At 52.2% G+C, this 123,569-nt stretch overlaps 5 protein-coding genes across 5 annotated transcripts; 3 read left to right on the top strand and 2 right to left on the bottom strand.

Annotated features, from left to right (window-relative positions):
* Positions 1 to 3,466: 3,466 nt before the first annotated feature.
* On the top strand, positions 3,467 to 4,731 carry LOC114828243 (uncharacterized). Its single transcript, XM_029111544.1, has 4 exons — positions 3,467 to 3,589; positions 3,698 to 3,839; positions 4,357 to 4,489; positions 4,590 to 4,731. The coding sequence occupies exons 1-4, from the start codon at positions 3,467 to 3,469 to the stop codon at positions 4,729 to 4,731; spliced, it is 540 nt and encodes a 179-aa protein (XP_028967377.1).
* Positions 4,732 to 8,298: 3,567 nt separating this feature from the next.
* Positions 8,299 to 51,102, bottom strand: LOC100903034 (inactive dipeptidyl peptidase 10). Its single transcript, XM_018639631.1, has 16 exons — positions 50,981 to 51,102; positions 22,293 to 22,407; positions 17,884 to 18,077; positions 13,622 to 13,699; positions 13,406 to 13,458; positions 12,912 to 13,072; positions 12,150 to 12,280; positions 11,469 to 11,674; positions 10,811 to 10,949; positions 10,519 to 10,665; positions 10,336 to 10,415; positions 9,859 to 10,112; positions 9,537 to 9,635; positions 9,329 to 9,404; positions 8,825 to 9,186; positions 8,299 to 8,695 (listed from the first exon to the last, which is right to left on the bottom strand). Exons 1-16 carry the CDS (start codon positions 51,011 to 51,013, stop codon positions 8,448 to 8,450), a joined length of 2,376 nt encoding a protein of 791 aa, XP_018495147.1. The 5' UTR covers positions 51,014 to 51,102; the 3' UTR covers positions 8,299 to 8,447.
* Positions 51,103 to 66,563: 15,461 nt separating this feature from the next.
* On the top strand, positions 66,564 to 68,357 carry LOC100902885 (leukocyte surface antigen CD53-like). Its single transcript, XM_003743598.1, has 4 exons — positions 66,564 to 66,696; positions 67,108 to 67,307; positions 67,617 to 67,761; positions 68,035 to 68,357. The coding sequence occupies exons 1-4, from the start codon at positions 66,564 to 66,566 to the stop codon at positions 68,355 to 68,357; spliced, it is 801 nt and encodes a 266-aa protein (XP_003743646.1).
* A 29,043-nt stretch (positions 68,358 to 97,400) lies between these two features.
* LOC100902736 (uncharacterized) lies at positions 97,401 to 99,515 on the bottom strand. The gene is made up of 2 exons (XM_029111546.1): positions 99,447 to 99,515; positions 97,401 to 99,334 (listed from the first exon to the last, which is right to left on the bottom strand). Exon 2 carries the CDS (start codon positions 99,195 to 99,197, stop codon positions 97,716 to 97,718), a length of 1,482 nt encoding a protein of 493 aa, XP_028967379.1. The 5' UTR covers positions 99,198 to 99,334; positions 99,447 to 99,515; the 3' UTR covers positions 97,401 to 97,715.
* An 18,067-nt stretch (positions 99,516 to 117,582) lies between these two features.
* LOC114828242 (uncharacterized) lies at positions 117,583 to 119,670 on the top strand. Its single transcript, XM_029111543.1, has 4 exons — positions 117,583 to 117,738; positions 117,855 to 118,433; positions 119,078 to 119,317; positions 119,428 to 119,670. The coding sequence occupies exons 1-4, from the start codon at positions 117,583 to 117,585 to the stop codon at positions 119,668 to 119,670; spliced, it is 1,218 nt and encodes a 405-aa protein (XP_028967376.1).
* The last annotated feature ends 3,899 nt before the right edge of the window (positions 119,671 to 123,569 follow it).

Below are 123,569 nucleotides of genomic sequence, written 5' to 3'. Positions count from 1 at the left end.
AGTTGATTAGGACTAATCAAGGTATGCTGAGGGTTTCTTGCCCTCAGTTTTTTTCAGCCCCCGAGTCTTCGTTCCGACGTTCTGCGAGAACGAGCCTACTTCTTGGCCTGTATTTTATGAAATAATCAAGATAAGGGGGAAATTGATTAGCATGAACGGTGCCTCATTCTCAGCCGGACATATTCAGCCATCACCATTTTCATTGTCAAACGCTCTGTTTCAGAGAAATAAGCTCGACAAGTTCGTTACACGGGTGACTCGCATGGAAAAAGTGCGTAAGCCTCTAGCAGACGGGCCCCAGCACATACGCATGCTATCTCCGAGATTCGAATTTTTTCGAGCTTTGGCCCCCCAATACTCCCTATTGAAGTTGGTGCCCGTTACCGGGGGCTATAGCGTAGTTCTACGCTAAAAAGCCGAAAAGAGCAGACATAGGCATTTGAGGCATTGTGCCTGAACTTCCGAGCTCTAATTATCCCCCATTTGCGCATATTCTGATCGCCCAGTTCTGCCTACTCCGCCTTTCTCGGAGGCTTGGATTTCTAAGCTCCAATAATGATGACAGGCGAGTGAAGTGATGTAATTTGTTCATGGAGAGTGACCAAAACCTTGAACTCCGACGCCTTTCCCGTGAAAGTGCCGTCTCCTCGCTGAGAATGTCAAGAGAGTCTTACTTAGTCCCCTGCGGCGCCTGTCTCCCACGAACTCCAAGGGAGAAAATCGCGGAATGCGCTTTTCGACAAGGGGAAAACGGTCGCGCGATTCAGTGAACGCGAATGTCGTTCCTCGAAGGTATGCAATGAATCGAGAAATGACAGTATATCTATGTCTCCGGTTGGAGCAATGGTGCATCGGAAGATTGGGGACGTACCTCCGAGTTCTCCGGGATATCCCGAGATCCTATTTTCGCAAAAGAGAAACGTTCATCTCAATTCGACGACATGGTGTGATCGCATCCGTCTCCGATGCTCCTCATTCGCCGGGGATTGAGCGAAAACATTGCGTTCGATACTGAAAAGCAGTTACATATTCAGCGCGTACTCACTTCCAGCGGGCATCTTTCGGCAGAGAGCAGGCGGTACGCTGGTCACGCTCCTGCTCACTCATGAATTCCCCGCTACTCCAGCAAAATATTTCAGCCGGCTACTGACATTCATCCTCCTGTAATTTTGAGAAAGCAGCGAGAGGAATTTTAGTGTTGAAACAACCTGGTAACACCCTGAATCAGAGAATGCCAACGGCTCACAGCTCGCCAGAGAGTCGCATTCCGAATGCCTCGATATCCAGTGCACAGGACGAAATCACTCTGCGGAACCGTGTGGCAGACATGCGATCTGAGTATTCACCCTCCAACACTCCACCGCGTGTCAGACCGATAGGAGGAAATTAGACCATCTTTATCTCCCCTATAGAATCAAAGCGCGAGCGCTTCGTTTGTTAGCTGTTTTTCGGCTCTTTCTCCCCACCAATTTCCGCGCACATGTGCTTCGGCGGTTGCGGAATCATGCCCCGGTGTGCAAGTTGATGTTTTCTTTCTCATCTTCTACCGCTCCGCCCAGTGATTGTCGAAAAACCCTCCTTCTTGACCACGAAACTCATGTGGTTCTAAGGTACGCTGTCCTTCTATTGTGGGTCCGCTATCAGGCGAGTTCTCCAGCGGCACGACGGGCTCGATGTATTTCCCCGATCTCTCTCTCGGCCTTTTAAGACTGACATCTGCCAGCTGAGAAGCTCACCATAGACAAGTCATCATGACTGTCGATGCAAGTCGTGTTTGCGTGAATCAAAGTCGTCGATGCGGGGTGCGAGGCAGAAGACTTGCGTGCCGAGCGGTGAATGAATAGAAAATGTTCACCGGAAACTTGAATTAAGTCCGTGAAAGTGCGTCATCGTCGACGTCCCGTGTGTAAACGCCTCATTCGCCGGAAACACGGCGAAAAAAGATGGGCGGTGACTTCCATCATTCCTCTTGGCTTTGAGGGTTCCGAGCCACTTGCTCCTTTGTAGATCACTTCCACATCGCTCAAGTATCTGTCAAAAACTTCAACTTCGATAAGGCAGGCGTGAGGCAGGTTCGGGAATCAGGCTCCAGATTGTCCGACTGCTCGTCCGGGCGACAGCAGTCCATTGTTTCTATGAGAGCCCTATCCGCAGGACTAGTCCTTGAAAACGACACTGTGGGTGGTGTGATGTCGGAACATCCCCATCAGGATGAGGGAAAGTTCCGGTGAGAAGAAATCCCCGCTGGGCCCTTTTCCCGATGCTCTTTGTGATAATCGCGGTCGCAAGCGGCATGTCTGGAATCCCTCCACTGGGATTCTGAAACCCGTCAATCGAGATGAGTCTCTCCAGCCGTTCGACGCGGATATGAGGAGGCCTTATACACGGTCCTCTGTCTGAGGAAGTTCCTAGCGACTCGTCTCGCCTTGCGCAGAAGGATCGACCCCGATTCCGAGATTATCGGTTCTCCGATTCTCGATTCCCCGATTTTCTTGGCCGCTTCTATGGCGTAGTTCTCGTGCAGCCCGCAGAGCTGTTTTTCGCATCCTGTAATCTAATCGTATTGCGACATGAAGATCACTGTCGCGTCGCAAAATGACATATGCGCTGATGCGTCTCTCAATCTTACATTAATTCAATCCAGGTCGCCATTAAGTTATTATGTTCGAATCGTCAATTCGATCGGAGACGAAGCCTAATAGCATCTCGCGTCCTTATCTAACGATTGCAGGACCAAACTGGAACTCCGGGTGGGAGCGCTCAATGAGCGAGATTTTATCGGGCTCGGGCTCATTTAGAATACGGACTCGTTTCCTCGTCCCGTTGACGTATCATCAAGGTACTTCGATGAAGTATTGCTCGAGCGTGGCGCCCATTGAGGAACCCAGTGCGCGCCCCTCTCCATAAATTTAGGATTTTCCAAATGACGGAACTGCTCAAGGTCTCCTCCCATTCAGTGTCATCATGATTTCCGTCTCATCGCCTCAGTTCATTTGAGAATCGAGGGTGAACTTTGTTTCCTCCCCCGGGGCCCGGTCAGAGAACCCATTGAAACAGCGGTTAATAAAGTCGAGAGATCGAAAACCGGAGAATCGAGAATCGGGGTAACACCGCGGAGAAGCCCTCCCGGCTTCCTTGTAAGGTCCCGCATCAACTCACAGCTCAATTGTTTCGGCTCGATAGATGGCTCGAGATCGTTGACTCTATTTCTGCATCGTGAATCTCCCATCACCCGCTCGACTCGCACCGGGCTAGAAGATTCCATTCGGCGAGAGATATTGGGAAGTTCATCCGTTCTGCCCCTCAGAAGTAACCGTGGTCATCGTGCTCAGGGGGTGGAACGCCGCTAGCTAGAATTCCACCCTTGCCTCTGAACCTCGCCCGACCAAAGGGCGTCTCTAGAGCTCAAGTCGGGTAACGTTGTCGCGCATTTCTCACTTGCTCACAAATCGAACTCTGGACGAAGATGTTACGCTGCGTGTGCTTTCTAGTGATAAGTTTCGTCGGTGCCCAGGAAATGACTGGGATGTCGCGGATTTTCAAGCCTCCTCTGGGCTCCACAAGCGTGGAATTCATCCCGAAGTTCCAGGTTCGATCTCCCTCCGGTTCTGAGCTCTCGCTATCTGTTTTCTCTGCCATCCCGAATCGCTAATCGCGGAATCTTTCTCAATCGAACCTTTTTGGTGTTCGTCATCAGGTCGTGACAGACGACGGCCCAGTCTCGGTCTCGACGGGGATCGCATTCCCTCTAGAATTGGCACTCAAGGCAGTAGAGCCCGAACCTGAGAATTTACCATACTCGCCGTTCTTCTTCAATAAGGGGCGCGATGGGAGAAAAGGTTAGTCCCTGGAATCCATCGCAATCGATTCGTAGACCGTGAAGAGGAATGAGTCAGACTTCAACAGGATGTATCGGTATCACATTTCCTTCTGCATACCGTCCTTGCTGCTCTTTCGGTCTCAAAGAGACCCTCACGAGCAATTCATCATGGATCGGCATGAGAATGAAGAATTCAGCGGTCAAGTAGAGTCAAGAGACGAGTGACGGCCTCCGACGAGGGCATTGCATCATCGAGATTCGATGCTGTCCCCAAACACGGATCGCATCTTGGCAGAAAGCGACGTGAACAAGTGAGAGATTGATGATTCCGAATTTCATTCGAAACAGAGCGAAGTTCCGACGCAGATGTCGGAGAGCGCACGGGGTGGAAGGATGACCGGAGCCAGAAAATCAGATCCCCTAAGGGCGTCTCGGAGAGACTCCAGCTGTACGAAAGTAAGCAGCGTCCTCTACGGAAAGGCTGGATTTAAATTCTCGAGCTGACTCGCTAAATCAAAGAAACCAATCCCCTTCAGGTTTCACTGCCTCCCTGGAGCGAATGGGTGTCCCGGCAAAGCGATGTCTTCTCCGGGCGATATGCGAAGTTGAAAAATACCCACAAGACGCGAACGAGAGTTTGTTGGGCGAGATGGTGTCCCTTGTGTTGAGGTGAGTACTGATCCAGATTTTCTGTCTGCAGAATCGTAGATTCCTCCGGAATCTGTATCGGCCAGTCCGGAACCAAGGTTTTCGTTATTGATCTTCACAGGGTGCCGATGAACGATTCGCCGAAAATGGAATTGTACAATGAGGCAGGCAAAGCCGGACGCACAGGAGATTGCTCCGCTTATTACGACTGTTTCGTGTCGGTATTCAAGATGATCTCAGAAACCCCCGCTAAGACCAAATGAAATGTCGAGACCACCCGTTCGGGGAGTTGGGTCGAACGGTCGTTGCCTTTGGTTGACGAAACGTATTTGTCCTGTCAGTCACTTTCGAGTCGTGAGGAGAAGAGTCGCTCAAGAGAGCGGGGTATCTTGATGAGGCATAGTCCCAAACGAATGGCTTTTGAGAGTGAGCTGTAATCTCTGACCCGCAGAAATGATTTGCGAAGCCGTGTTCCGAAAAGGACGGGACGACCCCGGAACTGAGCCGGAATCCACTCGGGGAGATTCTTCTGAGCGCTAATTTGATATTCCGTCTCCGTCATGGACGAATGCTGCACGTTGGCAGTGAGCCTCCCGGGAACTCGAGCTCGGGTAATTCTAGGGTGAGACCAATCAAGGTATTCGACATTCGACCCACCAAAGGACTCTTCAAGACTCGGATGGATTGCCATCTTCTCGCAGATCGAAGCATATACAGGTTTAATTCGAAATCTGATTGCTCCTAATGCGCCAAAGCGGTGAAATATGCTGCCCGAAATCGCAGACCTTGTCCGCCAACGCTGACTGGATCCGTAGGGAAATTATGAGGTCTGATGAAACGACAGCGTGTTCAAAGTCAAAGGAGAAGGTGTGTGCTTTATTATTCGATGGATTCCTTATTGTATTTAGGTAGATTTACACCTCTCGACATATTATGTACTCCCTATGCCTCAAATATCCACCGTTGAAATCCAACGTCATCGCTAGACCTTTTTGTAGTGATGGAATCAAATCTATGTAGACCTCCCCCGACGACTGAGGAGGTTAAGAACGTATTTCAAAGATCGTCTCTATGCCGTGTCAGCGCGATCCTCCCGTGAAGATCCGCAGAGCGAACAATTGCTTACTTTCTAGATGGGCATAGATGGAAATTTCTGTCGAATGATAAACTACTTAGCGTCGATAAGCTAAGACTCGCCGAAATCTCTGATTATGTACACCAAGAAATGATTGGCATCCTATGAAACTAGCTCCGAATAAGCGGAGCGGCGAACTTCGCGAATGGATCAAAACTGATCGGAACCAAGGCTCACCGCTCGCATTTTATGCTCGTCCCCACTACGGTTCCGGTCTGAGTCGCGTCCCGCGAGACATATCGGAGAGTTTCCACAACGGAAGGATGATGATGTGAATCACGTTTCTTTATAGCGAGAAGCCGGACGGCAGAAATCATTTCATCCGACATTTTCTTACCGCTGTCTCCGCAGAGCTCTGCAAATGAGCTATTCCCAGTAGGGAGTAATATCATTCGGATCAATCCCTTACGGATATCACGGCGAGCACTCCGCCGCCTCGTTTCGGAGGGTTAATACAATCTTCTCGTTCCGGAGTGATTTTCTGACCGGCCCGATTCCGTTGTAGCCGGACTTCATATTGGATGGAACGAAGGAATTCGAATATTGAATGTTTCCCGACAATTATTACGCATGGCTTCCCTGTCGAATTTTCGCCGATCATTTAGCAACTTCGATCCTCTCCTCAGGGAATTTCGAGAAACCCTCATTTTCCGGCACTCATCATGATTCATGATGATGCTTATTCAATTCCCGAAGGCCTCGGTAAACGTGCGGATCTCACTTTCTAGAATAGGAATATCCGTCGATAATGATATCTCCATGAAATATGTAGTTCTATTATTGTTCAATGTCCGCTTCATTTGCCCTCCTCCCCAGCACTATTACTCCTGACGGTGTCGTAAACTCTGTATATAATCGTCACTCCAACCATAAATCTCGACCGATATTCAAGCTCGACGCAGCAAGACGAGAACGTCGCTCATTCACAACACTATTTTCAGGACTCATTAATAGGAAAATCCCAGTATCGGCAGAATAACGTCGTAAAATTCGAGAAAAGAGGTAGGAAAAACGGTCCTTGTATTGAACGGGGAAACGAGACTAGTCTCCCAAATATGGAATCTAAACGCGTCGAAAAGACACGGATACAACAGGGTGGGCGAACACTAGACTTTACAAAGATTTAGGATTGGGCCGGCACCAGAGACGGGAGAAAATGCGCGTATTCCTTTTTACTTTTCAGTTGCACGTCGACGTGTGACGCATTCGTGGAACGTCGTCTTATATACTGGTGATTCACGACTTCCACACACCTCTTCAAACGAACAGACCGATGATGATCGACCAACGAGATGATGGCAGCTATCGAGACAGACACGTCGCTTTCAGCGGACTCTGGAAGACGGCTGATCATGATGCGCATTTTCTCACGTCTGTAGCATGATTGAAAAACTCTTTGTCTCCCGACGGAGGGGGGAATCTTCCCGATTAGTAACTGGTGTCGCCCAGGGACACGAATCGTTTACCAGACCTCTTGAGTTCCGAGGTAACTCTCCCCTTCGATCTATGGTCCTCCGCAACAATTTTCCGGCCGATGAAGTTCACCGCCGGAGAATTTCGGCTCCGTTAGCTCGAGTCTGCTCAGGCCCGGTCGATGTGACGCCAGGCATTTTGAATAGCACCATGGAAGTATTCTGTGCTGTTTTCCGTCTTTGAATCATTAAGATCGTGGATATCCGGCGTGATGAGTGACGACTGCAGCTGAATCGACCGCATCGGCTCGATTCATGTTCGGGCCCGACGTCGCGTCCAGGCGCGACATGCATGCAGCGATGTTTCGATTCGGATGTAGACACGAGATTCCGCTCTCAGGCCGAACAGCTTGTAGGAGTAGAAGACTTTATTGCATGACGAGAGTGCAGCGCGCGATCTGTGCAGACAGACGTCATCAAGAGCAGCTGCTGCTGCTGCTTTCGAATCGTCGGGCTTCGACGTCGGCCGATGTCAGAATTGCGCATAAAGCCGAGCGCTAGAGACTAGTCATTTACAAAACGGTGATTCCTGTTTTCCCAACGAGCGAGTGCTAAAACACTTCGACCTGGTGATTGTGGTGGTCGTGGAGATTAGCGCGGATTAGATGCTGTCGGTTGAGGTATTGGTGATTGTGGTTCTGAGGATGGCTGAGCAGCCGCTGCATCTGCTGGTCGGAGAACAAATTTTGAAAGATCGCGGAAGAATAGAAGTGATGTTGGTCGCTCTGTGATGATTAATCTCAAGCTTGACCGTGTCATTCCGAACATATTTAATTCTTGAAGACCCAACACGATTAACGATCTTTTGCTTTTACGGACATGAGGCCGATCTCTTCAGCGTTGTTGGAGTTGAAACACTGATCAAGGAAGGCCTCCATCGACTTGTAGAGATGGGCCTGCACGCCGGAAAGCTGATGCTTTTGATCGGGATAAGTCTGGAAATCACATCATTACTTAGAAATGGAAGAAACGTGTCCGGCAGAGAGGTTATTCCGGAACATCGAAAGGATGGATATGTAGAAAGATTGAAGCAATAAGTGTTTACATATAAGAATAAGTTTCCCTGCTGGAAGATCAAGCGAACACCTACCATGCTCTGAAACATGATATCGTGGTTGATCAAGGCTTGCGCTAGCATCATTGATTGCTGATAATGAACATTGTCTGCAAAGGAAACCCGGGTTTAAGTCAGTGAAATGATCTCGGACAGATGCTCGATGAGCCGATTATCGAGGGATGGTCTCAGAAATAGGTTGAAGTTTCGAGTTTGATCGATAGCTTCGGTTTCCATTGCCAATCGAAGATCAGCACCATCTGCAGCTAACGATCATACGTGCTGGATACGATAACACTGACTGTAAGGCCCTCAGCTTCAGCCATTATTATGATTATTATGCAGATGAACTCGGTCCTGATGCCGTACAAAGTTCTGCCATAGCAATAGAGCCTCACCATTCACCATCGAATAGACGCGATACGTACCGTCGAGCGTTCCGTGGATGAGCATGTATTTCTTGCTTTTGATATTCTCGACTTGCCGAGTGAGATCGGCTTTCTCGTAGCCGAACAGGTTGCTGTTCCCTGTCGGTAATTGCATATATCGCTCGGTGTAGACAGCATCTGGAAATTCAATGCGTCACTATGGGCCGAGCGAACCCTGATTGCCGACGGCGCTGTCTGACGACCTCATCATGTGACCACGTCCACCGAGGAAGTGGCTTTGATAGCGAAGATGATCCCTCCACTCACCATAATAAAGCCAATTGGAGACGGGCGCCACCGAAATACCGCAGCAGAACACAGGATCCTGTTCGGTATCCTTGGCCAATGCCATTCCGGTGACATAACCGCCGTAAGACCAGCCCCAAATGGCGACGTGATTCTCTTGAATGAAGTGCAGTTCGCTCTTCAGGTAGCGAACGACGGCGATCTGATCTCGGACCTCGATTACGCCGAGTTTCTTATAGATCTCATGCATTCGAGTTTCGCCTTGGCCTGCGGATCCTCGAACGTCTATGGTTGCGTATATGATATTTTTTCTCGAGGCGAGGTAATGACCCCATCCAACGCCGAACCTTCCATTCACGGCGAGGGAACCGGGTCCTGAGTAGCTGCAAATGAAGCCCGAAATGTTAAGATCTACACTCTGCCTAGGTTTCCGGAGGGAGTTATACTCTCACATCATCGCCAAATAATCTCCTAGTCTGTCTTGTTCCTTGGTCTCTCCTCTTGAGGGTCTCCGGGAATACTCACACATCGACTACCATCGGATACTTGATGATCTCTTCGTCTCGAAGACCCGGCGGTAGAAGGAGTCTCACGGCCGCATCTGTCGGAAGCACGGGTGAAATTTTGGCAAAACCCCACATTCATATGGATCGCATTTGATTTCCCGCCTATCATTTCCCGAGAATGAGGAAAAGCTCGTCGACGCGCCGAACTACCTGAGCTCCATACTTACTGTATGAGTCCGTGAGAGGCGCTTGGAAATTGCGAACCTGCGGCATGGCTCGGCTTAGAACCAGCTCCCGCAAGCGATCGTTGGTGTCCATTATTTCGACTGGAAATCGACGAGAAAGAAGATGTGAATTCCTAAATTATTCTCCATCGAACTCGACTTCGATCTGAACTCCGTCGTAATCCGACGCAGATCTTTGCGCAATTCCTCCTGAGAACGGATTTCCGGGAGCCCACTACAGGTGACTTTCTATTCGCAGTCTCTTGGGACAGTACTCCAAGCTCCCTAACCAGCTCTGATCAAGTGAGTCCGGTAAGTTACGCACCGACTGTGTTGTTCTTGGTGGCCACCAGCGCGAGGGTGGGAATACCAGGTCCGAGGCACTCTCTGACGTAGAAATCAGCGGTGGGGCTGAAGTGAGCGTTGAGTACGGTACACTCGCTTTCTGATGGGTCAGTAAAGTTGCCTCCGCCCATATCACAGGTGAGACATTCGACGTTGTTCTCGTCTTCCTTCGTATCTCGCACTCTGTACAGGTGTCGTTCTCCGGGTGCCTCTTCTCTGCCAGACATGAAGTAGCTGTAATGGGAAAACAGTCTGTTTTTACAGAGATCTCACAACTTGTTCAACGAAGGGTTCGAGCGAAGAAAGAACGCCCGAATGGATACGGATTGATTCGAAGCCTCGTCAAGCTTGAGCGCTTTCGGCCGTGGGCTTGGTTGAGGATGAGAACGATGAAGATATCCCCGGTGCCCTTGTTGTCCGGGGCATATAAGGTCTTGTATAAGGTACAGCAACTTACACGAGTCTCTTGGTCTTGTCATAAGCTCTTATATCCACAATGTCGTAAGGTCCGTGGGTCAGATAGTCTCTCTCGTTGTTCTGAAATGAGATGTCGCGTCAATGGCGCGAAGAGAAAGAGGCGAGAATCATCTCATCTTATCATCTCACGGAGGACCCGAAGCGGAATTGTGGTCGGGCTTACCGTCAGACTGATTTTAGCCACGTGGAAGAACTTTCCTCTGAGCCCGTCGTTGACCGGCAATTTCAAGAAATATGCGGTTTTCTCGGCATCATAGATCGGCTCTTGGCTGATATCGACCCAACCAGTTTCTGACGATTCGACATTGTTCTGCGGGATGTCAGCACAAGATTAGGACCCCTATACCTCCCAAGCCTTCTGCTTCCTTTTCCGCTTGCTCGATATCGATAAAAATCATCACAAAGAGAGTTTTCCTAATTATCTACCGTTTCCTCTTCCCTCTCTCCGTACGAACCTCAACGCATTCGTAGTCGGCGTTTTTGCGGTTCTGATCCGAGCAGACCGCCAGCACAGCGTGCGTCTGGTTTCGATGGAGGAAATTCACCAATAAACGGTTTTCATCGATCCAGGACACCATAGTGACATAGTACTCTCTGAAAGGAGAGGGAAGTGTTCGATGATTGCGGCTTCCATCCGCGTATCGAGGACGGAACCGAGGAGCATCAGGAGAAATATCGGGAGACAACGTCGCGAGTATTCAACGTGTCGCGTTTTTCCCTCAATGGAACCCTCTATGGCTTGTCAGGGAGGAAAAAACTTGATACCCGCCATAGAAGCGGCGCACGTGTCGAGCAGGAGTTCACTTCGCGAAGAACGTCCGAAAAACCCTCGGGGAGTTATCAGAGAGTTTGTCGACGTCCCAACATCTCGGGAACTTCGAATACCCGTCACAACGCCATGAAGAGGTCGCAGTGGTCGCGAATGAATCTACGATAATTTGAAAAGGTGGCGTCGTCTCGCGGAAGGGTCGAGGCGGAGAACTATCACAACACGAAGCTCAAGAGCCGCCAACGGGGTCCGATTCTGCCCGAATTTCTTCTCCCTTCGGTCATGAACGTAAATCTCACTGTCACGGGCTCAGTAGAGATATCGAGTCGATATTCAAAACTCACTTTCCACGCAGACTCTGCGGGGGTCTGACCTGGACCGCAGGTGGCGTCGAGCTTTCACCTTCCTTGGGCAGTGATTTGAAAACGAAAAGATCCACCGTGGGGATCGGTCGGCCCGGCTTCGGGTATCGGAGCTCTTCGATCCGGGTGTACTGGTTGACACTGGGCGTTTTCTCTGAGCCGTATCTCGGGATCGGCTCGATGTCCACCTGGATAATTCAATAGGGTTTCAGTTCAAAGGCTATTGTTTGTCGGTCGCTGTGCAACTATTCGACCGGAACGTCCGGCTTCGGATCGCTCTCCGAGGTTGTTTCGAGCGGGGCTCTATACTCTAGTCCAGATTGCCACCCAAATTCCAAGGGTTCCACATCGCTGAGAAAATGGCAAAAGTTTGGCGAACAACAAATCCGAGAGCAGGTCTTCGTGGACGATTTCGTGCATCGCCTCGGGGCTACAGCCGCACGCTCGTCAGGACACGCCACGCCAGCTATGAGGCTAGGAACATATTTGACTCATATCGCACTCGCGACGTGCAGCGACTCGTAAACTGAGATTGTTCGGATTTTCACGGCGTCGGAACGGAAGGTACGAAAACCCCTACAGTGGCAAATTCGCTCTTGTCACCTCCCAGCGGAAGGAATCGTCAACGTGACATTCGACTGCTCCATAGTCGTGAACAATCACCTTTGAGTCGTTGAATTTCGCGAAGCAGAGCTTGTTCCCGCTCGCGGGCATCCAGAAAGCTTTGTTCGATGAAAAGATTTCCTCCTCGTACACCCAGTCTGGCATCCCGTTGAAGACGACATCAAGCACACCTGCGAACAGGAAACGTTGAAACCTAGCTCCCAGGCTCGAATTCCTCCCCTACACCAGCTGGAAATTGTCTGTCTCCGTCCAAGATGAAAGATGTTCTCGGCATGAGGCAGAACCTCTCTTTCGGGGGCATTGCAACGCATGATGAGACGGTTGGACCCCTGTGGCTGTGAGATGCCGCCGCCGCCGCCGCTTGACCCGTCAGGACTGAATTCATTTCACGCTCAAAGTTGCCGGCTTGACGCGAAAGACTCGACCGGTAGTAATTTGGGAACGAGCTCCCACCGGTCTGGTCTCAACGGGCGCTGGCTTGGAGCTTATCGAGCCATCAAACGCAGTCACAACGTGTAGTAGGAAAGACCAGTTTTTTTTTCTGTTCGGGCCTGCGACCAGACACTTATGCTGCAGAGGCAATCTTTTCGATAGGAGAAAGTATGTAGTTGGTCGGTCGCTGGCCGGTCGGCCTACTGGTCGCTCAGCAAGTTGGCCGGATCGGGCCTGCCTCAGTGGAATGAGAGAGCTAACTTGTCGGCTGGCTGGCTGGCTAGCCGGCCTTCGAGCGAGCCAGCGGTGGGCAACTTTGGTTTCTTGATTCGTTCTTGGCCAGACACCTCGAATCCATATTGTACTCACCATCATTAGTCAACTGGATCGGCGGAGAGTTAATGGAGTTGTAATAGTAGAGGTTGTTGTTCCAGACCACGATAAGTTGAGAGCCGCGGTTACCCCATCCAGCGAATTGTACGAAACCTTTCGTGTTTCCAGACGAAGGTTGCGGTAGATCGTAGCTATGCCTGGAGAGGAACGTGAACTCAATCAGACTGCTCCATTCTGAGTCTGATCCTCGATCGGGGGAAACCAGACGATTCGTTTCGTCGCTGGGCATGCGCTCGGAATCGTCTGATATCCCAAGAGATGAGAAGTCAGAAGGGAAGACTGGAGCCTACTCGCAGAGGCCTCGGAGACGCAGGTTGTACTACATATGTCTCCAATGTATGAGCTCAAACACTCGATGGAACGAGAGCGGCGATGACATGTCGAAGTGAACTCCTGTCTCTGTTGTTCGGCCTGCGAGGAATCCTAAAGGGAGCGTTGCCTTGTTTCAGTGAGATTCGGAAAACACTTACTTTTTGTGAACGTCGTGAACCTTGAACTTCCCCTCGAAAGTATGTCGATATTTCTGCGAAGTGAATCGAGACGGCTCAGAGCACTCTCCGTGCACTCAATAACAAGGCTCCCAAAGACTAAAAGAAATCTTGGAAATACCCTCTCGGGTCTGTCGCATGTGGGTCTCGGAAAAGGATCTGTATTGTCGGGGGCGGGGAAATGCTCGCGCTACTCACGCTTTTGCGTTCCACAGCCATCAACATATGACGCTGATCAGGAGATATTGAATAGTCGTTCCCGAGATTGTTTATCCGCTGAAAAGAGCGAAAAGAAAACTTCTTGTTGTTGTACGCGGTTTTGACAATACGATTCGATTTCTTTCTCCATCTATTTTGGAAACTCGCAGTGGAGCTCGCCGGAGTGACGTCGTTGCGAAGGATGTTTGACAGGATTTGAAACGGTTCGCATGGACGCCGCCACGACTCGGTGAGAGGCTTTCCCAGCTTCATTTTTCCGAATGCACTTTTTCTATCCGTCGGGATCCGGCTCCTGTTCTCAGGGAACCCAGCAGTGGCATACCCCGAGCTTCCAGTGGGCCTGACGGTTTCACCGTCGACCGAGACGGGATTGGAGCGGATAAAGCTAATCACATCGGCGCGCCGCGGCGTCGCGTTGGCTCCGATCTCGTAACTTCCCCGATTCCCGTTCAGATGTATCTAAGGACATTAGGGGCCAATTGAATGTGAGGACGGGACGGAATCGATTCCCACTCATACTGTCAATAGTTAAGAGCGGAAAGCTGCTGCGCGATCCCGCTCTCCGGCTCATTGGAATGTCGGCGAAAGAGACTGGAACATGCGATCCCTTCGCGAGGGAGTGCCTGTTGTGATGTTCAGGGATGGGCCGACAGGATGAGTTTCCTCAGGCGAGAAAAATAAAATCCAACACGAATAGGCACATTTGAAACACGAAAAATTGGAATGTCCTGTTTGGTGCGGAACTTCAACAGCCGAGCACAGACAGTAAGGCGCCTTATGCTGATTACGGACTCCTCGAAAGCTCACTGATTGGAGCTTTCGCCGTCCGCTCAGCTCATCAGTCCGAATTGCTCCGCCGCCGTCTATTTCGTTCAATGCGGTGTAAAGCTCGGCCTCCGCCGCGACAGTGTGACCGAGGGCTATCGCCGGCATGGGCACACCGACACTTCCCGGGCGCTTATCGGATCATGCTCAGAAAGACACGTTCCCCTCAAACAGACCGCAGCACTTTCCGACGCAATCGAAGTTTTCGTATTTCGGAAATCCGACACCGTGAAATATTGCGAAATCGGTAGTTGCGAGCTGTCAAGGAACCGACAGCCGCCCAACCGAGGAATGGAGGATGGGAACGGAAAATGGCCTGCAGCCCTGCGGGGCTTCGAGACTCCGAGTACAAGTGATGGTACACGGAGTATAGAAGATAGGTTTGTTCGAGGAGTACCTCCAATCTCAACACTTGCCATACATATACCATGGTTCCGTATGGGAGCGTTGTGGAACTGATACGATAAAGTTACTTCCGTCGGCAGCCATTGTATTTTCTCCTCAACCTTTTGCTCTTCCTTTGTTGGAAATCTGGGACGTGGAATGTATCGAAAATACCCCTGACAAGATGAATGATGTGCCTATACTCTCATCAGAGTTGGGGGGTAATCGCTCCCGACGACGCGGGAGAATGGCGTGGAAGAGAGACCCCGCTTCGTCCATCAGCGGCAATCAGAACGTCATTTACACCCCTAGGTTCGGAGTCGAAGCCCGTTCGCTCAAACTTGGGAAATGGTCTACCGAGCTTCTCCCTCCGAATCCCATTTCATGTCGACGAACGAGTCGAGCTTCCAACTTTTCGGTCGGAGCAATATTTTAAGAGTTTGTCAACTTTGAGACTCACAGCCCATGAAGATCTCGGACGGATATCAAATCTGGTCGCGCTTCGCCTCGTGTAAGCTCTCGAGCCTGAAGTTGCGACACATGATTCATGTCACCTCAAAATGAGTAGGCTAGCGAGGACGCCTCTACCTAATCATCAAGAGGATTTTCCAGGTATTTCTCCTCTGTTTCGCCCTCGAAACGAAATGGCAGGGATGGAAGTGGGTGTCTCGACGATTCTCAGAAGCCCAATCGAAGCGGAAACCGCCCTTTTCCCACAAAGTCTGGAGTCAAAGTTTCTCTGGCAGAGCCCACGGACGGAAACTGCGGGAGCCTGTCTCCGTTTTCCGTCGGCGAAGATTGAGAAGTCTAATGTACGCATGGAGCCTGGTTTCACAAGCGGAATCCCGATCAGCTATAGTTCTCCCCCGCAGCCGGAGCCTTATTTGTCACCGGAGAATGTGTGAGCTGAGATGAGGCTTGCTGAAATTCCACACGCCTGGAAACCCTCTGACAATGTCGGCTTGTCATAGAGCCGACTGATTGACCACACAGATAGATCAGCGCTGGTCTCGGCCTGCCTAATTTTCCAGAAGTCTTCTATCTGAGCAGCCGGATGAAGACAATGACCGGAGGGAAGGAAGATCGACAGGGAACCGCCGGCCCTACAAGGACTCGATCCCCAAGATCGAAGAACTGATCCTCTGCCGCTAGAACACCCCACTGCAGCAGAATTCGACCGCAGTGAGGTCTCCGTGGCCTGCTAAGAAGTTTGAGCTGAAGGATGGATCGTCGTACGATTTGGATTCGACAGCCTGGACACCTGTATCCAGACGTTGGGCTGATGGATCTCACGAATAAAACTTCTACTCCGTGAACATTTCAATCGCGCCGCGACGCTGTACGCCCCTCATGAGAAAATGTGGAGTGGCCGTATGGATTCGTTTGTTCTGTCCAGCGAGAACGAAAAATTGAAGGGACGTCCAACGGCGTACTCATTCGGGCAGAGCTCACAAGGTTCTCAATCGATTGAATAATGGACGCCCGAGACGGTAGAATCGTCGGGACGAATGAATAACGTCGCTCACGTGAGCCTTCCGCGTTGGATATCGGAGTTGTTTTCGACGAATTGCTCGGACAGCGTTCGAAGTTTCAGGGCGTACTGAGCTTAAAATTTTACGGACACGGAGCTCATCGAAGGCTAGCGAATGGTTTGATAGCTAGACGATGGCATCGGAGCTCTCATAATAATAACTGGTAATCAAAAGCCGTCATAAAAAGGCTATAAACGCGCTTCGTTTCAGCCTTTCGGAAATGACCCCATCACCAGACGCTCCGAGTGCGTATCATCCATTCGCCCCTGTTTTTTCTATTCCGGCTAGAACGTAGTCCGCATGCGTTTGAGAACCGTGCGCGGATTCTGGCAACAAGCGAGACTCAAGCGGCGAGGTTAGATATGCTCCGATGTCTTCGAAGCTGTTTGGACCGTGGCCATCTTTTCATAGAAAGCGCCAACGGTAACAGCGGCAAAGCCTGCGGGGAACATTTAGCTTTTTCCGTTCATACGGAGCGAGCGAGTAAACCTCTCAGCCGGGCGGCGAGCTCTCGTCAGATATCAGAAAAGCCACCACGGCCTTCACGTCACCCTCTTCCCGCGTACGCCTCGTATGAGGTCAAGGAGTTCAGCTGGAGGTATGTAGATAGGTTCTGGACGCGGAAGAGGAAACAAAAACGTTCTCCCGAACCCCCTCAAATATCTCATCTTCATTCCTTCCCCACCAAGAGGGGGAAGAGAATTTCCCTCAAGAGTTTCCTTCTTATTTGGCTATTGCCGGCGAACGCGCCTCCACTGGATTCGCTCATAGACGAGCAGCCGTAGAACGCTACCATCCGTCTAAGTTGTCGGAACCACCTTCCAGCTATATCTTGGCGCTGTGAGCAGAAAATGCCAAGCAACCGACTTGATTCACCTACGGGGTCAAGAAGATCATAAGGAGAAGATGATTCATCACGCAGGGGGCGAAAGAGATGGCGAGATTTCTCGCTTGGCTCACTGCACTCCGGAGGAGGGGTTTGGATTATATAGGGGCTTTCCCCGCCCTCAGCTGTTCGCCCGAAAATCAAGAAGCTATCAACCGGCACCAGCCCAGGCTTGGGGAGGTTTCTGGTGGGAGGAGTGGGCGGAGAGCGCTCCTTATATCGCGAGCATCCGGCCAGGGCATTTTGTCCGTCTCTGCCGTATGTTTTTGGAAGTGAAATGGCCGAATGGCTGAGATGTTCTCGGTAATGACTCCTCGTCACCGGCCTCGATCAACGACGGGGACGATTTATTCCAATCGGAAAGATCAAGCTCCGGAACCCACACCAGACAAACGAGCCCTGGTTACGCATGACTTCCAGCGTGCCTCATTTGCCAAGCGAGGAACTCTTCGAACTCGTCTCTGAGCTCGTAATCGTCGAACGGCATGATCACAAGCTTCCTCCTTGCGGGCTCGTGATGACTCTGCGCCGAGAGTTTCCACTCCTATTCGGGAGCATTCGCGATTGTCTCCGTCTGGATCTCGATAGACGAGAGAGCTACATAAGCTACTCACGAAAGTTGTACTGGTGACGAGAACTTTGGTTTCCTTCTTCAAGACGTCGTACTGAACCAGATCTCCATTTCCTCTTCTGAAGGTAAGGACGGTATCTGACGTCCAGGAACCATTGTAGGTGTTAGGCTGAAAAGCTCCGGTGAGGATTTCCTCCAATGAAATTCGCGGGTTCTTTACACGTGGACCGGTATCAGCTGAAAGGAGAAAATACATTCAGATGAGCCGAGGACTTCCATCGAGCGAACTTAGAAACATTAACAATCGGAATGGAGTAGGTACGATTCAGCTTGGGAGATTCTGAAGAAGGTAGCGTCCCTCGGGACAGACCCTCCCGTTCCACGGACTCGTTCGTTCCGAGTCAGAGAGCCTCGCATTCCTGCGGGAAATTTTCTCAAAAACTATTCGGTAGAAAAGCTTGGACTCAGAAACGTAGGTACGTACTCCGCCGAGATCCATCGTGACGATAGTCTTCACGTCCCACAGAGAGCGACACACATGAACCAGAGAGCAGAAAGCTCACCCAGATGTTTAGCCATTGATTCCTCATCATATCGCCACGGCTGCGTGTTTGTTTCTATTGTATGTTTTCAGTAGTATTAGAACACTCTCCTTCGAAAGGCCGAGAGGAAACGAGCAGCGAGGCATTAAATGTTTCTGGGTCAGTAACTCCGTCCGACGGGCTGACCATTTAAAGCGCTAGCTATCCTACCAGCAAACGCCAGATATTTCACCAGCTACCAATAGCAAACTAATCTTCTGGAACTTCTTGGAGCCTGAAGGATGTTGAAGGTATCTCCATTCGATTCGAGTCTGGAGCATAGAGAATCTGACGTCTTCCGCAGACATTCCGATTCCGACACATGCATGATTCAGTATTGGCAGCCCTCCCTCTCATGAGTCCCCGGGAAAAATTCATTCATTATAGGTTGCTTAATATATATTCCGTAATCTGATCCGGCGTCAAGTTCAGTTCGGATTGTACCGTCGGTTTCAGAGGATTCTGCGAAATATCGGTGGGACAAGGGAACGACGGCGTCTCACGGAATGATGCGCGGAGCACGAGGACCACTGCCCCCGGAAACGTCAGTGGAGCGCGCTGAATTTTTGCGAGGACGAGCTCCCAATCATTCACTGTCGTTCAACGGAAACTACACTTCCATGGCCTCGATTGATTCCGGCACCAGGACTTCCAGGACGAGTCGTTCCAAGCGGTTGTCTCTGACTTGCTCGCCTGTTCTCGGACTATTCCAGAGACACAACGTTCCGTCTCCAGGATGCTCGCGACAGGTGTTTGTTCTCCCGATTAAGGCTCGGTCCTCAGCCATGTTTATTCTATTAGAAAGTCGGAGCGGACGACAGAAGGACGAGAGGCGGAAGACGAAGAAGAGCAGAAAATCGAATCGGGGACTCGTGTTCGTTCGCATCGGGGGGCCCATCGAGCAAACAGACACCGAAGCGCGGAAAGGTAAGATGAAACTAGAGGCACACAATGCGAATTCAGAAGATTCCGGACACGGGCCGCCTGCGTTTCTCGACACAAAGATAATTCAAGCACCAATTACACGGAGGGAATCCGAAGCTGTCCCGGAAGTTTTTTTCGCAGAGTCCTGGCTCATGTCACTCGGGACGGCGCGGGAGAAGGCTCGGTACACTACCGCGGGAAGCAGACACCTGTCGCGAGAATACAATCGAGGATCTGAGATGCACCGAGACATCGTTCCTGCTTGCGAGCTCACTCGGACTTGCCCGAACTCACATTTTTCGACTGCTTCCGAGTACAGACACAGAAAAGGCACCAACGAACACATGGACGTATACGGTATCAGCATCCTGCTCGCTCACCGGCACCCGACAGGGCCGGTCAGCTGTGCTGCGAACCACGGAACCAACGGAGACGACGCGTGTGATGAAAGTGAAGCCGAATTTTAATGAGATAGGTGTCATCGACGGTTTCAGTCTCTCACAACCGGGTCAGTCGAAGAGTGACGGCGCTTCAGTCGCTCCGTCACTCAAGACATTGCGAAAGTCATCGCCACAATGCGAAAAAGCTGCCTCAGCGCCGCTCGTTGCTCCATGATCGAAATTTCTAACGAGGAACTCAACAGACGTAAAGATTTCGGAATCGTGCTCGAACAAGTTACCGCGGCCATCCGTCCAGCTCCGATCAGAATGATTGTAGCCGAATCGTCACGCGAGGCACAGAATTTCCACCGGAAATACGTTCGCCGCAACGCTCACGCAACCGCTCTCTTCCCAGAGCTATTCTCGGGAGCATACGCAGAAATACCGAATGAATCCAGGTAACGTGGAGAGACTCAGACGCAGACTCTGGTTCTGGCTCGCGCAAACTCAAGGCGTCATGATTCATGACCAATCATTGCGAAGCATTTCGATTAAAAGATAAGAGACTTCCTCGTCAATATCCAGACCGTCTCGCGATTATTTCTCGCGCTCCGGAACACAGCCCCCGCGATCGTCTGTCTGGAATTGTTGCCTCGATGCCGCTAATTCAACATCGGAATGTCATGAGGAGAATTTCAATTCAATTCTTGAACCACGACACCCAGTACAGATCGCGCTGATGCTGGCCTTTCAAAATGGCATCGCTCAAGTGGGTTGACAAAGAAAACAAAACTCCGAGCCCGGTATGCTCCTTGAAGAAAACACAGCGGCTCGGTGCTGGATGTAAATTATGGTCGAGCGCTGAATTATTTATGCAGGCCAAGTCTAATTATTTAATACTGCCGCGGTAGGGAAAGTTCGGCTCGTCAGCACCGAATTAGCCCATGGCAACCCATGGCGACATCCAGTCTCTCACAGCCAGCGCTCACGGCGACGCGGGGCGCGACCGAGCACGGGAATCCGGGCGAACAAGCGAAATAACGAAGGCGTCTCTGACGTTCAGGGAATTCCAGCCCGAGGTCCCTCGCTCCGCTAGTCGGTGTAGAGTCTCGCAGCTCCGTAGCATACGCCAGAAAAACGGAGGTGGATCGTACAGGTGCTGAAAATTGGAAAAGTAAACGGCGCGGCACACCAGATGAAATCGCGCCCGGCTTCGATTTCGGAGTCGTGACCGGGCGAAACCCGGAGCTCGAATGCGTTCGGAAACATTCCATCTCAGTCAGAGCGGCAATCTAGACTCCACGGGAAATTCCCAACGTTCGAACCACTCTCCGCAGTGAGTCTCCTTGAATCTGATGCATCGTCGCTTGCGTATCGATGAACTGTGGTGGAAGATGAGAGTTGAGACCGCGTACATAAAGCTACGATCTTGGAAGCGGTCGCCAGGGGCGAAACAGGAGCGGTAGCAGGTGAGGATACGGGTTCCTTTAGTCAACTTTCACCGCCTCGGGACAATTGATATCTTTCCGGTCTCCCTCTTGATTCATCCTTCTTTCGAAAACTCGAAGGTGCCGTCACAAAAGACTTCCACTCGCGTCCCGAGTTTCCGGCAGTTAATCAAATCTGAAAAGTAGGAGTCCACGGATTCCTCGCGAGAAACGAGTCGCACCTGCGAGCTCGAGTCTTTGAAGCAGGTATAGAGGTCGACAAACTTCTCGCCGGTCCATAGAGACGGAAAACTTTCCGTTTGTCATCGGTGCTCGATCCGCATTTACGGACCGCTTTTGACGATGACAGATGTCCTGGGTATCCCATGGAGGTCTAGTCATAACTTCGCTTGCGGAGGAGTACTCATTCCAGGCCCATATGACACCGGATGTCAAATTCGACAATGCGCCGCCGCAGTGGAAATACCTCGTATTCCATAGAGTGTGAATGCTCCAAGGAGGAGTCCCGATGCAGTCTCGGGAGCCGAAAGACCTCAGGTCCGTGACAGGATCCAAGAATGATCGAATAAATTCTCACATTATGAACCACGCTGTTGTAGAACGAGAAAAGATGTGCATTCATTGAGGCATTATCTATCTTCTGTTTCCTCTGACTTCCTCACGACGCCGGTGATCAACATTTCTCGGAACCGTTCGAGCCCCGTGGTTTTCAGGCATCCGCTCAATTGGACCCGAATCTCATCGTAGAGCTCCCGCAAGAGGGTCTTTTCGACGATGTTATACAAGCCAAATGAGCTACGCACTCTCCCGCCTCCTCGGATACGAGAACCGTGGGTATTCTTGGGGCGAACTCTGTAGGAAGCATCTGGTCGAGTGAGCTCAAGCCTCCCTCGTTCATATAAGTGGTAGAATATGCACCGTATACGTGTGTATGAGGACGCCATTTATAGAAGTTAGCCAGCTTCCGACCACCCAGCTCCTGGACGGAACCGGAGGCTGCAGCTGAATGGACAAGACCTTGTAGATGGGAACACACCGCTCATGACAATAGAAAGAAAAAGACAGCGTGTGGGGGAATTGGCTTGGAGACGGAGGAGCGAGAATAGGCAAGCAACTTACGTGGAGTGAGCAGCACGACCGCGGTAACGATGAGAGCGCATACGATGATGATGACGAGCAGTGCAATACCGATACCTTTGTAGTTTCGGCTGTCGGGCGCTGACGACACCAACTCCTGAAACAAGGTACACTCATTGGGTGTTCTTCGGGAGTTTTCTTCCCGCCAGAACAATTCTTCAAAATCGGCATCGATGATCGTCATTTTGAAGATATATTCATGTTCTATAATCGCATCAACAAAAATCATATTTCAATCAGACTTCGATGAGCATATCTGTCCCCGCTCCAGTCAGGCCTTACGGCAGTCCCATAGCGGGTCCCTTGGAAGCGACCATGGTTCCCATGACGGAAGCCGCATTACTTCTCTGTACGCATAGTGATAGGCGGTGGTAAAGGTACTCTCGTGATCGTCATTTGGTTTATCCACGCATGTCTACTCATGCTCGTCGATGCCAGCGCAGTCATGAGCCTTGAGGAGGACAATGACGAGGAGGAGCATCCAACACAATCGACTTCCGTTCTGACTGTTCAGGAGCTGCACGTGAAACCGGCGGCGTCGGAGAATGAGCGATCGACATGAAGCTCTGAATTAGGGGCAGAAGGGAACTCCGGCAGAATCTCTCGCCGCCGCCCGCGTGCTTACGTCTTCAAGCTCTCGACCCAGTGTCTTATCATCGTATTAATCTGCTCTTCTATGAATTGCCTATAGTTTCGAAGTCCTTTCGACCGTTTCGGAGGCTACGCTCCCAATATAAATAAATGCCTACAGCGTCGCTTTTGGGCACGTCAGGGGCGTTCCACGACTGGACCAGAGAAAAGATTGCTTGAAAAGCGCCGGCGACTTGGTGTTCGCTGCATAATCCCAAAAACAAACGAAGACTATTGAAGACTAGCTGCTTGGCAGTTCACAGCTGATCAGGACTCTATTTTATGTACGTCGGGCTCCTTCTCCGGCTCCCTAGCAGACTGACTGAGTGAGCCTCTCTCATGAGCCGCCTGGCTCCACTAGCCCTGGCCTGCCGATCCGCCTTGAACTGGTATAATAATTAACGCACTCTTCCTGCTTGCACGGCCAAGGTGGTTCACCCGCTCATCAGTTGCCTAATCGGACGACCTTCAGAAGTCCAACAGAGACCAGTTCTGGAAGACCAGGGTTGAGTTTCGGGACCCTTCCTGAGGTAGCCCTGAGACGCAACAAGTTGGGCCCGATTCGAGGAGCTTGTTTGGGTTTACCTCGATTGATCTGTCACCGACGACGCTTCAAGCAGCGGCAGCAGCAGCAGGAGGTCACTCGGCTGCGAGCGAGAGTGTCCAGCGAGAGCGTGCATTTCAGCCGACTTGTCAGCTACACGCAAGGCTCTGATTCTTCCAGCAGATCAGAGATCGTTCATACTGTATCACGGAGTGCTGCTGCAGTGTGTCCGTGTTCGACTCACGAGTGGTCTCCCGAGATGAGATCAGGGTCGACATTCTGCAGGAATCGAACCCTTGATCGGGATCAGCCGCGTCGATGGGCTTCTCATCCCGTTCGTTTCGTAGCTGCCCCGTAAATGAGTCAACCGTCGCCACGTGCCGAGAATCTCCCTAACGCTCCGTCTACGCTACGTGCAAACGGCGACAAGCTTAATTAATCTAGGTATATACGAGCTCGCGTTCGAAGTAACTCGAGCTTAAGCGAATATTCATGTTTGACCTCCGAGCATACGGCTCCGGCGGTGAGTTGAGCATCGACGCGCGAGGCTGGATTCGTGCGATAATAGTTGGAAATGTCATCCCCGGCCGGTCTAGAGCTGCGACGGCGGCGCGTCGGTAGCAGGTTGACCGTCGTGGGCCGCATCGACGGTCCACCGACAGCGTTGTCGGTGTATAAGCTCGGGCCCTTCGCTATAAATAGTCAGGTCCCGAAAGCGCCTTCATCCCGTTTCATTGAGTTTTTGGTGCAGTTTTCTCATCCTTTCCCTATATTTGCGTAGGTCCCTTCATGTCGTTGAGCCGGGGTCTCCCACAGGCGACTCTACCCGGATGCGATTAATACGACGGTCTAGTACTCGACCCTGGCTCCGGGACTCGCTCGAGAGTGACAGCTTTCTGAGAAGAACGCATGAAGAATCACAAACCGGCAAGACATTGACTCGTCACAGGCGACTATTACCCCTGGACTCGAGCGAGAGAACGAAAAACAAACGAGAATTCAGTAGTTAATCGAGTTCGCCCACCTCCCGCTTGGAATCACTTGCGAAGCGGCTCACGTCCAATCTGATCCGGAGTCAAACATTCAATAATTAATAATTCGAGTCGGGGGCTGAGCATCTCCGATTGCAACTCAAACAAGCCTCGAGCGCTCCGATTCCGAGATCCACCTGAATATCCACCGTCTCAAACACGCGGAGCGAGTCGAACAAAGCGAGGCTTTTCCCTGTCCTGATTAACTCCGATGATCGATGAACCGGAGCGACCAGCGATGTTTTCCAGGAGCATATCCCACGCAGGGGAAAAATATAGCCTGTGGGAAAAATTCATCGCGTATGCCGCGCTGGGCCGGACGGGGCTTGCCGTGTGGGTTTGGCGGCTCGACTGGAAATTCCAGCTGGGAGACGCATGCGAGAAAAGCCTCCCGACAGTTTACGGCGCTGTATGCAGCTAAGGATCGGGTTTACGGACACCGAGAGCTACAGTTTCATCGTCTCGATGCTCTCGAATAACTCGACATGAGAGCATGTCATAGCGATATCCGTGGATACGGTGGTTATATGCGAATAATTTATCGCCGATTGTTCCCATTAGGCGGAGTGCTTGAACCTATATCGCGGTTAACTATCCAGCGCGCGGCCGGGTCGGCATGGGCGAGTCCGATTCCTACAAGAATCTTCTTGGATTTCAGCTTGGCTCGGGTCCACAGCGAAAATAACGATAGCCGTCGCTCATGCGAGCCCGAGCTTCGGTCGCTCGAAGCGGCTCGAGGGATCCGGCGGTGGGCACCCTGGGTGGAGCATTCGAACACCTCTCTGATCCTTTTCCATAACATGTTCTTCCCATCTTCTACACGGACTTTGGGAGCTCGGCCAGCTGGCTGTGCTTACCCTTGCTTTCTAGGAAGGAGACGAGGATGGAAAAAAAATATGATGAAGCTGAAGCCTGCCCGTCAAAGAGAGCTTTGCGAGTGGTCTCCGAGAGGCAGAGTGAGAGCGGGCAAAGAGACCGGCACGGATTTCTTTCATAACAACACACGGGGAACACGGAACAATTCTGGTGAGCCGAGACTCTGGGTTCGCCCGTCAGAGCTTCATGCACGTTAGCTTAGATAGAGCAGAACGCCAACCATGTCTTCACGGTGTCCTCTTTCGAGCTACCGGGTCCTTGACAACTCAAAAACGTCTCCGGAGAACGAGGTGCTGTCCCAGCAATTTATGCCGTCTAGCTTGCTCAGCCGGTAAACACCAATAACACCCGGCTCGCTTGTACATATATGAATGCAAGCCGCGCATAATGCAAATACCGAAGCTATGCACATCGTGCTGCCGAGGCACAAAAGGAGTTCCGGGGTCAAGGCCTCGCGTCGGAACGGTGGATCGAGTTCGGATCCCTCGTTTCCTCCGACGTCGCCCTGAGCCCAGTTTTGTACATCGCACCGTACGCGTGAACTGCGCCGTTCGAATGAGCTTCCTTCCGAGAGATGGATTCGACAAATGGTTCCGGAGCTGGGAGCACCAACCCGATGACGGCTCGGAGGCTGCCTCGCGGACTGGTGGGGCTGAACGAGGGAAATCGTTTTCTGGTCTTTTGTTCCCTTGTCTATGTTTTCCGCGTATCGGCAGTCAGTCGACTGCGGTTTCACGGTCGACCTCGACGATGCTTGTCCACGTCCCGGACACGGATTTTCCGCATTCATTGATTCCGATCTCCGTGAGGTACCGTCCCTGACTCAGCCCGTCGGGAATCTTCGGTAATAGCTCCCCGATACTCGCGAGCGCGAAGCGAGCCTTTCCATTGCTCTGACCGAGTCGCGTCCCGCACGCTTCGATTCGGGCTCGCGTACATCGCGGTGATTCTTATCGATCCGAGGTCAAGCATCTAATTCTTAGAAGGTTCGGTAGCCCTCGGCGAACGTCATTTTCCTACATCAGGCGAGCCTGAGGAGTCGACTGAATTCGTTGGTGGACTCATGCCGATCCTGACCGGAGTTTGCTCGGATAGCGAAAGTTTGAGCGCGCAATCGCGGGACAACCGCCCTGGGAGTCGGAAGGCAACCGCAGATCGCGATTTCCAAAGGGGAAGGTGCGTTCACGGTCCGTGAAGCCGATACGAGCTTTCGAGGTCTGATGTTATCGACGGTTTGTCGTTCTATTCTCGCAGGATCTCTCACTGCCGGTCGCTTCTATGTGGTGGGATAACCGTTCTCTGCTCTCGATTCGCTCTCGTCGAAGTCGAGCGTCATCTGTCAAAGCAGATCTCTCAGAACACCAGCCGCGGCATCGTCTGACGCAGATTTCACTGGGAAGGTAGCTCTCACTGTTTTGGTTTCTTTTCGTCGCGAAACGAGCTAAAAACCTGGACGACAAGGATTCTGAACCCTCGTGATACCCTTTAATGCTTACGGATTGTCGCTCCGGACTCAGGTCGGTATTCTGAATGGATTCAAACCGCATGTTATAGAAAAATGCAATCCAATACATCCGTACCTAGGACGAGTGCGTCCTCCACGGGATACCCTATGGAGGGAGTATGATCCTCTAAATGAAATCAATGAATCTGTTCTCTCAGTTGAGAAAAAAAATTATCGTCCCCAGCGACGGGAGATCAGTCCCACCGGAAGAACTCCGCAAGTCTCCTTCCAATCGGAGGGTCGAGACTTATTTGTAGAGTCTTTCCATTTTCGATTTGGGGAGTCGGGTTCGCATAGAACGACGTACCGGAGTCGGCCGCGAATTCCGACCGTGCCGGCGATTTTCCGAGTGACATAACCGCGAAACTTCGTACGAAACACTGCGTTGAACTCTCCTGGCCAACGCGATTCTCTCGGGGAGTCGAGCGTCGATCGGAGACGGCGAAAGGGTAAAGTTCGAGGAGAAAACCGAGCGATTCTATTCTAGACAGCCTGGCGTCAGCGCGCTCTCATCATGAGTGGCGAAGTTCGCCATCTTGAATTGGGCAAAGCCGCGAAAGTTCCATGCTTCCCGAGAATTCCGGAGACTCTGACACAGCTCGATTACCCGTGAGCCTCCATCGCCGGCAGCTGCAGACGTAGGAGAAATTCGCACGATACGCGATTCGAGGAATACAATCGGAAAACTCGAGTTGATGAGATTTATTGTCGAGGGCATTGGATTTACTCGCCATGTCTTGGGAACAGAGCCCGTTGAGGCGTTTGAATGATCTGCTCGTTGTTTTGCGGGAGTGCTCTGCGCGTCTCGTGTGGTCTCTGCCGTCAAAAGTTCGGCACTGGCTTATCTTCACTGGAACAGACAGTGGAGCAGACGAGGACATGTGCAGTCGAGGAGACGGCCGGGATGTTACTTCTACCAGCGCCTTTGTACGTTGTCTCCTGCACGCGACCGCGTTGCACGCCCATTAGCGCTCACTTGTCCCTCTGGGTTTCGTCTCTCCCTGAATTCTTTCTTTTAGGTAGAACCAGCAAGTCGCTAATCATGTCCTATAGCAAATTCTTGAGACACAAGCGTGCCCCGCGCTCGCGGATATTAATTAGCCTGATACATGACTCTTAATTAATCCCCGCTACATTACCGGGAGCTTTTGTTAGTTCCGCGATAAAGGCGGGACCGGACATCCTTTGAATCTTTGAGCGAAAAAAAGGGTCTTCATCCAAGGAAGAATGCGCTCTGCTGCGAGAATGCGCGGAAACTCTTCCAGACGGTCAGAGCTGATTAGGCCGTCGATCACATGATCCTCGGCTCAGCTATCCGAGACGCAGCCGAGCCTCCTGATATTTCAAGTCAGAGATTGGTGAAACTCAGTCGAGAACCCCAAGTCGACGGGTAGCTGACGCGATCTCAACTCACCGAGGATGAATTTCTTTCCGTCTATATCGTCCAGTCCCATGTATGTTCCTGTGAATCGACTGTCGCAATCGGTCCAGCGAGGGTCGATTTTTTTGCCCGAAATTCATCAAAAACTACGACTTCATTCTCCTCGGAGAATTCTCGTCGTTTTCGCCTTGTTACGAGGCCGCTTGCGCAACCAGTGGAAAGAAGTAATTTCATGACCTTGAGTAGCTAGAGAAGCTTCTCCGTTCACAATATTCTGGGTTATGAAGTTTCTGCGTTGGAGCACAACGTTCACTTTGTGTTGGGCAAGCGCAAACTTCCCTCCAATGAGAAACTTTCGAACGACCTCAATGAGTTCTTTCGATTCGCAATGCTCTCATTGTAGAACATACCGTCCGCAATGGAACGCTTTTTTCGCTATTCATCCTATCGCGGCTCTTCGGATTTGTCAGAAGCCGCCAAGGAACGAATCGCAACTCCCGAATAAGGTCGATGTCAGACGCGAGCTGCCTTTCGCACGGCGCAACTTGGAGCTTTGTCCACGAATAGCCTCCGAGAAAACTCGGAGCTCACCGAGCGGGCAGGTAGGCAAAATTGAGCTCAGCGAGCCCTACGAGCTGGAAATTCCCGAGACGCGCACTCGTTCGCGAGTCAGGATATTCGTCCTATCCCCGCTCTGCACTGGTCAACTTAGGGGCGCATGCGGTCCATTGTAGTTTGCTTTTGACACTTCGAGCCCTTATCTCTTCGGAGCGGAAGCGGTCGACAAGCTTCTCGTGAAATTGACCGTAGTCTTCGTTGCTTCGTGATCGCTTCGGAGGTCGCTCGGAGTGAGAGGGAAGGCGTTCATATCGCATGTTTTGTGTCAAGCCACGGAATAATCCTCATGGAACGCGTCCGGGGGTGAGCGAGAGAGGCGAGAAATCGGATCAGAGAGAGAGATACGCTCGTGGGTTTAGAAAGCTCAACGGCGTCCATCAATTATTGCAACTAGGCATGCTCCTGAGGATTTACGTGAGCCTGAGTATTCTGAATTTCAACGTGTTGCGTGGCGAGCTCGCTATCCAATGGACCAACGGACGGTTGGGTTGGTTCGCCAGCTCGGTTTGGAAGTCGTCCTTTGAAGCGGTCGTCGATGGGAACGATCGCTCGTCACGCTCCATCGATTCCTGCTCGATTTTCCTTATCAAATAAGACCAGGTGTTCGGACAGTCCGTGGGGGCCGAGTCGCCTACCACGACGAGAGTTTCCCCAGCGTCCTTCGATACGGAATCAGTCTTCAGCGTAGGTGGAGCTCTTCGGGCACGCAGCTCTAGAAATAATTCAAATTGGTCACTCCTGCGACCGGAAAGGCATCCGCCGCAACTTTCTACCGAGGAAGGACTTCCAGTTGGATGGAGTGGGATCAGGGAAGCTATCCCTACCGATCCCGGAGAGAAGGGCTGATCCATCCGTCGTGTCGGTGGATAGAAGATCACACACTCAGATTGACCGAGTCGCACTTTCCCGTCGAATAGGAATAACTCATGCGAATAAGCTACGGGACGGGTAGTAGCTAGTCCCTATCGGCTAACCGCCGAAGACCTTCGACTCATGACTCCGATATATTTGTTGCCAACATACCCCGCTCACGAAAGCCTCCACGATCAACATACGACAATCCACGAGACAGTATCCTCGTGGCTCAATTTCTCCGGGTGCTCATCGGCTCCGGTCTTTGCGTCTACCGAACGCCCGTGACCAGATCAATAACCCAGATTCAGCCGATTCCTACGACCAAGGAGTCGACTCCGGGGATTTGGCCTCGAATCATCGCTTGCGGATCTCTGTGAGACCAGTGACGCGAGAATCACGTCAGGCGGTCACATTTGTAATTACCCCGTCCGGCGTCGAAACGGCGATGTTCTCTAGGTACGGTTGTGTCTACTCATCCAGCGCGAACGCGTGCCTGGTGCGCAATCGCACGGAAAGCACAGGGGAGCGGTCGACAAATCAAATGATGCGGCCTGAATCGGTCGCCTAGTCCCTAGGATCGCGGTGTGAATCTGTAGGCCGACCCTTTCGATGGCGATCTCCCCCTTGACGAGGGATCGTGCGTGATATAATGTCACGGACCCTTCTATTTTCAAAAGCCTCGATGGCTCGACGAAGCCCAACTAGAGCACGAATCTTCGGGAGCATAAGCGTCCAACGCCACAGACGAGCTTCTATCCCGCTCCGAACCTTGTCGGGAGGTGTCGGAAGCGAGCTCCGTGGGCTCCTGGTCAAGAAGCAGACTGTCTTATCGGTCTCTAGAAGTTGTGAAAGGTGCGAAACCGCTCAAGCTAAACATAATCCTGAGGGACACGTTCCTTGACCACGGAATACCCTCGACGGTAACCAGGAGACGGAAGTGCTCGTGCCATCTCTCCGCAACGGAGAGACGCATTAATATTTAATCAACGAATCTCGAATTTTCTCAGCAAGCTGAACATCGAGACGGCAGGAAGTTGCGTACTCCCTTCGGTATCGCGCTTCCCGTGAGTTCCCCAGACGATCCTCGCCGCCAATCATTCATTTGGAAAGGCGGACGATCCTCTAGCGGCGCTAGTAGAGCGCAAGCTAGACCGACCACTCCATCCAGCGAGGGTCCCAGTCCGTCTCCCGGGAGAAAAAAAATCGACAGGGGTCTCCAAGTTCTCCATTTCTCCGAGAAAATGTCGCAGGTCCGATCCGGACAGAGAAGAATCCAAGATTTCCTTCGAGCAGTTTGTCCCGGGCGCATCCAATGAGGAGAGTTGCCTATTCCCTATGTTGGATGATTGATCAATTGATCATCGATTCGCCCATTGTAGAGCCGTCTAGAACACACATTGTACGGGGACAATGGGGCCACGGGAAAACCATCATCACATGATTCCCTCCGGAAAATTTCCATCGCTTGGAGAATGAAAAGGTTGTCGATGCTCGTATCGACTCGAGCGGCCCGAAATCGCGCTTCGCGTAGCGTCCCGCGTGTTTGATGTCAAATATGCGAGCAACACCTTAAACGAGCAAGGGCGTACCGCTACCTGAGCTCACTTCGAATCCGGAGGACTTGAGTGGTCCATCTTCAACGATCTACGGTCGTCTCGAGGCGTCGGAGACGACCGAGGCTCCTCAGATGAATTCGACAGGAGGAATGCCGGCTCAGGAGGGGAGATTTTCGACGCGCCCCATCGTGAGTTTGTCCAGCTCGCAATTCGACGAAATGAAGTAATCTCGGTGAGCTCTTTTGGGGAACTTTTCTCCCGACCATCGACCGCGGCTCGAGAAATTCGATAACAGATCATCTCGTTTACGTTAAACGTACGAGGGACGGAATTTCGATGGCGAATCGATCATTGTTGTTCTTGCTGTTTCCTTGTCGGCTCTGCAACGGTGTAATACTTCTGGTTGATGCTGCAGCTGGTTGAGTGCAGAACACTGTTAAGACTCTTCGAGACGCTGAGTGCAACAGGCAGCAGCATCGCAAACACGTTCGAACTCTGGTCGAGCACGTAAGGCACCGCGGAATCGTGTCGGCTCCGCGTACATCTCGTTCTTCTCTCCAATCGTAAGAGAGCAACGTCAAACGGTCCGCTCCGAGACGAGCTCTGTATCATACACAGAAGCGTTCAAACTAGTTCAATTTGGATAATGGCTGTCTGCCTCAGCGTAGACGAAACTTCCCGGAGATGTTTCAGGATTTTCAAACTGTCTTGATTGGCGGCGGCGATTCCTCCTTCAAACACTTTGGAAGACGTCATTACTGGATAGCTGTGTAGTAGCCCAAAATCGTCTGCATGGCTGTTCTTCTTAACACCGGGGCGGAAGCTTGCCGCGGCTAGCAGGGACGTTTCTAGGCCGGGGCGAATATTACGTCAAGACATAAACTTGGGAAGAGGGAGGTGGATTTTGTGCGGGATGCAGCCGGGCCGAGTTCTAAACCTCCGTTTCTGCGAAGGAGCCGAAGTTCAGTCAAGCGAAATTCGAGGAGATGAGCTCGAGGGCTCGTTTGGAAGCTCATATTATGGAGACCGACGACGGGAAATGGTGATGAAGCGAAAGAGACCGCGCAGAATGAAGAATGCCTTATGCAGTGAGAACACGAAGGATGATAATTGCAGTAATTCATGGGAGCCCGAGCAACACAATATCGGATGGCGGAGCAGAAAGTTCCCGACGAGATTGGTTGAAGTCGAGGAACAATGATTGTGGATTCCCTTCCGAGGAATAGCATCCTCGCCGGTACCCCTCACTGCCGCACTTGTGTAGGTAGTGGAACAAATCTTCGGGGAATACACCGAAAATCGTACGAACGTCTGCGCAAACAAGGATTCGACTCGTCGCATCAGTCCACACCGGTGCGCGCCTACATCGCCCCACGCCCTCATGAGTCGCGCGTCTGCCCAGTTTTTGCGTCCCGAAGGTATCGTGTGCGACAATGCAGTGTATCGCGTGTTGCACGCCCGGCATCCAATGAGGTGAATCATTCCGGGCCGATTCCAAAATGAATTCTAAACAATAGGACATCGGAACTCAATGGCGACACAGCCCCTCGCATACGACGCCCCCACTTCCCGCGCTTTCGCGAAGGAGTGCCAACAACGGGGACGTCTACGTCGAAAAAGTCGACGGCCTGAAGGAGCGTTGGGGCGTTCCGCTGGTATGACAGAGCCACACCGGCGTAACATCTGTCGGGGAATGAAAACCCCGCCAGCCTTCAGCCGCAAAGGGTACCGCTTGGCTCATAGAGCCGCTGGCTTTCATGTGAATAAATGTCGTCAGAGCCTAATTGGAGTCAGGGATCAACTCTTCTCCGTTACTCCTCGCGTAGGTCTCAACCAAAATGAAAGCTTACGGCTTGATACTTGAAGCTTGTTCTTCCCGCTCTCAAAAGCTCGTCCTCTTCGTACGCTTGTCACTCCGTCGCGAGAAGTCTGCCGAGAAAAACTGCCAAGTTGAAGGACGTATCACGTATGGTACCTCCGTTCTCATATTTGATCCAGGCACAGACGTCCAATATTGACTCGGGAGCCTCGACGGCCTGGTCCCTTTAGAGTTAGAATGGGGTCTTAAAATGTAAGGAAAGGCGGCCTTGGATACCATGCGGCAATATTTCGCCGCTGTTCGGAGGCTCATCATGATAGTTTGAGGCGGAAGGGATATTCTCGAGACCCGTCCGGCCAGCCTCCGAGGCGCCAGCGGAAACTTCGTCGGGAAAGATCCATGTCTCAAGTGTCTCAGCGTAGAATGTTTACGGCTACCATTGCTCGCTCCGTTCTTTGAGAATTCCTCCGGTCGCTATTGTTCGCTCCGTGAGGAATGAGCTCCGTCGACCCGGCCACCGCTATTCTCTTCCGTGTTGTATTCAACGTGAGACGTGCATATGCAGAGAGTAAAACGGTAAAAAACGACCGACTCCTTGAGGCGAAATGAAACTTATGAGAAACTGCGGCGCCTTACGAACCTCTGCTCCGTAGGGCATGGCGGGATTCGGAGGTTTTTTGCCTTTGATACTCCCTGCGTCGCTTTGCGTCATATTGGCACCCGGGCTAGAAGACTTCACACCGGAGACCGATTTGTTCGATTCGAGAACGCCTCGGAGAACTCTCACAGAAAACCCGAAGGTCACTTCCCGCACTCGACGCTGGCACTTTGCACGAAATCCCGGAGCGTGACGTGCACAATTCGGAACCTCCCCGACCAACTGTTGCTCGGGAGGCGACGGCTGGAAGTGTCGCAACGTTGGTCCGAGCCTGCTCGCGGGAAAATGAGCGCTCTCGAACTTCCAACCTCCTCCACGCGAGCCCGCCGTTGAGGGCGCGCTTGTCGTTTGGGAAAGAGCTAGCTCGCAGCGTGTTTCAGAAGACAACTGTCAAACGTGAACCAAAGGCTTCGAGGAAGAGAGGTCTAATTTCCCCTCTCTGAGCACGGGGAGACATCGGTGGTAAGCTTATTTTTTTGCATAGGAAAAAAACAGGAGAATATTGCTCAGTTAAGAAACTCGGCAGACTTCGCTCCGGCCCGAAGGTGGAGCATCCACGAGGATTCAGGGAGGCTGGAGTCGCTCTCGGCCGAAAACCCTGCTCGAGGATCCGCATATGCTGCATGCATACGATGATGTCGACACCCTGGTCGCGTGAACCATAAATTTATTCGACATCAAACGCGGGGAGCCTCACAGGGTCGATATAAACAAGCACGGGCCATTGAGCGTGAGCATTATCAATTCTCGACCGAGCCGGTAGATGATCGATAGAGCTTCGATGAATGATGAATGTGGTATCCAGCTCCAAATCAAAGGTCAAATACCACATGTAGAGGGACATCCCCGTTCGACGGGGGCGCGCATCGGGCCGCTCGCTTCTATGTGTGCGTGGGATCTCGCCGGGTGAACTTGTCAGGTGCGTTCAAGCTGGAGATAATCACGCGAACACTTGTTTCCGGACTCGCGTGATCCCGTATTGTCTCAAGCGACCACGAATCACCCTGTAGCGCGACCGCGCGACTCGAGCGGGAGACGGATTTTCTCGACGAATTCTTTATTTAATGGGATATTCGGATATCAAAGATTCGAATCTCGACCGAGTTGCAGACCAGCTCTGGCCGTCATTAGCCCCGCGAGGAACATAAGAGGAGCCGCACATGAGAATCCCTGAGTGGCGCTCCATGGAATTCGATTTTGCCTCTTTTCCAGCGTCCATCATAATCCATGAAGTAGCGAGCCGAGAAAAAAATACCTCCGAGAATTGGGTGACCATCTCCAACGTTTTCAAAGCTCTTTCCCGGTCATTGAATCGGGAATCCGATGAATCGCAGCCACATCACCGAAGTTTTTCGCACTCGCCGGCATGGAAACGAAAGAGGAGAACTCAACATCTGTCCAGCCCTGAAGGCTCTCCGTTTCGCTGGAGCCCTCCGTCACGCTTCTGGCGTTTCATGAGCATACGAGCTCGTTTCCCTTTCATGCGACGATCCGATAGTGGAAAGTGCGCGTTCACACAAAGATGCTGGATTGCCGGCTGACATGATTGCGTCGAACTCTGTCATTCGGTCTGCTCTGCGTCCGTTCGTCGGTACAGCAGCCCTACGGAGGACCGCGCGGCAACGCAAGCCGCAGTTTGAGTGACTTTCGAAAAACCTGTGTAGCACGCGTTTCGATCGGGAACCCAAAGCTGAGTATCTAATGCTCCAGTGCACGCTCCCCGACCTCTCCTAATTTCCGGCAGAATTGCTCGCTGTGCCGCGTGGACGCTGCGCTCCCAGGCGAAAACTTATCGCGGAGCTCGAACTAAACAGAAACACTCGAGTGAGCTGCATCAGTGTCCGCCAACGGACAACGGTCGCCCGAATGACTACTGGGAGTGGAGAACTCCATTTTCGGAACAAAAGCATTTCCGATGGCTATGATCGTTCCGCGGGAAGAAGCAGTAGCGAGATGAAGCGGTTCCGGCGCGGATGGTGCATTGCACTTCGCAACGCACAAGCGAACTGATGCAAGGCCTCATTCTTCGGAACAGAGTCATCAGCGAGCTCGACGTAGAGGAGAAAAGCATTCCGAAGAGAAAGCTGATCTACTTGCGGCGGCCAACAGATAGAAACGCAGATGGATGAGCATTTGGATAGATACCTCTTCGTCCCTCATGGCCGGAGTTGGCACAGACCTGGTCTACGTCCGCCGCGGCGAATTCACGAAGAACCTGACGAAGACTCGACGAGGGCTCTCATTGAATATTGGAGAGGGTGCAGTGAGTACAACCACGACGGTAAACCAGTGTCGCCGACTACCGGAGCCGAAACGATCCGCGATGAGCGAGCCCGAGTTTCGGACTCGGAGTTCGAATCAGCAACAGCAAGTCATTCTTTCGTTTCCGTTGCCAGTGTCACGGCACAAATAGTTTTCATTACCAAAAAGAACCCCAGAAACCAAGCGACGAGTATGTCCCCCCCCCGTCGGAATGCCCCTCATCAAGATAAAATGTGCGCGTCTTTGCTCCACGAACGAACTTTTGTCCAGATGTCGGCGCTTCTCGGAGTCGGCTGGAGGGGGCAGACATGGGGCATATGGGATGGGCGGGACGAAGAATTTTTTTTCGAGCGTGCGCTTGAAAACAGCCACAGACCAGTCCACTATCCCCAAAGTGGCTGCGCCGATGCGCGCAATGTCGCCAATGGCAACGCGTGATATCACGGGTTTGCGGCATTAAAAAGAATTCACGTGCTTGCGTGCTGTCCAAGCTCGGGCCCGTGTACTCCCCCTTCCGCGACAGGCTCAAGACGTCCGCCATTCACTGGGCCCTTCTTCGAGAGCCTTCTCGACGCTCAATCCAGGAGGTGAAGTAACAAGCCGCACGGTTTTTCCGTTCGTTCTACGCGGGTCCGGCGCGGTTGGACGACCTCTGAGAGATTGGCTTCAAACATCACCTCTCCTCCACAGATCTCCGAAGAATATGGTGAAGGGGGGCTTCACTGAATATTTATTTCTCCGCTCCCTCCCCTTCTGCCCGGGTTCGGGTGTCTTGTTGCCGATGGATGAGCTCCCCAATAAGCTCAGTCAAAGAACAGAAAACGAAAAAAAGATAGGAGAAATGATTCCTTGGTAAGCTGGCGTGTAATATCATTGAATGGCGCCCGAATGAGAAGCATGATATCGTCGACGTCCATGTATTTCTTCCTTCAGGATCCATTCGAATACGGGCTTCGGAACACGCTGAGCTCGCAAGCCTCGTGGCGACCTCGGTGAGAGCTTGCGCAACGACTTTTCCGCGGCCGTCTGCGGTGCTTCTCGAAGAGACAATAGAGGGCGCCACGTTTTTCGCTGCGATTCTGAGACGGACGACAAGCGCTGTCGTCGTGATTGTAGAGAGCGAAGTCCGCTTCATTCGAAAGACACGGGCCGAGTCGAAAGCAGAACTCCTAATTTCTCAGAGTTAGACTCTTGATAAGCTCGTCTCTCTTCTTTATCCCCTGACACCGCGCTTCGCGCCGATTCACGGTCCCGGTCAGAGCTGGGAAAGCTCTCTGTGGCGGCCACAGGCTGCCTCGCAGGATGATTTGTTGAGAGAGCTCGGCCCAAACACTTTCTCGCACACAATCAGCTGGACTACGAAGCGGGAAGGAGTCACGCGAAGAAGCCATTCCGGAGATCTGGATCAGCGAGCTGCTCGTTCGACTCCGTTTTTCCCTCACGGGGAAAACCTTCCCCACTCTATGTACGGAGCCGCAGGATCTCCGGCGGGCCTGGGAGACGCGTCTCAGATGTCAGATACGAGAATCTCTACACTAGGCAGACCTGGGCCGTCTTGGAGTAGCTCCATGAACCTTTGAAAACTCCCATGGAATCCAGATTCTCTGCTCACACTCGATCCGGTGCAATATTCGTCGTTTATAATGGAATGGTTCCTCCTAGTTATAATTGAATGGTTGACTCGTCGGCCAGACGACGATTCATTGGATACAATCGTCCCGAGCGGCATCGATAGACTACGCGCGGTGAGCTCAGCAGAACCACAGCGCGTTAGGATCAATCGCGTGGAAATAACCGCACCGATTTGCGGTGCCTAAGAGACAACAACAGAAAGCGACGACGAATAACGACCACAGAGAGCGCCGCCGGGGAGGACTTCGTGTAGTTGTTGGTTGGGAAGTTCCCTCGTTCAGAATTACAAGCGATTGATCCTACAATGGTGAGCTCGGGAGAACTTTCGAATTATTCTACCAGTTGTTGGGGCGCACTGGCACGCGAGGGAACGACTTGAGGGACAAACGAGCGGTCGAACGCCGGAACGGACGCCGCGACGTCGCAATCCCTCTAGGGCAGCCCATTGGCTCCAGGCCAACAGCTCCCATTTCCCCCATCAGAGTGAGGAAACAAGCGAGCCAAGCAAGGACCTTTGGAAATTTCGTCACGTCCCTCCGAGATCGAGCGAGCAGGTCGGTGAATCCAAGCACGGGATTTCACGCTCGCTGTCCAGCGGGAAATTTAGACGGGGCCCTGCTTTGTATCTATCGAGGATGAAAGAAAACTGAATATCGATTCCGAGATAATTGTGATGATGGCCGGCCCATTCTGGCTTGAGACCCGAGCCGAGTTGTCAGGGAACACCGTATCAATTGGCCGCGGATGAGAGACCGAGCACCGGAGTGCGGAGAGCCCTGCTGTCTGCAGAAATTGTGGATTCTCCCTCCGCGATATCATACGCCCCATCGCAGATCAACAGTCACACGTGACGATGATTTCGAAAACAGATGATACAAGCGCTACCATTTATACGAAGAGCTATTTATATACAGCGGGATCGATTGGACGGGAAACAAGGTCAGCGGAATCCCCAGGGTTGACAGGGAGGATTCCGAATACTACTCCAACAGTTGGAATCCTATGCGGGGCACGAGATCAATCGGTCCGATATAATGAGCGAACGATACATAGGCTCGTGGACAAGGGCCTGACCAGGCGTTTTCCATCCGAAGCGCGGAGGGGTCACCCTGAGCAGCCGACCCACCGACCGACTGGTCAGCCGACAGGATGAGTGACCGTCCGATTGGTCGGATGGCGTGCCTGTCTGCCTGCGAGTCCTCAATTACTTAATCAGTCGACAAGTAGCGCTAACAACTGGAGAATCCATGGTTCCCGCTTCGAAAAACTTCTACGTCTCCGCCACGCACGAGGCCAAAGAGTCTCTGGTTTTTGGAGAAAATTCTACGCCAGCCTCGGCGCGATCGATGTTGAGTTCCACGTAGCGCGCATTTAAGTTCAAAAGTGGAGCTCCATGATAAACAGCGAGCCTCCCGTGAAGCGTGACGCACAGCATACTGCGTAGAACCGCACGTTCTATACACGCTCGGTCGCGCACAAGTCCACATAAGCATGCATTGGAAGTATCTGCTGAGCGTTCCGTCGCTGCAGCTGCGATTCACGTCGCATTATGTTTGTTGCTAGGAGTCTGCTCCAGTTTTCAATTTTCATGAGATTCGCATCTTCGGCAATTTCCCGACAGAGCTCCATCGTCGACGTCCTCCGTATCCGCGCGCTGGTCGCTTCGGAATTCCGAATTGGACTCCAGTATGAGTCTTCCTCGGGACAAAAGCTGTCGTAACCTCGCTTACATCAGAAGCCTATCAAGACGGAGAATCTTCGTCCTGACAGGCCATTGTCGCGTGACCCGAATCGACCATGACCTACTTAGACATGAAAGACATTCGGAAATCCGGTGAGCCTTTCGATCAAGAATAGCCGGAGAGATTTCGAGGGGATGGGACAGATCATCTCGATTGAAACACCATAGGTCGGTACTCAGGCCTCACAATCAGTCGAGCTCGACCTACTGCTTCATAGGTCCCTTTTGGTCCTCAGGGAGGTTCTTCCGCTCTCGATGGAGGTACCCATGGTAGAATACTATGGGGTCAGAACAGTCAACACCTCTCCGAAACAATTATTTCTCCGACTCGCGAGGAATTCGGTGGAGGGTCTGCCGCTGGATGGAATGTAGCTCAATACGATATTGGTGCGCGGTACCGTATCCGTTGTGAGCGATAGGAGCCTGCTGTTCTGCATAAACGTCGAAAGTTTGGAGTCATCTGATCCAGGAGCATCGAGTAACGAGATAGATCCGGATCTGCTCGGTAGTGGTGCCTTGTCCCGATAGAGTTGGATCCGTCCGATCTCAGTTCGGATCGTGGCGGAGCAGCCACGATGGCCGATCCGAAGCACGTTCCCCCAGCACGGTAGCTGCTATTCATCTGCATTCGGCGGACGCTTTTTGAATTCTATCTCTGTTGAGTTAAAATGTTCGGGCCTATTCGCCCAACGAGCTTGAAGAATAAACTTATTAGCTCGACGTCCCACCGTTTCCGAAGCCTCATTATCCCGCGAGCTAATAATCAACGGAAAACTCGATTTTCGATCCGGATTCGTTCATCAAGTTCTCGAAAACGCTCGTCATAAATTCAGAGCACTGCGCTGCTTGATGAAATTCTATCGATTGGTACTAACTCCAATTCTGCGAGGGTCAGCGGGGAATTGTAAGAAACCGACTCGACTCTCACGTGGATTTCAAAGACGCGAAACGCTCCGTATACATACACGTTGAGGCGTCTCTCCATAATTCACAGACACGAACGTCTTCGTCATGAATCTCATGGAGCATAAACCCCGAGTGAAGAAGCTCTCGCTAGAGCTCTGTCGCCTCCTGTACATGAACCTTGGAGTTCCACACACACATTTGAGTCTCTGGGGAATCGCGGGAATCCCGCACAATCGAACGTGACTCGGAGATAAATGGTTGCTTTCCGAGTTCACTCGCACCGATGTCATCCTTCGAAGAGGTGACATCAATGCGGCTCTCGTCGGAGCAACAGACCGAAACTGCGACTTCAGAAGACTTCTTCCCCGACACTGGATTCTCTATTCTGTCGCTCCAACTCCCAGGACTTATTCAAGGATCCACTGTATTTATTCGAGGAGCTGAAATCGCGCATCGTAGGCAGGCTCAGACAGAGATCTAGGAAACGAGGATACCTCCACGAAGCCATGTGCAAGCCCGCCACCGACTGACAAATTGGTCGTGTTCCGTACCTCATACGTATGTACGTTATCTCAACGGAGTCGTGCCTCCTTTGCATGACATCATTACCCGGGGGTCCACCAGCACTGTGGCAGACGAAAAGTACAGAAGAACGACATTACTGGCACGTCGAAGCTGTGACGAAATGTCTATCAATCTTACGTTTCCCTGCTGCTTATTTCGAGGATTTTCGGGTGCAAAGGTGCGGACAAGCGGGAGCACTGTATTCAGACAGAGCGAGTCGCCCAGGGGAGTTGAGTTCTGCTTGCGGGCATCGGCGCATACGGGAAGTATTCAATACGGATAGGTATAGCTCGGTTCCCGCTCCTGGATATGCTCCCAGCAGACTCTAGGAGCTCCGATTGTGTTCTCAGGAAGTCGAATTTCCGGGCAGAGAGTATGTTTCGTTTGCCACTGGCTGAGGCAGTGAGAAGGCGCATCATCGCTAGCGAGAGTCTGACGGGTCGTCGAAGCGAAAATACTGAAGTAAATTAGAGAATTTCATTCACGACCAAAACACGATCTCGAGAAAGCCTCTGACTGACTGAGTGGGTCCGAGACGCGAAATGGAGGGAAATGAATTTTATACGGTCGAGTGTTGAATCGCTACGGTCGACGGCGAATGTTTGCAGCGAGAAAAAACTTCACGGGCCTCTCTCGTAAAGTGTTTACATCATATCGACTCAGCTATCTCTCTCTCTCTGTTTATCGCAATGTCTATCTGGTTCGCTTGAGCCGCTCGGCTAGCCGATCGGTCAGACCACGCGCTCAACGGTTCTTGTATTTACATATGAACGCTGGTCACGATCAAGGTCGCCGGTGTCGTAGATGACAACGTGGGCACTACGTCGAGCGGGGCTTTGACACCGCGAATCGTCAGCTGTATTCGATTGCCTCCAAATCCGTCAGGAGAGTAGTCACCTGCAGCTCTTTCCAGGTAGTCTTGATCGAGCAGATTTTATAAGTTGCTATGAATGTGGGAAGCAGCGCGAGCGAGATTCCGCTCGCCTCGAGTCGTAAACAACGGATAATACTTTCGTTGAACTTCATTCGACCTTCTCACAGTCGTTTGACTGATGGCCCCGATGCGAAACCGACGCTTACGGTGGTCGCCGGGAAGCACGTCAGAAGCTCTCCGTTTCTCATTGGATCCCAACCTCGTATAATCAATTGATTCCAAATTCGGTTCAGCGATCAGCGAAAGCCTCGCGAGTCGAGGGGCGTGGATAGCAACCATTGAATCCGCAGATATTTGAACCATTGACGACACCTTTCGTATGCAGCACGGGACTCTGAACACGAGAATTCCGGGATGCACCGTTGGGCCCGAGTTATCGTTTCTCAAAAGACCAGATCAAAGAGAATTTGACCCTATGACCGAACCTCTAAAAAGGTTTCTCATTAGCACAGAAGCCTCGGGCTACAGAAGAAAGGGGAGAAGCGCCTCTGTAATACTTCCGCACGAGTTCCCGGCCTTGAGAGATGTTGGCCATCGTGTCGAACTTTCTCTGCTGGGAGTCCGCTCGGATCGGACCCGCTTAGTTCGTCTGAGTTGCCTTGCTGCGGAGAATGATCGCGAAATTAAAGTTCGTCTCGAACGCAGCTCCGACGTTCTTCTGTCGTTCGCGAACGCGTGCTCAGATTCTTCAAGGAGTACTTGGAATGGAATCCTTTCGCTGACAATGAGATCGAGGGCGACCCTACAACGCCCATTCGACAAATAACCCACACGAACGAGTTCGATGCTCATGTCGACATCGGGAGGGCACTCAAAGATCTCCATCAACAACGGATCTGACTGAATAACCTCTCAGCCGATGACATGTGGGAGAGCTGCATGGCGCAAACAATCTTCCCGGGACGTAAGATTGACTCGGTCGGCTCAGTCTGAGCATAGTTTATTATTCCACGCATATTGACTGCGGCGCCATTCGACGCAGAGCTCTGGACCTGATCGAGGAGCATTAGCTCCAAACAGGTGTTGGCCTCCGAGTTCCCCTCGCTCGACTACTAGTCCGTCTCTCGGTGGGAGGGGCTGTGAAGAGATTTTCAAGTAGGCTTTGCTCCGGATCACTATTGAAGCTTCCCTTCAGGCGTAATTGAGCTTATTCAGTCTCTCGACAACCGGCTACTCCCTGAGAGCACACAAACCTCAGAAAAAGCCGTTTGGTTAGTTAGAGAGAGACTCCAAATGCGCACGCCGACGCTCACTCCGGATCCTTTGCTGATGAATGCTGCAGGCGAAGAGACAGCGGCGAGGCGTCATTCCTCATTGTTGAGTCTACCCGCTCGCTGGAACTGACGAGTGCGCGTGTCCCGAGGGTGCGGCGTTATTCCGACTGCTCTCAGTTTCTGTCACAGAGAGAGGGAACACACGACTGTCTGTATGCGACTCGTGCGCAAACCCGCAACGCGATTAGGCGGCTACGACTCTCGAGCAGTTTCTCTCTGCTCCGTGAACTCTCTGCTGACGGTCGCCCTCACGAACAATTGAAATTCGTAAATTCGTCTCATACGAAGTCCACCGCTGACCGACGGGCGTTTTGTAAACCCCATTCCCCCGCAAGCTAAAGGAGGAGGATCGGGAAAACTCTATCGTTCACCAAACCTGGAGCGAATTTCGATTCCTTATTAGCGACGAGCACGTTCCGCGCGTTCCAAAGACACGCTTCGTTTCTTGAGCTCGGCCGTGGAGGATCGAGCTCGCCGCATCGTCCTTGCCGTGCTTGCCCACCCGCTCAAACGTAATTTGGAGAAGACGTTCGCACGCGGCCTCGAGGTCGACCGCTGGAGAATGTTTCCGATTGCATCGGGAATGAAGTTGGTACCGATCCGAGAGCTTTTCGTGTCCTACTTTGTTCTGGTTTCCGGACGGCGCGGGAACATTCCCGGTGGCGAACCACAGATCAGACACCCCATCAGATAAGGAGAGACGATTTCTTAGACTTCCGTCTTGCGAGCGGGCGGACAATTGTACCGGTGCGCGAACCAACCGGCAAGCGAGCGAGCCAGTCAGCCAGGCGGAGGGCTCCCAGATAAACCTCGACGGGGAATTCCCCCGGGAGGAAGAGGCGCTCGGTCGGAGGACACATGCACTAAACGAATGTACGATCTCATCTGGACGAGCATCGCAGTAGCTAGCAAGCTCGTGAGCCTACCCGTTGGGGGATCTTTTCTCCCCGAACGAGGAATTTCTGTTTTCTGGATCCTTCTCCCGTTCGAAGCGCCCGCAGCAGACTGCCGGAAAGCCCGGAGACTACGATGACGCCGCGATCTATCATTTACGACAAGCACGTGCCGCGGGTTAATCGCCGTGCTGAGGGCAGATGCTCTCGCCTGCGGTCGCTTGCGTAGGGAGAAGGGGGGAATTCGGGGGGCTTACGAACAATCATAACTAACGCCTACGCCCATAACGCGTTGAATGCGCTGCGAGAATGATGGAGCGCCGGAATGAGCTACATATATCAAGTTCAGAAAGAGAGCCAATGGAATTCCCTAAATTGTTTCTCCATCCACAGATCGCCCATCTCCGGATCAGGGATCAGATGCGCGAGAGCTGCATCAACGAGCGACGCGATAAACAATTTCGTGCTCGGGACCAGCAGCATACGAGCTGAGTGCACAATGGACGACGGAGTTCTGGTATATTGCACTAATGGCAGCTCGTAAGGGACATTCGACACGCTACGACTGGAAGGTCCCTTGAGCTCAACGACGCGTCGCCCAGTGCTCGCAGTCTCGAATGGACAACGTTGTCTCCAGCTCTCGAAAACAGCGTCCGGGTCTCCGTCGATGGTAGCTCTGACTGCCTCGACGACCACCGCCGCCGCCGTCACCGTCATCAGTGTGATGGCGAGCGAGGCGTAATGACACGTATCGGTCGTCCGCTGGTTTCGTGACAAGCTCCACGATCAGAAGACCGAATAACACGGGAGGTAATTAGTGCGGCCGAGACACGGATCAGCGATGCATTGCTACAAGCTAATGGTTTATTTATAAGTGTCGCTTTTTGTCGACAAAACTTGAGATCGTCCCATGAGCACTTGACTCATATACATCGCCGAGCCGGAGACCGGGAGGGGGTGGGGTGGTTCCAGCTCGAACATGAGCGAAGAGGAACATACGATGTGCCTGATAATGCTCCTACCTCCCACCCAGGGGTCGCTCTGTATTTGCCCGGAAGCGTCGGTGCTCGACTCTCAGATGAGCAGTGCAAATGAATTTATCCAGTACCCCGAAAGCGACCTCGGGAGCGACGTCGAGAATAGTGGAACCACGAGGAAGCACGGAATCTCATTAGAGCAGATGGGACCGTTTAAATTCGCGCTTCTTTGGGAGCTGGTCCGACAAACCGACCGACTGAGCGAACAAGCGAACGGGCGAGCAACCAGACCGACATATTCACCTCTCTTTGATTAAAACTCTATTCTCGTTCCGACCGAGAAAGCTTCCGACCGCAGACACTCTGACAGTTCAAGTTCAATCAGTAGGTCAGTCGAAAGCGCTCGAGCTGGTTTGCTGCCTTGCTGAGGGTTCTGTCACGGGCGGTGAAGTGCTCGGCTATTTATACGAAGACTTCTCATGAAGAGGAAGAGGTTCGGAAGGGAGCTCGGAGAGAAAAAGAGAGAACTAACTCGAACCTATTAGAGCGGCTTTACAGCGAGGTGGACCCGCGTTTGCGAAGAGCAAAATCTACCTGCGAGTACCCGAACAACGGTATTCCTCGATCGATTCCATCTCCGGACAGCTACGGTTCCTTCTCCCGAAACATCTTGGCCGAGGATACGTCTGTCCTCGATAAGACGAACTTCATGAATTCATGTGAGCGCGCACTTCCCTGCTCGGAGGCTCGGGTGTCCGCTCGGTCGACGGGACCTTACGCAAGACACACGCCGAAGGAGGAAAGCGAGGCTGCAGATAATCAGGAAGGTGAATGGAAGCTATTCGGCTCCAGCTCTCAATACGCGTCGCTAGCCCGTTCATTTACACACGTCCGCACTCCCCGACTCGATTATATTCATCATCGACACTATCGGGGATGGGGGGAGCTGACGTCTCCGGCATGCGGAGGCGGGGGACTTTCGGTGGGATGACCTCGCCGAACTCCACCTGTGATGATCATTGACTAGACGGCCGTCGCGGAACGACCCTGCCGGCTATGAGAATGATGCACCCTCTGCTGCCGAAGGTCAAGAGCAAACACGTCTTCATAGTGTACTTACACTATGAAGCTCGAGATCGCCGGGTATCTATTTTTGACTCGTTCGGCCAATATCACTCAGCTTGTTTATATTTCCATCATATCACACCTTGAACCGCTGACGCGATGTCAACATGAGGAGAGAATCATCTAATCATTGGCGGACAGATCTACTCCGATTTTCTCACGGATAGGGGATCAACCGGAAACCTCTGGTCACCGATGATCAGAAGATTTTGTCCCGGAAAGCGGATCCGACAAGTGGAGGAAGGGAAGCATCATTCTTATCAACGGTGAACTCTTCGCTAAGGAACATGTTCATCGCCGGATTATCGGATCAATTGACGAACCTATGTTGAAGTGTCACGAAACAATGCCACGAAACAAAAGTGCCACAGACCGGCCCGCTATCGGTCTGTGGCTCGGAAACCTCTGAGGAGCCTCCGCGAGCCTCCGAAACAATGAACTCTCACTACCGAAGACGGACTCGAAGAGTGCCGAGACTGTTCTTCGCTTCGAAATTGTTTCTTGCTGAATTCGAGGATTCACGATGAAGAGTTGCAGCGTCGCAGCCCTTGCCGCCGTCGAGGAATAACCCAATTATATGAGCTGTCAAGGGCTGAATGGGATCGATCGCAACTCTGACTCCATCGACTCGTTCCATGGCATCCTTCTTCCTTCAACTTCTCCGCTCGAGCGCTCGGCTGCCGACTCGCCCAGCGAAGTCGACCCGACTTTAAATCAGGTCAGAATGATATGCTCTCCTTATAAAACTTCTAGACTAGCCCGAGGCGTTGGGGACTATCCCTAAAACTTCATTCCGCTCAGATTGCTCTTTGTCTGGTCCTAGAACGCCTACGAGACCTCGGATGAAGTCGGAGAAAGTTGTCTCTACCCTCGCACCGCTTCGGTAGTTCGCTGATCAGTTTCTTTTGGAGAGTCGACAGTGGGGAAGTCTTTTCCGAGGGATTTGCTCTCGGAGTCGGACTGTCGAAAATCCCCCGGCGTTGGCGGAGGGATCCAACCTCCCTTCTCATTGTGTGTAGGCTTTGAGAATGACTCCCCAGCCTGAAAAAGTGTTTTCGGTTCGCCGGTCACATGGACAAGACTGCGGACAGAGACTCTGCTTCTTCTGGTGAAGGAAAGGGGGGGGGGTCTGCGAGGAAGATCGCCGCCCCATTGAGGGACGAGTCGAGCGGGTCATTTCCTTCGGAGTACCTACTGAGGAAGATATCTCTAAATCAATCTGTGAGCATAATTCCCCGTCCTTACGCGTCTCGAATCGTCCTCAGAGTCCAAAATCGTTCTCGATCCCTGGATCTGGGACGTGACCCGACTCGTGGCGAAATTCAGTCTAAATATGGATTTGGTAAAGAATGTCGAGACTGAGAAAAATTTTTTTTAAGCCGGAACGAGAGCTAAGGGAGGCGAACTCGAAGGCGGAACCTGACTAGGGAAAAAGAGAGGCTTCGTCATTGCTAGCAGAGCGCTTCTCCGATCCTCAAATAATAGTATCGGGAATGGGATCTCCAAGTCTCTCTGTTTTGGTGACATTCAAGGGTCGAGAGCCGTCTCGGGGTTGGTTCTGTTAGGGCGCACTCGACGTTGACTTCGGAATGATGGCTGAACGAAATCCCCCGAGCGAGACTTGACAGCCGGGCGACTCAAATTACTCTGTTCCCGATCGTGTCCCCGAGTGTTCAGAGGAATAATTCTTCGAAATTTCAATAGAAAACACTTCAATTTCGACCGGTCAAGCGACGAGCAGCTATGGGTCATGCAGACGTCCGTTGCCATACGATGGAATCGGGCAAAGCCATTCCGACAGACGCGATTGGTTTGGCTTCTAACCGTATGCCATCGCCCCTATCGCACCCCGACGCCGACGCCGAGGCTGCTCCGGGAAAATGTCAACAGACATAGAGAATTCCTTGGAGCGTGGCTCTGTGGACCTTGAGGTTGGAGTCTTGAGAGTGATTCGATTGAACGAGGGCTCGGACGCGGAGATCCACGGTGGAATGATTGGAAAATTTCATCTGTGGATCGTGGTAATCGAGGCAAAAAGCTCTCTGTTGGACGTTATCCGAGACCATCCGAGTTGGCCAGGAGAAAAATGGCTGATGCATCAGACGTCATTCGTTCGATAAAAATTACACACTACCGTAAGCATGACGGTGAATCATGAGTGTTCTAGCCCCCAAGGAGCTCATTATCCAAGCGTGATGGCTCATGCGGGTTACGTGCCAGCATCGCGGCGGCTGAACGTGAGCCGGACCTCGACCGTGAAGCGATCCGCCAATGTGCGTGGAACGCTGAGCTCTCCGAGAGACCCGTGGACTCCTTGACAAGGAGTCGGGAGAACACCAGCTCGTCTTCCAGTCTGGATTCTCTCCAAATAACGGCAATGTCAGCAAGATCCCTCGCTGATTCACTAATTGTAATGGAAATGCACGACGTCCCTCAAACGAACAAAGGACGTTTGGGATGCCGGCGACGCGGAAGCCAGACCGCAGACCACGACGGAGGGAGGGCTCGACTAGACCAGCGCCGACACGGCTCGAAGTTTCTACTGCTTGGTATGCCGAGCCCGTGAATGTGCCGAGCGTTTTTCCCTGGCGGTTACGCTGGCTCCGTCCCGCCCCCGTCTGTCTATTCCCCGACACGCACCTCTCTGTCTATTCCCCGACTGCTGTCGAAACACAGGGTTCTAAAAGTCAGGAGAACACAGGGTGGGATACCGCCCTGACGCAGGAAGAAACTGTCCCTTTCGAGTCCATTCAGGGCTTTATCATTGTGTATGCGAACACTTTCCACGTGAGCCTCCATCTCACGTTTTTCTCTCTCCAATGGGTAGCGTGAGGAAAATCCAGTTCTGCGAGTGAGCGAGCGAGCGCACGCCTCAACTGAGCAACAATCTATTATATCAACGATCAATCGAGCTCTCTATGGCGGTGTTCAAGCTCGATGGAGCATACTGAGTGAGTCGCAGAAAATATCCGGTAGAATGGGAGCGTAGACAATCTCGTAAAAGCGTGGCTAGAAGCAAGTCACGTTAGATGGCTCTCCGTCTGAAAGCGACCCAGCGACCGGGGACGACTAATTGGACAGCCACGAGCTTTCAATCAGGTGCAGCGACTCTCTCGAAACGGCAACCGTGCGAAGTATCGACTCGTTGATCTTGACAGGCGATGGCCGCGAAAAATCGCTCGACTCGCTGTATCGAAAACCTATTAAGATGGATCCACTCCATTGGACGGGGCTCGAATTGAATCGGCAGGTGGCGGGGCCTGCGTGCGCAGGTGTTGCATTGTCGGGAGAAGCTTTTTCCTCTCGATCCCCGAACGAGCTGTTCTCCAGCCGTGCGTTCCCCGACTCATTCAATGATTCATTTCTTTTTCGTTCCACCGCAACGACACAATCGTTTACGTCTCCATCTCAGTAGCTCGTCGTTGGGCTTGCCTCCTCCCCCCCTGCCCGTGTGCAGCTTTTCCCTCGAGGGACAAAATCTAATGTTCGAGGCGACTGTGGATCAAGCGGCTTCGTCGTCATCATCATCAAACGAGGGAGGGAGAGGTGTGCGTTTACGTAATGTCTGGCTGAGAGCAGCCCGTATGTTCCCGTTGTCGTCGAGCTTTTGCGGCCGAAGAAAATGTCGTCGCTGCTGCCGGCGGAGGAGATGCTGACGATCTTTTGCGAGCTGTACAATATAAGGCAATCCAAGAATAGGCCAACAAGTGCTGCCGCGTCGGCTGCTGTGCTGGGCGCTAGGCCCGGCAAGCGAGCGAGTGTGCTCGCGAGGTATCAGCAAGCAGCCAGCCAGCCAGCAAGCCGACTGGCTGACTTGCTTCTAGGTTGGCAGAAAATGCGACAGTGATCGATAAAGACGTTGCTTCCATTTCCAAAGGGGATATAGGAAAACGATTACAGCTGCCAACGAACACCGAGGAGCATCACGACCGCGAGACGGAGGGACCGGATCGGTGAGAAGACGAAGACCGGTCGCTTTGATATCAGCCCCTGAGCGACGAGAAATCGCTGGAAACCGCTGTTGGCAACTCGGCGGATCTCCGTTCGTACGTACTCAACTCGTGAATAATAATTTATTCATCCTACAGATATCTATCAATTGCGGGAGCGATCGGGGAAGAAATCGCTCCCACGATTCGTTGTGATTAGACCGGGCCGGGAACCTTTTTCCGACGTGTCGTCCCGGTGAGTGGAAGCTTCCGTTCTCATTGGGGAGTCCATGAGTGTAAACCGGTCTGTCGCGAACGAGCACGGCCACAGGAAGGATCCTCAAGTCCGGTCCCCGATGGGCGTAGGCTGCGCCAACACGACCACCGTTGCCGCGAGAGCAGAGCTGGGTAACTATAGACTCGCGCTTGGTCAGCCAGGCAGGCGCAGGCAGGCGACCGTGAGGTACCTGATATCCATAGCTGCTTACGATTCAGTCCGCCAGGCTCACCGTCTACCGAATCCGGAACGACCTTCGCCAGCAATAATAATCAGAAGTTGTTTTTCTGAGGCCGCGAGAAAGGTCCCGAAGTCGCTTGATTCCTCAACAATTCTGTCTTTCCGGCGATGACCCCGAGCGCGTGGCCCTCCGACAATCCACTCGCGGTTTTTTGTGTTCCGCCCAGGCTCGAGGAGAAGAATGCATCGCGATATCCCGAAGGCCCACGAGGCTCCCTCCAATGACAGGACCTCGGCGGCATGACACCGTCAACGTATCCGTAGTCCAACAATGATCGACGATCGGGTGAGTGTGGGGGGGCGACTCCTACGCCTCGGCAGAAACGATTGCCTGCATTCGTCATGCGTCTCGAGGCCCCGGCACGTCTTCTCTTCTAATAGGATCTGTACGCTAATATTTAATGAGATCACTGTCGAAATTGCCACAACTGGCTGGGTTCTCACCTCGTCATCGTACATGGGATAAGCGTCCGCCATGGTCTATTATCAGCAGTGGTCCGCTTGGCGTTCCGTTTCTTTATTCGTCCAGAATAGACACAGAAGTTGACAGAAGACACTGATGATAACGGTGAATTAGGCGGATTTCGGCGGAACGGTGAAGGCAGCGACAGCAGCAGCTGCGTCAGCAGCGGTTATTTCATAAGCATAACACTTTCAGATATTCCGTCGTAGTGTCATCACACCGCAACGAGCACACAGCGAGGCAATCTTATTGTGAGACGTTCCTCTCTCTATTTCTCATCCTCGGGGTATCACCGAAAAGCACGACGTCGGGAATGTGATGCAGCGCTGCAGCAGTGTTTTCGGTCGATGACGTCTCAGCTGAAGGCTGCGTGCTTTCCGTGAGCACCGATCAGCACGTTTCAATTCAACGTCCGTCGCCCTGGTCCCACCGACTCGCTCGGGGCTCTGTCGTTCCGATTCTTGAAGTTCCTTCGATACGATTTCGCTCCTTCACACAGGAACGTCACTCTCGGCGATCACAGAAGCGCAATTATCCAAAGCAGTTTTCCGTCCTCCACAGGTTCGGAATCGTGTATACATACAGGCACGACGACAAAAGCAATGACGTCGGTGGAGACGACGACGACAGCGGCAGGAGAATCGAAGAGAGCCCTCTCGGTGGACTCTGTCACGCGTTGAGTGCAAGCAGAATCAGAACCACAATCGAGAGAAACCAGAGGCGGACGAGAAGTCACACGTTTGAAACGAGCTTTTGACACGACCCTGGGCACGGGCAAAACATCGAGGAGTCACGGTTCCGGGGTATGGAAGCGGGGTACTTGTAGAGACGACGTCGGTACCTGTCCGCGTCGGATCGATGTGGGCTTGCTGATCAACTTGCTCGGGCTACGGTGATCCGAGGGGTCCAGTGACGGAGGGAATCGAATCCGGAGGGGTGTAAGAAGCGACGTCGGATGGATGATAGTGGATAGATGAATGAACCAATGAAGTAGTAGCTGCCTTGCAGACGAGACGCGCAACACGATCACCAGGACCGAGCACAACCTTCGAGCAGCTAGCCAGCGCTTTCAGGGGCGCCGGACAACATCGACGACGACGACGACAAGCGACAGGTCTTGTTTCTCGAGCACTCTGGTCCTCAGCGCTCAGACAGCAGGCACTCAGGTCTCCCTGAGAGTTTGCTGCAGCTCTCCGGTCTCTCCCTCACTGGTCGCTGGCGCAGGCGCAGACCACCGACTAGGGACAGAATGCAACGGTTGTAACGGAACTTGTCCACGCATTTTCCGGCCATATCTTGTAACTTCGGGAGCCTAAAAACGTGGATTTTGGGATAGATTCGAGATTTTCCAGAATCCGGGAGGCCTTCCGGACGAGGGAGCGCGGGATACGGTCGCTCGAGCGAGCGGAACCGCGACCCTTTCCACGAAGCGTTCGAAATCTTTCCACGCGGTCAGCCTGCCCGCTCGCTCAGTCAGTCTGCCTCACGGCTTGTCTCTTCGCCCGCCCGCCTGCCCGCTCGTTCACTCGTCCGACAGCCTGTTTGCCCTCCGATAATCTCTCACGTTGATACCGATTTTTTCCAGGGAGCGTATTCATTCAGGAGGAGGTCGACAGGCTTCGTTAATATAAGCGATCTATCTATGACCTCGGCACACCGTCAATGCAGTGAGATTCCTTCCCCTGACGTCCGAGGGGGGACCCGACGGATTCGTGATCGATGGCTTGATTTTTGTCCTTCGAGAAAGCTATCGATATCTACACCGACGTCTGTGAATAAGTCACGGGGCTGCTGCCAGCTGAGGCGGAGAGTTGTGGCATGGGAACGCAAACCTGGACTCTGAGGGAGACAAGCCTCGCAAGGATTCCAAACAAGTTAGCGATGACTCGGCAAAAAGTTTCCCTCCGTGTACATTTTCTGTGCGTGTAGCTTCGAGTCGCAAAGGAACAGCAGGGATGGGACTAGCTATACACGCCAGTGAGGCGGCCTCATCGTTTCAAACACGACTTGGAATCGACCTGCCACTCGGATAAATGTCGGTGAAACCAGCGGATCGCTGACAGTCAGCTGTGTGATCGCACGTCGTCAATAATCACTGGGCCGCCTTCGCCCAAGTCCCGGTGAGGACCCTCCCTCGGATTTGTGGTCACTCCATGATGATCACTTCAATTTGAGCGATATGATTGGAGTTCATACAGGGAGTTTCGGGGGAGCAGGGTGTCTCTGGACGAAAGGTGAATGTATTTAGGTTTCAATGAAGAACTCCACGAAACGTTGGGTGCCTTGATTTTCGACCAGGTCTTTGAGGAGAGTCGAAAGTTCGTGGCCTCCCTCCTAGGACACACTGAATACCTAATCGAACGATAGTTCCTCGAGCTGATTTCGGAAGGTGAGGCAAGAGGGGGACCGCACGAAGCTCTCCAGGACTTCGGTCACGACCAGCTCCCGCCGGAATGTTGAAATATTGAGAGAAAGCTCGGATTCTCTCAGCTCAATCACTTCGAACTAAATCCCATCTCAAGCGGTGGAGATCGTGGGTAGACAGTCAAATATTCAGGGTGATCTCTTCGGACTCAATAGCTCGAAGCAATTCAAGATTATATACATGCTCAGTCCACACTCCGTATGGATGTGATGTGTATGCAGACGGTGAAACAATTAGATACAAGGCTGATGTACATCTTCATTTTGACGCACTCAATCTTGGTACCTCCCTAGACAAAACTCATCAAGTTCATCGCGGTCAGACATCCCATAAATATGCATGAGCCGTCAAGCCGGCGACTTTCTGACCGAGTTGGCACGCTGAATAAAAATTCCTCCCCTGCTCCTCGGTTTCAGGGCTTCTGTTTCCGATGACGTGTTTTGTCCTCCGTCAATATTGTACTTGGTGATCTTGTTGTCCCGTCTCAGCCCACCTCAGCAACCAATGATGAGCGTAGTTCGGGGTTGATCGGTTTCGCTCGCACAAGGGAAGTCAGAGGAGTGCCGAGTGCATTGATAATTTCTCTGATGATTCCAGTCGGGCAAGGATCATTTCTGACCCTTTCGGCCCCCGAGCCCACCGGAGCCCATCGAGAAGCTTTTTCCAGAGAAAACTATCAGGAAAACGCTCATTCACGCAATTCAGGCGAGAGCAGTGCTCGCACGAACTTTCAGCAAAGTCGGCGTCTGAGAGTAGTTGAACTCTGAAACTTCCTGAGGTACCCTCGTAAACTGTTTCTCCCTCCGCTGGTTTACTAGGCTGCTTGTTTGTGTCTAGCTGTTGCATCATGACTGGACAAACTCAGCTTTCGCACATGCTTAAGCTTGCTTCGAGGGCGTCGTCGCCCGCGCAGTGAATCAGATTTCCTTGAGTCAACATCATTTCTGTCAATGGAAGGTGACAGCTAGCTCGAGAAAAGAAAATTTAGTGCGAAGCGATAAGCTTGACGTAATACGAGGTAGACGCTTCTCGAGGAACTAGCAAAATAGGGACGCTATTTGAATATCGATGGTAGGGGTGAAATCGACGGCCCCAGCATGTAGGAATAAGTGGCCACCATGAGTAGAGACCTCAATGATAATTTAGAGGGGCGGAGTTTCCCACTGCCAAGAGCTGAGGCGCTCGGCTTCGGGATTCGGCGCCATAGCTTCCACGGCAGAGCTTTTCTTGGCTCTTTGCTCGGAGTAGCGGGTAAGATCGCCGGAAAAACATTCGGAGAGTCTGTGTAGGTGTGCACGCCGTGAAATTTCGCGAGAGGGATTCTGTGATCGGATGAGGCTATCCCTCGCTAGATTCGCGGACTCCATCATTCCATGGAGTCGAGGCAGAAGTGCGGAGGGTGTCGCAGGACCTTCGTCAGAACTCCCGGAGTCCACGAATGCCGGAATCACCGCCTATACCGTCTCCACCATGCCCGTGGACCACGGGACGGAGTTTGTCCTTCTCGTGTGATAGCAGCGATTGTCTCGAGTAGTTTCGTACCTATGCGGAGACTTAGTTGCCTCACTTTTATCAGGAGGAAAAAAGCCGACTCAATGTCATCCATTCGCAAGTGAATCTCTCCGGAAACGATCTCCGTAAAGGAAGGTTACGAAAGCAATTATAACACTAGTGAAGAATTCTCATACGTCGCCTCACTCGTCGCTCGAGGGCTTTTGATCAGAGCGCCGTTTCTCGCCCCGAGGAGATTCTTCGACTCCGCTCGACGGGATTCACGCGCTTCCAGTTGATCTCTGACCATCAAATCCACCATATTGTGGAGCGGAACTCAATCGTATGGTCGGCATCCGATATAACCCTCGATCGATCCAGGACCGTGAGAGTGAATCTGTTGACGGAAATTCGGATCGTTGTACCTGCAGCTCCGTGGAATGCCTCGCTTTCCTCGAGAACGATATTCGTCCCTACTTGCTGGATCAGGAAAATGTGATCCGCCTTTCAACCGAAAGCGTATCAGAGAAACCCGGAGTGAACACCATTCCGAAATTCACAGATGATCCTCGGAGCTGCCAACAGCCGAGAGCGGGCAACAGCTGACGACAGGTTGGGAGCCTTCTTTCGAGAGCCCACGATTTTCTAGCGTTAGCTTCCTTCTCCGCGACGAGCTCGCCGGCGACCGGCAATCATGTGCCGGCAGTGCCGGCTCGGACGGCGGCCATCTGCGTCCATCTTAATTGATGAAGGGCGCAGCATGAATTCGGGACCTTCAGAGAGAAAGCATCGCCCATCGGAGAAATCCTTGGAGAGGCATACCTGTCATCGAGTGCCCCGGACGTGCCGCGATGAGATGTATTTCGTTGATTCGATTCAGTAGGAAGAGAGAATGTAAGGTGTAGATCTACCGAAAATGGTTCCATCGATCGATGAGATCTCGGAAAGGGCGGCTAAATTCCTTGCAGATAGCCCGGGTCTAGTGCACATCGAGAAATATTCAGTGATATCCTACAACGACTTCTACCCATTTTCACTGATATAACTGGAACAATACATTTAATACAATACATTTTTCCCTCTCAATCAAAAATAGCTTCCGGCGCACTACGATTCACGTTCTCGCATTCGGTGAGCTCGGCTACACGCAGCCGTCATCAAGTGCCTTAGAATGCCTTGGCATCGGTCGCGCCCTCTTCCAAATTCACCACTGGACCAGTCATTTCTCAATGTGGAGGTGGAGGAGCAGCAGAAATCTCATGGAGGCAGCGACGGTCTCTTCGCACGCCTAGATAGTTTGGGGCTGAAGTAAGCGTTCGAGAAGGTATTGCTTCGGAGAATCAAGCCCAAAATAGTATCTTCAAATGTCTGCCTTAGCATGCATGTGCGGAACGTCCTCCGAACTCTTTTGTCACCAAAAGAAACGCGGCGCTGCGTGTGTGAACGCGTTTCACAGGTCGTCAGTGGCAACAAGGATGCGCTGTCGACATGAAGGCAGTCGAAGCCAGCATGTAAGGAGAACGCGAATCCAGGACCGAGGATCGTGGAATTCAAACATCAAAGCCCGAGAGGGCTGGGATATCCGGTAGAACAATGCTCAGAGTCTATCGCCATTATAAAGACTCGAGAACATCACCGGTTCATATCCACGACAACAGCAGAGGATCTGCCCTCCTGGCGCTTTCCAGAGTGGGCTCCCTACCTACCAGGGTTCACAGATCGCTCTTCTCCACCGACCCAGAAACGACATGCAATAAGTGCGGCGTGTATCCGGAAACACTTGAGCACAAATTCATCTTTCTTCAATCTTCAATTGCAATGAATTTTACTTCACGACAGACGAACTCGCAATCAAACTGGGTTTGACCACAGAGCTTAATCGCTATGCCGTGGAGTCAACGAAGCCCCTCCTCGAGAAATGGGAGCGTGAAACCTCTGGATCCGCTGAGCCAACTCGCGCCTGAATCGAAAGGTTGATGTGTACATACTATGATAACATCTGATCCAAATAAACCATTAAACCACTGAATCCGGGACTTCAATTCGAAGTTCCCAGTGAGGCATTCGCCCTCGAGCCTCGTATCAGAATCAATATGAGCGCGTAGCACGGCTTCATTCACGGTGCTCCTCGGTCTTGTAATCGTAAGCGACATGGAGACGGTTCTACCTCGTTTCGAGACCGATAATGCTTTCGCAGTGGACGGGAGACCGGTTGCCTAACCGGATAATGGCTGATGAATATTCTAGCGCTTTCGGATCTCACGCCTTGAAACGCGAGACGTGGAATGGAACGAATACGTGAACTCAGCCGAGCCTGGATCAAACTTCAGGTCACATGAAGATCAACGGCATCACAGAAGCGTCGAGTAAATTGATAGTCTGCGTTCGGTAGAACGGAGCGGAAAATCCGTCCCGCTCGGAGCTGTCTGAGGCTCGAAAGCGATATTTTTAACAGAGTCCACGCAAAACTCGATGTCACGTGCTGGAATTAATCAAATCACCAGTCGAACTCCGATTTGCTTCACCGCTGCCGATCTCTTGTCGGAGAGTGATGTTGAGCAATTTAATTCATCCAAATTTTTCCATCTCTCACGAGCTTTGGTGTTTATGAGAGGCTGGAGCGCTGGAATCACTTTTCTACGCTGTCACCGTCGCTGTTGATTGGACGAGCTGTTGAACAAATCATGCTCCTCCCGCCGAATGTATCGATGCGGGGGGGCTCCAAAACCATCACTGGGTGTTCATGAGTCCACCGGCGACTCCGACGATCGCAAACTGTGAATACAAACGGATGATGGGCCACGCCACCGCAACGACGCCAACGTAGTGATCTCCTCTCGCCTTTTCAATAAAGCCAACTCTGACGTGGGCATTCCCTGGTAGACGACGGAGGCGAGTCTACTCTACTCGCAGACACCTTCTTTTGACGTTAACTACAAAGGCTAGCGCGGAACGAGCGAGACGTGAAAGAACTTCGCATTCCAGGGGAGTAAGCTCAAACCAGAATGATTGATGTACGTGCCGTCTCGGCTTGCGGTCCAGAGTTCATCCACAGCTACATGCGGGGATGCGAAACGAGACATCAGACCGGAGAAGGGAGTTTGGCTCCTGGCTTGACGATGTTAGGAGCTGAGGAAACTCCGATTGTCTTCGAGATTTTGACCGCATCGACGCATCGAGGTTTCGATTGAAAGAGAGTAAACAAAGAATTTACGTCCACCGTTGCCGTCATCGCGCTCTTTGACACGCGACGCATCCCCTCAGCGTGCGAGATACGCGCGCGCGAAGGGATGAAGCGAATAAAGCATGATTAGCGAATGCCGTGGCTTCGAGCTTGAATGGGGGTCGCTCTTCTCTCGACCTTTTTCTATAACCACGATCATGCCGACAACTTTCATGTTCGGCTCGTAGTGGGAGCGCGCGATTAGGGAACTCGTGAGAGTTTGATCTCTTTCCCAGGTCACACGGAGCGGGAAGATCGCCCATAATCCCTCCGCCGTCACCATTTCTCCAGACGACTTGTCAGCCCGTCACTTTGCCTCCCTTTATGCATCCCTTTGCCCTAGACGTTTCGAGCGAGCTTTCAACCTAGGCTAATCCCACGAGAGGCTTCTGACTTGATGGCAATCCTCTCCTATCGTCATTAACACTGTGCTTCCACTTCTCTTGTCAGCTCTAAGCATCCGAGAAAGGTCCGCGGTGATATTCCGCAGCAAAGCACTTGAGAAAAATATCCTACCGATCCTCCTTAGGAATTCCCCCGGGACCCTCCCGGAAGTTTCTTCCCATGGAGCGAATTTCCATGGAAGGCCTTCTTGATCAAGCTCGAACGAATGACTTGACCCAAGGCAGCCGCAGGCGCGGCATCTCCACTCGGCTGCGGTTTATAGGCCCCATGTTTCTTTTTACGGCCTCGTGTTCACTGAGGTCCTTACGAACCCGAGGACTACAGACGCGTAGCTGCACATAGCACCCAGAATGCCGTTCAGAACAGTAGCTCAGTCGGGGATCAGGCACGGGGAGGGGGGATCCTCAATGATAATGATTATTGGGGCGAGGACGATATCCGAACCAGAGCCCCTTCTACACGTCGGTATGGGGAGTTGAATTTGTCAACAGAAGAGAGAGCGATTGCCCATTGCTTTATCATATCCCTGGTTGAGCCTCCTTTGCCCAAAGAGAGGCATTCCCCCAGGGAAGTCTCCGGAGAGAGTTCAAGTGACCCCCTCGCCTGAAACGCCAGGCGACGCCGCGCAGAAGCAGTACCTATCAATGATACCCGAGACGTAAAGGCTGCGAGGTCCAGACCGGAGGATAGAATTGTATTCCCAGAGAATTCTCGGTGATCTGGATTCCTCACTGAAGTCAGCGCCGCGAAGAGGAGCTTCGAAGAGTTCAATCCCATATGATTGCACAGGAACCTTGTTACAACGAGCAGCATTACAACTAATTATTTATCAGTACACCGAACACGGAGTGATTGGTCCTCGCCGTACAGCATAAGCTCTGGCTGCAAGCCGACTGGAGGAGAAGAATTTCGTGTATCAGTCTGGAACGACGAGACCCCACCACGACTACTTGAGGAATAATCGAGAATTTTCATACGAGCATCGCTCCAAGGAAGATGCGTGAGGCTGCTAGTTCTCATGAACACAGGGAGGATGCTCGACAGCCAAAATACTTCAGACATTTCGACGCCGGTCGCCATGTACACGGAAAGAACACGGCCAAGAGCCACTCCGAGCAGTCTCTCCCACAGAACTCGCCCCTCTCGGCCTGTACCGCAATAGCGAACACGTCGGCGACGCAACTGCCCGATCGAGCGATACAGGGAGAAGAAGGGGAGGAAAGGAGGAAAGACATTTTCATGAATTCGCTCGACGGCCTCTCCGGATCTACCCCAAGCGACCTCGCCGGCCGACGATCGAACTCGGATCTCGGTCTGTTGTCGCAAGCCGCCGCTAGGGCGCACCACCCAGCCTTCGAGGACAAGGAGCGCCGATTTTGCAGTGCGCGGGAGATATTCTCGGTTGTCTATAGTCGGATACGCGGCTATTCTCGACATGACGCCAACTCGGACACATGCGCGAATTTAGAACTTCTTGGAATCGTAAGCCAACCCTCGACCAGCGGTTCGCAGGGCACCTTGGTCTCTCAAGGTCGGTTTCCGAAGTTCTCGGGTCCAGGGAACGAGGAGTCTCAATCCTAGCTAAGGAGCGTCTGATCGAAGGGCAGAGCTCGGAAACGCGTGAGATTTTCCCTTGTCCATTCTGTGACTGGTCTTCGATCATTCGTGAAGTAGTTTGACTTCATTGTTCGAAGCAGACGACCGTGTGGCAGGACACGTACCTCGCCTCGATGAAATTGGCAAGCGCCGGCTTCAGATATCTCAAAAAACGTCGCAGCCTCGTCCTTGGAGACCAATTAGTGTCTCTCAATAATTAGGGAAGCCGCCCTCGCACCGAGTCCCGTATCGCCGCCGCCGCCGCAGACGTTCTCGCATTGCGGGTCCAATATGCGTCCCGTCCTACAACACTCTATCCTTAAGCCGAATAAGTCCGGAATATTGTTCGCAAGGCCAACAGAGAGATAGGCTGGTCGCCGTCTGCGTAGTAGCTCGCAGCTGTATGCTCCCTTGTGCGGCTGCTTTTGAGTGAGCTCGTCGCACGTCCATCGCGTGCACAATGAGGACGACTCTGTTATATCCGCAGTAATGACCCGTCCGCTGTCTCTGGTGCGAGTGTCGCAACAGCACCCACTCTAGCTTTGTGACACACAGAAGTCGCAGAACTGACGGGCACGGATGCTGCTGACCCTTAGGTCGACTACCGGCTTGTTCTGCTCGGCAATTCGCGGCGAAATTCCTGTCGGATTCCGCCGACGTCATCGCTGGCGTGGACCATCGTTGCGTCGCGAAGCCGCTCGCCATGCCTCGATCGTTGGTCAGTGACGAAACGACGAAGGATAGGGATGATTGAAGGGACCACTGCCCGCGGAGGATCTTAGTCTGTAGATCTTCTGTCTTCTTGGAGCCTCACAGGGGCTCTACGAAGCTCCTTTGAATAAAAATCCTTTTACTCGAGGCTCTCGCCCCGGCCCTGTTCTACCCGTTTTCCTTTCCTCTCGTTCATCTCTCGTGGCGTTGTACCCATTCCTCTCAACCTGAGTGGTACGGGTCGGCGCAACGCTCCCGGCAAACATCCGGAAGATGAAAAAGCCGGAGGGGAGGAACACAGCTTGAGATTCGACTGAGCTGGCACTCGGCCAGAGGATGGCTTTCCCATGCCTATGGGGTGTCCCCGTTTTCCCAAATGCATGCGAGCAGCTCCCCTTGCCCCGTTCTGCGACACCTTCCCTGCAAACATGGAAATCGGAGATTGCTTCGAGTACACGTCCACTCGAGACCATTCCGCACACTTTCTCTCTGACAGACGGTGGCTCGGCCGCCTCCTCCAGACGCCGTGCGAAAAATCACGTGACGGCCTGAAAGCTCACTGAGAACTCCTGAGTCAGGAGTTTGCTCAGGTAGACAAGCATTGTATATGACAGGGGTCGGAGCGAACCCCGAGCTCCATGGTATTATTGGAGTTACTCTGCCGGACTCACTTCCTTTCTCGAAGTCTCTCCGGTTGTGTGTGAGCGAAGGTGGCTGCCATGAATCGTTCGAAAATCTCGACGGGTAGCCCACCGTTGATGACGAGCAACTTCGATAATCGCGTTATCCGCCAGAGGAAATTCGCGGCTCGAACATCGCCCGGTTCGAGGAGAGCTATTCCCGGAACGGTCGAGCCGCATCTGAAGCGACGGCATTCTCGAAATTATCGGAGGATCGCAGAAAATTCCGCGCCGCAGACTTCGTGCGCTTCAAGGATCTCCCCGGAGTATTTTGAGCGAAGCCGCCGGTCTGGCGTGTCAACCACCGGTCCGGCACAGACGAGGAGCTCGTCTTATTCTGTCAAAGTTATGAAGCTCTGGCGCTGGACAGGCTCATCATGAACCGCTGTCGCGCTCCGGCTGAAAAGCTCGAAGCGACGCGACGTGGGCACAGGATGTTCTTTCAGGATCGACTTTGATTCTCTTTCTCGCGCGCTCTCGAACATTTTCCATTCTTTTCCCACATGAAAGGAACTCCGCCATCCTCCGTCTGCTTTTCTAGTGCTGTGCTTCGTGAGTTTTTAACACTCGCTCATATTTCTCGCTTCTTGCGGGTTCCATATCGAGACTGTCAAGGGCGTGGAGTAGCTCGGGGGATTTCTCCAGAATAGCTTGCCCGGTGCTGCCGTCAAGGTTGAATTAAATAACGGTGAGTTCACGGATGGGATCGCTGTCCGTTCGTCCAGAGGTAGCCTCGACGCGACGAACATTTTCGAAATTAGATCAATGAAGCCGTTGTCACGTTTGCGGAGTTAGCAGTGAATAGTCGACCTTCATAGCGTCCCCAGTCAGCAGGCGGACCGAGCAAAAGCTTATTACTTATTACACGAGTAATCCGAAATATAATATTGAGACCAATTCCGCTTCGGCGTGGAATCCTTTTTCACTTATTTATCCATCTGTTCCCTCCGAGTCGTCGAGCTCTTCGTCCTCGTCCAGCGATTCCTGCGTCGGTCCGAGCAGCGAGCCCAATCAATGCGAGGAATAAACGACATAGTGAATTGTGAGCAAGACTTCCGCCATTCGGTAGGATCGAGGAGGAATAGAGTTCCGATGTTCTGCTGACTGGTCAGAGATTCCCGCGAGCGATTGAACGAGCGATGAGCGAGTTCTGAGCCGCCTCCAAGGGCATTGAAGGCCGAGTCTCGCCAGCGGACATCCTTAGACCGGCGAGTTCATGCCATATGTTGTCCGTCTCTCGGAAAACTCCGGTGTCCCGCTCGGATTCCAGCCCGAGAAGCGCCGGAACCAGCCTGCTATGATGAAGGCAGCGGCCCAACATGAAAGCCGAGTCTGCATTGTGAGAGGCTCGCCCGGAACCCACCGACAGCCCGCCCGGCCGCTCGACTGTCCGCTCCTTCTCCGGCCGTTTGTTCTCCATTTCCTCCGTCTTGCTCTTGTTGAGAATCAGATCTTATCCCCAAAGAGGACGCTTGGTGACAGTCACAAACGAAAAATGAGGCTCTGGAGGACGGAACTCCCACAATGACGGAACGCTCAGAGCGCACCCAAATGAGAACAGTTCCCTCTATCATCAGCAGCAGCAGCAGCAAGGAAAACCACCTTGGAAGCAGCTCCGAAGGAGACGCGACCGGAATACAACATCGAGTCGGAACTTGCCCGGCGGAAAAAAACTCCGGGCTCGAAAACGCTGCTTCAGCTGCCTACGCAGCAGCTCGACTTCCGAGTCTATCCTAAAGCAATTTCGTTCGCGAGCACGTTGAGTCAATCAAACATTCATTCGAGCAAACGTCATTGACAAAAATCCACGGACAAGTCCGAGACTCGGAATCCCTCTCCCACCGAACGCCGCCGGAAATGGCCATCCGATTAGAGCCCTTCTTGCGAAAGTTCGCGACCCATTTCCTCCAGACGACCGGGTCGTGCCATTAACGTCGGACAGAATATCACAACTTCGGATGGCGTCCCTCGCTACGCCGTAAACGCGACCTACCGCAGAATACTGGGACCGAAGTTCCCATCTGAAGCCTCACGTGAGCGGACGAAACCTATAGGGACCCACCAGGGCCCACACGATCCGAGAAGCTACGAACGAAAGCAGCAACGATTCCGGGACGGTTTTTACGTTTTCCTTGAACGTCGCCGCTAGCGCTACATCAATTAGATCTAAGCCTTGGCCAATGAAAGGGGACACGGAGTCTTCCCCGAGTTCCCGAGTGTTTTGATCGACCGTCCATTCTCTCGTCGTCTGCTTTTCGAGGCGGCGTTTTATTACCGTTATAAATCAGGAGGAGCGATATCGGACTCGAGTTTCCAAGACGAGCGAATTCCCGCGCTTAGGACGCTAGCAGGCGGGCTTCGAGTCTCAGCGGCTGCCTGGTAGCCATCGTCTCATACGGGTGACTTCATTTTCCTAATAATTTATTTTCCTGGAAAGATGCCGTCCGTTCCCGGTCGGGAGCAATCGGAAATCCCCCCGGACGACTCCTGCTCGGCGCACATCCGATGACGGCAAACAATCGACATGGCTGACACTTACTTCGCGCATTCCCCGGTGGGAATACGCCCAGGAAGGCCACGGGCACGACCACCTCAAACGGTTAATGAGATCCGCAACACTGGACATGACGGTCTGCTGAGAAGCTTCCGCGCAACTGAACGGCAACTCTTACGACGGCTACCGTGCCCTCGGCATCCTTCTCTCGGGGATTTACAACTTCCCGTTTTATGACAAACCATCTGACAGAGGTGTCTCTAACCGGCGCTAAACTAGGAGCAAAGATGAGCTGCTTCGTATACCGTAGCCCTCGTCCGTGAATTCTGTCGTGTCCTAGATCGATTCTGTCGGTTCTCGTTTTTCTCGCCGAGCTTCCGTCTCCGTCCAGCTCACCGTTCATTTTCACGGTTGTTATAACAACGGTCGGTTGACTTTAGTAATCGGAAAGCCGGTGAGTCCCAGCCGACAACCTTGTAATTCTGGGGGTGCTCGTCGTCGAATCAATCGCAATGCTCCACCCTGGCTCAGTCCGACACATTCGGCGCATACAGGTCGGCGAATATTCGGCCAGCGCTCATCCGCGGCTCGCTGAAGGTAATTCCTCTCGAGAGCCGGGGGCGTCGAGGGGAGGAAACAGACTTCTCGCGTTTGTTCTTCTGTCAATATCAGGGACGCTGAGCACCGCTAGAGACGAGTTCAGTGAAATCATCGTTTTCTCCGACATAATCTCACTGTACCGTCCAAACTTCTCGTTACCGCGTCCTCCTCTCGGAATATCCATTGTAAATCCTGGTTCAGATCTCAGCCTGAAATACAGTTCACAACGGAAGGTAGAAACGTTGGTGAGTCCACGCATGGGACGTGCTTCCCACGAACAACCCTCCTCTATCATCGGTCCTCGCCCAACATACCACGTGCTGCGCCTGTACTTTAACCCGACGCAACAGGGTGGCAATTCCCTGGTCAGATAATTCGAATCGTCCTGTCTGGTGTTTTTAGCGACTTCTCGGTGAACGTACCCGCCCCGAGAAGTCTAATACCCAGTCCAGGAGTTCGATGTGAGCCACGATCCACAGGCGCGGGTAGCAGTCCAGGTTAACAACTCCATCGGAGCAGCTGCTTTCAAGAACTTTGTGCCACTCTCATTGGAAGGGATCGGGGAAATTTCGGTGCAGATCTTTCGACGTCAATCAGGCGAAAATTCCCCCCAACCCCAGGTTCCGCAAACACGGAATAACGGCGAGGGACCGCGGTGAAATCAATGCTGACCTGTTGAGTGTTGAGCCACCTACGTGAACGCACCACCGCCAAGGCGGAGAGCAAAGGGGCTTCGCTGTGAGCAAGTGCAGCAAGCAGCCTGTCCCACTCAGCTCCGAACTCGCGAGCGGACTGCACGCTTCTGACAAGCAGTGCGGCTGTGCTTCGTGCCGGCTAGTGCTTTTGAGCTTTTTCATCGTTTTACTTGGTCGTTATAAGTGCCGCGGATAATCAGTTAGCCTCGAGATAATTCCTCAACGTTCCTGAACTATGGCCTTCAGGACGCGAAACAAGTGCTTCGAGCTTCCGGGAAAACTTTCACAGCCTCGTCTCTCGTTGACCACGACGTTCAGTGACGACAGCGATGGAGTGATCCCTCGATTGCGTACGAACTGAACAAAACGCGCGGCAAGTTGCCAGGTGCTTCCAACTTTCATTTTCCTCATGGTTTCTCGTCGGCGTCTCAGCGCAGCCTGAATCGAACAGTTTGCTTGCATTACCGCTAAGCGAGAACTCATCGTGTCGGCCGGCCACTCTCCGAAAACAAAAATCCGCTGAGGAACTCGGTGAGCTTGGGACGTCGTACAGCGATTCTCCGGATCGAATTCTCTTGAATTTGTCGGAACCGCCTTCGATCGTGTCAGCGAGGGAGAGCGTCGAAGTTCCTTCAGAGGGGAAATAGACGTATTTGAAGTGAAGGTGAATCCCGGGGAAGTGGTATCGACATCTCGGAGAGCGGAGACGAATTCTTCCAGCAAGTGTTTGGCTGATCGGTCAGTGCCCGCGGGAGGAAAAGTCGATTCTCTCGAGTGGAGTCGAATTTGTTTGGAGTTGAGTTTGTCGAAATTGGAGTGGGATTTGCCGGACGCAGCTCCGGATGATCCGGTAGAGCTGAATTTGCTGAGCTTGCAGCCGAACGCTCGTCGCTGACGTCGAGAGCGCTTGTTTGAGGCCGTAGCTCGATGTCCACTACGCCCTTCCCAAATGAAGCAATTAGGACTATACATACATGATCGATGGTTGTGTGTTCATGTGCCCTCGTCGCCGCGCGACAGAAAACCTCTCCAACGCTCTAGGATTGGTCCCCGAGGACTTCCTCAATGTTCAGTCGCTTGAAACATCATCATCAGATGACTTCGCCTCCCGAGTCGCTCGGTCAATTAGTCGGACACCGCTGCCGACCACGAAGCACACGTACAAAACATGCAGAATGATGCAGTTCGAATGAAACGCTGTTGATCACGAAAAAACTGCAGAAGTCAATCTCCTAACGGATGATATGAGTACCAAGAAGAAACTCGTGAAGCTACTTGTGATATTTTACTCCCTCGTCAACGTGTTGATGGGATTCGCCCTCGTGTTACTGTCGGTCGCGATCGTGAGCACTGGTTACACCTATCTGGAACCCCGAGGTGAGTCTTCCTTTGTCGGAGAGACACCATTGCAAATATATTATCGACGTATGCATGGATTTGGGCTGACGAGGCCGACCGATCCTCGAGCCGCTCCATCGAACGGATCCCGAGTTTTCCTGCTGCGGGGTTTGTCACGAGTGCGGCCATCGGGAACACGCGAGACGAATACTCGAGTTTCGCGCAGGAAAGTAGGAAGCTTCGATTCGGCAAGCTTCAGGTCCGGAATGACCTTGGGGCGATTCTGCTGAATCGCTCGTTCCCGACTATGAACGGAGAGGGGCGTCTGAACCGGAGGGAAGGGATGCGGGAAACGACGTGAATCGGAACTAAGGGGCTTCCCATTTAGCGGAAAGTGGTGCGATGGCCATTCCAAACACTTCATTACCCATCGCTCTCTCTCTCTCGCAGAGAAAACCACCTTGCTGTACCTCCTGTCGTTCGGAACCACAGTCTGCGGCCTGTTCACAACGATCGCCGGAATCCTCGGTTTCTTGGGCGCCGTATGCCGGTCACCGTGTCTCCTTGCGCTCACTGCGACTATTCTATTGGTGCCTCTCGCGGCCAGCATCTACATTTCTAACAAGGAGACTTCGGCTGTACGCGCTTCGGTAAGGCTGATTGGACCCTAGTATAGTATTGGTAGCAATCGCAGGAGATGCAACCGTCGTCGACGTACACTCAGTCAGTCAGTCAGTCGATCGGTCGGTCTCTCTTTGGATCTTTTTTCCCAAAACTACCAGAAGACTTCTCTGTGAGCTAGAGCTCGAAGTGAACAGCGCTCAGAGAGATCGACGCAGTCGTCCGTCCGCTAGCAAGCTCCAGGGGAGCGAATAAGTTCGCCGTTCCCCGATAGGAACATTTGTTCCATCCGATCGGCAGGATAACGGCATCCGAACTCACCGAGAGGCCGTTTGCAGGTGCGTGATAAACTCGAGGAAGTATTGTTCGAAGCGTATGGAAGACGAGATCACCTGACCATGGTCGTGGACTTCGTCCAATCCACACTCAAGTGCTGCGGCGTCGAAGGTCCCGCCGACTGGGCGGACTCGATCTACAATACCGGTATACCTTTATGTTCCCACGACCACTTATAACACTCCCTACGATTCTGATCGTTGATACTTGTCCCTTGCTCAACCTCAGTCGGTGGATTCGACACAGAGCTGTAGCACCGCAGTAGATTCGATAATTGAATATTCTACCGATCTGTTCGACTTATCATGTAAGCCGTCGAAGCCAGCTCGGTGATAGCTCGGACAAGCGGCGCGGCGTTTGATGCTGCCGCGGACGGTGCTTTATTTAGCATCGAAAAGCAAACGAACGAATCTCTTCCAGGTAACGTCAGTCGCACCGGAGAGCCTATCCAGGATAAGGATTATCTAATCCCGGCGTCGTGCTGTCGCTTCAAAAAGCGCTGCACGTTTGCGCGGAACATCACTCTCGCGAAAAACCACACTCCTCGGAAGGGGATCTACAGCAGAGGCTGCGGCATTCTCATAGACGGCCACATCAGATCACTTTTAGAACAAGCAGAGGTTATTCTTCTGAGCGACGCGGCGCTCGACATTGTCGGCATAATTTTTATCTGGATTTTGTTTTTGATTTTCCGGCACGACATTGCCAAGGAAGAAGCCGACGGACCGCGAACGAACGTTTAGTGGTCTACGGTCATGTACTCCGCGTGATATCTCACAAAAAACGCATATAGTAGGTACCCACCATCTCATCGAGGTTTCGTACATATCACGGAGCATAGCTGACGTTCGGCACCGGAGCTGAAGCGCCCACCTGGGGAAGCTGCACCGGCAACTGGATGTTGGACACGTAGCTCGGATTTCCAGTGTGTACCGAAATAGCTATAACTCGGAGTGACATAACAATGCGTAGGAATGCAAGGGAACTGTAGGCTGAGGAAACTGAGAAGACGGATCGAGAGGATTCGACCTGGATGGCGCCGATTGAATCCGCGATATCACATCCCTCACCCATGTTGATTCGATGAGGCATTTGGCACAGGATTTTTCCCCCAGAGGCGGATATGGAACGAATCCGATTCGCACTGGTTGTGAATGCAGTGCAATAGTCGACCGAGATTTTCAGACTCACAATGAAATAGATGTTGGACACAAAAATCACCGAATGAGGAATATGTCACAATAGCTGTCGTTGCGGCTCTCGCGACGTTGACTCCATCGGTCTTGGTAAGACGCCGTGACGAGGCATTGCCAAACGAGCTGGTAGGAAGAAGTCGAGGTAGCTGTGCTACCGCTCAGAGAATCGGGAGGAAGAAGATTAAGAGAGAACAAGCACTGAAGATGATGATAAAGACAGAATGGAAAACTCGAGAATTTTCTCAGAGCATCTTCATTTTTCGATTCCGCTAGCCTAAGAGGCGTTTTACCGTTATTGCTCAACGACGACGATCCATTGGAGGGCTCGGTTCGAAATTACAGATTCCGCGCCTGTCGGCAAGCCATTCAGTGGAGCAGGGTCGGCACTAGACTTGCCCCTGGCCCAACGCAAGGGAACTAACGAGAACAGCGGAATGAGAGGTTTTGTTTTGCCGGCCGGAGCGCCTCAAGGTACGCAAGATAATTACCCGACTCACACGAAGCACACGCGCGTTTCGTTCTCGCAGACGCTGCGTCTGCCGCCACCCATTCAACAGCACCCGGCCGTCTATCCGGCGTGCAAGCGAACGTCCCTACCAATCGACTCCCTTGAAGACCACGTGACGTACCGATTGACGACGGACAGACCGGCCGGCCGTCCAACGATTCGTTCCCCGCACTCGCCGACAAACGTACGACCGACGGGTGGACGCTCCCGCCCGCGGATTGACCGCAGTGTCCCAAAGGCAGTATGGTTCCCTCGAGATGGTGGGGCAATAAATGCCACTCAGGGTATTTTAGCTTGATGACCGTCGTCGTCCTCTCCCATTCGCTCCGGGTGCCGGTGGTAGACCGAGATTTGAGAGCTGTCTTCCGATTTGAGTTACGAACGATGTTTCCGATTAGCCTGACTACTACTTCCGAATCTCGCAGCTCCGTAGTGGAAAGCGACTATGATAATGTATCGGACTTGTCTTTCGCGTCGTCCCCCACCACGGTCGCTCGGGTGGATCGCTAGCGTGGACGAGCCACTTTAATTGGGACATCCTACCTTGGAACCTCTAATTGCAACCTGTTCCGCCTGGTCCTCTTACGGAACTCAATCGAGGTCGCCGGAGAGCATTCATTGAAGGTGATTTGGAATTCGTCGACTAATCAGGTCATCTAAAACGTCGTAGTAGGCGACTGGAGTTGCAGTCGGAAATTCGCGCCAATCAATCTACCCACCTATTCGGAACACTCAAAGCTTCGCAGATAATTGAATTTATCCCGCTCGTCGATCCACTGCATTCGGACTAGCGACGCTCAGTCCGATTGGAATGGTCTACGGCCCCCCCGCCGATTGAGCATGTGATCAGGCTTTCTCAGGCTTTCTCCCCTCGCGGCAGGCGGATGTTTCGACCCGAAGGTAGGTACCGCTCGAGGATAACACATGCAAAACGATGTGTTCCATTGGAGTCTTCAAAGGCTCCGAATATATGAGCCGCGACGGAGTTTCCTCCTTTCACCATAAAATCGGAAACCTCCGTGTTGCGATTCCGTAGCTCTAAACTTCATTTCCCGAAGCGATTCAGCCACAGAGGATGCTCACTCTGTTCTGCTTCCGCGAACGGTCGCTACGCCCCTCGAGCGGATCGCGGGGGCTATCAAACGACGTGTGGGAGATCAGAGCGTTTCCGATGCATACCAAGTGACAGCAAAATGTCGAGGGTTCTTGCCTCTTCTAGCTCGTCGCTCAGAGCCCGCCGTTCGGCGGGTGAATGGGAGCTGCACGGATACCTTCATCAGAATGAAGCGTGTTTTTTGTGACGTTGTTAGCCTCGCGTGTGCCGCCTCTACGAGTAGTCTGGGGCTATTTGCATTGTATTATTCCTCGTGGAGCAATTTGGCAAAGAGTCTCGGGTCCGCTTACTCCGGCAGCCCCCGCGCCGGTGGTAGGCAGGATCAGCCTCGGTCCTCTTCCTGTAACGTTCTCCTGTAGGACTCTTTCGTAATCCAACCTATCAAGAGAGACAGACCAAGCGTGCTGTGACCTTTTTTTTCTCCACAGTCGACAAACCGATCCGCCGATCGAGCCATCGAGCCAGCCAGCCGGCCGGCCTCCTAGCTACCTGGCGGGCTCGCTTGCTGGCTGGCTACGAGAGGCTGGAGAAAAGTGCTTCATCGTAAGCCATACGCTTTTCGCCGATTGTCCTGATTGATAGTGGTCGACGTAATGGGAGCTTTCTCCGCGAGTTCCCCTCCATCATGTTATCTAGTATTGACCTTCAAGACAAACGAGATGACTCCCTTCCAGTTAGTTAGTCGAGTGTGCATCCGTCCTTCCGCTCCACAACGACTGCAATACTTTCTATGATGCACCAGCGTCCCTTCATTCAGCGAGCTAATTGCGGTTGGCAGGATTCACGCTTGAAAAGGAAAGCATTGCCCCGAAGAGTTTCTTCCCTCCCGCTCGTTGCGGCAGACGACGGCAGGAGCTAACCCGTTTAGTATGTCTCGGTGAGCCGTGTTCCCTTCCGTTAAACTTCCTCTTTGTAGCGCGCTCTGATCCTCGCGACAATGTCGACGGGAAAGAAGAATCAGGAGAGCAGAGAGCATTGACGATGGGAAAGTCGCGCGGAAGACAAGTCGCATCAGGATCTCGCTGTCTCTCCCATCTATGTAGTTCTCCGTCTGTGTGTCTTCCGTTATAGTCGTCTCCTCGAGATGGCCCATAAAGACGTCTTCTGAGACCCCGCCGAGATATTGGAACGGAGTCGTCGAAAGGGCGGAATTTTCTTTCACGAAGAAACGAGTGCATACAAGTCAGCCGGTTAACCATAGCCTTCGCCGGTCAGTCACACTCTGGCACATGGCTCGTCTCTCAGCCAATTTGCTACGGAAGCGGCTCCCTCTGATTTGACATTTCGTCAAACCTCCTCTATTTGTTCCTTTTCTGCTCGGCCAGTTGATCGGCTGGTTTGCTCTCCGTCGATGCAGATCGATACGATTCCGTGCTCCGAGCGTCGCGATGTTCCGGGTTACCATCGATTGCATCCCGCCCGGCCTCGCTCGAACGCTGCGAAGACGCACGATTGGGCTCCCGGGCACGGTCACAGGGACAAGGCTTTTATGGTCCGATCGGAGCGATGTAGGAGGAAAGAGAAACTTCCTCCTAAAAAGCGTCGGGTCGCGAAATATTCGGCTGGAGCCACCAGCTGTGACATCGACGAAGCGCCAGAACATGAACAGCCAGTTCATATCCCGAGTTGGTCGAGGCGCCCACCGAGCTTGTTTGGGCTACAACTCGATACGGAGGCCGAGGTCCTCAATTACGGGGATAGAATCCGTTCCGTGTTTTCCGTACGTTGTTGCGCCGATTCCTTCCCGGATACCTCGTATAGCAGGAACCTCGGTTCGTTTGCTCCGTAATCACCATCTCCCCGCTTGTTAGTTCCCGATACCGATTAGAGTTCCCTCCTAATGGCGTCCGCTGGAGTCTGAACGTCGGTCGTGCGACTCGGACGTTCCCCCAAGAACGCGAGACTGAGACTCGTAAGTGGAAGGGTTGCTGAGCCCGGCGGCGTGACCGATACATCAAGTAGTGAGTGTCCGCCCGAGGGACAATCGAATGAAACACTCCAATCTAAGAGTCACTCTAGACACAAAGTCGCATCAATAGTTTCGGATTCCATGGCTTCAAGCGTTACCGAACGCCTCCTGAAGCAATCTCGAGCGTGGCCGAGAAGCTACGAGTCTGGACGGGGACTTCGCTCTCGCTATGAATGAGGAAAATCAATTCATAATTAGAGCTTCGCTATTCGGGGCCCAGAGTTCCAGTCGCCGGTCCTTCCAGGCGACCTCCGCAGCTTTCACTTTCGAGTGGCCCAGATTGGCAGTGGAATTCCCGAATAACGACACCGGTCTCTTATTTTCCTTCGGGCTGACGTTTCAGCCCTCGCGGCGCGCTCCGACTCTCAGATATTGCCTCGTGGTTTAGAGCTGAGAGTATTTTCTATCGGTATACTTCGAACGAACATTGGATTCTGCAGCTTGCTGATGACGACGCCTTCGTGACGGGGCTCCTCAAGAGTTTTCCTCGCCGAGGCGATGTTTTCTCTCGGCAAATTACCTCACATTTCTCTTTGATGGGTTGAGGGAGGTTCGAATATTCCGCTAATGTGAGCCGTGCAGGATCCTCCCTTCTCCGGAAACTCAGTACTTCCTCTGTCTTATCATTAGGCTCTTCGCTCCTCGGGCTCGAGCGTCAATATTGATGCTCGAGACTCCGTGGCTATCTCGCAAATTATTCTCGGGCGAATATCGCGGTCTGCGACCCGTTAACGAACAAGCGGCAGAATGCGCTCGCGCTATGGTATCGAGTGGATCTCGTCGAGTGGCTCATTTGATTCCCCCCCGGTGTCGACGTGAGTGTTTGCTCGTGTGTATTAAAAACATTAAAAGTTCGGAGCACGTAAGACTGAAACCTCTTTCTGTCAACAGACGCGCCCACGAGTCAGATATCATCCACAGCCTCGAAGCAGCGTAGGCGTTCCACGGGGAAAAAATCCCAAGCGTAAAAATCAGCACCTCCATAGGTCTTCCTTCTGACCGAGCTACGAGGCGTAGTTCCTCGGAGGTGATTCACGGACTGTGAGAGCCGAGTCTTTGGGGCTCTGCGGACGGCGGATGGAGAGAACGAAGGGAGATGGGACGAAGCCAATCTACTTTCATTGCCGGGGCTTGGGATCCGGAGCGTCGATAGCTTCATACAGAGAGGTGAAAAACAGAAGCCACCCTGCCGCCAAGCTGCTCGAAAGATCATACTTGTGAAAGACAGGTCAGGAAAAGGAGATAGGTAGGTAGTTTCTCGCCGAGCTGGTGAGCCGTGTCAACTCTCCCGCGTTGAGAAATAACACTCCCCGGCAAAATGAGACCTTGGAGCGGGAAGCGGCAGGGACTTTCCTCTTCGCGTCACTCAATGTGTCTGAGGTGGTTGGAAAACGGAGGTGGGAAATCTGTCTGCTCGTGGAAGTGACATTTGCATCTGGAGTTTGTCAATTTTTTTCTTTTGCTTTCCGAGAGCACTTCGAACAATGCACGTTTCATATTGGAGTTTTGACTGTAGGAGAGTCGGCGCCGCGGGGAATTCGTGTCGATCGGGAAAACAGAGCGAGAGCTCATTTGCTCATGCAACCGCAACACTGACGGGGGAAGCGCCGAAAATTCCCCTGGGTCCCTTGCCGCTCACAATTAAATCGTTCGGCTGGCTCCCGAACTTTTGGCTCGATTGGCGTAAACAAGGTCTCGCCAGAAGGAAACTGTTAATTGGGAAGGCGTTGGGGATATCCAAACATAGACGAACTCATTCCGCAGGGAAAACGCTGGAAGCGATTGAAAACGCTTGCCGAATCTCACCCCTTGGAAAACCCATCGTGGTCCCGGTGAAAGTGAAGTCGGCGTACCTTCCGTCGGATTCGAAATTGGGAATTCGGGACTGTTCCCATCCATGGAGCGTCTGTCACGCTCGTCCGGGATCCATCGACGGAATATCTCTTCCATCCGTTCATAAAGACCGTTTGTCGTCAGGGATGGAACAGGGAGAGCTCGTAGGTACGCAGCTAATTGAAGTGACGAATAGATTTCCCTATATTAGGGAAACGGACCTTCGCTTTGGCTCGTCAGTCTCGATCGGGCTAGACGACGTGAGAGGGGAAAACGGACGGGAAGGGGAGAAACTGAAGCTTTACTCTTCCATTCTCATACTCCAACTTTTCCTCCTGCCGTAGCCGCTGCGAACGAGACAGATGGAATCGCTTCGTCGGTGGAGAAGTCGGAGAGGAGGGGGACGAGGCCACGTCCTCGAACACGACCGTGTGATTGATTCCACGAATATTCGATTGGGTTTTCGTCCGTACATTGTCTCGAGTCCGTCGTCTCTGTCCTCGACTGAGCAGTCGTTGATAACGATCCAGACAATCGCGGTCGGCCAATCGCGACGACAGAACAGGACATGGAGAATGGCCTTCATGCAAGTCGGTCCGATGGTTGCTGTAGGCGTCCTCTGTCTCCGTCAAGCACTCTAATCGGAGAGACCCTGTCCTCGTCTCCAAACTTCCGTCATTTCTTCGTCTTGACGGATTCGTTCTGGCATCGGCGACAGAGCCGAGAATCCTTCACATTCGGAGGTTGCGGCGGCGTCAGTCTTCATGTCACGGTGATGCCGACGGGAAGGGGGGGGGCTGTGCAGTCGACGTGAGCATTCGCCTAGGGCGGGAATTATTTGCTACATTATCCCCGCCCGGATGTTCCGCCATGGCGGTTGCCGCTACGTGACAGAAGTTCCCACTGGGCTTCCTCTCCTTCATCACGATATCTCGTCTTTAGTACAAGGATTCTTCCTTCTAGGCGACAAAGCAGTAACAAGCCACCAAGCGATATCATGCGTAGCTGGCCCGAACTATTACTCTGGAACGAGACGCCTGCGCCCGACCAACAACGGATCCCTTCGGTACGCTCGACGAGGAAAAAGACGAAAAGCGAACATGAGAAAACAGAGCATCCCATATAAACTCCCTCCGGCAGATGGGGCAGAACGTCGAAGCCGCAGAACGAAGCGACCGAAAGAATTGTTTCCATAGCGTAGGAGGCATCAACAATGAGAAGGGAGCGCCGAAGCCGCCGCCGTAAGGAGCGGTGAAATGACTCGGCGGTGAGTCGGAGAAGCTCCCGGCTATCGGTGGCGTAATGACGCTTTATGGAAGACGGCGAAGGAATCATCTCACTGCCGCTTCTACTGCCGCCTCATCGTGAGGCGAGCGCGTCATACGATGGCCTAGAGTAACGACACCCACCCACCCACTCGCTCGCCCACCCATCTGTCTGTCTGTCCGTCCTTCGTCTAATCTATCCTCAGGCGATGTGCTTCTGCCGTCGCCATAAGCCGAAAGATAACACGTAAACTCTGTTAATGTTCGACGACATGCTGCTGAAACCCAGCCATTCGCCCAGTCACGGGGAGCTGAGTCCTCAGAACACATGCCGAGGCGAACGTCGAATGTGAGAGCGGAACGCTCGTCTCTGTGATCGGAGAGAAGACATTTGTTTGGGCAAACTTCACTCGATACCGAGAGACTCTGGTAGATTCCGATATTTTTGGTTCCTCTTCGGGAGTTCGGGAGCCACGTCGGGACATTTGTTCGTGGAAGAGCGAAAAGCTCCACTCTCGATGCGATTCTCACACGACTTCTCTCCAGACACTGTAATAGAAACTCTGGCTGGGACGCTCGACTCAGGCTTGGCAATGATAGACTCCACGATGTTTTGGTCTCGTGCGACGTAGGATACAAGCCAGTCGACGTCTGAAGTTGCTTGGTATATATAGCCGAATGGAAGCATGTGATCGGGGGCTTGTCCGTGATTTATATCGGGGAACGAGAGAGCATATTTTCATATCCGGCGTCGGAAATACGACGCAAATATCTGGGTCTTGGATCCGCCGTCCAGATTTCTCTCTTCTCAGCCTCGATGACCGATCCGAGCCCGATACTGGCAGGGAAAAAACCCAGTTGAGGTCGTGAGCTATTGACGCAAGCTCCGAAAAATCTGGAAGTATTTTTACTTTTCGTCGAGCTGCTGGTGAAAGCATTCACCATTCATCCCCTCTTCGACTCGGAGTTTCGACCGGGCTGGAATCGACCGGTGGTCTGACCGTTTTCTCGGCTTTCCCGCTGTGATTCTGGCTCTATTCCTCCCCACGCAGACTGTTCATGTCCCAGGACCGGGGCTCATGAAACCTTCTCAGACTCATACTCTAAAAACTTTGGAGCTGTGTGCCCTGACCTAAGTCATCTCCAAGGCAAGCATGATATCGAGTTTCAAAGATCAAATGTCATCGGTACCGTCTGCGCTCGGTCCGGGTATATCAAGACTCTCGACCGACCTTCGGAAGGCGAACAGCTATCCTCCTTCTGTTTTGAGGAGATTCGGAGTTCTCTGATGCGTGTGAAGCGGCTGGTCCTCGGCAGATCCAGACGGTGTCCTTTTCGGAAGTTTGGATCAGCGTTTGCGCAAAGCCCCCACCTTGGCCTGGATGTGCTAATGAGGCGCGCAATCCACCGCTCGAGGGTGAACGGGAGAGCCGTCTGCTCGATCGTTCTTCCGAATGACGGATTGAGAAACAAGGGCACCGGCAACACAACCTCTTTCAGTAGACATTAGCAAACTTATCGGAGAAAAAGTACTTCCGCTGAAGAATACGAGTTTTCGACTTGGACGGATTGTCGGCGTCGGTACTGCAATGACGTGCTGGAATCATAAGCGACTAAGGCCGTACGGGCTTCGGTTGGCCACAAGCCAGATCATGATCCCGAAATCTCGAACCATTTCGGTCTTTTCCGCGAAGTTCACGGAGACTCCAAAAGAGTTCGTTTCGAATTCTCGGCCTCGCAGACTTGTTCCCGTCGATTAAGTGCCTCGGAAGGATCGTCTAGCCACTAGCCCTTCAGTCCCGTCCAGTGTGTTCAGGAGCCCCACTGTCTCGGTGGAGCAATCTGCTGGGAACGGATCTAGAGGATGAAAACCCCTCAGGCGCGACTCGAGATTCGATAGAAATTCCATTGTGTCTCGATTCGACGTTCGCGAGGTATATCATCCGGGACGGTTTGTGCGCGAGACGACCTAGCCTCCGGACTCGAGTTCAGGTCATCGCCTCACATCTGGATGTGGCCCCCAAGGAGTTGGATCCAAGGGATCGAGGCAATACGCATATAGGGGGGATGGCGAGGGGACCATGCCCCCACAAAACATCGCCTCCGTAAAGCCCTATGAGAATCATCATCATCACCATCACTCGGCCCCCAACCCAACGAAGAAAACTTCGCTGCCAGCCCCTCCAGAAAAATCCTATATGCGGCTCTGGATCGAGGCTTCCGGGGACCGTAGGTTTCTCGGGCGTCTCATCCGCCGACTCTCTCATTTTGTAAATCTCGGGGCGAAGGTTACGAAGACCGCGGGACGGGCCCCATTCGTTCGGAGGGCGGAAATTATTCTCATGTTGATTCTATCTGTCCGATCGCCGTGTTTGAGTACGGAAACTCGTGCAATCTCCTGATACAGGAAAAGAGCGATATATCCCGTGATTGCCTGATTTGGTAGCCGAATAAGCGGGGAGTCGGCGTCGTGTCGCAGTTGTCAGACAAGATGCGTCCGACCCCGGAGAACAAGATAAACTTGATATCTCCACTTCAGAAGAACTCGGGGCCGGATGAAACCAGGCGGCAAAGCGAAGTAGGAGAACTACCGGACCGAGCAAGAACAGTTGTAATTGCCTTCTTGCCTCTCTCCAAAACAAACAAGCGGACACACGGTCACATACTACGGTACGGACAGACCGACGACCGGAGCAGCGATCCATGCCGAGCGAGCGAGCGAGCCACCGACTGGCCTACAAGCTGGAGCAGAGCCCAACCACCCTCGGAGCGACGAGCCACATGAAAGTTGCCACGACGGGTGAATCGTAAATTTTTCAGCGAAATATTGATACGATACACGCAGAACACGGATCAGGACGAACATTCCAATTCAATAGACGTCGACAGCGCAGAAGCTTTCTCTTGAACTTCGGACTTGCACAGGATATCCTGGAGCCCGCATCCTGGTTCCGCAACAACTCCGTGTCCTTCCACGGTCTGACTCTGTGACCTCTGTCCCGGGGGCCGGCTTGCCAAGATTGGAAGGGATCTCTGGAGCGGAAAAAATACCCCGGCAATTTCGAAGCGGAGCGTCGAACGGCTTCTGACTCTGTCCACAAACGCCCTCGCGGTCACTGTTCCTGGACCCAAGAGCGCCCGCCATTCTGGAATACGACGAGCAGGGAGAGCGTTCCATTTGGCACAGTGGGATGCTACTCGCTCCTCAATTGTGTCGAGGATCCATTCCCTCATCTATGCCCGGAGCCACGGAGTCCCTCAAGTCTCTTCCTCCTCCGGTCGGTGGTCAATGGCTCCGTTATTCCGGCCGGCGTCTGTTTCGCTTTTCCATTACAACGTCTCGTAACCAATCCTAGAGTCGAGGCGGAAACCCCTTCCTGCATTTCTGACTTTCATCAATTCCGAGTGTCGGGACAAAACCGACGCTTACGGAACTGTGAACGCCGCGCCGTGCGTCCCATCCCAGTTCGCAACGGGTCATGTCCAATGACACATTCGGATGTACGAAGCTGCCCCGGAAACGGAGAGAAGATCTTTTTGCGAAATTATTCTCTCATCCGAAGTCGTATGCCCGCGCGAGAGAAATCTTATTCGTCAGATTCTTAAGCTTCAACGCTCGTGTGCCGACGGGCAGCGCTTCATACGCGATCAATAAAGTCAACACTCAGCGGATCGATCCTACAGGGACCACAGGATTGAGTGAAAGAGCTGTCGGGCTTCGTATGTGACCCGTAGGCAGCGGTGTTCTATGCCGCTAGAAGGGTCAAGGTCCGAAACTCAAAATGAGCGGAATCCGCGTGTCTACACCCTTTATTTGTTCTCCAAGCGAAATATTCCCCCGCCCATGAAAATATCCGTAGGACGGCAGAAGTGGACTACCTAATTAGTCGTCGACGGATCGAATATCATGACTTGTCATTCAAGAAATTCAGCGACTTTTTTCGGCAGAAAAGTCGGGAGGCACGGATACAAAGCGGAATCTGGTATTCCGCGGGCTCGGGAGGGAATTCCTGGGGAAACCGTGGAAGGAGCTGTGTGGGCCAATACGGTACAGACTCACGCCTTCCTGGGTGGGGGACTGGGAGAAAACGTGAGGGCTCGAACTCAAGGTCTACGCCGCACCGCCTGAGTCACGCTCCCAATTATTCTCGCCGAAGAGATTGGAATAAGGGGATGGTATCACGTCAGAGACGAGCGGATTTCTGCTTGTCTCTCATAGGAGCTAGGCGTGGAGAGAATCAATTGCAAAAACCGTCTGCAGGTTTATGGCTTTGTTGTAACCCCCTATTCGTGGTCTTTTGTATGCATCGATCTCCTTCATGCAGTCGGGTGTTTATTCCGTCCGCTTTGGAATGTTCTATCCAAGCCCCGTTCAACCTATGTCGGAGCGCTCCGGCGGAAATCCAAATACCTACTTTCAAATATACCACCAGCCCCCAAGAGCCGACGACGGTTTCAATTGACAGGTTTTTCTCAGATTCATCGCTGCGACGCTCCGAGGAGCTGCCTGGATCTTGGCATCGATTCGGTGGTTCGCGAGCGGAACAACGCCGTATGATCCAAGTTCCGGTTTCTTGGCAACGATTACGGCGTCGGACACGAAGCCACCGAGATCGGCTCAGTGAGAGCTCTCACGTGTCAGATGGCTGCTGCGGGGTGACCGTGGCCATCAGGAGAGCTATCCGTAGAGTTTTATTACCCCGATATTAAGACGCACGCGGGTGCTTCCCGTCGGTCCGTTCACGTATCTCGGCGGCGGCGGCGACATCAATGTATGTTCGCTCGGCCTCCTACTGGCCCTTCGGTTCGGCCAAATTGACCAAGTCGCACTTCTTTATTTCAGCTGCTCTTGCTGTCGGAACTTTAGGCGGGCACACATTTCCTCGACGGACCGGAACTCGGGCCGGATGCGCTCCTTTCAATGTCCGAACTCGCAGCGATGCCCGTGGCTCCTTATTGTAGAAGCCTATTCGGTCCACAGATTTTCGTCCCACGCATGCTACGTCATTGCCTTCGATATCGGTCATATACGTATAAGAGACGGAGTGGTGCCCATCTCAGTAGCTGGATCCGATCCGCGTCTCGTTTGTGCAAAATTCCAATGCTGGATCACGTTGCGGGATACTGCACAGACCCTTTCAAACGGACTACGGCGGTCTTCTCCGTGTGGGTCGAGCCCCGTCGTCGAGCTTTCGAATTCGAAGCATCCGCCCGACTCCTAGGGGGAAAATCGCCGGATCCTGAGGCATGACTCGATTCCTCTGCTCTAGGTGATCCCAACTCGGAGCTCATGGCGCCCTCCTCGCTCGGATTAGGGGATTAGGCGGCACAGACTGGAGAGCGTCTCACTGAATTTGCATGTGATAGAGAGAGAGTTTGAGCGGGACAACGCCGAGCGTGTCGCAGAACAACAAAACAAGGAGCAAACTTCTGCTGCGGCTCTTGCGGTCCTTGCTCGCTATATCGAATTTGCCGGCAAACTTGTGTGACGCAATCATTGACCGTGCGGTGGCGAGAGGAACGAGGGAAGTAGCGACGCGGAGAAAAAGCCTCCAATGGGGCTCGCGCAACTCCACGAGCTGGCGGTGGAATCGAGTTTTCTCAGCGATCCGCATTTCTTGTCCGTGCTGCACAGCCAGCGATGGGACGCGGATCCGCCTCTAATTTCTCCTCCTCCCGATCCACATCTGCATGCGTCACCGTTCCAATATACTCGAACAAACTCGATGCGAATTCTGATCGTCGACTCCGCTTGCGGGCCTCGGTGATATACATAGTGCGTGGAACCGTGGGGTTCTCCCTCCATCATCCGCGAGAATACTTTTATTCTCCCGATTTCCTCCTCTCCCTAGCCCTCTCCGCCGTCTTGAGATATTCGGTGCGGGAGAATATCCGGTTATTTCCTGCGACGCGACGCGGGGGGCTCTGCACCCTCGTCCTTAAACCCGTCCAAATCCTCGCGCACTCACACCGTACGAAACCCTCTCTCGACTTCAACCATCAGGTTGTTCTTTCCTTGCGAAACAAAGACGCGGCGTCGAACAGGGAACGGGCTTGCGAGCGTGAATACCGGAGCCGGTTCCGCCTTTCAACGTGATATCGGTGACAGCTTCGGCGGCTCCGCCTCCAGCGGCGCCGCAGTTGGCATCAGACGGAGGAATACTCTGTGGGAGGTTAAGTATTTACAAGGCGGTTACCACGACTGCGTCCCGAACCACTCTGAGATTACACCGTGTTTTGGCTCTGACGAAGACGGCCTGACTCAGCCGCGGCGCTCTCGAGAGGAAGCGCCTCGCCGGTAGATGGAAGCTCACTCAGGGGAGATAAAGCTTGAGATCCTTATTTTTTTGCTCGTTGAAGCAAGGTCTTCCTCCTCCCATGACGACCACTCTCGTTCCAAGAGGAAGGTCGCGGGTTCAGAACCCACCGAGGGGGAGGGTGAATGGGTGGGTGAGCGAGCGAGCGAGCCCATACGGAGCCCCCCGTCGGCTGCCGCCCGCTCACACTGACTCGCTTTCCGCGTATAACTCCTCGCTCCCGTTGCGGGGGGATTGGAGGCAGGGTGACGTTGTTTTGCCGATGATCCCTCCATCCTGGATCCCTCCATACCCTGTATGTTTCCACCTCAAAGTTCCACGAGCAGTTTTCCTTTGTCGCCTCGCCGGCCGCCACCTGGCTCAGCCTGGAGCGAAACCGAATTATCTCGTTTTCCGCTTGTCTGGAGAAGCTCACGCTGGACAGATCGTTGTATCGCTCGATGGGGCTGCCGCCTCCGCGAATTCTCCGTCTTGCCGTGCGCTCGTTGTCAATGTCGACCCTCGACGGTTCTCCGAAGCAAAGGAAAAACTTGCCGGAGAAAATTAATTCCGTCAAGGAAGAAACTCGGAAGCCGGACGATAGCCCATTGAGCTGGAGATTTCTCCGAGCGTTTCTCCGCTAGGAGATAGATAACACTCGTATTTGCCCTTCTCCTTCCGTTGACTACCTTTGGAGCTTCGACAAGCGCTCTTACTTCTTTCGCCTCCCTTACCACCGGCTGTCCGCTCCCTCATTGTCCTTTCTGTTGACGTTCTTGGTCTCTTAAGTTGATTTGCTGTCAGAGACGACTTCGGTCTCTCCACTCTTGCCGGTAGAGCAGTAAACAGTTGCCATGATTCCGGAGATCCTGAGCTTGGATTCCTGATGGAAACCGGCGGCATTATATTGACTCCTGATTGGTTCTCCGGAGCCCCCTACCAGTCTTGCTTGCAATTCGCAGAGCTGACCGCAATTCTCCTGGGATTCCGCTCACAGTTCTCTAAATTCAGAGAGAATGGATCAGTGCCCGGGAATAGGATGGACTGGAACTTTTTGAGTTTCTCTGATCTAAAGAGTTGCGTTTGGGGAATTCGTGGAACAATCGAATCCTCCACCATCTAGATAAGACCTTCCGAATTGTTTATTCTTCAGCCGACGCAGTCCGCGGCTGACCAGACCACGCATCCCTATGGTATCCTATGTCATTCATAAATTCACATCTTCTGTTTCCCGGGGTGATGGGAGCTGACGCTGACGCGTTGAAGGTCGAGAATCAGTTGAGACAGATGGCGTGTGGAGATCATAATTAGTCTCGGATTAGGCGCCTCCCTCGCTTGCTACTAATGTGCACACGTGTATGACCGAGCTCGCCGGACGTTGTTGTCGGACCTTCGGAAATCAGGCGCAACGATCCTTTCGTGTTGCCGCGACCGGCGACTTCCTCAAAATTAAACTAAAAAGTTGGCGGCTTGTCCGACTGACTTCTCTTTTCCGCTAAAGGGAGAGAGCGAAACGTCGGTCGGCGTCGATCACCGTCAAGCTGCGGTCGACACTGAGTTGCAGAGAGTAGGCAGTTCCGCTCTCGTTTTTCTTTTTCAGTCGGAGTCTTAACCAGCGAAAACCACACCTCCTCTGAGTCAGGGATTGTCTCGCGAAGTCATCCGTCAGGGAGAGGTCTCTCTGTTTCCAGGAGAGCACTTCGTAGTGCCGTTGCCGGCGCAACCGACGCCGCCGCCGAGTCGCACTGATTCTTGTTCACGGAAAGTTGGTGATCCACTGGACGAGTACACCCTTGTCGCGAGAGGCCTTTCCCCCGTGTTATTGGTGCCAAGAGAAAATGTTTCGTCGAGACTGACTGAGGTAGAGTAGCATTATGGAGATGGTGATCACGATGTCGACGGGCGGCGGTGCGCAGCATCACCAGTCGGAAAAAACGGCATGGGAGCCCTCTATCTAGGGAAAGGAGGTGCTTGATGGAGTAGAAACTTGGCAAGCCAAAAACTTTGTTCATTTATTCAGCGTCGTTCGCCATGCATTCTGCTGCCTTTGCTCCTTCCCGTCGTTGTTTTTTCTCCTTGCTCTTCCTGTTCGGCTTGGAACGAGAGCGGCTAGCGGAAGTTGGAGAGGTTTGGCCGAGGTGCATCATGTCTGACTCGGTGGAAGTATGAAAGTGTGATAGCGATCTAGCCTTATGCTTCTGATTCGCCATCCTGCTATCAGAGTACGCGGACTTCCTTTGGACTTCAGAGCCTGCGGAGGCGAATGAGCTCGGCCCAACAGATTTCCCATCACATTTTCTTCATAACCTCCGCCCCACCTCCGATAACCGATAATATTCCTCGACAGGATAATTGCTTGAGCCGCCCAAGTTTCTTGGGTTTCGAGATTCGCTCTGACGGAATTACATATTCTTTAAAACACGAGACGACGTTTCCCGTCGTCCCCAGCGACGTTTCCTCTAGAACAACACTAATCGGCTAGGGCTCAGAGGAGCAACACGCCCCGGGTGGGCAGAAAAATGAGCGGAAGACAGAAGAATGAAAAAGCAGGAAGGCAGCTGACGTAAACTCCAATCCGGGATCCAGTCTGCCGCGCCTCGCTGCTGCTGCCGCCACCGCTGCCGCTAGCCCGATGCTCGCGGAGGGACCGGCGCGACGATGGGAAAAAAACGGCCGATTTTCGAGCCGTTTGACGTCTCGCTCGGAATTTCTCATTTCCATATCTCTCTCCGGCGCTCGGTCTCATCTGCGCATCATCTCTCGACGAGCGCGAGTGAACGATTTCACTTATACGTCTTTCTACCATGCCGACGTTTTCGCTTCTCCCCCATCGTTTTCTTCGGTGCATTATCTCTCTTCACGCCCGTCCATCGCTGAGTTCCGTCGGGCTGGACACCCAGCAGGACGAGATTCAACGCAAAATTAAAACTTAGTCAAACGGAGTGAAACTCTGCAAGACTTCGGGGCTATCTCGCGTCGCTGCCGATCCAATTCGCCCTCGCTTCTTCGGTCCGACCGATCCACTCAATCTCCATGAGATATCTCGAATTTCGTCACGAATTTCTGAAACCTCGCCATGCTCCTCTCGGCGAGTAATAATCTCCTTCTGAGAGACGGACGTATCGAACTGTTCCGCTTGGCCGGCGTTCGCCGTGTCAGTTTTCATGCAATCCTTCAATCATGAGCCATGATCGGCTCGGAATTTCTTTGAGGTATAGGCTTTCTCATCCGTTCAGCATAATCAGCTCCCTCTCTCGCTTATCCGTTTCCCTAAGGAGCACAGAGGTCAATTGTTCTTTGTGCAGTCATCTACTTTGGCGAAGGATGTCCTCATGCAGGTTTTTAAGACTCGACCACACTGTTTACCCTATCATAGACGCTTCCGGCAGTTCGCCGTATTTTCTCTGAAAGCACACGTTCGTCAATTTTCCGAGCTTCCGCTGGGAAGCTCATCGATCCTGGATTGTACTGGAGAGGATTTCTCCAGTCATCCATGGAGCATCGAAGGAAAACCGGGAAAGGTTTCCCATCTTTTGCGGAGTGTTCTCTTCTCTGGACGTCGCGAACGTCTGGTGGGGTTTGCGAATGACTTTCGCCTCCGAAAGTCCGCAATGATCTCGAACTCTCTCTCCGGATGGCCAATTTTCGGTGAGGATACTCAAACTGCAGAGCGTCCCGCGAGAAGATACGACATCACGTCGTCACCCGAGCCACGTCGTTGTTTCCTTTGTCACATCTTTTGGTCATCGCGCCGTTTCGTGCGCGGAGACGAAAACTTAGCCGAAGGACAAGCGCAAACATTTCCCAGGGCGTCCTCGTCCCTACGACATCAGAGGCTATTGAGATAGAGTCGTCTGCGTTCCTCATGAACCCGAGCGAGGGAGCCTCGGCCACGGAAAGGTGTTTAGATTGCTTCTCGGAAGCCGTTGTGGTTGATGGGGAAAGGCGAAACTGTAAGGAAAAACTTCCTTCAATGCCCTCAATGTGTCGACATTAAGATGAAGAACGGCCGTCGAGTTTCTCAACGTTGACATCGCCGCCGACGCGACGTCGACGCCGACCTTGGCAGCAGGAAACGTTGCGCACAAGAACAAAAATGATTTTCTTGTCCGAGGCCTCACAGGAGCTCACGAGAGCGAAAAAAAGGGAAGCCGACTCGGAGGCAATAGCTTTTCTGAGGACTTGCTCCGAAGTCAGTGGGAGACGAAGTCGGCTCGACAAGCATCTTCCAATTGAATTCGATCCAAGCCCCCGCCAGGAGCACCCAAACGAGGTCCCAAACTTTGACTGACCGTCGCCGCATATATTAAATTCTCTCGAGAACACTGGGACTGTGGGTTAGCAGGGGAAAATCACGGGAGGGGATGGGGAAACAGTCGAGAGCTCGAGGATGCAAGGGCGGACATGGAATCAGGATTCTCCGGAGGTTCTCCAAGGTGCGTTCTCTAGCTAGGATCACCAACAACGTCACTGACGTCAAACATGTTTCCGTTCCCTCAGTGAGCGTTGCGGAAGAGAAGAAAAAAATACGAGAAAATCTATTTCAAGAAGCAGTGCGCTAGCGGAGCCCGTACAAAATAAGCCAGGTAGACGGTCAGGTGCACAGAGTAATCTAACGTCTCGCTCAAATAGTGTAGACGACGGTGATAAGCTCCGAAGATCGAAGGCGAAAAGGTGTCGCTCTGTACATTTCTATTTTACAGCGGAGTCGTTTATATCGAGACCCGCGGCATAAATTTCGTCTTCGACTTCCATCGGAAAGCGGGCAAGGAACGACGGGAGCAATGAAGAGCTTACTGCGAGGAGGAAATCGCTTTGTCCTCGGCTCCAGCGAAGCTAAAAGGAGCTTAGAATACCTCCAACAAGTTCTGACAAGGAGGGCAAACTCGAAACGATTGATGGAACGCCGAAGAATCCGTTCCCCGAACTCCGAGTACTTTTGCTTTCGATCGTCGTATTCTATGAGGAGAAAAGTTCGGGCAGGGGTCCGGAGTACGACTGCTGCCTCCGCCGGTCAAATATGTTCTAACGAATGGAATTGGTTTGGACGCCCTCACGCCTCAGAAATTCCAAAAGACGTTCGCTTCCCTTTATGCCGTCGCCCTCTCTCCACATATATACTCGGGCTATTCATGCGGGATACATACGGAAACCTTCTTTTCCTTTGCGCCCGACGCCTCCACCCGCTCGGAGGTCGTGGTTTTATTCGGAGCCAACCGACTCGAAAACAGCGAGTTATGCATGAGCTATACGTAATTGGTTTCTGATAAGTTCCCGCCAGCATCGACTCGCAGCCGGGCTTGCCGCCAACTGCGGCAAACACGCGAACAGCGGGTTCCCAAGATGATCGGACCTCCCCTCTGGGAAAATCCGATGGGATAACGTGATAAGGTATTGAAAAAACAAACTCGTTGCGAGGGGAATACCGGTTGGGGAGAACATGGGGAGCTTGGAGGCGGAGTCCGACCGCGAGCTTTGAGATCCGACGGGAAATGCGACCTGCGGAGTTCTACAGGATTCCAGGGGAGTGAAGAAAGGGTAATGAAGAAAAGAGACTCGACGAAAAATACCATTCGAGGTAAGCTAGGATCACTCAGTTCGGAAACTGGACACCTGACGAACGGCGAACTCCAACATCACAATTGCAGAGGTTCCCACTTTGCGTGTCATGCTCTCGAGGCGCAAAAAATTCCCGACCCGCAGGCTTTCCCTCAAGAGTTGCAAAACTCAAATCGTTTCCGAATCGATTCGTTTGCGCTCGTCTTGACGGCGAATGATTCCCCTGAGCTCAGAACGCGTTGAGACATGCTGAGCGTGAGATGCCGTCAAAGCCCGGCATGAACCGCATCGCGCATTTTCGCAAGAGTCTCGCTGGTCGATCTATCTAGAGATTCCGCGCTGACCCAAACGTAGGCCCTCATCACTAGAATCCGGGGTTCGCGAGCTCCGTCACGGCATCTGGATAGGAATAGCGTCGCTTGATGACACTTCACGAGACATGCCAAGATTCTCGGGTAAGTGGAGTGAGAGGATGCTCGAGATCGCGCGGACGGCTCGTGGAATTTTCAGCCCTTCTTGTCCTGATTGGCTCCGTGCACCCACAGCTCTCGGCATGCTATGCCGCTGAGGACTCACGAGTTCCTTCCCGGAAATTCCCCCCTCCCCCTCGGGAAAAATCGAGATCGTAGACGCTTGCGAATCGACACCACGGTGGCTCCGAGCTTCCGAGAGGCCGGATGCGGCGGATAATCGTTCTCGGTAAAAACGACTCTCTGTCTGCTCCTCTGAGTCCGGTTGGATAGGAGTGATGCAGTTGGGGCCGGGCCGCATTCTAGAGTTTTCAGATAAGACTAGCGGAGGCCTCAGACATCTATACCGGCCACCGTCCGAGCTGGAAAGCATTCTCGGCTCCCGTGGCCAGTGGCCGGCTGCCGGCGCTCCAAGCACTGAATCGAAACAACGCCGATGTGGCACGGCGAATCTGCATGTGATTGTGCGGAGCGCCGAGACCCCGGCTACCCGTCGGTTTATTATACCGAAGGTCGCTTTGATCGATGGGCATTGGCCGAGAAAGGCTCGAGCCTGTCCGATGCAAGCGTCGTTGGGCCGCTCACAGGAGTGAGACGAGCCTCGCTCTTCCGAGGAGAGAAGGAAAAAACGACAAGAAGAATCAGAAGAGCTAGCCCGTCTCGATGTCGCTTCTCGCTATAATAATAGCGAGTGATAAATGATGAGAGGTCATCTGACCAGCCGCGATCTTCCTATCGGAGACTCGGAGCTCGACCGTTTGGAGAATTTCTGTCGGGCTCCTCTCGATGCCTACTGTGAGGATTATCGTCTCGCGTCAAGTCGTCGATCGGTCCGTAGGATCGCGTAAACGGTCGCATGTCGGTGCTTAAACGCGTACTCATGAAGAATGTGAGCGTTACGCTCCAATGGAGCAAGCTTAGCAATCTAGTATAAAAACGACACGCCGTAATGAACACAGTCGCTAGACATCTCGTCCGAGTCAGCTGATCCTCGTTTTATCACCGCACCTAATGACGATTTTTTCTGCCGTGTACCAGTTGAGTAAGTGCTCTCGTTCACCACTTCATAAAGGGCTAGAATTTGTTCGCCGAGCCTTAACCATGAGACCCCCGATTCCCATTGGATCGTCCTCCGAGTTGCGGGCCGAATCGATCGGGACAAAAGGGACCGATTCGAGGCTGTTGAGGTCCACCGTAAGAAGATCACTTCCGGTACAGCCCTCGAAGAGGCAGCTCTCGGCTCGAGGGTCGAATTACTCCGGATTTAGAGAATCTTCATTCTGTTCTTGCGCTCGACCCTCCCCCAAGGTCATCCATCGCAGCAGATAGAGCAGCGCCACGCCATTTCCGTCTCCAGGAAGGACTCATCTTTTTCAGCCGTGTAAACGACAGACGGAGTCGTCGGATGTTCGGGGGGAAACTCTCGTATACTGTCCGGATGATTTCTCGGTGAATGCATGATGATGATGATCGACATTTGAATCCAGGATCCGTGTGTCTTCATATGATTTCTTTCTATAATCAGAAATAAGAATAATTCCCGCGAGATATATGTACATTCGGCTTTTCAGGCTGCCGCCGGAGCTCGAGAGCTGAGTTCGCGCTTCGGATTGACGACGCAAAGGAAGCCGCAACAGAGGAGTCCGGGCTCTGGTTAGAAAATGGTGAAGCAGCTGCGAGCGTCTTCGGAAATCTTCATTGGAAAGGGAACGGCCGTCTCGAGCGGTTTGATGTCGAACAATGGGGAAACTCAGTTCTTTTCCCGATCCAATAGGAGCCTTCTCCGGGGGATCCTTCAGTGAGATCGGCTTCCGCGAGAATGAGAAGCAGGATTCTAAGTTTCGAATCGCTCAGAAAAGAGTTAGTCGATGCGTTCACGGACGTGGAGAGGGGAGACCCCCTCCCCGCTTAAGCACGGAGCTACGACCGCGATCCGTGATGACGGTATCGAGTAGGGCAGAAGAAAAACTCGATCTGGCTCCTTTCCAGCTCGTTTCTCTCCTTCTTACATTGTTTGCGTCTGTCCATCGCGACGCGTTCAAAGCGGCGAAGCGTCGCTATCCATTAGTCGATCTCCACTTTCAGACATGACGGAACATGTGTTCGAATATCGTCCATTCACGATCACTCCAACTTTGCGATTTGTGTCGCTTTCAACTTTTTCTTGGAGTTTTCTATGCCGAGATAATCCGCACCGTGACGGAACACGCGGAGGAAGGAAGCGAGAGGCGGCTGGCTACTCGAATGGGATAGGCATAAGCGGATCCGGGAAGGACGATAAAGTGAAAAGAAACCGAATGAATGGATCTCGGGCAAAAAGAGAAAATGAGAAACCCGCCCCAAGGGAAGGTCCAGTGAACCGAAGGGCGGGCGCCGACTCACGGCCCAGGACATCCGAAGTCGCCCTTCTCGAATGCGTACACTTCATGATCGTGGAACGGGGCCCGGAATTATGATTGCCCGGGAGGATATTGCGAGGAAGGGGATTGAACTAAAACTGACTCGCCGAGAATTTGCACGAGGCGTACCCCGAGATTTTCTGAACGACTCGGTTGACGAGACCGATTCGAGAACAGTGGGGAAGGACTGACGGCATGTTGGAGGAGCGGGACGTCAGTCACTCTCAGCATGGAACATTTCGGAACACAGGTAGAGGGGGAACGAGGAACTCGACGCAATCAAAATGGACTCGATACTCACTCCGCTAAGTGGCTGAAGGAGTAGAGATCGGATAACCAATGGGTTTCTCTGTACGCTTCGATGGATTCCTCCGGCGCTTTCGAGAGGACGAGGACGATAAAAATGAAAAACTGACTCGTCAGACAATCTCGTAAGTGGGCGAGCCGACCGACGATACGAGCGCTGATCAACGGGAGATATCCAGGTTCCCTGCTTGCCGCTGTCTTTACAGACCAAGGCTTAGATTCACCGTGCTGTTTCAAGACTCTGACAAGCGATGTAAGTTTACATCAGCAGAAAACCGCTCTCATCACTGGATTTGAGAAAATAGGATTGGCATCCCACATTTATTTAGTGGGAAACAGCTCGGAGGGGGCGAGTGGAGATTTCTCATCCCGTCCCTCGATATACTCGACCTTCGGAAGCGCCGCGTCGCTGGAGGATATTCGAAACAAACTCCCAGTCAAACTATTTTCGCAGATACTGATGCGGGACGTAGTGCTCTCGGGGTTTCCCCTCTGCAGTCGCTCCTTAGGCGCTCTTTTGGAAGCAATCTCTAGCGCTCTACTGCGCCTACATCACATCGTGCACCACGATTTCTTCCCCACTCCGAATCTTGTCCCTCACACGGCGAGGGACTGTAAGGCTCGAAACGTTCATACACGTCATAGGAGCCCCGGTTCCAACGACTCTGTCGAAAATTCAATGTCGTTCGTATATAATTCCGCAAAGAGTGAACGGCTCAACGATGTCACGTCTTCAGCTCTGGGTTCCTTTCTCACTCAGAGACAGCTGAAACAACGAATGTTTAGAACCACGGATGGAGTACTTATCCGCCAAAGCCGGCTCCGTCCCTCGACCGACTCAGTTTTATGAAACAGATCCGGTTGGCTCGGGGCAAGGGAAAAAGTGAGAACTCCAGAGCACGCACCACCGCAGAGAAAGCCGAGGAGGGAAAGAATGTGGAGCGAACACACAAGAGACGATGGGGCTGAGCATTGGGAAATGAGAGCGACTTATTTGGAAAGTTTCAATATTTCTGCTCGGATGGGCTTCATGGTAAGCGAGGAACTCAGTCAGCCAGATAGAGGGGTTAAGCATGCGGCTAGCGGACTATGTTCCCCTCATTCTCTTTATCCCTCCGAGAGATACTGGATCCGAGCGAATGAGCACGATCCGTCGGAGAAGCGTGCGAACAACAATTTCGCTGGAGAATTCCTCTGTCTCCACGTACATGCGGTCGAGACGGGAAACGTGGCGGTTAGGCCTCTGGACCGATAGGCTAGCGGTAAATGTGATAGAGACGTGGATTGCATCCGAATATACATAGCCCCAGGCGACCGCAGTCACACCCCGCGTCCACCGTTCGGTTCAGCGTGGCTCACAACGCTTGCGCTTATCGATGGCTTGAAACTGTGGGCTGTGAGTCCGCGTACGAAGCGGCACTGAGCGCGGCGCCGGACTCATCCTCGGGTTTCGTCAGGTAGTTGGTCGGTCGGTCAGTCAGTCTGTCGCTGGACGGCTCGGCCAGCTCATCCTAAACCGAGTCCCGGTGAAATAAAACCGATACTTTGCCTGTCTTGCTGATTGAGTGAGGAAAGTTCCTTCGATAGATCCGAGCGAATTCTCAGAAACGCTGTCTCGAAGTGGCAAGTTGTTGAAAAATTCGACGTGGCAGGAATCGAGCTCAACTTCGAGCTATTCGATTAGGCTTCATTATGATGGCAACGCTCCGTGCGCCGCATTCACTCCGAACTGCACAACTTGGATCCCTGAGCTGACAGGGGGATCCATCTCTTTCGAGCGTCGGCGTCGCCCCACGGCTCCAGCGCGATATACTATCTGATATCTATCTCTGTCTCTATCGGATTGAAAATTTCGCGCATATGGTTATCATCGATGGAGACGATTTCCGGAAATCTTTTCACGGGCGCTTCCGCCGCCTAAGGTCCGATCGCACAAACGAGCTGATTGTTCGGTGGATTGATTGATGAATGGAAGGAGAGGGGAAATTTTCAGAGCGGAAGAAATTTCCGGATAATAGACTCCGACCGCGGAATGGATGCGTCCATTAACCACCCGATCGCTCATCCTCTGCTCTCGACTGTCGAATATTCGATACGACCGGTGTTGCCACCGCCGAAACAAACTATGTGTGTAAATATGTATATCTGGGCGGCTGCAGTCCACGGGCCACCGAACGGTATGGACTCACTCTCTTTCGTTGGTGTCGCTTCCCGCAAGCGTACTTCTTCAACCTCATCCGTGACGCGGCACGTCAAGCGTCAATCTACAAGCTGCCGCTCGGTGATTGCTTGATCTTTCTCAAGAATACAGCGGTCAGCTCGATAGCTCGCGCTAGTTCTCAGCACGGTTTCCAGCTTGGGCCGGGTACTCTTGCCCTAGTCAGCAGAGTAGCGATTTTGCTGTTTCAAGCGAGGGCGAGGGTTATTCGCAGAAGAGGACAAGTCAGACCTTTGTACCGTGTCTTCTAGAGATTCCGGAACCTCGTTCCCGGACGACTGAAATATTCCGTTGCCCATCGAGGATCGCTCCCACCAGAGGAAAGCGTGAATAGCTTGTCCCTGATGGGAATTCTCTTTTGAGGTGTTCACCAGTGGACGGGGAGGATCCGAACCGAGATAACTACAGCACTTTCAGACTGGGAACGAGGTCTTCCGGAGGGAATGCGCTGTGACCATACTCCGGAAAGCGCCTACTGAGGAGTCTTCAGCGACCCGAGCTCGAAAAACGCTACCGCCTGCTCTCGCGAGAATCAGTTGGGAGTAGAGGCTGCTTTGGCAAAAAGCTTAAGCATGAGTGAGTCGTTGAACTGCGAACTGCAAGAAGCAGCCCTCTCACACAGCACTTTGCCCTCCAGATTCGCCAGGTTCGGTGTCCAACTCGTGAGGTACACGACCCTGACACAGGAACAGTCCACATGAACGTCTGTCGGCACTTCCCGATTTCCCGACATCTTCTTGATATGAGCGCACGATCCGGCAGCGTGCCGACGACGCGTAATTCCGGTCGAAGGACGCTGCTCTTGTCCGCCGAAAATATCCTGCTCCTTACCGCAAGTGTAATCTTGATACGCCAAATTATAGTACGTGGAATTTATTCACATCTCATTGTTGACGCGTGTATTCTCGACATACGAAATGCAAAGTCGTTCATTCCGACGAGGAGAGCGAAAGTACTGTGTCAGAAGTAGTTCCGGTCGGGAGCGTTGAGTCGATCGTGTTTTCATTCGAAGATGTTTGCTCAGTGCGACGGGGGACTCGACGGGGAGCGACGGCGTCTGCAGGCGTCGACGTTCTGTATCAACATTGTGTTTGCTCGATTTTTTATCCTCTCGGCACTCCGCGTGTTGGCGCTCGTTTTTCCCACTCCCTCTCTTTCAATCTTCATTCTCTCCCCGGTCAGGCCCTCCTCGTCGCAATCGCGTTTCCCTTCCATCAGTGTTTCCCCGCGCCCCAGGTGACCGATTGCACCATGACACCGTACCGTGGAGCCGAAACCGATCGTTGCTCCGACACCGACGCTCACAGGTCTGTTGACTGGAGTGAACGGCACTCTTTTATGTACATACAGACTACACGGAAAACGAAAAGTAAAGGGGTCGTGGAGCACGTCTTCGCGCTCGATCATTCTGGATACACTTGAGCCGATACATAGATATAGGATTAATCTGACAGCGTGATCGATTTCCGCACAGCCGATGCGCATGCGGGATCTGCGTATCCAGGTTCCATGGCCACCATTGGATGATTATTCAACAGCAAATTCGTGCAAGCTATCGGTCATAAGTCATTCGAATCAAAAGAGAGTCGCTAACTTGCGCGATCGGACAGACGGCGACCCGGAAACTCGGCCGCACCGTAATAAGGTGACTGTTCGGGTGTTCGGAAGTAATTGCAGGAACAAAGGCTATGGATATCCGGGGTCTCTCGATCCGCTCGACTTGCCCATCGACTGCCATGCTTCCATCATCATGTACGAGGGGATCTATAGAATTTTTGATCTTCGAATCTCTCTGGGCGGGGGACAGGTGGGATTCGGTGACCTGATTCCGATCGACTCGGCCTCCAGAGGATCACACCTATAATTCCGTAAAAGGAAAAACAGCATGTCGATCCTTCTCCGTCAGGAGGGCTGTGAACTCTCCGGGATAATTCCCGCGTAACTCGCAGCGTACCGCGACCTCCGGCGGTTCTCAACCGAGGATCACCTCAGGAATTCCCTCTCGCAAAAAAACTGCGGTTCGCGGAAAATGTCCGGCCCCGATTGAGCCTAGGTCCGACTAGGCGGAGCTTTGGACTTGATTATCAAGTTAGCGGGAACCTCCTCGGATCCAAGAGGAGATGCTTGGTAGAAGTTGCGAATGAGGAAGCCGCCGAATTCTTTTGATACTCTTCTCTGACAACTAATTCTGTCAAGTCTGTATAAATCGATGTCTAACGGCGCTATCAATACTATGACAGGGGGTCCTAGAAAGGAAAATACAGGGAAGAAGCGGGTCCTGGAAATCAGCATCGAAAGAGTACTAATCTTTACGGAGGAATGTGAAAACCATATCATCACCGAGAATTGATCGCCTTGGGCGCCAGCGCCGCTCTGGCTTTTCTTGCTGCTACCTCCACCGGAAGGCTTGGCGATGTTGGCATTGCCTCCCGAGTAGTTCATGGCCGCACAATTTTTTTTTGTTCACATTCACTTCGTCACTGTTTCCACCACCAGGCACTTTAATCCGAGTGTCGGGAAGTCTATTCAACGGAAAGCGAAGGAATCTCACGGAAGACTTTTGTCTCCAAACATCTGCATGGATATAACATCTAAACTCGCACGAGATGCAGCCGTAAGAAGCATCCTCATGAACCGAAAATGATCCGTTGTCGACACCTGCAGAGAAACTGCCTGGAGAACCAGCCAAACTGAGCTCTGAAAACTTCGCACTGTATCTAGCAGATACTGACTACTAGCTAGATATGTGATTGAGCACAAGTCTTAGAAAACCAAAGAAAACGGGGTGCGCCGGAAAAATCGGGTCTTGGGGTACACGTGAAGCTCGCGAGGGTCTCTAAACCCTCTCCGCACCCTCCTCCGTCGACCCCTTACCCCACGTGGACGAAACCCCGCTGGCGAGTGCTTGCCACAAGCCAAGTCCTATAAGTCAAGAAAGCAACCGTATCGTCGACGTATTCCTCAGACTTTCCAACCGCGCCGACATGGGGCATCATTTGAAATATTTCTCGATCGGGGAGACAACTTCCGCCTATGTTGCTATGGATTACCAGTCGGGAATTCGCTCAATGTCATCCGAGTGAGCTCCTCTAAACGATTCTTCTGGATTTAGTTAAATAGGAGGTAGGTGATAGCACATATTCTAGGAGCGATCTGACGATTCATCGATTAATCCGATAACCCGCAGTGCTCCTCGTACTAATTGACGAGACTCGTTTCCCGGTCCAGAAAGTGCGAATTTTCTTCCTCGCACATTCAAGTGTATCCCGGCGGCTGCTTGCGCTGCCGCATGAATGCCGTAAAGTATCTCAATGGCCTTCCGGATGTATTCCTCTGATGACGTAGACGATAAGGCCGTGCTCGTCCTTCTTGTGCCCGTACAGCGAGAAAGTGTTCTGTTTCCGAGCCAATGGGATTGCTGGCCTGCCTGTCACGAGAGGATGCGGCGGCCGTCATTGAGATGGAGTCTAAGACGGAGTTGATGGACGAGTTAGTGACCGGCCGAGCTGGCAACCACCTCGGCGATGTCCTCCGACCTATTCATGCGAAGAACGGTGAGAAAAAACAGGGCGGCGTCCAATGTGTCCCGGCAAGTTTCGGGCTCCCGGATGATTATAATCATTTGGCGTGGAGGAGGTTAGAGGGAAGTCGAGCCGAGCTCGATGCAACCCGAAGCGAAACATCGCGAGTGACCTTGCCAACACCACCGAGGGCTAGCTCGAGTTTCGCCAATTCAGCCTAAAAGCTCATTGTCAGAGTTTGTTGTCAGTATGACTTTCGTCGGACCTATCGGGATGGGCCGATCGAGGACGACAATTACTCATCATCCCCGTCTCTATGAGTGTTCGCGTCACGTATTCGTCAACAGAGGAATATCATCGATGACGACTGCTATGTAGAAATAAGCAATGCAATGTCTAAGTATAGTCGATGCATGGTCTCCGGTCCCGAAGGCAATGATATCCATGAAAAGAAGCCACAAATTCAATTATTAAGCGAAAGTCTGACGTAATCAAATCAGATTCGCTTCTAAATCGCGCACTCAGTCAGCAGAGGCGCGAGAAACCCACTCGGAGCCAATCATGCACGGACTTACATGTATTCCGAAAAGGCGTCAACCTCTTGATTACACATTCAGGAGAATGTAAGAAATCAAGGCTCTCCCTATCGAGGCGCTCACAACGGGAAAGCGGTCGATGACGATCGAACCATTAGTCGGGAAGAGACTTGTGCCTCTCGAAGTTTATGAAATGAATCGACCGCCGTCCCCTGCTGTACAACGTTTCCTACCACGTATACTCCTCCCGCTTATCCAAGTGGAACCACACTAGTTCCACGATCAAGGTTCTCTCATCGCTCCTTCCCGATTATTTCCCATCGTCTTGTCGGTTGAAAAAATCGCCGTCTACAGTGTGACCTCGTTTACCCAACTTCCTCGATTTGCCCTCTATTTTTTCCAATTCTTCGACCCTCGAAATGGTTGACATAATCGAGGTGCAAAAGAAACACCTCATGAACTCGACCATCGCTCCAATAGAGACTTATCGGGAACCCGATTAAACGAACCGAGCATCGGAATGTTGATAAAATCGAGGTGATTCCCCAGGAAATTGCGATAATGGAGGTTGACACAATCAAGGTTTCAATCTTGTATTCTTTTGAAGCCTCAATTATATTTCTCGTTTGGCAGTCCCAGCTTGATTTGATCGAGGTTCTACTGTATTCAGAGTTCAATGCGGGAATCTTGCACATCATCCGCTCCAGACAAAACGGAGACGCCTCTCTGCGAAAGCCAGTTCACTGATAGGGTCTCGTTCCATTGAGGGAGTATTCGAACGCTCCTCGCGGGAAGGTATGTGTGTACCTGTACCCCGAAACCCCTCCCTTGCCCTGTCAGCGAGCGTAATCCTGTGTGAGGCCTTCTTGGGCGATTCCTGGCCGGCCTGGCCGTATACTTTGCAGAGACACCTATCCCTCACAAAAACAATAGCGAGCATATGGCTTATTCTCGACGCAGCCCGCATGCGAGCTATACCAATCCAGTCGCTCGACTCGAGAGTTTAAGCTCAGTTTGCCATCCCGATAAACCGCGGAGGCCTCGAACATGGCTTTGGCCGGTTCCGCGTAGAGGAGGATTTTCACCACATGGAATTGGTTCTGTGGGTCCTGCAGCTGGAATACGTCATAGATGTCGCTTAGGGACCACGTGGCGCAGACGGAGGTTGCATTGTTCTCGAGGATTTCCTTGTTGGCCGTATCAAGCACAAGTGTAGCGAATTCTTTGGCGAGACGAGAATCCGTCCGCAGGCGAGTCGGCTTCAAGCAGGAGCAAAACTGCAAATTTATTCCCGCCTGCAAACATGTGCGTTCCTCTGGGATTCGTTCCGAGATCAAGCTATAGCCCCTCTCGGTCGTTGTGCTTTTCCCTCCGTCGTGGCCTGGCTCTGTCAACTCTTTGAGCGTTGCGTGAATGTCGTAAACTGTCGCGAGACGTCGAGAATTCACCGAGAGGTTGTTTTCAATTTCGGGTCTCTTTTCCAACAATTCGTTCGGCAGCATCACATAGAAAAAGGGCAGCATGTCCTCATAGCGACCGACTTCAGTTCCACGCCATTCTTCCAGCCGGGAACCGTGGTCGGAGAGGAAAAGTATCACAGTTTCGTCAAGGAGTTTATGGGCGTCGAGCTCTTCGAAGAAAGCCCTGAAGTCCTCATCGAGTCGGCGTGCTCCGATTAAAATGTCGTGGGAGAGTTCCGAGAACCAGGCGTATGAAAATAAAGGATCACTCATACGGGAGACAAGCAGTAAGTCCCTCAAGTAGTCGAGATAGATTTTCGAAGCATAGATCGGACCGAAACAAATTCCGCGCCTCTTCGAAGGCATTTGATCAGCCGCTTGCATTATGGGTCGAGGCCAATAATCAGTCGGTGCTTCCAAAAAACCCCGGAGAGACGGATGTATGAACAAACCCGTCGGCCACTGCTCTTCGAAGAATAGCGTATTGAAGTTTTGTTTCGAGTAATCTTGCCATATATAGCTGGAGATATTGTCGAAATAATGGCCGATCGCTCGATCCATCATCCCCGGTATGTAGCTCTCTCCTGTCATCATCGGAATTTGGTTCGGCGCTGAATTTTCCCCGATTTTGTTGTAACCGAACATTTCGATGATCTTGTTGCGCTTGTTGTTCTTTTCAAGCCACTCCCGGGTTTTCTTCATTTGTCTCAGGAAGTTCAGTCGTGACAGGGCGTCGATTCCCAACACCATGACATTGTATCGTTTCTTGAGCGTTCCAGGCCGTGATCTCTTCGGTCGGACCTTAGGCAGCAGCATGGGCTGCGCGTACTTGAATGGGGCAAGGCCCTTGCCATCATTCGTGGAAGTGCAACTGATCAGGATGTTCTCTTCTGGCGGACACATCCCGATGCGGAAGCTGACTTTTTTTCTCATCTCATAGAAAGCGTCCGGGCGCGAGGCGTCAGTGTCACGAACCGCTTCGGAGTAGAAACAAGTCAAGTTACGGAAATCTCTGGGAGCATAATGTTTGCTCCAAACTCTCGTGTCGAGCTTGGGACAGCTCCCGACTCCTGGAACAATTTCTGTGGTCAGGAAAAATGGTTTCGCCGTTGCATCACAGGTTGCGAGTTTTTTCTGGAAATATTTTGCCATGCTTTCATCAAACGGATCAAAGTTCGGCACCTCACAAGTTGGAGTTCTGAGCACCATTTCAACTTCGGAGAAGAGCCGATCCGGGTTGTGGCCGAAGAATGGGTAACTGAAGCTTCTATATGCGGCGAAAAAGTTCAGATGCACGACCACGTTAAGCAACAAGAGTAACACCGAAGCCACTATGATCAGCTTAGGAAAAGTTCGCCGGAGGAAAATCCCCATTTTCGATCAGAATCCAACAGACCGACCAGTGTCTTTTAGGCGATAACCGCCGAGCACGAGAGTAGCTGCCGCCAACAGATCATAACAGCGGAGCTGAACGAGTTCACTTCCCAGGAGTCATGGTGCGGCCAGGTGTCTAGGCACACTCGATCCACTGTTTCAACTCATTCGAACGGAACTTGGCCGGAATCGATAGCAATGGGACGTTCACGGCTGCTTTGCCAAAGATTCGGATTAGAAATCTTGGCGGTCAGTGTGTGCTCAGCGGCCTCCTCACTCGAAGAAAGGGCGTTTGATGCAATCACTGGCTTGCCTTAGCGTCATGAAATCAGAGCACGCATTTTTCCACGTTGGCCGTAGCTCCGCTTTTCCTCGTTTCTTCCGCCCTGAGCAACACCACCTCAATACGCCGAGAGACTATGGAGTCATTGGATTCGATTTTGAGCTTATCTGAAAGTCATTGCGAATTTTCCGCTCCCTTGTGGCAGTCTCGATGACTCGTTCCGATTTTTCGTCTCCGTTTTGGCTCCATCTTGCCTAATCCTGGTCGCGTATCTAAGGTTCTTATACGTGTCTCGCTCTTTGAGAATTCACAGGAGAGCCTATCCCGCTACCGGTGCGCTTTTCGATGGGTTGGAGCAAACATTTTCTATGATTACGAATTGTGAGCGCCGTGTTGACCACGTCCCGCTCTCCGAATCCTGGCAGCAGGTACGAAATCTGACAGCTGGTTCTATATCTTGCAAGTACCATCGAAGCAGTCATGAATAACTGCTCTCTGCAAAAGCAGATAAAGTCGCTCCTAAGACTGCCCTCGCATGTAGAGGTTGCGAATTCACCAATATGACTCATGGTGAGCGGATTGAGATAAGCATTCCTAGATGGCCAGACCTTCGCCGTCCAAACCCACGGGAGTCTTGTCGTTCACATGAGACAGCCGAGCAGATACATCGAACTCAGTGCTGATTCGCGCACCTCCACAAAAATTGCTCTGACAGACTTACTCATCGTTGGTCTCCGATGATGAATCCCGCGATAGATCTCACCGATTCTCTTTCTACGTTCAACTTCCGCTCAGACTCTCACCCCGATCGTTCTCCCATGGTCTTTCCCGCGAAGAAGAATGCTCCATGCTGAGCGAAGACATCGACAATGAACGCACGTTTTTCGTGGTTTGATGTTCACCCATGTGCTGTCGAGCCTCTCGACACGCCTTAGACATCTACAACTAACAAATTAGATGATGATTATCGACGAAATACGGAAAAATCCGTTATGCGTGGCCGACAGCCCTCGATGCCTGTGGAGACGCGATGACCCCAATGCTCGAAGTATGTCCACCAGCTATTAGACACATTGATTGTCGACGGGAATATTGTCCTTAACAGCTCTCATCCTCCCGATGACGGAAGAGTCCTGAAGAGATTTCATTTGCGGGTACCAATTCTGATCATTCCGGCCAGGATCGTGATTGGCCTGTGGAGTGATAAGGTTATCCTGGAGCGATCGCTCTCGCGATTCCGTAATCAGCTCATGATCAGACTGGTCATTCCGCAAGACATCTGATTTCAAAGACCTAGGGTGTAAGTGATTTCACGGGGACTGGCGATCGTAAGCCGCTGAGCAACGATTTTCGAGCTTGCGCTCCGCTGTCACGATTTCAGCGATCACTCAGGGCTCTAACGAATTTCATGTCGGTGAACTAACTTTCAAGCACTCAGCCGCACAGAATTCAGTTGACACGGATCGAAAACTCAATGCGAAACCAAGAACTTCGGTGCCGCCGATGAGGCTTTCTCTCGGCTCGGAAAGCTTATCGTGTTGCTCATGGGAGGGCCGCGCGAGGGATCCGAGAAGAAATCGCAATTAGCGTCTCGTTCTTGCCTAACCTTGGCCTGAATTCATTCTACTCAACAGAGAAATTTGATGAGAACAAACCTCTGCTGATTTCAAAAGAAAATTGTCCCATTCGCGATGAGCTCTCTTGACGATGCTCATTTCGACGAGAAATGAGCCCGAACTCAGCTAAAAACCTCAGCAATTGCGACGAGCACGGTATCTATTTTTCACCAGACTGATCACAACGGCGTACTCTCGAGAATGCTGGCTCACGGACGGGGAGCCTCCCGCGTAATTTAACTTTGCGATACGGACACAACTCTCGGTACGTTTCGCGGAACTTCACATTGCGTGGGAGCCTCCGCTCCACCCGAGGGCGATGCTCCATAAGAGCTCCCGACGATGCGATGATCTTTGATTTTCAGCGGATCGATTCGATGGAAATATGGAGCTGTGGCATGGAAGGTTCAGAAGGGACAGGAGCCGATCGCTCAGTAGATGACCGCATCTGGCTTTCCCTGCGTCATTTCCCTTTGAGCAGCTGCGATGGAAATTTTCGATGAAAGATCCAGAATAGGAACAAAAATAGCATGAAACTAGTGCTGCAACTTAAGAGATCTCAACAAAAATAGGATAGAACGGGGATAGGATCAACAGTCGATAGGATCGAAAATTCGCTCAAGGGGATGTCACCTCTTCCATCGAGTGTAGTTTGAAGGTGCTCGAAGTCTAGTCGCGCTGATGACTGAACAGGCTTCTGGCTAGAGGCGCTCGCCCTAGCAGCGCTAATGACTGAATGCGCTAAACACTGAACGCGCTCATGACTATTTGCGCTCACTACAACTGCGCTCGCCATTACCTAAGCTCATGGCTATACGCAAGCATGACTATCTACGCTCGAAACCATTTGCGCTGAGAGCCATGAGCTATGGCGGCGCTATGCGCTTAAGAATCTGAAGCTCGGGGCTGCGCGGAGGATTATCTGCCTTCATGATTCTTCGCACTTATGACCTCTCATTTGAACTCGCAGAAGTTCCGAAGAAAGACATCCTTGCAGTAAGGGCCTCCACAAATTCAGGGAGGTCTTCAAATCGATGCTCCCATTCATTGGATTGACTTTCCAGCCAGAGACTCGAGGGAAGTATCCATAGTTCAAGATTACAGACGGTTTCGTGGGAAGTCTGGGGCATCATGAGTCATGAGGGGCGCAGTCCTCCTCTCCCGAGAGCAAACAGATGCAACGGGAGTGGTGTATATTGAGTAGTTTCAAAATCCTACCCAGCAAGAAGCTGCGATTCGGTCTCGCCTCCCTCTTGGGTAAACTATCATGAGCTTCTGGGACCCTGTCACGTTTTTCCAAAAACACACAGAAAACCAATCACATGACGAAGCGTGGTGCTATGTGGTTCCTTTCAGTTCCTCTCTCAATCACGCGGCGACACTCTCTCGACAGTCGGAATCACAGCCATCCCTGTCGTATTCTCCACATCACTCCTCGACGCCGGATGGAAGACACATATTCGATAAGACTACGCGACAGACTCGGGTAAATCTATTTCCTGAAGGTGTCTCATCTGTCCAAATGCATGACTACCCTCAAAACTTAGGAACAGACCCAACAGACTTTCTGATAATGACCTAACATTTTTCGAAGTAAAGCGGCACGTGACCCACATCATCTACGCTAGTTTCGAATCTACTCTTCTGTTTGAATTCTTGGAAATGCATCAACGCAGTCCTATTCTAATTCATTCTTCGATGAGGATCCAAGTTACGCCTGTGGTCTTTTTTTTTCTTGAGGGTGGGGGGAGGATCCGAACCTCCAGTGTCAGCCTACGGTAGAATTCTTCGTCAATGGGGGAACCCGGAGCTTCAATGTTCTACGCGGTCCTGAACAATCCTACCGACTCACCGACCGTAACATTGCATGACCGCGAAATGAGTGTACGCCGTGCAAGTAGAATCGAGGTGTCCGGCCAAATAGGAAGTACTCCGGATCGAACTTCATAGCGATCAATAAGAAGGTGTACTCTTTCCACTGAGCAAATGAATCCATTCTAGACCAACATGTCGTCTCAAAAGGAGAGGGAATATTGTTCAACCTCACTACGTCAACGCACTAAAACTTTTGGTCCATGTACCGGGTTTCGCTCGAAGCAAGGATCTGAAGTCCTCGGTCAAACGTGAAGATGATTGCCGGGTCATTCTGAGCCAGAGGCCCACAGTGGCGGATCCAGGGGCGGGGGAGAGGCTAGGGACCTCATTGTCCCCTCATTGCACGATTCCCGGGCATGTCTCCTCCCTCTCTCGGGAAGGTATCTTGTTCACGTCCGAACGATGCGATATTTCGCTCCTTGACAAACGTGCCAATCGATCGACTTTCGACCGTTAAAAGATGCGTCAGGCACTGTCACGCCGATCAACCGATTACGTAGATGAGTGGCACAATTCCACCTCTCTTCCAGTAGAATAACGGGAATCGTAAGAGGAGCCCGCTCCTCCTGGGCGCACGGAGAAAGCCCCGATGAGTCTTCCCGGCAAGAAAAACGCGCAATGCAAGGAAACAGAGTCCACCGACCCTCCGTCTCCAGGTACATTTATCTCTCCCTCTCTGTCGAGGGATTCCTCCGTTCTCGTGCGAATTCGTCTCGCGCATGAAACTGAGATGTGACTCCGATTGAATTGTATATATATTGTATATATCAGTTTCGCTGCATCCTAAGTCCTGGCACGAATTTCCCTCACTCACACAATGTTCTCCGGCGGTGTATCAAGCTCTACATTTGTCGGGTTCACGTCAAGTGCCGCAAGTGCGATAGGAGAGTCTCCTTTATGAAGCATAGTTTCACCGCGATGCGGTTCCACTTGAAATCGCATGACCGCAAGAAGAGAACACCCTTCCTCTGATCGGGAAACGAGTCCAGCGAAGGGACGTTGATGTCCACGGAATCCCGAGAACGAGTCTTTGCCTCCATCATCGCAGAAACTAAAATGCTCGCGAATGCTTTCTCGAGCGAGTCGTCGCGACTGGTTCTTTGCTCAGAGGAACTCGGTCTCGTCAAAAAAAGCGCAGCTCTTTGCGTGACTGAAGAAGCCGCTAGAATTCGGGAGGTCTTGAAGGGCGAGCTGACCAGGCTGGAGGGTGCCGAAGCGATCTTCTTCCTACTATGGAAGAGTGGAGGTGGTAGAATAAGAAATTCGTCGGGTTGACGCCCCATTCATCACGGGTTGTGCCTCGCATCGGAGGCAAGCGTATTGAGATCCTTGAGGGATTTATCTCAGAAGGCACTTCAGAGAATTCGTTGGACCTGGCCGTCGCATCTCTGGCGAAATTCGAACTCTATCTGGGCGATATCAGCGCTCCGACGATAGACGGTACGTCCGACTCCTTTCTTCTCTTCCAATGTTCTGTACACCACGAACTGATCCCTTTCGTCAGCTTTCATAGGCGATTCGATGATAAGCACTATGTCCCCATGAGCAGGGGCACCTGTGATGCGCAAACTGTTTGACGAGGCCGTAACCCCGAATCTTTTTTATGATCATCTTCGTTACGCTCATGGATTGCACCTAGCAGTTTTGGAGACCGACAAGAACTCCAAGACCGAACCCGACGCTGCTCTTGCCGAAGTCCGCTTGAAGCTCTTCGGTTTGGGACGGAGGCGGTACACGAGGCAATCTTCGAGGAGGAGAACGAGAATGAATTCAAAAGTGATGATGACGCTGAGGAAAGTCGTCTGCGAGAATTCGCGTTCGACAGCCGCAGCTGCCGGCAAAACGTAGGTGAATATGCGACCCTGAAGGCTGAAGGTTCGAGGTATATGCAACGATTCCAAGAGGGATCCAAATAAGCCCAAGTGTGTGGAGAAGATGTGTGACCGGAAAGTTCTTCTGGATGTCACGATTCGTTGGAACGGTATTCTGGCGATATCGGAGCGTTTCGTCGAAATCGAGAGCTAATTGAAGAAGGCTCACGGTACCATGATTTCGGTCCACCCGCTTCCTGTCGAGGAGAGCCGAATCGTGAAACACGCTGTCGACATCCTGCGATGCGTTGATACAGTGACTCCGGCGATGCCTCGCGAAGACACGAACCTTCCAGATACCGATCTGATCCTTGAGGTAATCAAATGCCTCCATTCTTGTATCGTGCTGGTCGGTTCTGTATTTATCATTCAACATCGGGGTCAACTCGTCTACATGTTGCATTGTCTTAATATTTTTCCCTCATCAATCTCGATAGGAGACTTCATTTGGAAGCTCGCACAATTTTCCCGCGGAGGTCGAGAAGTTCCTTGACTGGGGATCCGCAGTCGACCAGCTGGGATTTCGAGAGCCATTTCCACATCTTCGGGAGGGACACAGGCTAGTCCAGCGATCATCACAGTCGCTCAACTCATAGACTTTACTCCAGAAGCGTATGGTCCGGGAGGTCTCTGGTTCAAATCCGTCACTTTCCGCGGGAAGCCTTTCCCCAGGTTGAAGTCTCCACTGGCTCTCCTTCCGGAAGACCGTGAGAGCTCTCTTGTGTTACGGATCGAGATACCCCCATTTAGTCTCCGATCCGAATCAGTGACTGAGAGTGTAGGCGCGTCTGACTCGTGCTCAGTTCACTGTAGAACACCCAAGTTTTCGCTCTCGTGTCAACTATCAGCACGAATCGACCCCGGCCTGTCGTAGCACCATGAGATATTCTTCGGGTTTCCGAAGAGTTCCTTTCGGGTTTTAGCAGCGGCCGCGGATCCTCCTCGGGTCAGTGGCAGGAAGGTTCCCTTAGGCGCTCAGGCTATGGTCGAGCGGATTCGGTGCCTAAAATTCGCACAAGAGCTCCTTTCAACTCCACGCGATGGGTCCAGGAAGACGAAATTAATCTATTTCATCATCCTGTATGTTTCATGACCTAATGGGAAGCCTCGACGAGGAACAATCCGATTCGGATCGCACCCGAATCCCTGATGATTTCCTCCGACAAACATCCCGGGCACCATTCTCAGATGACATGGAGGACGTTCCGAGGGCCATCGTGCCCACCCGCGTGCCATCGGGACGAGTTTCTAGGAAAGCTCGCAATTGCCGATATCACCCTAGAGAAAGACTGACGGACTCACGCTTTTGCGTTTCTTATATAGGTACATAAGTTTCTTGAAGCATTTCTATCTCGGGAATAAGTCGTTGGAGGTCGTTCGCTACGCATATGAGGTGGGAGCCTGGCTCGGGACAGTTCCACGTAGCGACAGAGGGTCCTGTATTGTGTCTGCTCACTCATATTTTTACCTTTCTATATGCATCCATTACGAGCGGTCCTGGTTGCGGTGAAAAATTCATATTTAGATTTTTGAATAATTTGAGGACCGCTGACGCTCTGCCTCTTCCCGCTCGGATTCTCCGGCGGAATTATGTGGAATAACAATTTGGAAATAATCCTTCCTCGCTAATTTTGAGATAAACTTCAGCGAGAAACACTGCCGGTCCAACGGGTGCCGTTGTAACGGTGTCGGCCCTACAGATTCCGATGCATAGAGCGCCGTTGCTACGGTCCGGTGCAACGACGCCTTCGCGACGAAACCAGGCCATTCCCGTGATTCTTGCTCGGAATTCACGGAAAGTGTCAAGTATTGATCATCTATAATATCACAAGCTTATAAGGTGACCGACGAAGCTTCGTTTGGTCGGTGCAATGTCAGGGGATCGAGAAGTTTTTCTCGGGGATCATCAAGGCCTCACCGAATCTGCGAGTGTGAATGAGCGTTCCAAGGGGTGAATGGCATCTGAGAACGAAGGCGCGCACCAAGCGTGGACTATTGAAAAATCGGTGGCTCAACGAGCAAAGCGACTTATATTCATCGGATGGTTAAGGTTTGAATCGAGCGACTAAAGACAAAACCCTTTGGCGGTGTCTTCGCAAGGAATTTGATCATTGTGAGGGACGTTCATCGAAATATCCTGATTGACGAGTGCTGCAGCGGAATGAGCACAATGATTAAATGATTAGCCAGATTCCGAATATTTCGAGCGGGGAAAAAGCTGGAAAATGTCAGGCGAGCCTCAAAATGCACTTTCGGACGCTCAGCACAAGTCGCTGAACGAGTGTAATCAATGCCTGCGAACATCGCGAAATCTTTACCACTGATTCCGCAGTTGAAACGGCTCGTGCGAAGAACCAGGACAGCAGAGACGCATGGTTGTCCCGCCAGTTTGGAAGATCTCGTTTTGTCACCAGATCAGCAGCCCGATCACGAAGGAAGAAGATTCCCTCGATACGACAATGGGTCATGAGCTTAGTATGATCAAGAAGTCATCTTCGCGTCGAACCGGGGAAATCAACTTCTCGAGTTGTCCAGTAGGAAGCTGAAAGGTCCCGGAACAAGATACAGCGCATTCGACAGAGAGCTTCTGGCCATGTATCCCGCGACGCGGCATTCCCTCCACAACTTCGGGGGCCGCCCCTTCACAATCTAGCCCGATCACAAGCCGCTGATTTTCTGCCTATCCAAGCGGACTACGCCCCTTCCTGCCAGGCAACAGCGTCATCTGTCCTTCATCGCCGAACTAACTTCAGATATCAGGCACATATCCGGTCAGAAAAACGTGGTTGCGGGTGCCCTTTCGTGGCCCTCGGTTATCGGCAGTGTCTCCTTGGGGATCGCCTACACCCAAGCGGCTAGCGATCAGAGAGCGGGTTCAGAGTACTCGGAGTGTCAAGGCGGAGACTCAAGCTTGGAGTGGGAGCAAGTAGATTTGGCTCCTTCTGGACCGCCTATGCTCTGTGACGTCTCTACGGGAGCTCCAAGGCCTTGGCTGCCGAAGAAGTGGCGCCGTCGTGTATTTGATCTCCCACATGGAGTGTCCCATCCGGGGTCGAACACTCAAGCTGATCGCAAAGCGTTTCATGTGGCACGGCCTGGCCAAGGAGGTGCGTCAATGGGCTCGAAGCTGCATTGAGTGCCAGCGTTGCAAGGTTCATCGCCATGTCAGGAGCGAGTTGGCTCAGTTCGCAAGCATTTCGACGAGATTTTCGCACGTGCACGTAGACATAGTAGGACCCTTGCCATATTCCGCTGGTTTTCAATAGCTGCTCACGGCAGTCGACAGGTATACCAGATGGCCCGAGGCGGTCCCTCTCCGGGAGATCTCAACCGAAACTTGTACTCGCGCGTTCCTGAACTCCTTGGTGTCACGTTTCGGCGTACCATCGCATATCACATCCGACCGGGGGGAGTCAATCCATTTCCAACTTCTGGACATACCTCGCGGAGGCGCTCGGTGTGGAAGTCCATCGAACGACAGCGTCCCACCCGCAAGCAAAAGGCAGGGTTAAATCAATACGAGCGAAACTCACGACGTCGACGTGGCTCCAAGAACTGCCTTGGGTACTTCTCGACCTCCGTGCGGTGCCGAAGGATGATTTGGGATGCCGAGTTGGTTTACGGCAGCGCACTTCGACTTCCCGGGGAACTCGTCCAAGCAAGAGCTTCCGAAATCCCATTGCAGCGGTTGCAGGAGCTTCGACACAAGCTACACTCTTGCCTACGCCTCCGCGCTGGCAGCGAGGCAGGACACCGCCAAACGAGGGCGTCCCCGACCTTTTGCGAGGCGCTCGTTACGTTTCCGTTAGAGCGGGAACGTTGAAGCCTTCGCTGTCGCGCCAGTATGATGGGCCATTCCGAGTGCTGGCTATCAGCCCCTTGAAATCCTTCAAGACCTCCCGGGATGGCGTCAAGGACAACGTGTCGTCAGACCATTTAAAGCGGGAAAACGTCGATGGGACCACAAGCAACACACCTGAGGAGTTGAGAGCTCCTATCACTCCGGAATCTCCCACGATCGAGCCGTTTAGGCGTTCTGGACGGAAACGCTAGGCCCCCATCCGCCTACGGGACTTCGTAAGGAGTCAGCTCGCATTCTGGCAAATGCTAGGAGGGGGCGGTAGCGTGGCGGGCCGTCTCAGGCCTCCCGATCCCTATATACTTGAAACGACGAAGTCAATAAACCATTCATTCTGTAGTCGCTCCCTCGACAATGTGTCACTCCTCACTCAACGTTGAGTCGCTACAATTGGTGACTTCAGATCCTTGCTCCCACCAAAATCTGGTACATGGACGGAACACTCGAGGTGGCTCCCACTCTAATTTATAAACTCTACATCATGGAACTATCCTGTATCATCAAGTCGAGGAAACTATGAGTTTTTGATTTCGTCGGGATTCTATCGCGTCAATCTGGTGAAGTTGAGAGACCAATGTTTCCAGAAGCCCGGGCTCGGACTGAATTCATTTGGTCACAAGGACAGAGGCTCCTTTCCATATTCCGCTATGGAACCGTAATGGAAGTATTCTGCGCGATATTTCCTTGACGAAAAACTCCACGGAAGGTTGGCACCGTCGATTCATTCCTCAGTGCGAACGGCACACCCAACGATTCGGAAACTGATAGATGGTCTGCGTAAGAGCGATGCACTGAACTTCATCTAACACGATCAAGCTCAGGCCTGGCAGCCCCCGAAAAAGAGAAAGTGCTATGGAAATCGTCGGGACGCTTCGGGGAGGATCCTGCGCCCTAGATGATGCCTTAGACTTTCTCCGAGCTGCTACTTGTAATTTTAAGATGTGAATAAGATCCTGGAGTCACTGGCTGAGGACCTAATCCAATAAGTTGAAGCATCGATTAATGGCCTCCTTGAATGCATGAAGGCCCGAATTGTAAGAATGCGCTACTGCAGAAATCGTGCAGGGTGGGCGAGAAGTCTTGAGGGTAGGGAATCGAGAACGCAAACACTCGCGCGCCAACATCCGTGAGCACAAATAGTCTTGAGCGTATAGAGCCTTCACAGCATGTGGCTGATAGCGTAAAAAGAGATGAGTGTAAATAGTCATTAGTGCGCACGGCCATAAGCGTACATGGTCGCGAGCGCATCTCGAATGAGCGCAAATGTCATGAGTCCTGAGCGCTCATATTCACGGAGCGCGTTCAGTCTTGAACCCTCTCAGTCAGTCATGAGCGCATTCGGTCGTGAGCGCACTTGTGGCGAGCGTCTCTAGTCAGAAGCCTGTTCAGTCATCAGCGTAACTAGACTCCGAGCGCATTTAGATGTTGCATCATCACAGCTTGAAGAGGGAGAGCAACCGACACAGGCTAACCATGAAGCTCAGTCAGAAGTGCAGAGTTCCGGGGGCCTCACGAGCCGCTCTCCCAGCTCGAACATGCGCGGCGGACCGCAAGCATGATTTACAAGGCGATTTCGAAGGAGGAAAGTTCCATCATGGACTTCAAATCAATCTGGATAACTCTATTGTTGCTATAGACTGCCGTCGGGAAGATTCAAGTCTTTCACGAATGATCCTATCGATGCCCGCCGTGGACATGATCGGAACGGTCCGATAAATGTGTTCGTACTTGCGACTTGCGACACAGTGCTAATCACTGGACTCCGAACCTTGGGAGGGTCTAGTGCGTTGAGGGAGACCGCGAAGGGACGCTCCTCCCATATTTCGTACGGAGAAGACCGTTGGTATGTGTGTCATGTGGCGAGGAGATGACATTAGCGCTATTTTATTCAAATGATTGATTGATCTAGTTCAATGAATGAATTTGACAATGAGATATCATCCAGGTAACAAAACAGTGATCGTCATACTGACTCGAGATCACAGTTGATGGTGCTTGGGTTCAGAACATATAACATTGGGAAGGAAAATGACAGACAGGGACGCTAGGATCCTCTCTTTGATAGCACACAGAAACAAAAGATCGGAAGGTATGAACAGGGCGGTCTGACATATCATCTGCGTCCACGCGACCTACGGCTACCATCCCCGCGATTGCTAGACAGATGCCTGACTTGAAGCGAATGAAGTTGCGTCTGCTTTCGCTCAAGACTTGGAAGCGAAGGACAAGACAGCGCACGGGATCCCAGGGACGACTCTTTTTGAGCGCTCACGGCACCTTATCGGAAGTGGAACCCGATCTCTGGGAGAGCCCAGCCTCCTAAGCATGTCAGACCACCCATTATCTTTACCGTCGACCTGAAAGCGTGGACATCTGCCCAACAGGCATTATCAGCCATCAGCTCATGAATGGATGACCCCCCTCGCATACAGAGAAGCCTCCGAGGAAACAGCTGTAGAGACCAGATGAAAGTATACGTCAGAATCCTTAGAAACTCCGTCTCCGCGTTCAGAAGGCGAGGTGCGCGTCGAAGTCTGTCATCTATGGGAGTAAACCCTTGTTCCGAAAAGCAGAGACGCTGCAGCGTTCCCTTGGCGCTACGAGTTATTTGCGTTGATTCATTCCGATGCACTCGGGGATACCCGCCATCAAATATGCGCCATCTACTGGGAGTGATCATCGAGTCCTTGAAGAGCGTTCTGGATGCGTCGCCGGTTTCAGCGTAACTCGGTACCCAACTACCAAGTATCACGGATATGGCTTTCACTCACGGGCAATAAAGAGAGGTTGGCGATGAGTGTAAAGGGCTTCAACTTTCAGGCACTAAAATGCCGAGAAATAGCAGGCAAACGAGCACGAAGGATCGATGGAGAAGACACACAAGGAAATCGACGCTAGAAATCATCGGGAAAGATGAGAGTCAGGCCTCGGAACATGGAATAGGAAACCGAGGGAGACCACGAAGTGATATCTGGATACACGTCGAAGTCTCCATTCGTACATATTATATGAGGGTTACAAGTTACAAACAACGAAAGCATGGTATCTCGCATATTCGACGATGAGGCCATGTCTCCCATCAGACAGGAGAGCTTCAAGAAGAGAAAAAAACGCCTCTCATTCACGCTGACCGATGAAGCGTATTCGAAACATAAGAGTTCAAGAAACTCCTCTGTTCTGTTATTGGCGGTGGCCTCGTTGTTTTCGATATCTTCAATTACTCTTCTGATACAACAGATTCTGTCGCGATCTCTCTAAAGGTGCCAACGTCCGCAGCCATGCTCAATTTGAGCCGTCATGGTCAAGCTCGGTGCAGAACCGAATTCGTGGCAGAGGAAATTCACGCCCGACAGTGATCGATTACAGACTACAGTACCCAGTCGAACTAGAGGAGAAAATTGAGTTCCTTCCGGTTACTATGATGGAGTCTTGCTCGTAAGAAGCCTCTTTAAAGCAACATTCGAACTCGACTCCAGGGCGGAGAGGCTACATGCCATGAGGAAAGTCAAAATGTCGCTCCACAACCGAAAAAGGCAGGAAGAGGCTATTATGGCATTTCGCGTGAAGTTCCAGGCTCTATGGTGATGGTGAATAGCAGCGTGATGGGGCCATATCCTATCAGGAGCTGGAATGAAAATAAATTTCTCTTATTCCTTCGTATTTGCAATGATTCGGGTATTTTTTTCATGGGGTTGGTCTCGTTTCATTATATCACAAATCACAATGAATATCGCCATGAGTTAGGATCTAGCATGCTGATCCATCCAAAAGAAGTAAAGTCACCTGAATATCTGCGCGCTCCGCGATAGCTCAGATGGGTATTCTACGGTCTCCGCGAGCCTCGATAAATCATCTGATGATCCTACGCCTTTCGCGATAAGTCACCTTGCAGTCCTCATCGTTCCGAGATGGAGTTGAAAAGCGCAAACTCATAATTGCAGGCTAATCGCGTTCAATCTTATGGGGGCTAATTCTCTGATAATCGGAAACTTAGAAAGGCACCTTCCGCACGGTTGAAAATGTAAACTACATACCGAATTTGTCCTGATGAACGGGCACCCCGACGGCCGACTTGGGATCCCTCAGTATCAGTGCGTGCTACCGGAGTCAATAGAAGTTCATTTCGAAGCCGAATAAATCAACATGGAAACCGCTTCCCAACGATAGCTCCAGCCAACGAGTTCGTCAGTGAGGGCTCGAAAGTCGCACTTCGGGGTGCCCGTTTCGTGAAGTCGGTGGATGAACACGGTAGTTGTACCTAGTTCATCAGTCGATGATAACAAGGACCGCGACTCAAGCAAGTTTTAAAACAACTCGAATCAACAAGATCAGATTCCAGCATGCATTTCAACCGGGGGAATTCGTCAGCGTCGCCAATCAAAGAGAGATCGCGAGCGACGGGAGCTTCAAGGGGATTACTTTTGTCGTACTCGTATCTCAGCGGAGGAAGCATTACCTATCGCTATCGCCTAGAGCTCGCCTCAGCTCTCTCGGGATACGTATTCTACGCAATCCACATATCTGTCTGCGGCGAGACTTCCAACCCGGTATCACGTCAGTTTCTCAGAAGCGGGAGCTCGCTGTGACTGAATGACACTTACGCTTTCCCACAGTCTAATTAGTGAACTCACACTCTGCCGACCGCACTTATCCGCGCTATCCCAGTATCGGCCATGCCTCGATCTATTGTTTTCCGCTTGTACATACTACGAGTCGCATCGGATCAGGGTCACCAGCGGAAACAACGACGCATTCAGATCCGCCCTATCCCAAGGCCGAGAAACAGGCCGGGCCGAGAAACAGGTCGCCAACCCTAGGCTCGACGAAGCCAATATCGCCGTCGAAGTTCCAGCTTATCGAATTATCGATAAGAGCAATAGGACTGTCGGCTGCTAGCTCGAGATTTTCTCAAAGATGGCGTACTGGCGCCAAATTCAAACCGGCGCCGCTTCTACGGGCTTAGAAACACCCAATATTTGCGAGCGGAGCGCATACTTATCAGATCAATAATGCCCATCTTTTTCTATTTTTCCGTGGACCCGATGTTTGAGGGTCAATTTTGAGCGTTTCAGACCTTTGAAACGGCCTTAAAATGATAATATCCTAGGGCAGCGTTTCTGAAACTAGGGAGACGCGGAGGATCCCTAGAATTCCCGACCGACCGATTTTTCGTCTCCGGGAGGTCTCCCAGCTCATTGCCAGTCTACAATAAGTCTTTAATCATTATACGATTGATCGAGGAAGCCATATTCCATGGAAGAAACGGCACTGTGACATGTTCAGGTCGAAACCTTACATTCTCAGTCAGATATACGGTGATCTCCTTGGGAGACGCGAGCGCCCCTCATAAGGCCTAGGGGAGACGTGTGGGAGAAAACTTCGAGAACCGCTGTTCTAGGGTTTTCCAATCTAACCCTAAAGTTTCTGCCCGATCGGCCCTTTTTCGCATTGCTCTGCAACAGCTCCTGCCGAGCCTAGAGTCTAAATTCCGACCCTGGTTTCTAGGTGATGGCCTTCTAGGAGGCTCTCCTGGCTCAGTCATGGCCGATATCTGAGAATGAAATATCTTCCGTGACCTCTGCTGTTGAGCTCAACCCTTCCAAGAGCAAGCTGGTCGTGATGTCCGATTCGGACATGGCTCGTGCACAAATCCTTCAGGCAGTACGACGATTGCTACCGAACTAGAGCCCCCTAGCTGGTGACTGAGTGGGACTCCAAATAGGCCGGCTGGACTCATCGACAACGCTTGCGGTGCTTTTCCGGAAGGCTCTCCTGATGGGCCTTTGATGCTCAAGACTGACGATTCTTGACGCTCACCCAGGCTATTCCAGATGCCATGCAGTCTCTCGGCCCCTCAGCTCCTCTACGTACTAGGTTCGTGCAACAGTGACGCTTCCCAGGAGGTCCTTCAGCGGCTGGACCGCAAGCTCCGGCTGTGCTTGAACAGCCTCCTGAATCTCGACATCGCGGCAGACAGAGCCTGGAGTTAGACCTCTCTCTCTTCCTATATCAGCCAGCGACCTCGGAGTCGGATCGATCTGCGATTTTGCATCCTTTGGTCATCCCGGTTCCTCGAGTCAATTAAGAACTCTCGCTGCGACTTTTTCGTCGGTCAATGTTGCCACAGACCTCGGCCCCCGCCGAAGTTATTTGAAGTTCAAGCACCGCTAGAAATCCCTTCCGAACGATGTGTCACAACGTTTCCCCGAGCAGATAGTTTTCGAGGTGAGACCCTCTGGTTCGACTCGAAACGTCGTCGACGATCGAGATGAGGCTAGGCTCAACGATGCTCGTCACCGTACATGCCCTTCGGCATCGATAGAGGCATAGTAGCTATCTCGACGGGGGAATAATGCCCGGAATGAATGGGTGCCAGCACCATTCAGATACTCTGTCAACTAGCGATCCCGCAGTAATGACGACAAGCCGGAGCTGGAATATTGATTCGCTGCTGAGAGAAAAAGAAGGCTCATGAGGTCTTTTCTATAATAAGTACTATCATCCGCTTACGTGGGGATGAGGAAGGTTTTCCGACCGAGCGTCTGGAGAAGATTCCTTCGGCAGGAACAAGAGAACTTTTCACAGTCATCCAGTCTCAGCGAGCATGGTTTCCGGACCCCCCGGGGGCCGTCAGTCCCGATTGTCGACGGCCGTCGAGCTGACATGAAACACCATCCTCTCTCTCGGGTACAATCAGGGAATGCAATCTAGGCGTTTCTTCGGTTTCATGAGTGAACGTGCGCAATCGGCACATTTCAGTCGAGCCCTCTCCGTACCTAGGCGAATCTGTTAGGAAGCCTCCACCTCTTGTTGTCAAGGGAAGCTGCCATCTTCCTGGATTTCAGTCAGTGACGATCATTGGGAAAATTTCAACGAGGTCTGCTGCACCAGAAGACTCGTGTCATTCATGAGGACCGCCTCAGCATGAAAAGCCGATAGTTGAATCGAAAATATGCATGTTCGATATGACGGTGGCTCCAATCCACAATGTTTCCAAGCAGAATCTCGAACGCAGAGCTGAACTGCCCAGTATCGAGGTCAAGCTGATATCGATGTTTTTCGGGATATGATATCGACCATGACCTGTCAGGATTGCAGATATTCCTTGGACGACAGTCCCAGCCGCTCCATGCTGATAGCATACTCCTATTGTCTGAATCGTGGTCTCGAGCTCGCCGTGATGAGAATCTGGGTAGAGAGCTGCCCAGGATATGTGAAGTCAAGGCCGCTGTGGACTCAAATATCCTTACTTCATTAAAACGAATAAAGAATCGAGGACTTCTGTGGGAGGGCGTGTCGTCCACTCGAGCGACTCAGTCCGCGTCGGAGGACCATGAGGAACGTCCGTGCCTTCGTCCGGAAGAATAATTACAGCCTTCAAGGTAAGCGCCCGTCTGCATTGTTCTCTGCCTTTGGCCCGATGTGACATTTTCTCCTCATTGATGATCTTGATCCCTTGGAAGGGTAGATGGAGCACAACTTTCTTCCCGGGAAGCATTCCCTAAGAAGCAGCCGTCAGGGTTACGAGCGTGTGTTTCCCTGCACAGGCTCAATATAAATCACTTTGAAGCGTCGTTTTTGTCAAGGGCCCGCGAGCAAACAAGGCGCGTCAAACGCCGAGGCAATCACCTTCCAATTAGCATTTAGACTATAGCCGTCGTAGCGTTCTCGAACACCTTTCATTCCGTACGATGACGGTTCCGAGGAATACTTTCCCACGCACTGATTTTCGCGCGATGCGGAGCTCTATGGGGAAGCAATCGATCGGTTGTCAATTGTGGCAGAGAACTATATTCGACTACCCATCACAACACGCCTGTCAATCCGAATGATCGTCGGGAAAATCTTGTGGGGCATCGTCTCGGGGAAGTCTTGCAGAATCAAGTGATTGGACAAGTGACGGAGTCCCTCTCTCTGTGAGGGGACCTCCACAATTGTCCTCTTAATGTCAACGATGTCCTTCACTACTTGACTTCCTTGCCGGCCGCTCGGTCTGTTTGGATGTCTGGGAACGAAACCGGTAGTGAGACTTTCTCTCTTCACAACCGGAAGACGAGTGACATCTCCAGCGAGGGAACGTCTCCGTCATTCTCGTCCACGCTCTTCTCTCGTTTTCCAACCCGCGCCCGTTTTCCTCTCAACGCCACACCGCGAACCGAACGGAGGTCACTCCTGCCAGGACCGAGAAACCGTACGGTTTTTTCGCGTCAAGATCCATCTCTCAATTCCATGGGACTGCTCGCGGGCGGGAACAGAAGGAAAATGGTCTATTAATCTAGGCGGTCTAAAAATCCCATCTATTAATCCACTCGGATCTCCATCAGATACCAAACGAGCTCGGGAACACGACGTGAGGCTCATTACAGAAGACTGATGATGCAGAGCCGGAATCATTGCACTAAGGATGTCGCTCAGCTCTGACTTGCTATTATTTTCCAGCATGTCAAAGCGCGCGACTACTCGGGTCGACCCACGCACTCATCAGTTCACTCAGGTGTCGGACGAGGTCAAATGGTACGACCACATCTTCGTCGCACCTCAGGTATCCCTGTCCGTGTTCGGCATACACATAGTACCGGTCCAGCGGAAGAACAGAGTGAGTGCTCATTCTTCATTCCTCAGTGGCGGTATCTGATGCGAGGAGCATAGATGCTCCCCGTTTGGAGATCGTATCGCATTGCGGTGCAGCGACTCACGCGGGAAATTTCGCAGGCTCTCAGCTTGATGTGGCGCAGCCTGCTCACTATCGTTGTGGCGTCTCTTCTGATCGTGTTCCTCACCGAAAACATAATCGCTGTTTCTTGGGGCCTGAACGCGTGGCGTCACATAAAATGGCTGACAAGCAGCGCGACGGCACTTTTCACCTTTTTCTACATCCGAATCAGAATCACTAAGGTGCGCCAGCTGGTCGACTTCTACACGATCAATTACAACTCGTGGAGGTCTACGGAGAAACGCTCCATACGATTGAATATCAGCTACATGATACCTCTTCTGTGGTGCGTCGTCTTGGCCGCGGGCATCGATTTCGCGGCGTACGCTCGGTCGGACTACGTCGAATATTTCCTCGTGCTCAAAATGCATAGAGATACACCGCACGTTGAGATACTCGAAACCGTGGAAAGTCTCGTGCGGATGACGGTGATCCACGGGTGCATCAATTTCGTGGCGTTCTTGTACGGAACATTGCTCGGCATGATCATCGGCAATATCGGCCACTTGAACATGTGGATGCGATCTCAGGAGGTCTCCGAGCTGGAAGACAACGCCTCCACAACATCTCTGACTCAAGTGAGTTGCCGTCGTTGTCTACTTTTCCCCTGACTCTGTGCAAGCACCTTACGACACCGTCACCGAGGAGCTTCGTTTCGTATCATCGGATCGCATGTCCAACTGAATGCCAAACGAACACATTACAACAGCGTCGGCGTGCTGAGCATTGGACACTTGAGAGAGCCTTCGCTGCTTCTGTGTCAACCTCCATCAATGGCATTCTTTCGGGGGGAGGGGGGTGGTAGTGGGTGGCGCGACTTGCCGCATCGGCAGCGAATCCAGCCCTTCACCCGGTGTGAGCCAGGGATCCAGAATCGATTCGGGACGGAAATCGGTGAAATCACACGCACGGATCCAAATTCGTATTGGTATTGAAGCGTCGTCGAATCCCGAATTTCGTCGCCCTGTATAGCTTGGCTCGAAGTCCACCTGAACACGAAAGGAGAGGAAATGAGCGCTGATCTTTCTGAGACCCTCTGCGATCAAGCAAATTCCCCATCTAGCATTCGTTGGTTTGCTCGTCGATGCGCTTGTGTATGCATGCGCGTGTCCAGCAATTCGTCTACCAATCCGAGCATCCATCTTTACTTGCCCTATCCTCCTCTCGCGAGTCATTCCATCCACTGACTGGCGCTATTTATTGATGCTGGTCGCCATTGCAGCTCCGCAACCTCTTCCATCATCAAGAACTCAACCTCCGGGAAGTGGACAGTGTATTCTCGCCCGTGCTCGCTATCTGGTATCTGATGTGCATTATTAACGTAATTGCGGATATACATATGAGTTTTGAGGGCTCGTTCCCAGGCAGTCACGCGGGCCGCATCGCATTCAACCTCTTCATGGACGGCTTCCCGTGGTGGGCTATCATTTGGGCCACCACCGGAGCTGCGGAAGGCATTCAGGTATCGAGTGGATGAGACTCGTCTCCAGTATTATTCCTCGTCACCGGTGATGATAAGATCAACATCCATGCGCTGTTCCCGCTCAGCGACAGGAACTCTAATCTTTTCAGAACGAGTATCACAATTTCGTTCAGCAGATGGAGCAGACGCTCCTGGCGCTCGGAGCAAAGAACCCCCAGGCTCCGGTTACCCGACCCGTGCTCTCCGTTTTGGTTTTACTCCAGCGAACATCGATAGTCTTTCCGAGAATAACTCTCGCGGGCTGGATCACAGTACGACGACGACTGCTACTCCATCTCATTTCGTTCTTTTCGGTGTATATAGCTATCTTATCAATGCGAAGAAAATCGTGATGCAGAATGCCACAGCCATCTGTTTTCCTCCCGAATTCATGAAGATTGTTAACTTTTGTTCAGCTCGAGGAATTCGCCAATTTCTCCATCGAGGTCTCGCAGGCTTTCGCTCGCCCCTCGGATCAGCCGAGCCAGGAGGCTCCTTTCAATTACTGAGCTCTGAAAGCCGTGCACAGCCCCGTGGTGTCGATGATTTTGAGTGCGCGCATCGACCCAATGACCCCGTCATGATGAACCGTTGCATATAAGAATTAGAATCATCTATATTCAGATGGCCCTCTGACAGCTTTCAGCCTGTGGAGAGGGAAGCCGGCGCGGCTCTCGACGTCCGCGTCGGGACCATATTGTGCGGCGACTAGTCCCGGAATTCAGCGCATTCAACAAGAAAGCTCCGATGTTGGGGGCGGCTAGCGGGAAAAAAATGGAGAATCCCTCATCCGACGCGCCGGCTGCTGAGCCAGTCTCAAGAATTCCTAGAGCGGACCTATAGGCTACGAGCTCGACTTACCCCTGTCCTTCCGAGCAGCAGGGCGTCCATCTCCGAACGAGGCTCGAGGTTCGGGGTAACCTTGACCGCAGAGGACGCCCGGGAGCTTCTCGAGGTCATCTTCAATTGATGTATCTGCAAGTAATCGAATGCATGAATCCCGATGAGTATTCGCATCACGATTGGGTCTTGTCTCAACTCATCATGGAAAAGGCTCTCAATTGGAATAAGGGAAATCCTGGCGGAGAAATCTTCCACAATTTAGATGGCCGGAAGAATCTGCTTATATTATGGCTTCATAGGCCCGGACTGGAGCTAGGTACCTATCGGCGTGTCTCCAGATAACAGAACAGCTAATCCGCTCGATCACCTTGCTGAATTTAGTTGCTTCGGATGGGACCCCACAGGTTGTGATATCCGGTACGAACGGTGTCGTGAGCTTGTCGGATGTCTGACCCGCAATAAAACATCGGCGTCGGAAGCCGGTTTCGACCAGGAGAAGTAAGGCCTCTTGAATCGTTAGAGAATAATTGGATATGTTCGGGACGGCTGAAAACGAATGTTGGTGTCGACGAAAATCCCCTCAATTGAGCGGCAACCCGATCGAGGTCTCGGGTATTATTTCCTTTTCCGCGCAATGTCACTGGAACGACGATTCACCATATGTCTTGTCTCAGCTACGGCGTTGTGATTCGAGCCGGCGCGGTGTCTTGTCTACGCATGAAGATCGTATTCTCGGCGAAGCTTCATCATCTTCTTATCCGATGATTAGAATGTTGAGGAAACACACTCCGCGGGGTGCATACACGACCTGTCTCCATACAGTCCAGCCCGCTAATAAGAGACCTCTCGGGGAATTGAAAATGGTCTCTTGTATCCGGTTTCTCTAATATCTGAGGTACGGGTTTTCCATGGAAAACCTGAGGAGTCCCGTTCTCGTATGACTCGGATGCCCAAACCATGATTCAGCGCAGAGACGATCGTTTTCAGAGTGAATTCTGATTTATTACGGAATTTCATCAGAACCATTTCTTATTCGGGCAGCTTTTGAGAGGAAGAGAAGTCATGGAAGGGCAAACCGGAATTCTGCTTGAGATGGTTCTCTCTTATATAAGGGGTCTCTGACATGGGACTCTACGGAGCCGGGCTTTCGGAATGGTCTCTTATATCCGGTTTTCTCACTATATCCGAAATTCTTATAAGCGAAGTTTTTACCATGAAGCCCCATGGAGAAAATATCGGGGAATCGGAATCGGTCTCTTACCGGTTTTCTATTTTGAGCGGTTTTCTTATAAGCGGGTTCGATGGTACTACCCGCTTTCTGATCACGAGCGATCCGAAGAATGATTTTCGATCATCGATTCTCAGGGATTTCGCCTTCCCCAACATCGGGCAACACCCGGATCTTTCTCGAGCGGGAAGAATCGAGAAGCTTGGCCTCGGATGGGTGAGTGATGAAAAATGATGGGATCATCATGCGACACTACGACAAGGAATCTCCCATAGTCGAGTGAGACGTGAGCGAGAGAATTTGCCAGTCTTCGCTCCTTCTCGTTTTCACTGGTCACAGCCGTTGGAAGTTCCAACGGTCGATCCTTCTTATTGAGGAAACGCGCCAGGGTGGCTCCCAGTTGGTTCTCCTCCGATCTAGCTCAGAGTATTGGCGTCCACAGTTGTCCTGCGAAAACACGCCCCCCGTCGATGCGAAGGGATTCGGGCTCCCTGATTCAGGAGGACGGAAGGAGTCAGGATTCTACAAGACGATTCTGTGTTTACGAAGGAACGACCGTAAAAGGTCTGGAGACGATGAAACCATGATATGACGAAGCAACTTTGCTTATGGGCGTCCATTTCATACCTTCTTGAATTAGCGTAATGCACTCGGCCGAATGAACGGGTGATAAAGTCTTGCTGAGTAGCCTCGCGGCGCTCCGCGTCCCTTGTTCGATGTGGAACTCAGAACATGCATCTCCGATCCGCAGGCTCCGAGCAAAACAAGAATTTCAGGGACCCAATTTTTTCCGCGGTTCCCCAGCTGCCTGCGGCCAATCGTGGATATAGGCGATTCCTCGTAGCAGGCCGAATCGAGGTCAAGGCGTTCCAGAGGGACGAAGGTTATGATGGCTGCTGGTCACCGGAGGGCGCGAAGGATGATGGAAGCGAAGACGAGATTAAAAATACTGGATCGAGGCCCTGCGAGCTCCCTCTTCTTCCATCCTTCCCCCGAGAAAAGTCGAAATGTGCCGCGAGCATGGTCATGAACATCAAGCGGAGCCCGCAGAAAAGTTGCAAAACAGGCGAACGCCGTCGACCGAAGCGCATCCGTGACGATTGCACGGGGAAAGGGTTTGCCGATCGTTCGTGTCGTTCTTTCGATGCACGCATCTTCGAATTTGAAGTTTTCGCTCCGGTATCCACGTGTTGGGTTTTGGGTACCGTGTATGCTTCAGGTTCGGAGTCACACCCGGTGCGAATTACGGTTGCTCGCATCCAGTTCGATACCCGGCTCGATTTCCAGGGGCGAACGTGTGATAATCAGCCATCCTCAGACTGTCTCTTAGATAAGCTCCGCGAATTACTCCATCTACGACCGAAAGCGGATGACCGGAATTCCAGCGAATCGTCGGCTTATACAATGTCGAGCCGCAACTCGAGCTGAATCGTCGAGTCCGCGACACGGAGCGCGGGGGAACATTGTTACTGCTTTGATGGAAATGAACGTTTTTTATCGTTACAAGTAGATTGCAACGAATGTCCTGTCAGAACAACGCTCTCTTTGTTCTCGTAGTCACAGGGACTACGGCTTTGTGTGTACTGGCTCTCAGCAAAGGGACCCGGGAGAGAAACGCTCCTAAATAATCGACCCGGGGAATCGGAGGATCTAGGATCGAATATCCTCTGGAATTCTCCAGCTTTCTCCGAAGGCTATTGAATACTTCTAATTCGGTCGAGCGCTTGATGGTATTGCGCGAGCCCCGCCGAACGGTGCATTGTCTCGCATCATCGTCGCGGAGTGCGAGATCTCGGAAGAAATGAAGTGAGAAGCTTCTCCTCCGAGATGATTTTCAGAACTGCGCTAGAGGACGAAGGGAAAACACTGCGAGATTATCGACCGAATCCCTTCGAGACGCATCTCAAGAACTCAAAGCGATGCGAAAAGCCTCCGCTCCAAAGAAGAACCTTCGGCAAGCTGTTTCAATGGAGACACGGAGGAATGCTCTCGGCTACCTCGGAGGATAAACTCGGCTTAGTGTCATGTTTACGCTCGAGTCGCACGATGCCACGCGGCAGATTCGTCGATGCTTCTCGGCCGTAGATTACACGTCCCGATCGTGCGCGGCAGCATAAATATCCCACTAGAGCTGTAATCGCCGTGAAGCAAGGCTTGTTCGCTCTCGATTCTTACGAGTCG

The sequence above is a fragment of the Galendromus occidentalis genome, unplaced genomic scaffold, assembly GCF_000255335.2.
Source record: "Galendromus occidentalis unplaced genomic scaffold, Mocc_1.1 scf7180000077448, whole genome shotgun sequence".
Classification (NCBI taxonomy): Eukaryota; Metazoa; Arthropoda; class Arachnida; order Mesostigmata; family Phytoseiidae; genus Galendromus; species Galendromus occidentalis.
This window is presented reverse-complemented; position numbering and strand designations above follow the sequence as displayed.

Coding starts and splice junctions, on each gene's coding strand:
- LOC114828243 (XM_029111544.1), top strand. CDS start 3,467: ATGTTACGCTGCGTGTGCTTTCTAGTGATAAGTTTCGTCGGTGCCCAG. Junction 3,590..3,697: donor AATTCATCCCGAAGTTCCAG/GTTCGATCTCCC, acceptor GTTCGTCATCAG/GTCGTGACAGACGACGGCCC. Junction 4,490..4,589: donor ATGGTGTCCCTTGTGTTGAG/GTGAGTACTGAT, acceptor TGATCTTCACAG/GGTGCCGATGAACGATTCGC.
- LOC100903034 (XM_018639631.1), bottom strand. CDS start 51,013: ATGGCGGACGCTTATCCCATGTACGATGACGAG. Junction 9,636..9,858: donor CACCAAGAACAACACAGTCG/GTGCGTAACTTA, acceptor GTCGATTTCCAG/TCGAAATAATGGACACCAAC. Junction 9,187..9,328: donor TATCCGATGGTAGTCGATGT/GTGAGTATTCCC, acceptor CTTCATTTGCAG/CTACTCAGGACCCGGTTCCC.
- LOC100902885 (XM_003743598.1), top strand. CDS start 66,564: ATGAGTACCAAGAAGAAACTCGTGAAGCTACTTGTGATATTTTACTCC. Junction 66,697..67,107: donor CACCTATCTGGAACCCCGAG/GTGAGTCTTCCT, acceptor TCTCTCTCGCAG/AGAAAACCACCTTGCTGTAC. Junction 67,308..67,616: donor CTTCGGCTGTACGCGCTTCG/GTAAGGCTGATT, acceptor GGCCGTTTGCAG/GTGCGTGATAAACTCGAGGA.
- LOC100902736 (XM_029111546.1), bottom strand. CDS start 99,197: ATGAGAAAAAAAGTCAGCTTCCGCATCGGGATGTGTCCGCCAGAAGAG.
- LOC114828242 (XM_029111543.1), top strand. CDS start 117,583: ATGTCAAAGCGCGCGACTACTCGGGTCGACCCACGCACTCATCAGTTC. Junction 117,739..117,854: donor CGGTCCAGCGGAAGAACAGA/GTGAGTGCTCAT, acceptor GAAATTTCGCAG/GCTCTCAGCTTGATGTGGCG. Junction 118,434..119,077: donor CCACAACATCTCTGACTCAA/GTGAGTTGCCGT, acceptor TCGCCATTGCAG/CTCCGCAACCTCTTCCATCA.